The following is a 144,179-nucleotide window of genomic DNA, read 5'->3' as shown; positions in this document are numbered from 1 at the left end:
ATTGGACATCTACCGCCGTCAGCGTCTTTTTATCCAATTTCTCCGAGGTTGACAGGAAATAAAACGAGCGACCAGTCTCGGGAGGGGTCCACGTCCGATTAGTGTGACAGCGTGGCAAACGCAGACGTGCGATTGGCGCCCGGGTGAGCGCCGAGCGGGGGTTTCCCGGCCCGGGGCGGCGCCCCCGCCCTGACCCCGCACGACGCCGGTCACGGACGGGTCACGGGCGGGGGGAGGGGGCCCGGCGCCAGGGCGCCGATTAACTCTGTCCGCCACCTCTGGCGGGAAAAGCGGACTCAAGTCTGCTCGCGGTCGCCACGGTAACAGCGTGCATGACACGTGACCGACCGACCGAAGGAGGATGACGAATAGGAGTCGGGGGAGGGGGTGAGGAAAGGGTTAAGCGGGCAAAGTAGGTCACAATAATTCGGGAAGGGGCCAATCAAAGGTTTTCTATTCGTGGCCCAACAAACGTTTTTGGACGCCGTAGGTCACTTCCTGTGCATTTTTGGGGCATTCCAGGGTCCAGGGGTTTTATTTGGTGACTTCCTGTAAATTCTGGGGCTCTTGGGTCACTTCCTGGACATTTTGAGTCACTTCCTGTACATTTTGGGTGACTTTCTGTACATTTTGGCTCACTTCCTGTACATTTTGGCTCACTTCCTGTACATTTTGGCTCACTTCCTGTACATTTTCGGTCACTTCCTGTACATTTTAAGTCACTTCCTGTACATTTTGGGTCACTTCCTGTACATTTTGGGTCACTTCCTGTACATTTTGGGTGACTTTCTGTACATTTTGGCTCACTTCCTGTACATTTTGGCTCACTTCCTGTACATTTTGGCTCACTTCCTGTACATTTTCGGTCACTTCCTGTACATTTTAAGTCACTTCCTGTACATTTTGGGTCACTTCCTGTACATTTTGGGTCACTTCCTGTACATTTTGGGTCACTTCCTGTACATTTTGGGTGACTTTCTGTACATTTTGGGTGACTTTCTGTACATTTTGGGTGACTTCCTGTACATTTTGGCTCACTTCCTGTACATTTTGGCTCACTTCCTGTACGTTTTGGCTCCCTTTCTGAACATTTTGTGTCACTTCCTGTACATTTTGCCTCACTTCCTGTACATTTTGCCTCACCTTCTGAACATTTTGTGTCACTTCCTGTACATTTTGCCTCACTTTGTCTCAGTCTAAATTCTCAAAATTCATTCAGGTCTTTTCTCCAAAGTCTTGGTCTTAAACTCCGGTCTCGCACTCGGTTCTCTAAATTGTCGGTCAGGTCCCAGTTCCAATCTGGGTCACTATGAATTCCAGTCTGGTCTCGGTCAGGACCCGACAAAGTACCGGTCTTCCGGAGGAGTTGGGACGGCTACTCACCTGTCTTAAAAATCTCGTATCGCAGGGAGAAACCGGCCCCCTGGTGAGCGTAATCCGACACGAAGCGGATCTGGACGGAAGGCCCCGACGAGATGATGGGCGCCGGGGCGATGTTGCTGCAGTGGCGACCCAAGACGTCGGCATTTTCCGAAGTCCCGTCCCGGATCTCGATGAAATCATATCTGATTTGGAGGGGAGAAGAAGATGTTGCAACACCAACCAAAACCAGAAACGGGAACAAAAACATGTTAAAAAGATGTCATCGGTATCGAGGAGAAACTGCATGCCAACCAACGCTTGACAGAATTTACTTTTCGAGAAGTAGTTTGCAGCCGCCGGTTGCCCCAACCAAGATGGCCACCAACAAAAGGACAAATTGACGGAGGCTCTTGAGTTACTTACTGGTGATTTGTGGCTTTTTAAAAATTAATTTATATTGATTTTAGATCACTTTCTGTCACATATGGGTCACTTCCTGTTGATTTGGGGCACACATAGGTCACTTCCTGCCGATTTGGGGCACGTATGGTAATTTTCCGCTGACTCGGGCACGTATGGGTCACTTCCTGCCAATTTGGGGCACGTATGGGTCACTTCCTGCCGATTTGGGGTACGTATGGGTCACTTCCTGCCGATTCGGGGTACGTATGGGTCACTTCCTGCCGATTCGGGGTACGTATGGGTCACTTCCTGCCGATTCGGAGTACATATGGATCAATTCCTGCCGATTTGGGGCATGTATTGTCATTTCCTGCTAATTTGGGGCACTTATGGGTCACTTCCTGCTGATTTGGGGCACGTATGGGTCACTTCCTGCTGATTTGGGGTCTTATGGGTCACTTCCTGCTGATTTGGGGCCCTTATGGGTCACTTCCTGTTGATTTGGGGCACTTATGGGTCATTTCCTGCTAATATGGTCACTTCCTGCTGATTTGAGGCACTTGTAGGTCACTTCCTGCTGATTCAGGGCATTAAGGGGTCACTTCCTGCTGATTGCATAACCCGATAGTTACTTCCTGTTGATTTGGGGTCATTTCTTCATGACTTGCTGTTGATTTTTGCCCTTTCATGGTCATTTCTTGATCGTTCCAGTTGACTTCCTGTTGATTTGGCGGCATTTCCATGAAAAAGAAAGAGTGAAAAGTTGATTTTGAACCGTTTAAAGGGCTTCCTTGCTTTTACGAGCCATAACCCCTCGATTGTGGGGTCCGTTTGGGCGGTGGCGGGATGGGAAGCTGCTTGGTTTTGGGCGATATTGAAAATGGCAGGCGTTCCGCTTCTGCTGGGATTTGGCATCCCATCATCTTGTTAATATTTCAAAAGCACTTATGCTTTATTAGAGGGGCGAGCCAGTGCTTCTACACTTCCCACTCCCCTTATTTATTAACTCCCCCTTGTGAAAAGCAGAACCAGAGGAAAAAAATAGGACCGCTTTGCGATTGTTAGCCGATGAAGTCACTTCCTGTTGATTTTTGGTTACTTTTGACTGATTTGGGGGCATTTTCTGCTCACTTCCTGTTTATTTTCAATTACTTTATTCATTTTGGGGCACTTTTGGTCACTTCCTGTTGATTCTCGGTTACTTCCCATTGATTTTGGGGCATTTTCTGGTCACTTCCTGTTGATTTTGAGTTATTCCTATTCATTTTGGGGCATTTTCTGGTCACTTCCTGTTGATTCTCGGTACTTCCTATTGATTTTGGGGCATTACTGGTCACTTCCTGTTGATATTTCAGTTACTTTCTATTCAATTTGGGGCCCTTTCTGCTCACATCCGGTTTATTTTCAATTACTTTATTCATTTTGGGGCATTTTTGGTCACTTCCCGTTGATTTTTGGTTACTTCCTATTCATTTAGGGGCATTTTCTGGTCACTTCCTGTTGGTTTTGAGTTATTCCTATTGATTTTGGGGCATTTTCTGGTCACTTCCTGTTGATTCTCGGTTACTTCCTATGGATTTTGGGGCATTTTCTGGTCACTTCCTGTTGATTTTCAGTTACTTTATTCATTTTGGGACATTTTCTGGTCACTTCCTGTTTATTTTCAATTACTTTATTCATTTTGGGGCATTTTTAGTCACTTCCTGTTGATTTTCTGTTACTTCCTATTAATTTTGGGGCATTTTCTGCTCACTTCCTGTTTATTTTCAATTACTTTATTCATTTTGAAGAATTTTTGGTCATTTCCTGTTGATTCTCGGTAAGTTCCTATTGATTTTGGGGCATTTTCTGGTCACTTCCTGTTGATTCTCGGTTACTTCCCATTGATTTGGGGCATTTTCTGCTCACTTCCTGTTTATTTTCAGTTACATTATTCATTTTGGAGCATTTTGGTCACTTCCTGTTTATTTACAATTACTTTATTCATTTTGGGGCATTTTTTGTCACATCCTGTTGATTTTCAGTTACTTCCTATTCATTTTGGGGCATTTTCTGGTCATTTCCTGTTTATTTTCAATTACTTTCTTCATTTTGAAGCATTTTTTGTCACTTCCTGTTGATTTTCAGTTACTTCCTATTAATTTTGGGCATTTTTGGTCACTTCCTGTTGATTTTTGGTTACTTCCTATTGATTCTGGGGCATTTTCTGGTCACTTCCTGTTGATTTTCAGTTACTTCCTATTCATTTTTGGGGTATTTTCTGGTCACTTCCTGTTAGCTCAGCATCTTTGATGGTGCAGGCCTTCTAATCCAGACATTGGACCATTCATAGCCAGTCCTCCCAGTTTGAATGACGTACTGTTCAGAATGACCCCATTATCAATTTAATTCATACCAAATCAATCTTTTCCCACGGTAACACGACCATTTTTAAACTTTGTATGACTTTCGCCGTTAATAAAAGTGGGTCAACGTCTAAGAAAAGAGCAAAATCGACTCTGTGTGCGAACAAACAGTCAACCGCTTGTCATCATCACATGACACGATGTACGGAAGCAAGATTAACATCTAATTAGTTACAGTTGCGCCGAATTAACTGTTTACCGTTACTTATTCTCTTTTCTGTAAACACATTTTGTGTGCGTGATAATATTAGCAACGTGACTTCGCGACAGACGTAAAGCAATTAGTTCAGTCGTAAATACGGCCCGCTGCTCAGTTTTTATTGCCCTGAAGCAAACGATAAAAATATAATTGCATTTGTCTGACTGGTAAATGTAAACCTTGTCCAACCTTACAAAGATGTTTATTGGTCATAAACATATCGTATAGCTAAACCTTGGGCATAAAAAACAAGAATATACGTGTATATTACACACTGCGCAGCGTTAGCATTGAGGCTAATGGCGAAATACATTGTATAGTTGTACTAACCTCTTAAGTTTGTTTTCTGCAAAATTAAATGGTCACGGTTGAAAGATGATACTTTGAATATGATAAGTTGCTCGTTGACATATTTGGAAATGGTGCGAAAAATAATAAAAATGTACTACGGACAATACATGGGGGAGGAAAAAAAGTGTACTTTTTGGAACGACTGGAAATTTGAGGTTTCGCGGCTAAGCGTACGTACTTCCGGTCAAGCCTTCAAAATAAACATCGTCATGTTCAATATAAACAGTTTGTCTTACTGATTCTTCACTAAAAGGCGTTTAAATGACAACTATTTTGAAATTGTGGTTTCAACTATGGAAACTTGAGCACTTTGTTGATGACGCCATTATAGATTAAATCAACGTTATTGAATGGGCTCGAATTGGCAGAGAACCAAAATGGCGTCCGGTTTCTCACCCATTTCATATTCTACAATAACAAGCTTACGTTAGGCTTTATATTTTTTAAAACAACAACTTTTTATTGAAGAATAAACAATATTATTATTCTATCAACGTCTGCTTCAACTCTTTCTTTGCCATTGACGGCGTTAACCGTCCAAAGCGAGAGGTTTCGCTGATCTAAACTAAGCACTTTGTTGACGACGCCATTTTGGATCAAATCAACGTCTTTGAATGGGCTCGAACTGGCAAAATGGCGTCTGGTTTCTCACCCATTTCATTTTCTACAATACATACAAGCTTTCAAATGACGTTTTTGCTCTTTATTTTTTTAAAACAACAACTTTTATTGAAGAATAAACAATATTATTATTCTATCAACGTCTGCTTCAACTCTTTCTCTGCCATTGACGGCGTTAACCGTCCAAACCAAGAAGTTACGATGATCTAAACGAGCGATGAGCGCTGAATATAATATCCTAGATATAATATAATAGTGCCGTTTCAAAGCGCAAAACATGGACGACGTTGGCGGCCCAATTTGCCGCGAATAAAAGGCCCGTGAAGAGGCTAATTAGCTTTTAATTGATTTTCAAGTGGGTCTCTGTTGTCCGCCGCCCCTCCTTCTCCCGTCGTGCCGCCTCGCGCTGCGCCGTGGCGGATTAGCGTTAGCGCGCGAGAGCGTCTTCCTCAGATGTGATTATCGAGCGCCGCGCTTAGCCGACGATGAATTCATGCATGAGCGTTTGACGCGCACTTCAACGCATTCCAGGACGCCCGCGCTAAAATCCCATCGCTCTCATAAGCCCCGCCTCTTCCCTGAACGGCTGGCTAGCCAATGGCAGGGCACTATGAGACAAAGAGCCAATCACTCATAGCTAGACGCAATTTTGAGTGGTAAATTAGCCTAGCAAGCATGTTTTTTTTAGGTTTTGGTGGAAAGCGGAGTACCCGGAGAAAACCCACGGTGAGACTCCCCCCCGGGATCGAACCCTCGACCCAAGAACGGTGAGCCAGACATGCTAACCCAAAAAATTGAAAATATATTTTTGGGAAATAAAGATGCAACCATTCATTTTTTCATTCATTTTCTGAACCGCATGCGTTGCGGGGGTGCTGAAGCTCATCCCAGCTAACAGAGTACCCGGAGAAAACCCACGCAATACCCTCGAGATCGAACCCTCAACCCAAGAATGGTGAGCCAGACATGCTAACCAATTTTTTTTAAATATTTTTAAAAATAAAGATGCAACCATTCATTTTTTCATTCATTTTCCGAACCACATGGGTCGCGGGGGTGCTGAAGCTAACAGAGTACCCGGAGAAAGCCCACGCAATCCCCCTGGGATTGAACCCTCGACCCAAGAATGGTGAGCCAGACATGCTAACCAAAAAATTGAAAATATTTTTTTTTAAATAAAGATGCAACCCTTCATTTTTTCATTCATTTTCCGAACCGCATGCGTCGCGGGGGTGCTGAAGCTAATCCCAGCTAACGGAGTACCTGGAGAAAACCCACGCAATCCCCCCGGGATCGAACCCTCGACCCAAGAATGGTGAGCCAGACATGCTAACCAAAAAAATAAAAAAAATATTTTTAAAAATAAAGATGCAACCCTTCATTTTTTCATTCATTTTCCGAACCGCATGGCTCGCGGGGGGTGCTGAAGCTAATCCCAGCTATCTACAGGCACCGGGCAAAGAACACTATGAATGGGTAGCCAGCCAATCACATGGCAAAAGGAGACAAAGGATGACCAATTATAGCAAGGCACAATTAAAAGTGATCAATTAGCCTAGCATTAGCATGCACATTTTTTGGGACCCCGAGAAAACTCATACAAGCCCAGGGAGAACACCCCAACTCCATACACGAAGGTCCAAACCTGGAATCGAACCCAAAATTTCAGAACAGTGAGTCCGCCAAGCTAACCACTCAACCACCGTGCCGCCCACCAATAAAATGCTTACAAAAAAATATTTATATATAATCACATTTTTTTCATTCCTCTGAACCGTTAAGATCGCATAGGGGGTGCTGGAGCCTATTCCAGTTGACACCCTGAATTGGTGAAGAGCCAATCACAGGGCCCGATGAGAGAAACTACCAATCCCGCATAGGGAGGGACTACATAGAGTCTTAAATTAGCCTAGCATGCACGTTTTGCGGGTTTTAGGAAGAAAGGGGAGTACCCAGAGAAAATCCACACAAGCCCAAGGAGAACACGCCAATTCCACACAGTGAGGACTGACTTGGAATCGAAACCAGAACCCAAAACCGTCAGGCCAGTGAATAATTTTTTTTCTTTCGCTTTTTTTAAGATGAATTTGTAAGGAGAATTAGCCCCGCCCACTCTGGCGTCCACTCCCGATCATCGACCGCCGATTCGGAGCAGAAGACGCGTATCGAAGATGGCGTCCGCACGAGTCGTAACGCGCATCGTTAGCCGTTTAAGCCCGGGGCGAAAAAAATGGAGGTGCAAATTGGATCGTTTGTTTCCACGTGAAAAAAAAGCGAGGAAGCCAATCGATTGGCCGATTTTCTCAGTCATTGGGGAGCAAAAATGAGGTGAGGTTCGCCAATTTATGAAAAAATGCGTGGGAAAATAGTCGGACGGCTTAAGCACGACTAATTATATGCGGGAATCATTATTATGAGGATAGATTTTCTCAGGTTAAAATGGATCTAGTGCATTAAAATTAGCATTAAGATAGCATTTGCTAAAACATACAACATGTAGAAAATGAAATGATCAAGTATACAGCTGAAAATAATAACATCTAAAATAAATAAAAAAATATTTTAAATAGTAAATTTTAAAAAAAAGTTTACTTATTTTTAATTTTTTTAAAAATCTTCATATTTGGCCAAAATAATTTCATTGTCTAATGATTTTTAATTAATTATTTTTATTATTATATATTTTGGTTCTAAAACATACAACATGTAGAAAATGAAATTATGAAGTATACCAACAGCTGAAAATAATCAAATCTAAAATATTTATTTATTTATTTTAAATTCTACATTTAAAATATATTTGTTTACTGATTTATTTCATTTTTTTAATAAAATAATTTGTTTTGGCCAAAATAATTTTATTGTCTAATGATTTTTTATTAATTATTTGTATTATTATATATTTTCTCCGATTTTTTCCCTGATTCAAATGCCAGACAAATTGTAAACAAATAATTTGTACAAAATAGCATTGCTAAACCATACAACATGTAGAAAATGAAATTATGAAATATACAGCTGAAAATAATAAAATCTATAATTTAAAAAAATAGTAAATTAAAAAAAATGTTTACTTATTTTTAATTTTTAAAAAATATTAATATTTGGCCAAAATAATTTCATTGTCTAATGATTTTGAATTAACTATTATTATTATTATTTTTATTTTTTTATTATTATTATAGTATAACAGGAAATGAACTGAATTGTACAGGAAGTGACCCAGAACTCCCCCTAACCACAACAGGAAATGAACTCAAATGTACAGGAAGTGACCTGTTAATGTCCCCAAACCATCAGAGTGAGCCAAAATCAAGAGGAAGTGATCTGGAAATGTCCCATTTTCAAAAAGGGAGTGACCAAATCAACAGGAAATGATCCCAAATGAACAGGAAGTAGCCCAAGAATGTCCCAAAATGGAAAAAAAAATCCCCAAATATATGCCAGCGACGATTAAAAACACCCTCATTTAATGTCAAGGCAGAAGCATGAAAATGACTTAATCTTGGCCTCCGGGCGGCCATCTTGGTAGGGGCAACATTCACGCGGCGTCAATAGTCACCCTTTTCTTGTGTATTGTGCAAAATCTGGGCTACTCCGACTTCATGTTGGATCAATTTTGTGCTAGTCGGAGTATAACTTCCACGCCGGCGGACATGTTTAGCGCCCACGCTAGCGCGCTAACACCTCCCGAGGGACGGCAATTGCGTGGGTGTGCGGCAGAGGGCGGGCGAGAACGTCTCCGTCCGTCCGTGCGTGCGTTCGAGCCTCAGGCTAACGCGAGGATAGCAAAAAAAAAAACAGTCAAATTCTCTCCAAGTCAAAAAAAGGACAATGTTGCTATGCTACTTTTGCTAACGCTAAAATACGTTTGTTTATCAGCCAAAGTTTGCCCGTTGCCGATTTTAACCGGCAATGACGGCGCTAGATGTCCAATCCGTTGCGTCAGATTGGAAAGTTCACAAGAAGAATGGAAATATCTTTACGGGCCTCAAGGCGGCCATCTTGGTAGGGGCAACTTCCCATCCAATCACATTAAAGTCAATTAAAAATCATTCTATTTATTAAACCATTTTTAAAAATGATTTAATCAATTTTGACGCTTCTGCTATTTACTCATTTCACCATTTTAAGTAAACTTTAGCACATGAAAATTAAAACTCTAATTCAAATTCAAAAGATCAATAATTGATAGACAGGAAGTGACCTCAGAATGTACCAGAAGTGACCCAAATCCAGCAGGAAGTGACTTAAAAACACCGCCAAATCATCATGAGCTAGCATCGCTCAGGCTAATGTCACATGTCAGCCATGTTTGTCAATCCTCATGAGGGTCGCGGGGGGTGCTAGAGCTGACAACCCGAATTTGTCGCAGGAAACGGTGAGACAAAAGATCATTCACCCACATATTTACGCCCAATTTAGCGCGTACAATTAGCCTAGCGTGCAAGTTTTGGGGATTAAACCCTCGATCTCAAAACTGCGAGGCGCACATGCTAACCACGCCGCATTCGGAGTCCCGAATTTCGTACTAAAGTTGGTTCCTGATCTTTTTTCTTCCCGGATAGTCCAGGCTAGACCGTTAGCATCCTCGCGCGATGGGCGTTGAATTTTCTGGTCACTTCCTGTTTATTTTCGGTTACTTCCTATTGATGTTGTGGCATTTTCTGGTCACTTCCTGTTTGTTTTCAGGTATTTCATTCATTTTGGGGCAATTTTGGTCACTTCCTGTTTATTTTCAATGACTTTATTCATTTTGGGGCATTTTTTGGTCACTTCCTGTTGATTTTCGGTTACTTCCTATTGATTTTGGGGCATTTTCTGGTCACTTCCTGTTTGTTTTCAGTTATTTCATTCATTTTGGGGCAATTTTGGTCACTTCCTGTTTATTTTCAATGACTATTCATTTTGGGGCATTTTTTGGTCACTTCCTGTTGAATCTCGGTTACTTCCTACTGATTTTGGGGCATTTTCTGGTCACTTCCTGTTTGTTTTCAGTTTTTTAATTCATTTTGGGGCAATTTTGGTCACTTCCTGTTGATTCTCGGTTACTTCCGATTCATTTTGGGGCATTTTCTGGTCACTTCCTGTTGATTTTCAGTTACTTTTGATCGATTTTGGGGCAATTTCTGCTCACTTCCTGTTTAATTTCAATGACTTTATTCATTTTGGGGCATTTTTTGGTCACTTCCTGTTGATTTTCAGTTACTTTCTATAGATTTTGGGGCATTTTTGGTCACTTCCTGTTGATTCAAATTCAAGACCGGAAGGACCATTGATATCCAGTCCTCCCAGTTGCTCTTACTTGCAATCCAGCCGCTCGATCTCAAAATGCGGGTTGAAGTTGAGCACGATCCGCTGCGAGGGCTCGGGCGCCGTGATCACCCACTGGCAGTTCTGGTGGGGCGGGTATTCCAGGGGGTACCCGGGGGAGGTGATGTATCCGGCCTCGCTGGCGTCCAGGATACCTCGACACGCCGGGGCTGTCCAAACACACAAACAAAGGTTTAAGAGAGGTTCGCACCCGCGGCCAGAAAATTGGCGCAAACTTGAGTTAGAGAGGAAGCTAGTGTTAGCATTAGAGAGAGTTAGCGTTTAAAAGAGAACGTTGAGAACTTAATTTGGCATTAAAGAGAGTGAGACAGAGTTTTACAGAGTTGCTGTTAGCGTTAGAGAGTTAGCATTAGAGAAAAATTGGAGTTAGCATGAGAGTGAGTTAGCATTAAAGAGGGGCAGAGATGATTGGAGTAAAAGGGAGTGAGTTTGAGCTCGGGAAAGCTAGTGTTAGCATTAGCGAGGGAGTTAGCAATAGGGAAAAGGCGATTTAGTGTTAGCGTGCGTTAGCATTAAAGATTGTCAGAGATGATTGGAGCAAGAGGGAGTTACAGAGAGTTTAAGCAACAGAAAGCTAGTGTTAACATTAGCAAGAGGGATAGCGATAGAGAAAATTCGATTTAGCATTAGCATTAAAGAGGGTTAGAGATGATTGGAGCGAGAGGAAGTTACAGAGTTTGAGCTAGATAAAGCTAGTTGTTAGCATTAGCGAGAGAGTTAGCGATAGAGAATATGCAATTTTGCGTTAGCATTAATGAGGGTCAGAGATGATTGGAGCGAGAGGAAGTTACAGAGAGTTTGAGCTAGATAAAGCTAGTTGTTAGCTTTAGCGAGAGAGTTAGCGAGTGAGAAAATACGATTTAGCGTTAGCATTAAAGGGGGTCATAGATGTTTGGAGCAAGAGGAAGTTACAGAGTTTAAGCTAGAGAAAGCTAGTGTTAGCATTAGCGAGAGAGTTGGCAATAGAGAAAACTAGATTTAGTGTTAGCGTGCATTAGCGTGCGTTAGCATTAAAGAGTGTCAGAGATGATTGGAGCAAGAGGGAGTTACAGAAAGTTTAAGCTAGAGAAAACTAGTGTTAGCATTAGCGAGAGAGTTAGCGATAGAGAAAACTAGATTTAGTGTTAGCGGGCATTAGCATTCAAGTGTCAGAGAGCTGGAAAAAGCTAGTGTTAGCATTAGCGAGAGAGTTAGCGAGAGATTAAACTAGATTTAGTGTTAGCGTGCGTTAGCATTAAAGAGTGTCAGAAACGATTGGAGCAAGAAGAAGTTACAGAGAGTTTAAGCTAGCGAAAGCTAGTATTAGCGAGATAGTTAGCGATAGAGAAAACTAGATTTAGTGTTAGCATGCGTTAGCATTAAAGAGTGTCAGAAACAATTGGAGCAAGAGGAAGTTACAGAGAGTTTAAGCTACCGAAAGCTAGTATTAGCGAGATAGTTAGCGATAGAGAAAACTAGATTTAGCGTTCGCATTAAAGAGTGTTAGAGACGATTGGAGCAAAGGGAGTTACAGAGAGTTTAAGCTAGAGAAAGCTAGTGTTAGCATTAGCGAGGGAGTTAGCGATAGAGAAACATGATTTAGCGTTAGCGTCCATTAGCATTAAAGAGGGTCAGAGATGATTGGAGCAAAAGGGAGTTACAGAGAGTTTAAGCTAGAGAAAGCTTGTATTAGCATTAGCGAGACAGTAAGCGATAGAGAAAACTTGATTTAGCATTAGCGTGCGTTAGCATTAAAGACACCCTGAATTGGTGGCTAGCGCCAGCCAAGACAAACAACCAATCACTCGTAGCTAGGAACAAGTTAGCATACAATTAGCCTAGCATGCATGTTTTGGGGATTGTGGGAAGAAACCGGAGTACCCGGAAAAAACCCACACAGGCTCGGGGCGAACATGAAAAGTCCACACATAAAGGTCCGAACCCGGATTTGAACCCAGAACCCCAGAGCTGTGAGGCCGACGTCTAGACGCTCACAGTCCAAATGGATTGGACGTCTCGTCCCTACAATAGCAGCCAATGAGCTAACAAGGAAGTATCTTTAAAAAAATGCCCCAAAAATGAATAGCAAAGGACCCCAAAACCCTTAAAAAGCCACCCGGAAGTGACATAATAACAACAGGAAGTGACCCAAAAACGACCCATAGGAGCCATTAGTCAACAAAAAAAACATTTTTAAATCAAATCAGCATAATTCTAGCCCACTATGTCAAATTATAAACGTATTCTTCGGTTTCCTGTTTGTGAAACTGCGACGCGATGGAGGCCGCCATTTTGGAGAAAATTGAGAAAAACCTTTACGTGGCGAATAAAACTCGCTTTCCTACGCCGGCCCTTCCACGCCCGCCCGCGCTATTATCGCCCCGTTCGCTCCGTTCCCCCCGGGGCACTTTCTCCGACGCTAATCGTCCTCGCTAATCGTTAGCAACGCGATCGGCAAACATTAGCACACATTCTCCGATCCTATCGCGCTCTCCCGGGAACAATCGCTCGCCAATGGCGCAGACAGGAAGTGACACGCAGACGGGCTGTCTGGCGGGGTGGGGCGGGACTTCCCTAGGGGGGGAGGCACTCAGCTTCGCCGCTTTGCTCCGCCCATTTAAAAAAAAAATTGCATAATTTGTTTTTCTGTAAATGACGGCAAGTTATGACTCGACTGCTCATGTCTGCCAATAGACGTCCAATTTATTTGGAGTGGGACAAGTGGCAACAAACAAACAAACAATCATCTACTGCCAGATTACCTCTATAAATGGGTTGGACATTTACGAGTAAAGTAATGACTTGACTGCTTAGCTCATGTTTGCCAATGTTGGTGCTAGAAGTCCAATCTATTTGGAGATGGCAGTGAACAAACAAATGATAGTTTGGTGCCAGTTTGCCACTCCAAATAGATTGGACATCTACTGGTACAGTAATTACTTGACTGCTTTGCTTAACTCATTTTTGCCAAAGGTGGCGCCTGACGTCCAATCTATTTGGAGAAGGAGGGTTGGCAACGAACAAACAAATGATCTTTTGCTGCCATCCTATCGCTACAAATGGATCGAACATCTACTAGTATACAGTAATGACTTGACTGCTTAACAAATTTTTCCCAAAGGTGGCGCTAGACGTCCAATCTATTTGGAGATGGAGGGTTGGCAACCAACAAAAATGATCATTCGGGGCCAGTTTCCCACTCCAAATGGATTGGACGTCTACTAGTTTAGTAATTACTTGACTAGTTAACTCATTTTTGCCAATGGCGGCGTCAGACGTCCAATCTATTAGGCGCGGGAGGGATGGCAACGAAAAAATAAACAAAAATTTGGTGCCAAATTCCTACTACAAATGGATTGGACATCTACTACTACTGTAATTACTTGACTGATTAACTCATTTTTGCCAAAGGTGGCGCTAGACGTCCAATCTTTTTGGAACGGCAGGCATGGCAACGAAAAAAATCAACAAAAATTTGCTGCCAACTTCCCACTCCAAATGGATTGGACATCTACTAGTACAGTAATTACTCGACTGTTTAACTCATTTTAGACTATTTTTTATCTATCTTTTAGACTAAACTATTTGGAGCGGGAGGGATGGCAACGAAAAAAATAAACACAAATTTGCTGCCAAATCCCCATTACAAATGGCTTGGACACCTACTAGTACAGTAGTTGACTGCCAGTGAGTGTCGAATGTTGCCGTTTATGTCCGAAAAATGTCATAAAAAGCTTGAAAAAGCTTGAAAAAGCAGCCAATCTGGTTTGTTTTAACTCCAAATGACTTTGGCGTTTTCAATCTCCTCCAAAAGTTAATTGGACACAGATTTTTTTTTTAATGATGGCGTCTGGAGCCCTCCGATTGGACGGCGGGAAAGACGGATGTCGTCGACGAGGAAACTGAACAAAAAAGGCAATTCCAATCTTTTCTTTAAAATTTTAAACCAATCAATCTGAAAAATGAATTGGACGTCTATTGCCGTCAATGGCAACCAATGAATTAATATTTTAAAAAAGAATATTTTTGCATATGATTCTGATCCTCTTTTCGACACATTTAATTGGCTGTCCATTTCAAACCGAACGTTTCCTGCTAACCCTCCCAATCAAAACGGATTGGACATCTATCGCCGTCAATAGCAACCAATGAAAAGCAAAAAAAAAAAAAAAAAAAATATATATATATATATATTTTAAATATGATTTTTTTATCTGCTCTTCAACAAAAAAACAAGTGTAAGAATTTCAAAGCCAACGATTGTTGCCAGGCAAAATAAATTGGACGTCTATCGCCGTCAATGGCAAATGATTAATTGAAATATTAAAAAAATTAAAAAGTGCATTTAAAAAATATATGTTTTTCCCCATACAATTAAGATCCTCTATCTATGAAATGGAAGTGGAAGGATTTCAAACCGAAAATTTGCTGGCTGCCAGCCCTCCCAAACAAAACAGATTGGACATCTATTGCCGTCAATGGCAAACAATGAATTGAAATTTTTTTTTTTAAATATTTTTTTTTGCATATGATTCTTATCCTCTATTTATCAAACAAAAGTGGAATGATTTCAAACTGAAAATTTGCTGACTACCAACCCTCCCAATCAAAACAGATTGGACGCCTATCGCCGTCAATGGCAAAAAATAATGGAATTTTTTTTTAAATATTATTTTTTTGCATATGATTCTGATCCTCTATTCATCAAACAAAAGTGGAAGGATTTCAAACCGAAAATTTGCTGACTGCCAACCCTCCCATTAAAAACGGATTGGACGTCTATCGCCGTCAATGGCAGCCAATGACTTAATACATTTTTTTTAAATATATATTTTTTTGCATACGATTCTTATCCTCTATTTATCAAATTGAAGTGGAATAATTTCAAACCAAAAATTTGCTGGCTGCCATCCCTCACAATCAAAACAGATTGGACGCCTATCGCCGTCAATGGCAGCCATTGACTTAATACATTTTTTTAAATATATATTTTTGCATACAATTCTTATCCTCTATTTATAAAATGGAAGTGGAATAATTTCAAACCAAAAATGTGTTGCTGCCATCCCTCCCAACCAAAACAGATTGGACGTCTATTGCCGTCAATGGCAAACAATGAATTGAAACTTTAAAAAAATGTTTTTTGCATACAATTTTGAGCCTCCATTTATCAAATGTAAGTGGAATAATTTCAAACCGAAAATTTGTTGACTACCAACCCTCCCAATCAAAACAGATTGGACGCGTATCGCCGTCAATGGCAGCCAATGACTTAACAATTATTTATTTTTTATTTTTTGCTCAATTCCAATCATCAATTTAAACCCTAACCACTTCAAATATCAGCCAAGGTGGTGTCTGGAGCCAAAATGGCGTCGTCACATAACCAGTGGCAGGCACACTCCCATGCATAGGCATCGGGATCCAGACGTCTCCGCCTTTATCTTCATTATCAGTCAAAATGTGCATATGTCTGCATGGGGGGCCGCTTTCTTATCTGGCAACGTCGCTATGAAAATGTGTGTGTGTTGTGTGTGTGTGTGTGTGTGTGTGTGGGTGTGTGTGGGGGGGGTGGGGGGTGCTGATAAGTCTTCCCAACGCCCCTCACCTTAATTAAAAAGCGCTATCACCCAGAGTGAGGGAGGCAGGGAAAGGAACCAGAGGGCGCCGGAGCAGCGCTTCAGCTCAACGTGGTTGGCGTTGGCTCGCCGCAAAAAATGGCGTTTTGACTTGGCGCCATTTTCACTTGGCATCACGGCCAAAGAAGAGACAGAAATAACTTTATCTTTGTTCAAGTCAAAATATATTGTCATTTTAAGATTTGTTTTCTTTTAATATGGATTTAATCTAAAAAAAATATTAGGCCAAAAGTAGTTTTGTAGTGATACAGACCTTATGTCACTAAAGTCCAAACTGTCAATTTTTGAATCCTATCATCATCATATCATATATTTCTTTATAGATTCATGTATTTATTTAAATATTTATTTAAGTATTTATTTGTGTTTTTATTTAGGTATTTATTTAGATATTTATTTAGGTATTTATTTGTGTATTTATTTAGGTGTGCATTTATTTATTTATATATACATTTATTTATTTATTTGTGTATTTATTTATATATTCATTTATGTATTTATTTGTGTATTATTCAGGTATTTATTCAGGTATTTATTTAGGTATTTATTAAGGTATTTATTTGTGTATTATTCAGGTATTTATTTATGTATTTATTTGTGAATGATTCAGGTATTTATTTATGTATTTATTTGTGTATTATTCAGGTATTTATTTATGTATTTATTTGTGTATTTATTTAGGTATTTATTTGTGTATTTATTTAGGTATTTATGTGTATTTATTTAGGTATTTATTTATATATTCATTTATTTATTTATGTATTTATTTAGGTATTTGTGTATTTATTTATTTAGGTATCTATTTGTTTGTGTATTTATTTATGTATTTATTTGTATATTTAGTTCAGTATTCATTTATTTTTATATTCATTTATTTATTTGTGTATTTATTTATTTATTTGTATATATATTTAGGTATTTCTTTACATATTTATTTATGTATTTATTTGTGTATTAATTAATTTATGACCTTTTTATTTATGTCTACAATATCTGTCTGTATTGTCACCCTCTTGTTACTGTGACAATGAAATTTCCCAAATACACGATGAATAAAATTATCTAATCGAATCTAATTTTTTATTCCTCTAACATGACTTTAATCTCAGAACAGTATTCCATCGCTGCCATCCCTCCCGCTTTACATGTCTTGGACATCCCTCGCCATCACTGGCAACCAATGAGCAAGCAGCAGACGATACGACATTGAAAAAAAAAAAAAAAAAATCATAATCATAACCAGACCGACATTGTCATTCGTCAACCTTAAATCTAAAACAGCGTTACTTGTAAAATATACTCTTACAAAATAAAACAATACAGTCATCTGCTAATAAAAGTTCGGGGTGTTTTTTTAAGAGAAATCGACAACCCGCAGGAATGCGCATCCGGCACCCCCCCCCCAAAAAATGCAATGCTATTGACGGCGACCAATCGCTTTTTTGTGGGTGGCGAGTCGCCTTCAAAAGACATTTTGTTCCCTGTAAGAAGGAAGAAAAGCACGCTCGCTTGTGATTGGCCCTTACATCGATCAATCGGGTAAACAGATGGCCCGTGGGGGGAGGCGGCTTAAGGGGGGGGTCATTGCCGACACGCAACCCAAACACGACCCGAGCGGGGTGTCGTGTATCACTAGAGCAGAGGGCGTGTTTGTCATGTTAGAGCAAAGCGGAATACCCCGAGAAAATGCACGCGAGCCCAGGGGAAAACGCGCAGGAAGTTCTGGACCTGGGTTCGAACCCTCGACCTTGGAACTGCGAGGCCGACGCGCTAAACACTTGTCACACTTAACGCTCATAGCTAGGGATAATTCAGAGTGCTAAATTAGCCTAGCATGCACAGGGAGAACATGCAAACAGAAAGTTCTGGACCAGGAATCGAACCCTCGACCTGGGAACTGCGAGGCCGAGGGGCTAACCGCTTGCCCACTTATTCATTTTAATGACTTGATAAATACTCTTTTTAATTTTTTTTGTTTTATTTTTTGCATACTTACATATTCATTTTATACTGAAAAGGGTCGCGGGGGTGCTTGACCTGGAATCGAACCCTCGACCTCGGAACTGTGAGGCCGAGGCACAAACCACTTCTCCACATATTCATTTAAATGACTTGATAAAATCATCTTTTTGCTTTTTTTTGCATACATACATATTTGTCTCATTCTCAAAAAAGCTCGCGGGGGTGCTTGAGCCAATTCCAGCCAACTAAGAAAGGAAACTGGAGTACCCAGAGAAAAACCACGCGGGTACAGAGAGAGCATGCATGCAAACTACAAGGAAACTTTCATACTGAAAAGGGTCGCGGGGGTGCTAGAGCCAATTCCGGCCAACTGGTGGTGGATGTCCCGAATGGATTGACAGCCAATCAGAAGGCACAATGGGAACTAGAGTACCCGGAGAAAACCCGCCCAGGCAAGGCACAGAGAGAATACACAAAATACAAACAGGAATTTACAGACCTGGAATCGAACCCTCGACCTTGCATCCGTTAGGCCGACACGCTAACCACTTTTTCCACTCATATTAATTTTAATGACTTACTTGATTAATAATTTTCTTATCATTTTCCTCTTTAATTTCACACATATATTCATTTCGTCCTCAAAAAAGGTCGCGGGGGTGCTTGAGCCCGAATTAATTCCCAGCCAATCGCAAGGCACGAGGACACAAAGGTCAATCGTTCAGGCTAACGCTAATATCTAGGGATAAATCAGAGTGCTAAATTAGCCTAGCATGCGAGTTTTTAGGGATGTGGGAGGAAACTGGAGTACCCGGAGAAAAGCCACGTAGGCCCAGAGAGAAAATGCAAACTGCAAACAGAATGTTAGACTCCGCCCCCTTCTTTGAAATGCCAATAAATCCATTCCGCGCCGGCGAGCGCTAAGCTAGCCGCCGTTAAAATTAAGCCGCGTTAAAGATCTCGTCTATTTCGGGCGTTTGAGAAACAGACGAGCCGGGGAGGGGGCGGGGTCTCATAAAGGTTCGGCAGAGGGACCGCCCACTCGATAAATATGCAAATGAGGCGCTCTCGCCGCGGTTACCTTCTGCTAATTAAATCGCGGCATTCCCAAATTGCTTTTTATTCCTAAAATTAAAGTCATAAATTGTGATCCAATTATTTAATACGCCACTTATTGTCGATATGTGACGTTATTGTCCAAAAAATATGGAATTGCTAGCATAGTAACATTTCCGAGCCTCACTATTCATTCATATTATAATATCCAATTTTTATTTTAAAGTAAAAGACAAAGGGTATTAAAAATGACAATAATGAATATACATATTTTTTCAGGTTATTTGAAAGCTATTTTAGTTCTCTGTCAAATATTGATTTAATCCAAAATGAAGCACATCAAAGTGCACATTAGCTAATTTGAAGCTAATTTTAAGATAATTTGAAACTAATTTGAAACTAATTTGAAGATAATTTTTAGCTAATTTTAAGATAATTTTAAGATAATTATAAGATAATTTGAAGCTAATTTGAAGATAATTTGAGGCTAAATTGAAGATAATTTGAAGATAATTTTAAGCTAATTTGAAGCTAATTTGAAGCTAATTTGAAGCTAATTTTAAGGTAATTTGAAGCTAATTTGAAGCTAATTTGAAGCTAATTTGAAGCTAATTTGAAGCTAATTTGAAGATAATTTTAAATTAATTTGAAGCTAATTTGAAGCTAAGTTGAAGCTAATTTGAAGCTAATTTGAAGCTAATTTGAAGCTAATTTTAAACTAATTTTAAGATAATTTTAAGATAATTTTAAGATAATTTGAAGCTGATTGTTTCAATGCTAATCATCATGTATGCAAACATTTGAAAAATATCTTAACGCACATAATCTCAAATACATTACATATAGAGTGACTGTTTGCATGTTGGTCACCGGGGGTGCTGGAGCCAACTATGGGCGACACCCAGAATCGGTTTCTGACCAATCGCGGCGCCCAATCAAACAAAAAAAAACAATTGCTTATCGCTAGGGACAATTTGGAGTGCTAAATTAGGTTAGCATGCGTGTTTTCGGGAAGTGGGAGTACCCGGAGAAAACCCACAGAAGCCAGGGGGCGAACGTGCAAACTCCACACCGTGTGGACCCACTTGGGATCGAACCTGGACCCCAGAACTGTTATAGGACCGCCCCCCTTGACCCCAAAAACCATGAAATCCACAATAGGAAATCTGAAATGGTGCTAAATTACCCATCAATTTAACCAATAGCGGACTGGATCGGATCCGGTGACCCAATTTGAAACTGACTCCAAAAATGAGCCGTACGGGGCGCCGGAGTCGAGCACGGGAACGTCGCCAGACGCTAGGCTAAAATGGTAAAAATCCCAGATTGGACCCCGTTCGCCAGATCGTTCTCGATACGTCCTTTCGAACCCGGACTCGGACTTTGCTTTGGTGTTTTTTTTTTACGTTAACGACCTAGCACGCGTGTGCGCGCGGGGGTGTTCATCCTCCCCCCTCCCCCGACAGTGGTCGAGCCCGTTCCTGCCAAGAGCTCCACATCTGGCTAGCATCAACAGCGCGTACGCGGCCAGTAAACACGAAGGCGAGCGAGTGGGCGGGGCCGGCAGGCAGTAAAACCACACCCACAAACAGCCAGAAAAGAACATGGACAAATAGAGGCGCGGCCATAAAAGCTAACAGTCGCCAACAATGGTGACTCACTTGGTAAGTAGCATTTGATTTTGTGTCCAAACCAGACCAGACCAGAACTCACTGAGAGAACAACAAGACTTATGAGAGTTCGGACTGAGGTGAAACGTGCGGACCGTGGGCCAAAAGTGGCCCGCCATGGGGTCCGATCCGGCCCAGTGGTTCTGTTCGACGGCCATTTTTTAGCTTAGTCGTGCTTTAAGTACAGAATGAAATGCTTTCATTTTTTGCAAAACCAAAAGTGTCTGAGTCGTGTGATCAAGTGATCAATTTCCAATCCGCAATCTCATTGGTACGTTGGTTCCGCTGTCAAAATGGCGCCGTCGAGTTCAGAAAGAACCTCAAAATGCCCTAAAACCAAAAGGAAGTCACCCAGAAAAGCCCCAAAATCAGCAGGAAGCGACAAACAAACAACAAGGTCAACAAATCAACAGGAAATGACCTCAAATCTACAGGAAATGACCTCAAATCTACAGGAAATGACCTCAAATCTACAAGAAATGACCTCAAATCTACAGGAAGTGACGTGTAGTCCCCTAAAATGACAAGGAAGTGACGCAAAATAAACTTTTTGGCCCATTGCCGTCAAAATGGCACCTTAAATGGCAGCCGTCACGTTCACAAAGAACCTCAAAATGCCCTAAAACCAACAGGAAGTCACCCGGAAAAGCCCCAAAATCAACAGAAAGCGACAAACGAACAATAAAGACCCTCAAAATCAACAGGAAATGACCCCAAATCTACAGGAAGTGACGTGTAGTCCCCTAAAATGACAAGGAAGTGACCCAAAATGGACACTTTGGCCCCTCACCGTCAAAATGGCGCCTTCAATGGCAGCCGCTGAGTTCAGAAAGAACCTCAAAATGCCCCAAAACCAACAGGAAGTCGCCCAGAAAAGCCTCAAAATCAGCCAATTGGTCCAAAAAAATTGGACGTCCATCGCCGTCAATGGCAGACAATTATTTTCATTTAATTTTTATTATCAAAAGTCTTTCCAATGTCGGTCATTTTAGATAAAACCATTTCAAACCTTATTTTCATAAACATTTTACCATTATTATGAAAACAAATCCAGTCATATTTAAATCAATAAATATATCATTTAATAAACAAAGTATTGTTTTTTAGAACTGTATAGTAATTAGAGTCAAATGGAATGTCAATAATAATAATAATAACTGTAATTTATCACCATAAAATAGAAGAAAAAAAAAATTGAACGCATGGTTTTCCCCTAAAAAATGGAATACACATCAAATTTTAATGAATTTTAATTAATAATGAGCCGAGGGAATTCGCGCTTAATTGATCTCCATTTAAAAAAGATATTTTGCTAACGACCGTTTAACTCGTTGACAATAACAGATGTCCAAACCATTTAAACTGGGAGGACTGGATGTCAAATCTTCAAAACCATTGACGCCAATGGACGTCCAATCCAATCCAGGCTATATCAAAGCTTTTTTGTTTTACATTAAACAATAAAATTCATACTTATATCAACAAAAACATCCCTTTTATTGCATTTTTACTTTTTTACTTATTTTCCCTTCATAAATGGCAAAAAAATAATCGAAATAATGCACTTCCCAATTAAAAAACGTTCATTAATCTCCCTAAAATATTAAAAACAAACTCATCAACATCGACGGTCGTCCAATTTGTTCAAAATCGCCGAAACTTTCCGCTCCATTGTTAACGCTAAACGTCCAATTTTGTTTTAAAAATCGCAGTCCAGATAAATTGGACGTCCATTGCCGTCAATGGCAACTCCCTTAACCCCCAACAAATCCAATTTAAACCATTTTTTTTTATTAAACGTGATTTTTTTAATATTTACTGACTTGAATAAACACGATCGCTAAATCAAGGGTGTCAGACTCGGGTTGGTTCGCGGGCCGCATTAACGTCGACTTGATTTCACGTGGGCCGGACCATTTTAGATAGAATATTTCGATTTTTTTTAAATAAATGGAATAAAAGAACTGGATTAAAAGACCTGAATATTCCGTTTTTTATAGATCTAAACAATGTTTATTTGAGCTTTTTTCAATATATAATGTTAGATTTGACAAAATGATTTTTGAACTAAAAACACAGAAAATTTGATTAAAAAATGACAATTATGGATTAAAAGAACTGGATGAAAATCCCTGAATATTCAGTTTTTTATAGATCTAAAACAATGTTTATTTTGGCTTTTTTAAAATATATTTTTAGATTTGACAAAAGGATTTTTGAACTAAAAACACTAAAAAATTGATTAAAAATTTACAATTATGGATTAAAAGCCCTGAATATTCCGTTTTTATAGATCTAAAACAATGTTTATTTGAACTTTTTTTAAATATATTTTTAGATTTGACAAAATGATTTTTGAACTAAAAACACAGGAAAAATTGATTAAAAAATGACAACATGATTGATTTAACAAATTCCCTCCCTTAATCCCCAACACATCCAATTTAAACCATTTTTAAAACTTCAACATGAAACTTTTATGTTTAAAGACTTAAATAAACACGATTTATTAAATGAACATGCTTGCGTCGATTAATCGCGATACCAATAAAGTTTCCCATAAAAAAAACAAGCCCAAATCCTCCTTTTTCATAAATTAAACGTAATACTTTTATGTTTACTGACTCAAATAAACACAATTAATTTGACCCTCCTATTAAATTAACGTGCCTATGTCAATTAATCGCCATAGCAATAAAGTTTTCCCATAAAAAACAAGTCCAAATCCTCATTTTTCCCACTCAAAAGCGACTTAAAATGTTGTTTTTGGGGTTAAATAATTGACTAAAAGCGACCAGTCCGTCAATCCATCAAAAATTCAAAATAAAATCGCAGTCCAGATAAATTAGACGTCCAAAACCGTCAATGGCAGCCACCAAATTCCATCCCATAATCCCCAACACATCCAATTTAAACCATTTTTAAAAATTAAACATGATTTTTTAAAGTTTAATAACTATAATAAACCCGCTTCGTTTACCGCTCCTATTAAATATGTTTTTTTTGTCTATTATTCAGATCAATAAAGTTATCCAATCCAAATTTTCGTGCCTATGTCAATTAACCACAATACCAATAAAGTTCCCCATAAAAAAACAAGTCCAAATCCTCATTTTTTCCCACTCAAAAGCGACTTCAAATATTATCTTTTGGGCTAAATAATTTACCAAAAACCGGGCAGTCCGGCATTCCGTCAATCCATCCCAATTTTTTTATAAAAATTGTAGTCCAACCATATTTTAAATGACAGAAATAAACCCGATTTGCTTGACACTCCTATTAAATTGTCAATTAATCACGATACCAATAAAGTTTCCCCTTAAAAAAACGTCCAAATCCTCATTTCTTTCCCACTCGTTAGCAAAGAACAAACTTTTACGCTAAATAATTGACCAAAAGCGGTCAGTCCATCAAAAAATTGCAATAAAATCGCTGTCCACATAAATTGGACGTCCAAAACCGTCAATGGCAACTCCCTTAATCCCACATTTTTAAAATTAAACGTAATTATTTTAAGTTAAATGACCAAAATAAACCGCTCCGCTTGACCCCCTATCAAATAATCATGCTTACGTCAATTAACCGCGACACTATTAAAGTTTCCCCTTCAAAAAAACGTCCAAATCCTCATTTCTTTCCCACTCGTTAGCAAAGAATAAACTTTTACGCTAAATAATTGACCAAAAGCGACCATTCCATCAAAAAATTGCTATAAAATCGCCGTCCAGATAAATTGGACGTCCAAAACCGTCAATGGCAACTCCCATAATCCCACATTTTTAAAATTACACGTAATTATTTTATGCTAAAAGACCAAAATAAACCGATCCGCTTGACCCCCTATTAAATGATCATGCTTACGTCAATTAACCGCGACACTAATAAAGTTTCCCCTTCAAAAAAACGTCCAAATCCTAATTTCTTTCCCACTCGTTAGCAAAGAACAAACTTTCACGCTAAATAATTGACCAAAAGCGACCAGTCCATCAAAAAAAATGCTATAAAATCGCTGTCCACATAAATTGGACGTCCAAAACCGTCAATGGCAACTCCCTTAATCCCACATTTTTAAAATTAAACGTAATTATTTGATGTTAAAAGACCAAAATAAACCGATCCGCTTGACCCCCTATCAAATAATCATGCTTACGTCAATTAACCGCGACACTAATAAAGTTTCCCCTTCAAAACCCCAAGTCCAAATCCTCCTTTTCCCCAAACCGTCCCCCCAAAACAAACTTTATGGACTAAAAACTTAAACCAAAAGCGTCCAAATCGTCCCAAAAACTCACCTTCTTGTCCCACGATTCTCATCAACACATGGCAAAACGTCAATAAAAATCCGATCCGCGTGCGTCCCGAATCCATCTTCAGTCGACCCCGATCCCCTAGTCCACTATTTTAGTGGTTTTTGCCCCCCACCCTCCAGGTTGGAGGTCAATCTTCCAAAATAAAATCCCCAAAACGATCGGTTACATGTCCCCAAAAAGCCCCAAAAAACGAAGTCTCCGCTTTTCCCGCGGCCATTCACTCCAACCGGAAGGACCCTTTAGGTCCCGGTCCTGGTCAAATGGTCCCCCGTCCTGGTCCTGGTCCTGGTCCTCGGAGTCCCGTTTTTTTCGAAGATCCTCACAAGCGCAGGTCCGGAATGAGGGTGAGTAACAGTTGGGAGTGAGAGAGAAAGACACTCCGTTGCGCCTTGGGTGAGTGACTGTTCCTTGGCCACGCCCCCCAGAAAGCCCATTGCTCAATGGAGGGGGAGAGATAGCGAGGGGCGGGGCTAAATCTCCGCTCAATACGGCTATTAAAATAAGACGCTAGAATCGAGAAATGCAGTGCAAAATGTCAAAATAAATCATAAAAATGAGTTTATTGGATCATAAATCTACTTTAGAACTATTTTTTTAGGGATTTTTGACTCAAATAAGGAGAAAAAGTGGTAAAATTATGATTTTAAGTGGTCATGTGACTTTTTTTTATTTAAATTTGGGATGTTGTTTGTGTATTTGTCGATATAATTATGGTCTGTATCCACACAAAAACTACTTTTTGGCCATATTAGATTAAAAAAATGACTTTAAAATCATAAATTGACATTTTTTTCTTCCAATATGACTTAAATGTCTTAAAAATAAGGACTAAAGTAGATTTGTCTTGATTCAAAGACAAAACAACTTCCCAGATTTTCAAAATAAATCATAAAAATGAGTTTTATTGGATCATAAATCTACTTTAGGACTATTTTTAGGACATTTTTGACTCAAATGAGGAGAAAATATGAAGTAAAATGATGATTTTAAGTGGTCATGTGACTTATTTTTTTTAAAAATTTGTGGAGTTGTTTTTGTCTTTGTCGATATAATTATGGTCTGTATCCACATGAAACAACTTTTGGCTATATTAGATTAAAAAATGACTTTTAAATAATAATTTAACAACTTTTTTTCATCCAAATATGACTTAAATCTCTTAAAATTCGACCTAAAATAGATTTGTCTTGATACAAAGACAAAACAACTTCCCAGATTTTCAAAATAAAATCATATGACCACTTAAATGTCATCATTTCGCAACTTTTTTCATCCAAATATAACTAAAATCTCTTAAAAATTCGACCTAAAATAGGTTTGTCTTGATGAAAAGACAAAACAACTTCCCAGATTTTCAAAATAAAATCATATGACCACTTAATGTCAATATTTCGCAACTTTTTTTCTCCTAATATGACTTAAATCTCTTCACAATTCGACCTAAAATAGATTTGTCTTGATACAAAGACAAGACAACTTCCCAGATTTTCAAAAGAAAGTCATATGACCACTTAAATATCATCTTATTTTCTCCTAATATGACTTAAATCTCTTTAAAATAATAAAGTAGATTTGTGTGGCGGTCCAAAACATGTATGCTAGGCTAACTGTATGCTAAACTGTGTTGTCTCTCCTCTCGTGCCCTGCGATTGGTTGGCTGGGATAGGCTCCGGCACCCCCCTGGTCATATTATGAGCTGTGTTTTATGTTTCTATTTGATTTCTGTCTTTCTTCGGGCGGGCCCCAATCCTCCTCGGTGGCAAAAACGCGGGAGGGGTGGGCCGGGGTGGGTGGGGCTAACTATCGTAGCGACCGCGCGCACATGCTAGCCTTTGACCGCAGGACACATGAAAGCAGTGGACTATTGTCAGAGGGTTTCTGGTCTTCTGGTCTTCGGGGCCCTGCAATCACAGCCACTAAATTCAGACGCGCTAATGACACGCTAGCTCGCTAGCCCAAAAATAAGCTGCTGAGAAAGTCCCGCCCACGACGCCCCCAGATTGGGTTACTGTGGAATACATGAGGGTTACGCTGGGGAAGAATTGAGAAGGGCCGCCATTTTGGATCAGACGGTCGCAATTTGGTCCAAATTCTGACTGGGATTCTTATTTTGATGTCAGAAATGATAGTCGGGATTGTGGGATGAATTTCCAGAATGAAGACGGAATTTTGAGATGAATTCCGAGATTGGAGTCAGAATTTTGAGAATTTCGTGAGAATTCTCAGAATTTTGAGGGAATTTCGTCAGAATTAGTGTAATTTTGACAGAATTCAGGGAATTTTGTCAGAATTTCATGAGAATTCTGATAATTTCGTCAGGATTCTGAGAGTTTCGTCGGAATTTGGGGAATTTCGTCAGAATTCGGATAATTTTGACAGAATTTGAAGAATTTCATCAGAATTTTGAGATTTTCGTCGGAATTCTGGGAATTTTGTCAGAATTTGGATAATTTCGTGAGAATTCTGAGAATTTCGTCAGGATTTGGAGAGTTTCGTCGGAATTTGGGGAATTTTGTCAGAATTCTGATAATTTTGACAGAATTCGGGGAATTTCATCAGAATTCGGAGAATTTCGTCAGGATTCGGAGTTTTGTCGGAATTTGGAGAATTTGGTCAGAATTTGGGGAATTTTGTGAGAATTCGGAGAATTTATTGAGAATTTGGAGCATTTTGTCAGAATTTGGAGAATTTCGTCAGGAATCGGAGTTTCGTCGGAATTCAGGGGATTTCGTCAGAATTTGGATATTTTTGACATAATTCTGAGAATTTCGTCAGATTTTCGGGGAATTTCATCAGAATTTGGAGAATTTCGTCAGAATTCAGAGTTTTGTCGGAATTTTGAGAATTTTGACAGAATTCTGAGAATTTCGTCAGAATTTTGAGAATTTTGTCGGAATTTTGAGAATTTTGTCAGATTTTCGAGGAAATTCATCAGAATTTGGATAATTTTGTCAGAATTTGGAGAATTTTGTCAGATTTTCGGGGAAATTCGTCAGGATTTGGAGAATTTTGTGAGAATTCGGAGCATTTCGTCAGAATTCGGAGAATTTCGTCAGGATTCTGAAAATTTTGCCAAAATTCTCCGAATTCCGACGAAATGCTCCAAATGCCAACGAAATTTCATTCATAGACGTCAAAATACATTTTGATAAGCCTTTCATCTGTTTATCTTTTCCCTTTTTTGAAATAAACGACATTATCTTTTATGATGGCGTTTCATGCCTGTCAAGTCGTATTTGTGCACATATAAGACATATAACCCTGGATTCAGTCATCATTTTTTTAAGCGACAAATACAGATTATATGCCAGAAAATACAGTCCGTGTCCAAAACCAGATCGCTCATTTTAGCAACCCTTTGATGCAATTCATTTATCAAACATCTGCATCCTCTTCCTCTTCTTTCTTCTTCAGAAAACAAGATAAAAACCGGTCGGTACCAGTTTTATAGGGAAGTTGATTCTCGTGACCATAATTTAACGAGCAAACTCGATAAGAAAGAAATTAACTCGAGCAAATATATAATAAAGCTTGTGACCTTCTCCACAATTATAGTCGGAACTCTAAAAATAAAAGTCAAGAAACCAGCGATTCAAGTCTTTATTCAAAATAAAAAAAAACATCTGTACTCACAACTCTAACTTTATTCTCACAATTATACAATTCCCATTTCAAAATTCTTAAAATAAAGTCATTATTCACTTTTATTCTCCATTCTGACTTTATTTTTGTCGTCATTTTGACTTAAACTTTCGAATTCCGGTTCTCCTCGCAGACTTTTTTTTCTTTTCATCGTCATTGAAACGGCGCCAAAAATTGGACGAATCTATTAGTCCGAAAAAGGAGGGGGGTCGAAAATTCCGCTGATCCGAAAAGAAAGTACTTTTCCTTTGAAAAACTACCCACTTCCCCCCACAATAAAAAAAAGACGCTGACGCCCTTGACGGAAGGTTGCGTGACGGGTGTGTGTATGTGCGCGTGCGCATGTGTGTGTGTGTGTGTGTGTGCGAGTGTATTAATCCCGCCCCCCTCCTTCGATGCCGTCGACTGGCGGTGGCGGGAAAGCCTTGCGGCGGGACGTCACTCATTTTTAAGAGCGCCTCGCCCTGGGGGGCCGTCAAATGTCACTTTGATTGGCTAATCTGAGCCTTCGGGTGGACGGGGGGGAGGGGCATCGACACATTTATTCTTATTCTTATCATCTATCTCATATTTGATGGATGGTTGGAAAGAAAGATCCATCCGTGCATGGCCTTAATTGTAAAAATGGTTTTAATGTAAAATAAAGATACAAAGAACTAAAAAAATGATAACAAAGGGATTAGTTTTATTTTCTTTTTTTTTTAAATTTCAAAATAAAACGTAAAAAAATTGATTGTTTTACCACTATTTTTAAAGGGGAAATAAATATAGAATTGATATTTTGCTCTTAAAAATGATATTAAAAGGATCAAAACATTCATTCATTTTCTGATTCGCTGATTTTGACAAGGTTCGCAGGGGGTGCTGGAACCTATCCCTAATAATAGGGTAAAATTGATATTTTTCTTAAAAATGCTATTAAAAGGATCAAAACATTCATTCATTCATTTTCTGATTCGGTTATTTTAACAAGGTTCGCAGGGGGTGCTGGAGCCTATCTCTAATAATAGGGTATTATTGATATTCTCTTAAAATTTCAATGTAAAATAAAGATAAGCGGTACAGCTAATAAATCGATAACAAAGAGATTAGTTTTATTTTCATTTTTTTTAATTTCAAAATAAAACGTAAAAAATGTGATTGTTTTCCCACTATTTTTAAAGGGGAAATAAATATATAATTGATATTTTGCTCTTAAAAATGATATTAAAAGGATCAAAACATTCATTCATTCATTTTCTGTACCGCTTATCTTCACAGGGTTCGCGGGGGGTTCTGGAGCCTATCTCTAATAATAGGGTATAATTGATATTTTTTCTTGAAAATGCTATTAAAAGACCCGTAAAAGGATCAAAACATTCATTCATTCATTTTCTGATTCGCTTATCTTCACAAGGTTCGCGGGGGTGCTGGAGCCTATCCCTAATAATAAGGTAAAATTGAAATTTTTGCTTAAAAATGTTATTAAAAGGATCAAAACATTCCTTCATTTTCTGTACTGCTTATCTTCACAAGGATCTTATTTTCATCCAAATATGACTTAAATCTCTTAAAAATTCGACCTAAAATAGATTTGTCTTGATTCAAAGACAAAACAACTTCCCAGATTTTCAAAATAAAATCATATGACCACTTAAATGTCATCATTTCACAACTTTTTTTCATCCAAATATGACTTAAATCTCTTAAAAATTCGACCTAAAATACATTTGTCTTGATTCAAAGACAAAACAACTTCCCAGATTTTCAAAATAAAGTCACATGACCACTTAAATGTCATCTTATTTTCTCCTGCTTATCTTCACAAGGATCGCGGGGGTGCTGGAGCCTATCCCTACCAACAGCCAATCAAGAAGGACGACCATTCACACTCAAATTTAAGGACAGTTTAGCATGTTCAACCAGCTAGCCTAGCATGAAAGTATTTGGGGGTGTCGGAGGAAATCAAAGTACCCGGAAAAAACCCATGAAAACATCCACAGTCAATACCCACCTGGATTCGAACTCACGAACACAAAACGCTGAGACCGATGCCCACCCTGGAAATAAACAATCTGTCGAAATGATTCATTTTTTAAAAATTCATGGGTCAACATGTTGAAAATCCACTTTAACACAGGTGCGCTTTTGCTATGGGCAAAGTGGGCGGGGCCCAGCGGGGGAGGGGTCAAAGGTTGGTCCACCCAGTGCGCAAAATTAGCCTGCTTGGACACCCCCGCCCGGCGTAAGACAAGACGGAACCCCCACTCTCATTCCAGGCGGGTCATGTGATACCCCTCGCGCACATTTGTCAACATCTCGACCCCCCCGAGACCCCGAGACCCCCAACTTAGCCCCTCCCCCTTGACACGAGGTCAACGCTTGGCTAATGCTGCGTTCAAAGCGCCTTTGTTTTTTTTGGGGAGGTCGCGTCAAGGCTTCCCGCCGGGCAAAGTTAATGTCATTAAGGGTGGCGGTTTAGGGGAATTGGCCACGCCCCCCAGGAGAAGCAACCAATCAGATTTTTTTGACTCTTTCGGATTGGTTTTTAGACTCAGATGTAGAAAATAAGTTGAAACATAACAATTGGAGGAGAATTGTTTCATAAAGCTGTTTTTGTCTTATTTTGAAGTTTTGTGATATGAAATTGACTTTTACTTTGGCGAGGTAAGGTCTTTAAACGAGAAAAAAGTCGGAATATTACTGAATCAAAAAGTGTAAGCACTTTAGGCATAATATTATGGGATTGAATTATGAGAATGAAGTCAAAAATTGTAGTAATACAGTATTTAAATCGTGATATTACAAAATTAAACATACTTTGCGTCTTATTTTGAAGTCCCGCCACCCGGAAGTGATTTTGACTTTGCCGACGTAAGGTTTGTATCAACAACAATTTCCTTTCCACGTCAAATTAAGAGAAAAAAAATGCAAAATGAGCAGGTCACTTCCTGTTCATTTTAAACTACTTGCAGGTCACTTCCTGTTCATTCTAAAGCCCTTGCAAATCACTTCCTGTTCATTCTAAAGCCCTTGCAAATCACTTCCTGTTCATTTTAAAGTCCTTGCAGGTCACTTCCTGTTCTTTTTAAAACCTTCCAGGTCACTTCCTGTTCATTTTATACCCTTGCAGGTCACTTCCTGTTCATTTTAAAGCCCTTGCATGTCACTTCCTGATCATTTTAAACCATTTGCAGATCACTTCCTGTTCTTTTTAAACCCTTGCAGGTCACTTCCTGTTCATTTTAAAGCCCTTGCAGGACACTTCCTGTTCATTTTAAACCATTTACAGGTCACTTCCTGTTTATTTTAAAGCCCTTTCAGGTCACTTCATGTTCATTTTAAACCATTTACAAGTCACTTCCTGTTCATTTTAAAGCCCTTGCAGGTCACTTCCTGTTTATTTTAAAGCCCGTTCACGTCACTTAATGTTTATTTTAAAACCCTTCAGGCCACTTCCTGTTCATTTTAAAGCCCTTGCAGGTCACTTCCTGTTCATTTAAAACCATTTTCAGGTCACTTCCTGTTAAATTTAAAGGATTTCCAAGTCACTTTCGGTTAATTTAAAAGGTTTTGAGAAAAAAAAAATGCTAAATGAGGATATAAAAATGTTATTTTCCATCTATTCGCAAAAGCATTTAGCAACGTAGCATTAGCGCCAGGATGTCTTTCCCCTCTCTAAAAAAAACCCGCATTTTTCAAAGCTATACATCAAAGTCTACTTGGACAGGCTCATCGACAACAATAGACGGCGACTTAGCGGAGGACGCTAGCTGCTAACCGCCGCCGCCGCGGATCTTATCGGCCAGGCGGCCTTCAGACTGACAGCATGACTGATAAACCCCACCCCCTCCCCCCGACTTGGGCATTTCGCTCTCGGCGGCGGCGTCTCGACGGAGCGCTCGGCGAGTGGGCGGCGACCTCAAAGTTCAAGTGTTTGGCCGTCCTCCTTGACTGGTGTTCGGCGGCGGCAGCGGCGGCGTTTGGACCATTGATCTCGCGACCTTGTGGCTTTTACGCGGCTAACTACTCGGACCGCAAGCGTCCGGCGGTTGAGTGCAAAAGCATCTACAGTATTTTCTGGCATATAAGCCGCCTCCGCGTACAAGCCATACCCTTAAAATTGCCTTAAAATGGTTGAATTTGACAATTTCTCGCGTATAAGCCGCCGCCCTGATTGACATTTTTACCCCCATATTCATGGTTTTCATACTAATGTACAAAAATACAAAAAAAATACAAAAATTGTTGAACTAGTGCATGTTTACTTTGTGAGCATTTTTTACAGTGTTACCACTACTTACGAAATGAATTGGTTCCTGAAAATCCGAGAAACCATTGGTTCCAGAACTTTTTTGTATCTTGGATTTTCAGGAACCAATTCATTTTGTAAGTAGAGGTACCACTGTCAAAAAAATCAACAGGAAGTAGTCCTGGAATGCCGCAAAATGATAATGAGGTAATCATTGAAGAACAAATGACATGGAAGTGGTCTACAATCAACAGGAAATGGTCCAAAATCAACAGGAAGTGGTCCTGGAATGGCCCAAAATGAATATGGAGTGATTGTTGAACAACAAATGAGCTGGAAGTGCCTTAAAAATAAACAGGAAATGCCCTAAAATCAACAGGAAGTGGTCCTGGAATGCCGCAAAATGAATATGGAGTGATTGTTGAAAAACAAATGAGCTGGAAGTGCCTTGAAATAAACAGGAAATACCCTAAAATCAACAGGAAGTGGTCCTGGAATGCCCTAAAATCAACAGGAAGTGGTCCTGGAATGGCCCAAAATGAATATGGAGTGATTGTTGAACAAACAATGAGCTGGAAGTGCCTTAAAATCAACAGGAAATGCCCTATAATCAACAGGAAATGCCCTAAAATCAACAGGAAGTGGTCCTGTAATGCCCCAGAACGAATATGAAGTGAACATTGAACAACAAAGGACCAGGAAATGGTCAAAAATCAACAGGAAGTGGTCCAAGAATGCCGCAAAATGAATATCAAGTCATCATTGAAGAACAAATGCTTTAAAATCAACAGGAAGTGGTGGAAAATCAAGAGGAAGTGATGAATGCAACAACAAATGACCTAAAATAAACAGGAAATGGTCTCAAATCAACAGGAAGTGGTTCTGGAATGCCCGAAAATGAACATGGAAAAACAAGTGACACGGAAATGCCTTAAAAATCAACAGGAAATGGCCCAAAATACACAGGAAGTGCTCTTAGAACAACCCAAAAAACAGCAGAAAGCTACCAAAACACAAAAAGTCACCTGAAAATACCCTCAAATTCAAAATTAAATGTACAGGAAGTGACACGAGAATTTCCCAAAACGTAGCACACACACTTGGCTAATTTTCTCCGACTTTTGACAACAAATGAAACGCGGGAATTGAACAATTCCTCACAATGGAATTATTTCACCCCAGTCAGCCAATTAAAAGGAGCGAGATAAGGACAATGCCAAGATAAAAAAATAAAAGAATAATTTAAAAAAGGGGAATAAAGGAGGCTTCCTGGACACTATTCGCATTAGCATGCTAATCTCGTCAACGGCGCTGGGCTCCATTAGTGGGCGGCCCTTCGACTCCCGCCCTTTCGACCGCAAAGGTGACGTGGATTGACCTTGACGCTGGAAAATGAGGAGCGGGAGGTCTGGCGTGAGGATAAACATTAGCCCCTCCCTCTTCCGAATGATTGGACGCCAATGGGAGGCAATTAATGAACGTGGAAAAATATACTGCCATTAGCGGGAGTGCAAAATCCAATGGACAGGAAATGACCCCAAAAAGTCCTAAAATGAACAGGAAGTGACCCAGAAAAGCCATTAAATCAAGAGGAAGTGATCTAAATTGTGTGGGGAGTGACCCAAGAGTCCGCCAAAATAAACAGGGAGTGGCTTAAAATCCAAAAATGGACAGGAAGTGACCCAAGAATGCCACCAGAACAACAGAATGGGACTAACACAGGGATGCAAGTCACTTCCTGTTCATTTTAAAGCACTTGCAGGTCACTTCCTGTTCATTTTAAACCCTTGCAGGTCACTTCCTGTTGGGTTTAAGGTCTTTGCAAGTCACTTCCTGTTAATTTTAAAGTCCTTGCAGGTCACTTCCTGTTGGGTTTAAAGTCTTTGCAAGTCACTTCCTGTTCATTTTAAAGATCTTGCAGGTCACTTCCTGTTGATTTTAAAGTCTTTGCAGGTCACTTCCTGTTGATTTTAAAGCACTTGCAGGTCACTTCCTGTTGATTTTAAAGCACTTGCAGGTCACTTCCTGTTGATTTTAAAGTCTTTGCAGGTCACTTCCTGTTTATTTTAAAGCCCTTGCAGGTCACTTCCTTTTCATTTTAACGCCCTTGCAGGTCACTTCCTTTTCATTTTAACGCCCTTGCAGGTCACTTCCTTTTAATTTTAATTTTGCAGGCCACTTCCTGTTGATTTTGGATGACCTCTTTTTTATTTTGTTGCATTTCAGGTCACTTCCTGTTGATTTTAAAGCACCTGCAGGTCATTTCCTGTTAATTTCAAAGCCCTTACAAGTCACTTCTTGCTGATTTTAAAGCCCTTACAGTCCACTTCCTGTTGATTGCAGGGCAATTTTGACTCATTTGCTTTTGATTTTGGGTGACTTTTTCATTTGGGTACATTTCAGGTCACTTCCTGTTGATTTTGGATGACTTTTTTGATTTTGGTGCATTTCAAGTCACTTCCTGTTGATTTTGGATGACTTATTTCTTATTTTGGTACATTTCAGGTCACTTCCTGTTGATTTTGGATTACTTCTTTTTATTTTGGTGCATTTCAGGTCACTTCCTGTTGATTTTAAAGCATTTACAAGTCATTTCCTGTTGATTTCAAAGCCCTTACAAGTCACTTCCTGCTGATTTTAAAGCTCTTACAGTCCACTTCCTGTTGATTGCAGGGCAATTTTGACTCATTTTCTTTTGATTTTGTGTGACCTCTTTTTATTTTGGTGCATTTCAGGTCACTTCCTGTCAATTGGAGGCATTTTGGATCGGTTGTTTTTGTCAGCTGAAATCAAACGCTGTTTTTTTTGCCGCCACGGTTAGCGTACGCTGGTAAGAACGCCGACTCGGCGGCCATTACGGCTAATGAGCGCCAGGCGTCGGCGTCCAGTCCCGCCCCAGACCGACGATTAAAAGGGATCGGGGCGACCTTTCCAACGGTGGCGACGGGGATCGGAAATAACGAGCGCACCAAAAAATAAAAAATAAAGACACAGCGTGGGCGAAATCCAAACAAAAGCCGCGTGGGCTTTCCCACATTTTGTGCCATTTTCCCGCCACGTGTTGTCAATTAATGTTAGTCGATAAATCATTTATTGACATTTAAAATCCTCTTTTTGAGCCTCTTAATAGCATTTATTCACTTGTACTTGGGAATGGGCTCCGGCACCCCCGTGACCCTTGTGAGGATGAGTGAAATGCAACATGAAATCATTTTTTAATTATGTTAAAAAAAAAAAAAGGGGAAATCATTCAATATTTCTTGACACAATGAAATCTGGGATTCGAACCCTCGAGCCCAGAACAGCGAGGCGACGTGTTATCCACTTTTAACCAAGTAATATCTCATTTTTAATCGTGTAATATCAAGATTTTATACTACAATGACTGGGCGGACCGGTGGATGAGTGGTTAGTTTGCCCGCCTCGCAGTTCTGGGACCGAGGGTTCGATTCCAGGTATGTCGTTACTGTGTGGAATTTGCATGTTCATCTTTGCTGGGGTTGTGTGGGTTTTTGCCGGGTACTCTTGTTTTCTCCCACATGCCAAAAAAATGCATGCTAGGCTAACTTAGCACTCTAAATTAGCCTTAGCTAGCTATGATTGGTTGTCCTTTGTCTCCTCCTGCCCTGTGATTGGCCGGGCATCCATTCGGGGTGTCACCCGCTTTGTTTAAGTAGTTTTCTGGGATAGGCTCCAGCACCCCCCGCGACCCTCGTGAGGATAAACGCTTCAGAAAATGAATGAATTAAGTTTTCATTAATATTATCATTATAAATAAAGTTTTTAAAGCATTTTTTTAATTTAGAAATGTAAGTTCTAAATCAACAATAGTTATTTATGCAAAATATGAATTATGGAGGACAATAAAAAATAGTTTTATAATAATTAGTTGGCGTATGATTGATTTTTGTTACGATACATGCATGCTAAGCTAATTTAGCACTCTGAATTGTCCTTAGGTATGACTGGTTGTGCTTTGTCTCCTCATGCCCTGTGATTGGCCGGCCACCGGTTAAGACATCAAAGATGCCACGATTGGTCGGAAGATGAAATATTGTTTGTCGAGTTGGGTTTTCACACCCGAGTTTCAGCATTTCGACTGGCGAAGAGCGGTCGCCGTGTATAATTAGCGGCTTTCTCACTAGCGTGTTAACGGCTAAGTGTGAATTAGCGCCTGAGTCGAAGTGTTAGCTTGTTGCTACGTCAGCGGATTAGAAACAAAAAAATAGAGAGCAGGGGAATGAAATTGGAATATTATTTGATGGAATTCAGTGTTATGAAAAAAAAGTCATGTTGTCAAAATATGAGGGGAAAAAATGGCGACTTTAGAAAAAAGTTGTAATTTTATGAGGAAAAAAATGTCATATGAGGAGATTAAAGTCTTAATTTCACAAGATTAAAGGCAGAATGATACGGGATTAAAATAAAAAAATTGTGATGGAAAAGAAAGTTGTGATATGAAATTTAAATTGTAGTATTGTGAGAAAAAATGTATTTTATTCAAAAAAAAAAATCTTATGATATTACAATTTAGGCCTTGTAATATTGTTATTTTTTCCTCATAATATTACAATTTTATTCTGGTAAAATTAGAATTTTTTTTGCTGATCATTTGACAACTTTAATCTCATAATTTTATGGCTTTATGATTTTTCCTCATGATATGACTTTTTTTTCATATTACAGTTTTGATTTGGTAAAATTAGATTTTTTTTTCTCATATGACAATTTTAATCTCATAATTTTATGACTTTTCCTCATATGATATGATGACTTTTTTCCCCTCATATTACAATTTCAAGCTGGTAATATTGTATTTTTTTTCCTCATAATATTACAATTTTATTCTGGTAAAATTAGAATTTTTTCTGATCATATGACAATTTTAATCTCATAATTTTATGATTTTTTTCTTATATTACAATTTTTATTTGGTAAAATTAGATTTTTTTCTCATATGACAATTTTAATCTCATAATTTAATGACTTTTCCTCATGATATGATGACTTTTTTTCCTCATATTACAATTTCAACCTGGTAATATTGTATTTGTTTTCCTCATAATATCACAATTTTAATCTGGTAGTATTAAAAAATTTTTTTCCTCATACAACTACTTTAATCTCGTAATATGACGATGACATTATTTTCTCTAATTACAATTTCAACCTTGTAATATTGTGATTTTTTCCCTCATAATATTATAATTGTAATCTTTTTTCTCATTTAATCTCATCACATTATGAATTTATTCTCATAATCCCATTTCAGTTTTAGCATACTTTTTGGTACAAATTTATAGTCAAGTGCTTACAAATTTGAATTAAAAGTTTTCAATTTTAGTGATCAGACTCGTTGTTACATATGCCGTGATGCTAATTCCTCATTTCTCATATTTCATATTAGGTCAGCGAATCAAAAGCCCCCCAAAAAATGAAGTTCTAATTCATCCAAAACGTACGCAATCATTTGTCTAGACTTTTAACCTAAGGCTATCATCCCGTTGCGTCAGGAGCTATCTTATTTTAGCTACAATCCCCATTAGCGCTAACCTCATTTAGCCGTTCAAATGAGCTACCGTTATGTCATTTCTCATTTTTTTTAAACAATTCGTCACGTACGGAGGAGCAAAGCTACCATTAAAAAAAAAAAAAAAAAAACATAAAAACTGTCAAAATAAAAGTGAGTAGGTGCTAGTGGGCGGGGCCAATGAAAGCACTTTGATTTGCCATTGGAGGATTGGGCGGGATTTATGCAGCAGATGGGAGATTGTTTGAAATGACCCAAAATGCACAGGAAGTGACCCAGAAATGGCCCAAAATGCACAGGAAGTGACCCCCAAAATGGCCCAAAATGAACAGGAAGTCATAAATGCCTTAAAATGCATCAAAACTGTCAAAATAAAAGTGAGATTTGAAAATTAGTAGGTGCTAAGGACGGAAATTGGCCCAAAATGCACAGGAAGTGACCCAGAAATAGCCCAAAATGCACAGGAAGTGACCCAAAAAATGGCCCAAAATGCACAGGAAGTGACCCCAAAAATGGCCCAAAATGCACAGGAAGTGACCCAGATATAGCCCAAAATGCACAGGACGTCACCCGGAAATGGCCCAAAAGGCACAGGAAGTGAGCCAGATATAGCCCAAAATGCACAGGAAGTGACCCAGATATAGCCCAAAATGCACAGGAAGTGACCCAAAAATAGCCCAAAACGCACAGGAAGTGACCGAAAAATGCCCCAAAATGCACAGGAAGTGACCCAGAAATGTCCCAAAATGCACAGTAAGTGACCCATAAATGCCTTAAAATGCATCAAAACTGTCCAAATAAAAGTGAAATTTAAAAATGAGTAGGTGCTAGTGGGCGGAGCCAATGAAAGCACTTTGATTTGCCATTGGAGGACGGAAGTCGGCCGGATTTATGCACCAGACGGGAGATTTCTGTCTTTTCCAGAAAAATGGCTCATGTTTGGGAGACTAAAGGCGGGGCAAATACTAAAAACAAAAAAAAATGGACCAATGAGATTACTGGAAAGTTGTTGTCAGCCGGCAGCAATGTAACCTCATTGTTGACATTACAACACTGCATGAGCAACTGGACCGCTTCTAAAAAAAGCACCTGGAACTTTTTGCCTCCGTGTGTGTGTGTATGTGTGTGTGTGTCTGTGTGTGCGCGTGGGTGTGTGCGGGTGTGACAGCGGCGTATCGTATCCGTTAGCATTTTGAGTTAGCGAACGGTCTGTCTGTGCCAGTCTAAACGACATAAAAGGCCCTTAAAATAGCTTTTTCTGGAGGTGTTTTTTCCAGGGAACGTATTGGTCGAGGGAAATGATGGTGATAGTGATTTTGGGTCACTTCCTGTTGATTTGAGGAGGATTCTGGGTCATTTGCATTTGATTTTGGTGCATTTCAGGTGACTTCCTGTTGTGTTCACGTCAATTTTAGGTGATTTTGGGCGTTTTTATGTCATTTCCTGCTCATTTTAGGTCACTTCCCAATATGAACAGGAAGTGACACAATAATGCCCCAAAATGCACAGGAAGTGACCTACAAATACCCAAAAATGCACAGGAAGTGACCTACAAATGCCACAAAATGCACAGGAAGTGACCTACAAATACCCCAAAATGCACACAAAGTTACACAATAATGCCACAAAATGCAAAGGAAGTGACCTACAAATACCCCAAAATGCACACGAAGTTACACAATAATGCCCCAAAATGCACATAAGTGACCTACAAATGCCTCAAAATGCACAGGAAGTGACACAATAATGCCCCAAACTCTAATGTGACACAGAAATATACAGGAAGTACCCACTAGATGCACTGAAAGAGGCCCAGGTGATGCCCAAAGAAGTAAAGTGACACAAAATCAACAGGAAGTGACACAAGAATGCCCCAAACTGTACAGGAAGTGACACAAAAATGCCCCAAACTGTAGAGTGACACAGAAATGTAGAGGAAGTTAGCACTAAATGTACAGGAAGTGACCACCCAAAGATGGAAAGTGACTCAAATTCATAAGTGACCCAAAATGCAAAGGAAGTGACCCAGAATTGGCCCAAAATGTACAGGAAGTGACCCAGAAATGGCCCAAAATGCACAGGAAGTAACCCAAAAATGCCCCAAATTGCACAGGAAGTGACCCAGAAATGGTCCAAAATTGCACAGGAAGTGACGCAGAAATGGCCCTAAATCCACAGGAAGTGACCCAAAAATGGCCCAAAATGCACAGGAAGTAACCCAGAAATTGGCCCAAAATGCACAGGAAGTGACCCAAAAATGCCTTAAAATGCACAGGAAGTGACCCAGAAATGTCACAAAATGCACAGGAAGTAACCCAGAAATTGGCCCAAAATGCACAGGAAGTGACCCAAAAATGCCTTAAAATGCACAGGAAGTGACCCAGAAATGGCCCAAAATACACAGGAAATGACCCATAAATACCCTAAAATGCACAGGAAGTGACCCAGAAATGGCCCAAAATACACAGGAAATGACCCAAAAATGGCCCAAAATGCACAGAAAGTGACCCAGAAATGGCCCTAAATCCACAGGAAGTGACCCAAAAATGGCCCAAAATGCACAGGAAGTGACCCAGAAATTGCCCTAAATCCACAGGAAGTGACCCAAAAATGGCCCAAAATGCACAGGAAGTGACCCAGAAATTGACCCACAATGCACAGGAAGTAACCCAGAAATGGCCCAAAAAGCACACAGGAAGTGACCCAGAAATATACAGGAAGTGAGCAGTCAACAAAAGTTGTCCGGCCTGGCCGAAATGAACAACGGGATTGATTTCCAGCGATTCTTCTCCGGCACAATGTGCGAATCAAACCCGCGCGTTGCCACGACGACGTCATCTTTCCCCGTGTTACCGTGGCGACGGTGTTAAAGACGCGTGGGCGAGATCCAAATAATCAAAACCAAGCCCCCCCCCCCCTCCAAAAGGAAAAAAAAAAGGGCGAGATGTAAAAAAAGAAAAGGGGGGCCTTTAAACAAAGCTCAAGTTGAAAAAGGCAGGCAGATTATTGCACAGGATATGAAATGCTTTTTCTAATATCGGGCCCAGCGCACAAATCCAATTTCACAGCTTGTGAACAATATCAAACAAACACACTGGCTCCAAATAAATAGATAAATAAATAAAAAAGCCATCGCTTTTTTAATATTTCAAAAGCGCTAGTGTTAGCCGGCAGATGTTGACGCGTTCGCTCGTGAAACTGGTTTTAAAAATGTATATAGTATTTGGAGATGTCGCGTTTTGGGGGTTTTTGGGTTCGATCCCCCGCGAGACCATTTTTGGAGGAGCGACTAAAAAAATTAAGTACAAATCCCAAACTACCCAAAAACTAACAAAAAAATTGCCCAAGTTGAAGCTGAAAATAATGTATCTGAAAGTGAGGAGTAACAAAAAATGAATACAAACTTTAAATCTTCTGTTACAAAATGTCCATCAAAAATGAAAAAAAAAATGGGGTAGAGCAATAGTTTAACCTGGAAAAAATTCAATCTTAAAATGACCTTTTTGGGAGGGAGAGGAATGACCCAAAAAATGAAGTACAAACCTTAAACTTTCAATTAAAAAATAAAAATAAAAAAGTGACATTTTTTTAAGTACAAAAAAATGAGTTTTTTAAGTCCAAAAAATGAGTTTTTTAAGTCCAAAAAATGAGTTTTTTAAGTCCAAAAAATGAAACTTTTTTTAAGTACAAAAAATGAAACTTTAAGTACAAAAAATGACACTTTTTTAAGTACAAAAATGACACTTAAGTACAAAAATGACACTTAAGTACAAAAAAGTCTCTTTTTAAGGACAAAAAATGACACTTTTTAAAGTACAAAAAATGCCACTTTTTTAAGTACAAAAAATGACACTTTTAGTACAAAAAAGGGACTTTTTAAAGTACAAAAATGACACTTTTTAAGTACAAAAAATTACACTTTTTAAAGTACAAAAAATGACACTTTTTAAAGTACAAAAAATGACACCTTTTTAAGTACAAAAAATTGACACTTTTTTAAGTACAAAAAATGACACTTTTGTAAGTACAAAAATGACACAAGTACAAAAAATGACACTTTTTAAGTACAAAAAATGACACTTTTTTAAGTACATTTTTTAAAGTGACACTTTTTTAAGTATTTTTTTTAAAGTGACACGTTTTTAAGTACAAAGCTTAACATTTTTGTTTCAAAAAATCAATCATTTTTTCACACAAATGCAACGAATCCATCCATCGCACGTGGCTAGCTGCGGTTAGCTTTGCCGCTACTTGACGAGCAATTAAAACAGAGGGTGGGCGTCTTTGTGGCTAATTATCTCCCCTTTTCAAGACTCATTTTGCTAATCAGCGCCATCTTTATTTGGGAGAGCAAATTGGGTCTTAATCATCCCATGGGAACATTTAATTGGCCCTTATCGGAAGGCCGGCAGCTCCTTTTTTTGGCAAGCGTTGCAAATCCAGTGTCTCCTAAATAAGAACCATTTTTTTCCATGTGAAATGTATTAAAGGTTCATTTTTTTTGTTCATTTATAATACAAAGATAAATATTTTTTTATATATTTGTTCATCCTTCATTTAAGCTATTATTGATCTACCTTTGAAAATTAAAATAAAACAATAAATAGTCTTTAAAGCTCAATAAAATACTTCCAACCAATATTTCATTAAAAAACTGTAATTATTCTCTTTAATTACAAAAAATTGGAAACAAACAAAAAAGTTAATATTTTCTATTTTGAGTACAAAATAAACAGTTATATTTAAGTTATTATTTTCTCATTTAATTTTTTAATTTAAAAAATAGTTTCTTAATAGTCAAGTTTAACATTAAATGTATAAAAATTGTTGCTGAATTAAGTGGCACTCAGAGTCCAATTGTTTAAAATATGGAATGAACCAAAATTTGTACACTTTATTCAAAACATTGCATGCTAGTTCTGTACACCATTGTCTCATTTTCCCATCGACGTCCAATCCAGTTGAACTAGGAGATCTGGCAGGAAACAAACAAACGTTGAGTCACTGCCAGCCCTCCCAATTCAACCAAATTGGCCTTCTGCCATTAATAAAATCCTTCCAAATCAAGGAAAACGCGTAAAAAGAGCTTTTAGCCCTGATTAAAGATGGCCGCCGCGAAGTTACGTTCCCATTCAAGTCAATGCATTAACATTCAGATCAAGTCGGAACTCATTCTGGAGCCATTTTTAAAAATGGCAACATCAGAGCATCTGCTTTGAAGTCATTGTCTACCATGGACGGACGGCACGAGACGTCCAATCCGTTTGGAGCGGGAAGGACGGCAGCGAATAAAAACAACCACAAATCGGAGATCGACTCGTAATAAACTCAGCTTTACACGGATGAGGTGAAAACCACGCGATTGGACACCTACCATCGTCAACGGCACTAAAACAGTTAAAAAAACGGCGACCAATCCGGATTGGTCGCCCAGGATGAATTTAAAAAAGCGGTCATAACTTAAAAGAACCAATGTTTGTGTTGTTAAAAAAAACCTGAGGATTTTACAAGAGTGGAAAGAAACCTAAGCCTAGCAAGATGCTAACGATCAGCCTCCACTTGTCGGCCATCTTGGAACAGAAAGCGAATCCCGTCTTCGTACCTGGACGTGGGCGTTAAACGGCGCCGATGACGGGGTTCTTGCGCCTGGGCTCGGGCGGCGTGGCGTCTCCGTAGCGCGAGATGTCCGCCACCGTCTCGTAGCGGCGGCGCCCTAGGCGGTCGGAGGACGACGCCCGACTTCTTTCGTGCTCCTGGTAGGGTAGGGGGTCTCGCCGCGTGGGCCGAGGGTGGTCCCTCCTGGAAGAAAGAGGCGTACCCAAAAAAATACGTTAGCAGGTATGGTATGTAGGGGGCGCCACTTTTAGCTTTTATCCACTTTTATCCATCCTTCCTATATAGCCTACCCATTGTTCTACCGACATACCTAGCTACCCACCCCACCTGACCACCCATGCAATCTACCCAATGTCCTCTTATAGTATGGAGCCTACCTACCCATCACACTTACCCTAACCTTCCTACCTACCTACCAACCTACCTACCATCCCTATCTACCTACCCACACACCTACTTAACCTACCTAATCACCCACCCATCAACCTACCTACTTAATCCAACCAACCTACCTATCTACTCTAACCCTAACCTTCCTACCTTCCTACATAGCTACCCACCTACCCACCTACCTACTCAACCTACCTAAATCACCTACCCATCCACCTTTTTAATCCCAACCCACCTACCTATCCACTGTCATCTCACCTACATACCCTAACCTTACTACCGACCTCCCAACCTACCGACCGGCCGATCTATCTACCTACCTACCTATCCAATCTCATCTCATCTACATACCCTAACCTTCCTACCTACCTACCAACCTACCATCCCTATCTACCTACCCACACACCTACTTAACCTACCTAATCACCCACCCACCCATCAACCTACCTACTTAATCCAACCCACCTACCTATCTATTCTTATCTCACCTACATACCCTAACCTTCCTACCTTCCTACCTACCTACATAGCTACCCACCTACCCACCTACCTACTCAACCTACCTAAACATACCCCCACCCACCCACCTACTTCATCCCAACCCATCTACCTATCCAATATCATCTCACCTACATACCCTAACTTTATACCCTACCTCCCCACCCACTTAATCCCATCCCACCTAGATATCCTACCCATCCCAACCTACCCATCTATCCAAACATCACCTCACATTTAAAAGCTAACCCCACCAAGGACACAACCACCCACCCACCCCGGCTCTAACATTTCGAAACACAACAGAACGTTGGGGCTAACGTCAACCATATTTCCCACGGCGGGTCCAATAACAGCGAGGCATGCCCGCTTTAGCCAGATTACCACAAACGGCCTGCTTTTTTTTTGTTGCCCCGCTTGGACACCTGTGGATTGGGGAGGAATTTAGTGGGAGTTGCTCTCCACAAAGATATTCTCGGACTCCAAAATACCGCGTGGGTGTGTTTTGACCACCCAAAGAGAGTGGGCCGGTGCAGGTGGTCTTCCCAAAAGCCACAGCCCAGCCAGCCGTTCTGTCTGTCCAAAAGACGACATGTGGCAGGCTGGCAGGTTGGCTCAAAGGAATGTCCACCTTTTTCCGTGCTTCAATTGACATTTAACAAACATTTATCGCAATACATGAGTAAGTAAAGTCCATGCAAATGGTAACAACAATAAACCTGTCGAAATTTCAATTGATAAATACAATAGAAAAAACATATATTAAAAAAATCACATGGAAAACTAAATTAAAAAACTCTAAATAAATTGTTTTGAGAGAAACCAAAATAATAATAAAAAACTTTTAAAACTAAGAAAAATAAATTTCGATTTGTCTTAAATAAAAATAAATGAAAAAAAAAAGTATTCATAAAAAATAAATAACATTTAAAACAAAAACATTTTTTTAGATTTTTCTTAGCTACAAATATATGAAAAAAATTATTCATAAAAAATAAATAACATTTAAAACTAAAAAAAATACATTTAGATTTTTCTTAAATAAATAAAATGAAAAAAAATGTATTCATTAAAAATTAATAACATTTAAAACTAAAATAAATAAATTTAGATTTGTCTTAAATAAAAATAAATGAAAAAATATTCATAAAAAATTAATAACATTTAAAACTATTTTTTTAGATGTCTTGAATAAAAATAAATGAATTTTTTGTATTCATAAAATATAAATAACCTTGAAAATTCCAAAATAAAATTCAAAACATTCAAAACTAAAAAAACTAAATTTAGATTTTTCTTAAATAAAAAAAATGAAAAAATTAAATAATTTTTCGTGGAGCAATGTTAAAAAAAATGTGAAAAATTCTACTCAAATTTTGCTACAACAAAACACCAAATTTCCCAACAGTTTGTCATTTAAAAAATATTTTTATACTGAAATATTCTACCCTTTTTAAATATAATTGCATCGTCTTGGTCTGCCATTGACGACACGAGACGTCCAAACCGTTTGAAGCAGAAAGGACGGTTTCCGAGAGAAGCCTCGCTTTTTACGAGACAAACCGACAGTCCGTGAAATGACTGGTCTCCCTCCCTCTCCCTTTTTTTTCTCTCACTCGCTGGCCCGCCACAGCTCAGCGGCGCGCCGCTAATGGCAAATCCATCCAGGCGGCCATCCGGCACCGATGAGCCAAAGGCGTTTACCTTTCCTAATTTGCCGGGAGAGCGCCTCAAAAAAAGGGGGAGGGGCTTCCCCCCCGAGACCCGGCGACGAGTGGACGCTCCTCAGATTTAATTAGCCGCTCCAAAGCGGATTAGCTCGGCTCGCTCTCGGCTAGCCACACCGCCGTTTATCTCCGGGGCTCAAACCCGCGGCGCCGGACCGCCAAGTCGCATTCGATTGACCCGTTCTTTATTCACATCATAAAGTCCAATTTCCATCTTCCCACCCAGAGTAAATCGAGTTTACCCGCGTCTTACCCGCCGTGCGGTCGGTCCAATTCTTCATACAGGTGTAAAGGTCGAGATTCGGCACCCCTGGCGAACACCTGCGAGAAGACGGAAGAGGAAGTTAGCTCGTAACGCCGTCTAAAATCACGATTCGAGCATTGCCGTCCAATTTATTTCAAGTGGGAAGAAGGCAGCGATGGGTTTATTCGCCGCTAGCCCCGCCCACTTGGGGGGGAAAATTGTGCTAAATTGTATTTTTGAAACAAAAACGTTAAGCTTTGTACTTTAAAAAGTGTCACTTAAAAAATTTACTTAAAAAGTCACTTAAAAAAATTCTACTTAAAAAAGTGTCACTTTTTTGTGCTTAAAAAAGTGTCACTTTTTTGTACTTTAAAAAAGTGTCATTTTTTGTACTTTAAAAAAGTGTCACTTTTTTGTACTTAAAAAAGTGTCACTTTTTTGTACTTAAAGAAGTGTCACTTTTTTGTACTTAAAAAAGTGTCACTTTTTTGTACTTTAAAAAGTGTCATTTTTTGTACTTTAAAAAAGTGTCACTTTTTTGTACTTAAAAAAGTGTCACTTTTTTGTACTTAAAAAAGTGTCACTTTTTTGTACTTTAAAAAGTGTCATTTTTTGTACTTAAAAAGTGTCACTAAAAAAAAAATACTTTAAAAAGTGCCACTTTTTTGTACTTAAAAAAGTCATTTTTGGTACTTAAAAAAGTCATTTTTGGTACTTAAAAAGTGTACTTAAAAAAAAAATACTTAAAAAATGTCACTTTTTTGTACTTAAAAAGTGTCACTTTATTTTCCTTTTTTAAAATTGAAAGTTTAAGGTTTGTACTTCAATTTTTGGGGTCATTCCTCACCCTCCAAAAAAGGTCATTTTAAGATGTTTTTTGTAATTTTGGGGGAATTTTTGAAACAGAAGATTTAAGTATTCTTTTTTCTCACTCCTCATTTTCAGCTACATTTTCTTCAGCTTCAACTTTGGGGATTTTTTGTCAGTTTTCGGAGGGGGAATTTTTGAAACTGAAAGTTTAAGGTAAAGAGATTGGACGTCTAGCACCGTCAATGGTGATTGCCATCCATTTCCCTTTATAAATAGCCACCAACTTCAACGTTATCCCTGGCTAGCTTGATGCTAACCAGCTTCAGCTTCCCCCCCAAACCAACAAAAACTGTTTTTGATGTGGCTTTTTTTGGTTTCCGTGGTATGTCGCGAACACGCGTAACCGCAAGTAAGCTCCTCGTTGTCCTAACGACCACTCGGCCAATCGGACGCGCCCGTAAAAGCGGCAGATTAAAAAGTCTATTTTTGGGGCGTCTGTGCGTTTTGGCAGCTCGTAAAAGTGCAGCTAAAACCTCCGCCACCTCCTTTTGATTACAGACATGGCGTGTCGAGCCAAAATGGCAGCAAATGTAAACACGAGACTATAAACAGCAACTTTTTTTCCAAACTGAACGCTGCTGCGTGTGGTTTAAATAAAAAAAGTAGCTTCTTTATACATTTTTAGGGGGGGAAATGTCATTGTTTCCTTTTTCACTTCATACTTAGCGACTAGCGAGACAGTCTTGGTGCTCGGCTACTAGCTAACAGGCTACTTTGGGTCCATTTGGGGGCTTTAGCTACTAGCTAGCAGGCTACTTTGGGTCCATTTGGGGGCTTTAGCTACTAGCTAGCAGGCTACTTTGGGTCCCTACGGGATGCTTAGCTACTAGCTAACAGGTTACTTTGGGTTCATTCAGGAGCTTTAGCTACTAGCTAGCAGGCTACTTTGGGTCCGTACAGGAGCTTTAGCTACTAGTAGCAGGCTAGTTTGGGTCCATACAGGAGCTTTAGCTACTAGCTAGGAGGCTACTTTGGGTCCATTCAGGAGGTTTAGCTACTAGCTAGTAGGCTACTTTGGGTCCATTCAGGAACTTTAGCTACTAGCTAGCTGGCTACTTTGGGTCCATTCAGGAACTTTAGCTACTAGCTAGCTGGCTACTTTGGGTCCATACAGGACGCTTAGCTACTAGCTAGCAGGCTACTTTGGATCCATTTAGGAGCTTTAGCTACAAGCTAGCAGGCTACTTTGGGTCCATTCAGGAGCTTTAGCTGCTAGCTAGCAGGCTACTTTGGGTCCATTCAGGGGCTTTAGCCACTAGCTAGCAGGAGCTTAAGCTCAAATTTATCAGGCTACTTTGGATCCATTTAGAAGCTTTAGCTCCTAGCTAGCAGGCTACTTTGGGTCCATACAGGACACTTAGCTACTAGCTAGCAGTCTAGTTTGGGTCCATAAGGGATGCTTAGCTACTAGCTAGCAAGGTACTTTGGGTCCTTTCAGGAGCTTTAGCTCAAATTTAGCAGGCTACTTTGGATCCCCAAAAATAGATAAATATATTTTTTAAATTAAATAAATAAAAAAAAATGTTAATTTTTTAATTAGATAAATATGTTTAATTGAAAAATGGATAAATATATATATTTTTAAATTAGATAAATATTTGTATTTAAAAAAATAGATAAATATTTTTATTTTAAAAAAATAAATAAATATTTTTATTGAAAAAATACATATTTCTTTTTTTAAAAATATTAGATAAATATTTCTTTTTTAAAACAAATAGATAAATATTTCTTTTAAAAAAATATTAGATAAATATATATTTTTTAAAATATTAAATAAATATTCTTTTTAAAAATTGATTTGCACCAAACAAGTGAAACCAAAATTCACGCAACATTCCGAAATATGACTTTATTCTCATACTAATCTTAGCAAAAAAAATAAAAAAAGATTTATATCTTGACTGGATGGAATCTTCCCACCAGCAAATCAGAATCCGCCTTCTGCATTTTCTTTTTGTTGTTGCCGGGGAAAGAAAGCCAAGAACAATGGTTGGCCTCTAATTCAGTTTGGCTTGTTTGGCTAACTGGTTTCCATTTTGCCCAAATTAGAGAGTGGCTTTCGCCGCCACCGCCGCCGCCGCCAGATGAGACCGAGACGTTCGCAGCTGTCGCCTTCAGGAAATGAAATTCCGAGAGGCGGGGGGCGGAGCCTAAGAGGGGGGTCTATTGGGGGTGGGGGGGTGCGACGTGGCGGTGGCCAGTGGAAATGTTTTGACGTCAAGTTGGAGCCCGACTTTGCTTTTTTAAAAGGGCCTCATTAGCACGACGTCTGGCCAAATGCTAATTAACCCGTGGGCGCGAGACGTCCAATCCCGGCGGACGGGAAGGGCCGATTTTTTTTGGGTTCGCGCGCCCGACAATTTATGACTTTCTACTTTAATCCCATAATGTTACGTCTGACTTTATTCTCGTAATATGATGACTTTTTCGCCTCGTTATGACGTGATTTGTTTTATTTTGGGTGGTATTACAATGCAGGACTGTATTTTTTTTAATCCAGTAATATTATACTTCTGACTCGATTCTTATAATAGGGAAAATTCTGAATTTTAATCCCATCATGTTGCAATATTATATTCAGAATTAGGGCGGCTCGGTGGGTTGAGTGGTTAGGGCGTCGGCCTCACGGCTCTGGGGTTCTGGGTTCAAATCCAGGTTCGGACTTTTCTGTGTGGATTTTGCATGTTCTGATAAATGATAAAATCAACAGGATATGATCCAAAATGGACAGGAATTGGCCCAGAATGCCTCAAACTGAAAATCAACAGTATATGATGCAAAATGGACAGAAAGTGGCCCCAGAATGCCCCCTAATCTTCACCAGTGACCCAAAATGGCCAGGAAGTGGCCCAAAATGCCCAAAAATCAACAGGATATGATCCAAAATGGACAGGAAGTGGCCCCAGAGAGCACCCAAATCATCAGTGACCCAAAATTGCCAGGAAGTGGCCCAAAATGCCCGAAAATCAACATGATGTGATCCAAAATGGACAGGAAGTGGCCCAGAATGCCCCCTAATCTTCACCAGTGACCCAAAATGGCCAGGAAGTGGCCCAAAATGCCCAAAAATCAACAGTATATGATCCAAAATGGACAGGAAGTGGCCCCAGAGCGCACCCAAATCATCAGTGACCCAAAATGGACAGGAAGTTGCCCCAGAATGCCTGAACATCAACAGGATATGATCCAAAATGGACAGGAAGTGGCCCAGAATGCCTGAACGTCAACACGATACGATCCAAAACGGACAGGAAGTGGCCCCAGAACGCCCCAAATCATCAGTTACCCCAAAATGGCCAGGAAGTTGCCACCGAATGCCCCAAAATCAACAGGATATGTGCCAAATTAGACAGGAAATGGCCCCAGAACGCACCCAAATCATCAGTGACCCAAAATGGACAGGAAGTTGCCCCAGAATGCCCAAAAATCAACATGCATGCATGGGTTTTCCACGGGTACTCCGCTTTCCCCCCACATTCCAAAAACACACATGCTAGGCTAGCTGGTTAACACTCTAAACTTCCCCTAGCTACGATTGGATGTTTGTCTCCTTGTGCCCAGCGATTGGCTGGCCACCTCCGCCTCTGGCCCAAAGTCAGCTAGGATAGGCTCCAGCACCCCCCGCGAACCTAGTGAGGACAAAGTGGTTCAGAAAATGAATGAAGGAACGAATATTGGGATTTAACATATTGTCTTAATACGATTTTTTTCCTCTTTTTTTGACTCGATAGGTCCACGGAGGACTGGTCTTCTGGTCTGGTTTTTCGTGCCGAAGAAAGCCGACGTGGCCCGTTTGTCGGCAGCTGGTCCCGGACGCCGCCTCGGGGTTATTTTGGGTTGACGGACGGACGCTAGGTCGGTCGGTCGGCCCGGGAAAAAACAAACACGTGGCCTGTGTAATTACCCGAGCCCGAATGGCGCCCCGCCCGCTGCTACGCTAGCTGCCCTTTCATTAGCGGCGCGCACGTGTAAAAGGGCGAGGGTGACGGGTCGCGTCGTGCGGTCTCGCCGGGGGGGGGGGGGGGGGACGGGCCACCTGATTTAGCCACGACCACTCCCGTCTCGGCTTCGGACGTGGCTAAAACCAGGGTGTTTCGGTGGAGGCATCCGGCCGCGGCGTGTGCGTACGCGGGGGTGCCGCGTGTTTGCGGCGAGGCGAGAACAGGAGTCGGTCGCCGGGGAGCGTTTAAAATGGGGAAAGGACGGCGCTCGTGTCGTTTTTTTGCTCGGGAAAATGAAAGCTTTGAGGTTTTTGGTTTGTGGGCGGGGCTAAGAAATGAATTAGGAGCTCATTTAGGCCTTTTGTTTTTGGAGTTCAAAATATGTGCTGCTATCACTTTAAATTTACTATTTATGGACAGTAATGCCTCGATTATCGCGTCTTCACTTATCACGAGTTCACTATTTGGCGATATTTTTTGGTATTAATTATTATTATTATTTTTAAGTTCATGAAAATGTGAAAAAGTTATCTAAAATATACAGGAAGTGATGCAGTAAAGCCGCAAATTCAACAAGAGAACAATGAATAGGAAATGACTTGGAAATACGCTAAAATCAACAAAGAGCTATCTAAAATTGACAGGAAGTGACGCAAAAATGAACAGGAAGTGACACGCAAATGGAGAGGAAGTGACTCGGAAATACCCCAAAAGGGACAGGAAGTGATCAATGGCGAGGAGGTAAGCTGGAAATGACCTAAAAGCAACAGGATATTATCCAAAATGGACAGGAAGTGGCCCCAGAATGCCTAAAAATCAACAGGATATGATCTAAAATGGCCAGGAAGTCGCCCCAGAATAACCGAAAATCAACAGGATATGATCTAAAATGGACAGGAAGTGGCCACAGAACGCCACCAAATAATCAGTGACCCAAAATGGCCAGGAAGTTGCCCCAGAATTCCCAAAAATCAACAGGATATGACCCAAAATGGACAGGAAGTGGCCCCAGAACGCCCCCAAATCAACAGGATATGATCTAAAATGGACAGGAAGTGGCCACAGAACGCCCCCAAATCATCAGTGACCCAAAATGGCCAGGGAGTTCCCCCAGAATGCCCAAAAACCAACAGGATATGACCCAAAATGGACAGGAAGTGGCCCCAAAACGCCCCCAATAAACAGAAAGCGACCCAAACTCAACGCCATTGGCGACACAGAAGCTCCAATCCATTGTTCCGCCCCTCCCCGTCCATCCAAATTGGACTTTTAGCGACTTTCACGGCACCCGATAAGTGGAGCTTTCAACTTGTAATTGCTCGGGTGTGTTTTCGGGAAAAGCCGTCTACCCCGAGGTCAATCCGACTGACGTTTGGCACCAGGTCAAGTGTCGTCAGTGCAGAAAAGCCAACCACTACGCCACGTCTTGGCCGGCTTAATTGGCATCGGCGCCACCAAGAGACGGCTGACATTTCTTTAAAGACGGCTCAAATGGTCATCGTTAAAAAAGGTGACCTACTCCTTTGGAGAGGGAACATGGCGGACGGAATGGACAAATTAGAGGGAAAACTTTCAGTCAATTCTGAAGGAAATGCTTATTTTCACATTCATACTTCGCTGATATTTTTGCAATGGACCGTATTAAAAATCACGTGGAATATTCATGTAGGAAAAAAGTATTGCTAGCAGGCTAATCTGTGTTCGTTATACTTGCTAGCAGGCTAATTGGTGTGTATTTTACTTGCTAGCAGGCTAATTGGGTGCATTCTACTTGCTAGCGGGCTAATTTGGGTGCATTCTTCTTGCTAGCGGGCAAATTTATATGGATTGTATTTACTAGCAAGCTAATTTGTATGCATCGTACTTGTTAGCAGGCTAATTTGTGTGTATTTTACTTGCTAGCAAGTTACTTTGAGTGTGTTATACTTGCTAGCAGGCTAATTTGTGTGCATCCTACTTGCTAGCGGGCTAATTTATATAGATTTTATTTGCTAGCAAGCTAATTTGTATGCATCCTACTTGCTAGCAGGCTAATTTATGTGTATTTTACTTGCTAGTAGGTTACTTTGAGTGCGTTATACTTGCTAGCAGGTTACTTTGAGTGTGTTATACTTGCTAGCAGGCTAATTTGTGTGTATTTTACTTGCTAGTAGGTTACTTTGAGTGCGTTATACTTGCTAGCAGGTTACTTTGAGTGTGTTATACTTGCTAGCAGGCTAATTTGTGTGTATTTTACTTGCTACTGGGCTAATTTGGGTGTATCCTACTTGCTAGCGTGCTAATTTGGGTGCATTCTTCTTGCTAGCGGGCAAATTTATGTGGATTTTATTTGCTAGCAAGCTCATTTGTGTGCATCCTACTTGCTAGCAGGCTAATTTGGGTGCATCCTACTTGCTTGCAGACTAATTTATGTGGATTTTATCTGCTATCAGGATCATTTCTGTCCATTCTGCTTGCTAGCGGGCTAATTTGGGTGCATTCTACTTGCTAACGGGCTAATTTGTGTGCCCTAACCCTAACCCATATTACTTGCTAGCAGGCTAATTTGTGTGGATTTGGCCGCGCCTGGCCAAAGCAAAAATGGGGAGTTTTGAGGGAGAAAAGCATTTGTAAATGTTGCTCATTGTCTTTTTCCAAATGACATGACGTCATCATCTGGGCCTATTTTGGTTTCATCTTTTCCTGTGCTCCTTCCAGGACGCTTTACGGTCTGGAATTTCCCGTTCTCGCCGTCGGAGTCGACGTGTCGACGTTGAAAGTTCCTCTCTCGGGGAAAATATTAACTATTTTATTCCATTTTTTAATGTATTAAAAATTGAGGAAAAACTAAATATTATATTTATATACATTTATTGATTGACACGTGTTGTGACACACTGAAAGCAAATCAAACGAATGGCACTCACCCGATGCGGGTCGTCGTCCAGGAAGCGACGGGTCGCCGAGTCCAGTTCTTCGTAGGCGGGGGCCGCCCGGGCTGGAGGAGGGTATTCCCGCCGCGTCGCAATTGGCTGTCCGTCACTGCCAAGAACCACAACGTTGCATTAGCCATGTAAGAAAATGAGCCAGGAAACGCTAGCATGAACACAACGGTAACATAAAAACACACTGTGACGCTAGCATGAAAAGACACGCTAACATTAGTATGAAAACACGGTAACGCTAGCATGAAAGCATACGGTAATGCTAGCATGAACGCATACAGTAACGCTAGCATGAATGAAAACACGCTAACATTAGTATGAAAACACGGTAACGCTAGCATGAAAGCATACGGTAATGCTAGCATGAACGCATACGGTAAAGCTAGCATGAAAACACACGGTAACGCTAGCATGAAGCATACAGTAACGCTAGCATGAAAGCAAACGGTAACGCTAGCATGAAAGCAAACGCTAACGCTAGCATGAAAACACGGTAACGCTAGCATGAAAACACACGGTAACGCTAGCATGAAAGCACACGGTAACGCTAGCACAAAGCATACGGTAACGCTAGCATGAACACACACTAACGCTAGCATAAAGCATATGGCAACGGTAGCATACACACTGACTCTAGCATAAAAGCATGTGGTAACACTAGCATGAACACACACGGTAACGCTAGCATGAACGCACACGGTAACGCTAGCATGAACGCACACAGTAACGCTAGCATGAACGCACACGATAACGCTAGCATGAAGACACACGGTAACGCTAGCATGAACGCACACGGTAACGCTAGCATAAAAACGCACTGTGACGCTAGCATAAAAACAGGGCAACGCTAGCATGAAATCTTACGGTAACGCTAGCATGAACGCATACGGTAACTCTAGCATGAAAGCAAACGGCAACTCTAGCATAAAAACACACTGTGACGCTAGCATAAAACCATAGGGCAACGCTAGCATGTAAACTTACAGTAACACTAGCATGAAAACACACGGCATAACGCTAGCATAAAAACAGGGCAACGCTAGCATGAAATCTTATGGTAACGCTAGCATGAATGCATATGGTAACACTAGCATGAAAACACACGGTAACGCTAGCATGAAATCTTACGGCAATGCTAGCATGAACACATACGGTAACGCTACCATGAACGCATACGGTAACACTAGCATGAACGCATACATTAAGCTAGCATGAAAACACAGGGTAACACTAGCATGAAAGCATACAGCAACTCTAGCATAAAAACGCACTGTGACGCTAGCATAAAACCATAGGGCAACGCTAGCATGTAAACTTACAGTAACACTAGCATGAAAACACACGGCATAACGCTAGCATAAAAACAGGGCAACGCTAGCATGAAATCTTATGGTAACGCTAGCATGAATGCATATGGTAACACTAGCATGAAAACACACGGTAACGCTAGCATGAAATCTTACGGCAATGCTAGCATGAACGCATACGGTAACGCTACCATGAACGCATACGGTAACACTAGCATGAACGCATACATTAAGCTAGCATGAAAACACAGGGTAACACTAGGATGAAAGCATACAGCAACTCTAGCATAAAAACGCACTGTGACGCTAGCATAAAACCATAGGGCAACGCTAGCATGTAAGCTTTCAGCAACGCTAGCATGAAAACACACGGCATAACGCTAGCATAAAAACAGGGCAACGCTAGCATGAAATCTTATGGTAACGCTAGCATGAATGCATATGGTAACAATAGCATGAAAACACACGGTAACGCTAGCATGAAATCTTACGGCAATGCTAGCATGAACGCATACGGTAACGCTACCATGAACGCATACGGTAACACTAGCATGAACGCATACATTAAGCTAGCATGAAAACACAGGGTAACACTAGCATGAAAGCATACAGCAACTCTAGCATAAAAACGCACTGTGACGCTAGCATAAAACCATAGGGCAACGCTAGCATGTAAGCTTACAGCAACGCTAGCATGAAAACACACGGCATAACGCTAGCATAAAAACAGGGCAACGCTAGCATGAAATCTTATGGTAACGCTAGCATGAATGCATATGGTAACAATAGCATGAAAACACACGGTAACGCTAGCATGAAATCTTACGGCAATGCTAGCATGAACGCATACGGTAACGCTACCATGAACGCATACGGTAACACTAGCATGAACGCATACATTAAGCTAGCATGAAAACACAGGGTAACACTAGCATGAAAGCATACAGCAACTCTAGCATAAAAACGCACTGTGACGCTAGCATAAAACCATAGGGCAACGCTAGCATGTAAGCTTACAGCAACGCTAGCATGAAAACACACGGCATAACGCTAGCATAAAAACAGGGCAACGCTAGCATGAAATCTTATGGTAACGCTAGCATGAATGCATATGGTAACACTAGCATGAAAACACACGGTAACGCTAGCATGAAATCTTACGGCAATGCTAGCATGAACACATACGGTAACGCTACCATGAACGCATACGGTAACACTAGCATGAACGCATACATTAAGCTAGCATGAAAACACAGGGTAACACTAGCATGAAAGCATACAGCAACTCTAGCAATAAAAACGCACTGTGACGCTAGCATAAAACCATAGGGCAACGCTAGCATGTAAGCTTACAGTAACACTAGCATGAAAACACACGGCATAACGCTAGCATAAAAACAGGGCAACGCTAGCATGAAATCTTATGGTAACGCTAGCATGAATGCATATGGTAACAATAGCATGAAAACACAAAGGTAACACTAGCATGAAATCTTACGGCAATGCTAGCATGAACGCATACGGTAACGCTACCATGAACGCATACTGTAACACTAGCATGAACGCATACATTAAGCTAGCATGAAAACACAGGGTAACACTAGCATGAAAGCATACAGCAACTCTAGCATAAAAACGCACTGTGACGCTAGCATAAAACCATAGGGCAACGCTAGCATGTAAGCTTACAGCAACGCTAGCATGAAAACACACGGCATAACGCTAGCATAAAAACAGGGCAACGCTAGCATGAAATCTTATGGTAACGCTAGCATGAATGCATATGGTAACAATAGCATGAAAACACACGGTAACGCTAGCATGAAATCTTACGGCAATGCTAGCATGAACGCATACGGTAACGCTACCATGAACGCATACGGTAACACTAGCATGAACGCATACATTAAGCTAGCATGAAAACACAGGGTAACACTAGCATGAAAGCATACAGCAACTCTAGCATAAAAACGCACTGTGACGCTAGCATAAAACCATAGGGCAACGCTAGCATGTAAGCTTACAGCAACGCTAGCATGAAAACACACGGCATAACGCTAGCATAAAAACAGGGCAACGCTAGCATGAAATCTTATGGTAACGCTAGCATGAATGCATATGGTAACACTAGCATGAAAACACACGGTAACGCTAGCATGAAATCTTACGGCAATGCTAGCATGAACACATACGGTAACGCTACCATGAACGCATACGGTAACACTAGCATGAACGCATACATTAAGCTAGCATGAAAACACAGGGTAACACTAGCATGAAAGCATACAGCAACTCTAGCAATAAAAACGCACTGTGACGCTAGCATAAAACCATAGGGCAACGCTAGCATGTAAGCTTACAGTAACACTAGCATGAAAACACACGGCATAACGCTAGCATAAAAACAGGGCAACGCTAGCATGAAATCTTATGGTAACGCTAGCATGAATGCATATGGTAACAATAGCATGAAAACACAAAGGTAACACTAGCATGAAATCTTGAGGCAATGCTAGCATGAACGCATACGGTAACGCTACCATGAACGCATACTGTAACACTAGCATGAACGCATACATTAAGCTAGCATAAAACCATAGGGCAACGCTAGCATGTAAGCTTACAGCAACGCTAGCATGAAAACACACAACAGAACGCTAGCATAACCCCCACAACAACTTTTTCCAAGTGTTTCCTCGCTAGTGTGGACTTTTTCTTTTTCCTTTTCCAAACGTCTTTTATCTTTGTGGCGCCGTTTTTCCCGCTCCGTCCTCCTTAATTCCCTTTGACAAGCGTAGCTAACCTTTTCCAGCTACAGGTCACAATCCGCCGCGGCGTTAATCAAACGTGACGCCCGTCAACGCGCGCACCTGCCATCCCACACGCTAATGAAAATGTCCCCACGGTAAAATAGGCGGACGGCGAGATGGCTAGTCTGCCATTTTGACAGGATGAGGGATGTGGCGGGGGGATGCGGGGGGACGCGGGGGGTGCTCTTCCTAAGGATGATTGGCCTTCAAAAACATTTGGACAAGAAGATCCGGCACCCTCATCTAACAAACTTTCTCTTTTCTGCGTCAAAAAGTGTCCGAGATGAAGACAAATGACTTTTGTCTAATTGTTTTGTGATAATACCTAGCTTAACAGCCAGCTAGCTAGCTAGCTAACATTCGCGCAGATATTTATCGTGAATACCGAGTCATCTTACAGAAATTGTACTGTTTATCTTTAGAGTTAGCTAAGCTAACAAAGCCTTTTGAGTTTTTGAGAAAAGCTAGCTAACGCTAAAGTGCTACGAAAGGTCTGTCAGGATGCTAAACTGTAGCTAAGCTACAATAATTTGGCATTTTGACAGTTTATGAGCTATTTTGGTGGGACTGGTTTGGGAAAAATCTGAAAACTAAAGGTTTATTTTGACATTTTTTTAAGAACGTTAGCGTAAAAGTAGCCCAACAGTTCCGTCGGCTAGCTAAACGGTAGCTAAATTAAGCTAACCAGGCATTTTGAGCGCGTACAAGCTATTTTTGACAAATGTTGATGCAAAAATCTGAAAAGTAAAGTTTAATTTAGACTTTTTTTTAAAGAAAGCTAGCGTAAAAGTAGCCTAACATTACCATCAGCCTGCTAAACGGTAGCTAAACTAAGCTAACCAGGCTTTTGCAAGCTAATTAAAAAAATCTGAATAATAAAGCTGTATTTTCAGAAAAAAAATGAAGAAAGCTAGCGCTAAAGTAGTCCAACAGTTCTGTCAAGCTGCTAAAGGCTAGCTAAGCTAAGCTAACCAGGCATTTTGAGAGCGTACGAGCTATTTTTGCTAAATAATGATGCAAAAATCTGAAAAGTAAAGGTTTATTTTATTTTATTTTTTAAAGAGCTAGCAGAAAATTAGCCAAAAAGTTTTGTCGGCCTTCTAAACGGGCGCTAAACTAAGCTAACCAGCCTTTTTGACAGCGTACGAGCGATTTTTTTTTTGTAATCTGGAACGTGAAGCTTTATTTGAAGAATTTCCAAACCAACATGAAAGCGTAATACCGAGAAAAAGAAAGAAAAAAGGTCCGTAATGAAGAAAGCTAGCTAACGTCAAAGACATCTGCCAAGCTGCCGGACGAAGCTTAATTAGCCCCTCCCCCCTTTTTTGTCTCCACTCCGTCCGTCCGTCATGGCGACTTGTCCTCTTTTCATGTCTTCCCATCTGTCCCCCCCCCCCCACCCCCATTTCTTGTCATCCTCTTCGTAATTTGCAAGTCAAAAGCGTTTTCCTTTCCGGGAGTTCAATCCGCCATTTTTTTTCCATCGGGGGAGATGACATATTTGCGTCAAAATCCTCTTCAGATTTGACGCGCTCGCTCAAAAAGATCCGTTTCCACGGCGATGCGAAAACAAGCCCCCGTCGTGATGGTTAATTCAAAAGGAGGGACGGCATGGAGAAACTTTGGGAAAATATTAAACGGGCTTCGCACCCGCTCGCACGCTATTGGACGATGCTATACCGATACTAAAGTTTGCGGGGAAGAGGAAAAAAATATTTTAAAAAGATATCATTTTCGGTCAGGTACTGTCATTGATGCCAAATCCATTTGGAGAGGGAAGAACGGCAGGAAGTTACCCAAAGTAAACAGGAAGTGATAGGTAAGACAAGTTCAAAAGGGAAGTGAACTTGAAATGACCGGAAATCAACAGGAAGTGACCCGTAAACGGCAGAAAATGGACGGGCAATGATGAAGGAGTGCTCAAAATCAACAGGAAGTTGCCCAAAGTATACAGGAAGTTATATGTAAGACAAATTCGGTAAGAAGTGACCTTGGAATTCCCGGGAATGAACAGGAAGTGAACCAAAATTAAGAGGAAGTGTTGAATGACAGCCCAAAATCAACAGGAAGTGACCCAATATTAAGAGGAAGTGTTGACCGATCGACCAACATTAAGAGGAAGTGACCCAAAATTAGGAGAAAATGTTGACCGACACCCCAAAATTAACAGGAAGTGGCCCAAAATTAGGAGGAAGCGTTGATTGAATGCTCAAAATTAACAGGAAGTGACCCAAAATTAAGAGAAAATGTTGACCGACCGCTCAAAACCAACAGAAAGTGACCCAAAATTAAGAGGAAGTGTTAACTGACTACCCAAAATGAACAGGAAGTGACCCAAAATTAAGAGGAAATGTTGACCGACCCCCCAAAATTAACAGGAAGTGACCCAAAATTAAGAGGAAGTGTTGAATGACAGCCCAAAATCAACAGGAAGTGACCCAATATTAAAAGGAAGTGTTGACCGATCGCCCAAAATCAACAGGAAGTGATCAAAATTTAAGAGGAAGTGTTGATTGACCGCCCAAAATTAACAGGAAGTGGCCCAAAATTAAGAGAGTGTTGACCGACCACTCAAAACCAACAGGAAGTGACCAAAAAATTAAGAGGAAGTGTTGATTGACCACCAAAAATCAACAGGAAGTGACCCAAAATTAAGAGGAAGTGTTTACCGACCACCCAAAATCAACAGGAAGTGATCAAAATTTAAGAGGAAGTGTTGATTGACCGCCCAAAATCAACAGGAAGTAACCCAAAATTAAGAGGAAGTGTTAACCGACCGCCCAAAATGAACAGGAAGTGACCCAAAATTAAGAGGAAGCGTTGATTGACTGCTCAAAATCAACAGGAAGTGACCTAATATTAAGATTGACCGCCCAAAATCAACCGGAAGTGACCCAAAATTAAGAGAAAATGTTGACCGACCGCCTGAAGTCAACAGGAAGTGACCCAAAATTAAGAGGAAGTGTTGACCGACCACGCAAAATCAACAGGAATTGACCCAAAATTAAGATTGACCGCCTAAAATCCACAGGAAGTGACCCAAAATTAAGAGAAAATGTTGACCAACCGCTCAAAACCAACAGGAAGTGCCCCAAAATTAAGAGTAAGTATTGACCTCACCTTTCCGCCGATTGTCTGGGCTTGTTGACCTTGGCGTACAACGCCTCCAAATCGTCGGGGGCGGCGGCGCGAGGCGTCCGCCCCTTCCCGGGGGAGTCGTCGCGACCAATCGGCGGCAGCGAATCGGGCTGGCGGTAATGCTCGATCTGGGCGTAGTTGGGTTCCCGTTCGTCCTCCCTCAGATTGGGCAGGGATCGCGGGCCCGAGTCCGTCAAAGCGTAGCGGGGGCTGGCCTCGACGCGGGCGTAGCGTGGATCGTCTCTGTCGGCGACAAACCGAGGTATCGGGACGTGATCGGTCATCACGGCGTCAGTCCTTACCGGTCTCTGTCATCCAGGAAGCCGTCCACTTCCTCCTCCAGACAGGCGTCCAGGTGCTGCCTGGCCATCTTGGCGGCAGTGGCGTCTTTACTCCTGTCCTCTTTCTTCTTGCCGAATCTGCGACAGGAAGTGACATCACTGCTGAGATATCTCGGGACGATTCGGGAAATCACGAGATGTCAAAGCTAGAATGAACTGCTAGCATACGGTCTATCCATTAGCATACTTTTCACTTGTTGTCATTTTGTCAACATGTGTTTGCTAGCTAGCTAGCGGATCACGAGAAAGCCTGCTACATTGTTTTGAGTAGACTAACTATGAAAATATAAGAAAACAACAGGCAGAATTGAATGCTAAATTTGTTTACTCAAGTCTTTGTTGACCCCGCCCACTCAAAAAAGTCACTGTATATACCCCAAAATGAACAGGAAGTGATCAAAAGATTGGAAATGACCTGTTATTAAAGCCAATTCAAAAGGAAGTGACCTGGAATTAAAACCAAGTCAACAGGAAGTGACCCAACATGTACAGGAAGTTACCGTAACCGTATAAAGCCCAGAATGAACAGGAAGTGATCAAATTAATAGGAAATGACCTGTAATTAAAGCCAAGTCAACAGGAAGTGACCCAACATGTACAGGAAGTGACTGAATATTCCCCAAAATGAACAGAAAGCGATCAAAACAATAGGAAGTGACCTGGAATTAAAGCCAAGTCAACAGGAAGTGACCCAATATGTACAGGAAGTGACTGAATATTCCCCAAAATGAACAGAAAGCGATCAAAACAATAGGAAGTGACCTGGAATTGAAGCCAAGTCAACAGGAAGTGACCCAACATGTACAGAAAGTGATCAATCCAATAGGATGTGATGTGGAATTGAAGCCAAATCAACAGGAAGTGACCCAACATGTACAGGAAGTCACTGTATATACCCCAAAAACGTACAGGAAGTGATCAAATCAATAGGAAGTGACCTGGAATTAAAGCCAAGTCAACAGGAAATAACCCAATATGAACAGGAAGTGACTGAATATACCCCAATTGACCCCACCCACTCAAAAAAAATCTCCAAGCACGAGCATGCTTTTTCTCGTGCTTGTTAGCTAGCTAGCTATCTATGAAAATGTAAAACAAAACAAAAAATAAACCAGACTCGGATGCTAAATGTATTTTTTAAATGCTAAATGAGATAAACACAGTCATTTTTATGTTGCCAAGAAATCCAGAAATCTGCTGAGCTTAAGCACCCCATCGACAACAACATCCCTTTGACTCATTATAATTCGGGACAGCAGATTTCTCCGATTGTTCCTCTCCAAAGACGCGCTAAGCTAGCGCCTTAATTAGCGTTCCGAGGGGGCAGAGGTCCACAGTTGGACTCATTATACCTGCATTAATTAGGAAGAAAGAAAAGCCTAATGAGGGGGCGGGGCTTGGAATCAGAGACGTGAGGCGGGCGTCTTTGTGTTTACCGCCGTGGTGATTTTAGAAACATATTTTGAGATATGAGACAGGAAGTTCAAAAGGAAGTGAGGCGCACTCGCAAAAAAATTAGAATTTAGCCTCTGTCGTAAGATGACAAAATTAAACATTAAAAATGACGATAAGTACAACATAAGAGATTGAAAAATAAATGTCAAAAATATTTGGGAATTAAGTACATCATTAAATAGAACTGAAAAATAAATGATAAATGTACACAAAACTGGGAATATGGGAATGTATAGAACAATAAACAAGATTTAAATGAAATATTCAATAAATAAAAGTAATTGGCTGTCATTTTTTGTAAAGGAAGTCACTGTAAATAGCTAAAAAAATGAACAGGAAGTGATCAAATCAATAGGAAGAGACGTAGAAATGAAGTCAAGTTAACAGGAAGTGACCTAACATGTACAGGAAGTCAATGTATATAGCCCAAATGAACAGGAAGTGATCAAATCAATAGGAAGAGAACTGGAAATGAAGTCAAGTTAACAGGAAGTGACCTAACATGTACAGGAAGTCACTGTATATAACCCAAAATGAACAGCAAGTGACCTAACATGTACAGGAAGTCACTGTATATAGCCCAAAATGAACGGGAAGTGACCTAACATATACAGGAAGTCACTGTATACAGCCCAAGATGAACAGGAAGTGATCGAATCAATAGGAAATGACTTGTAATTAAAGCCAATTAAAAAGGAAGTGACCTGGAATTAAAGCAAAGTCAACAGGAAGTGACCCAACATGTACAGGATGTCACTGTATATAGCCCAAAATGAACAGGAAGTGATCAAATCAATAGGAAATTACTTGTTATTGTAGCCAATTCAATGGGAAGTTACCCGAATTAAAGCCAAGTCAACAGGAAGTGACCCAACATATTACAGGAAGTCACCATATACAGCCCAAGATGAACAGGAAGTGATCAAATCAATAGGAAATGACTTGTTATTGTAGCCAATTCAAAAGGAAGTGACCCGGACTTAAAGCCAAGTTAACAGGAAATGACCCAATATGTACAGGAAGTCAGTGTATATACCCCAAAATGAACAGGTTAAATCTCATTATAGTTGTATAAGGACAATATAAGCATTGAGTTGAATTCAATTTAGCATACGATTAGCCTAGCCTAGCCTAGCATGGACGTTTTTTGGGAGATCTCTGACATTTTCTACCTGAAATATATTTCTTATCGTATGAGAATAAGTTTTTTTGTAATACTGATCAGCGTTAATCTATTATTTTTTTGCAGCAATTTCCACCGATATACCCGCGCGCACCCCTCAAAATAAGTAGCGAGCAATCTAATTAGCGAGAGAAGCGTTCTGCTTGGCTGCTGAAGTGCAGAAATGCTATAGCAACACCGCTAATCTTTTTGTTCTCTTCCAGCTGGAGCTTTTTGCTACACCATTTTATTTTATTTTTTGCTCTCCTCTTATTTAACCATTCAAGCGATTAGTCTTGGTTACAGCTCTTTATTCATTAGGCTGGATTTTTTTTTTTTTATTAAAGACTTAATTGACAGTGCTTGGCGTCCAATCGTGTGGCTGTCAGTGGGTTTAATACGTTTAAAGGGAGTTCTTGTTGATTGAGCTTCAATTCTGGGTCAATTCCTATTGATTTGATCACTTCCTGTTCATTTTTGGGTATATAAAGTGACTTCCTGTACATGTTGGGTCACTTCCTGTTGACTTGGCTTCAATTCCAGGTCACATCCTCTTTTTTTGATCAGTTTCTGTTCATTTTGGCATATTTTCAGTCACTTTCTGTACATATTGGGTCATTTCCTGTTGACTTGGCTACAATTCCAGGTCATATCCTTTTGAATTGGCTATAATAACAAGTCATTTCCTATTGATTTGATCACTTCCTGTTCATCTTGAGCTGTATACGGTGACTTCCTGTACATGTCGGGTCACTTCCTGTTAACTTGGCTTTAATTCCAGGTCACTCCCTTTTCAATTGGCTTAAATAACAGGTGATTTCCTATTGATTTGATCACTTCCTGTTCATTTTGGGCTATATAAAGTGACTTCCTGTACATGTTGGGTCACTTTCTGTTAACTTGGCTTTAATTCCGGGTCACTTACTTTAGAATGAGCTATAATAACAAGTCATTTCCTATTGATTTGATCACTTCCTTTTCATTTTTGGGTATATACAGTGACTTCCTGTACATGTCGGTCACTTCCTGTTGACTTGGCTATAATTCCAGGTCACTTCCTTTTCAATTGGCTTTAAGAACAGGTCATTTCCTATTGATTTGATCACTTTCTGTTCATTTTGGGGTATATTCAGTCACTTCCTGTTCATTTTGGGGTATATTCAGTCACTTCCTGTACATATTGGGTCATTTCCTGTTGACTTGGCTTCAATTCCAGGTCACTTCCTTTTAAATTGGCTATAACAACAAGTCATTTCCTATTGATTTGATCACTTCCTGTTCATTATGGGCTATATACAGTGACTTCCTGTACATGTCAGGTCACTTCCTGTTGACTTGGCTTCAATTCCAGGTCATTGCCTATTGATTAGATCACTTCCTTTTCATTTTGGGGTATATACAGTAACTTACTGTACATGTTAGGTCACTTCCTGTTAACTTGACTTCATTTCCAGGTTAACTACTATTAAATTGATCACTTCCTGTTCATTTTTTTAGCCATTTACACTTCACCATGCAGTGCACAAGTAACAACAACAATAAGAAAATAATACCAATAATATGAAATTAATAATTAATGAGAAATAAGTGGTCAACATAAGTTTGACTGTTTGTCCCCTCGTGACCTGTGATTGGCTGGGTTCGGGGTGTCCCTACCTAGCTGGTGGATAGGCTCCGGCACCCCCGGCAGCCCTCGTGAGGATAAGCGGTTGAGAAGCAAAGGTAAACGTAGCTAGCTAGCCCACGCTAAGTCGTTAAAGAAGCACTTTATCATCAACAATTCATAAGGTGGATAAAAGAATGAATAGCGGGAGGGAGCGATAGCGCTTGCTAATCCGCTAGAGAGCAAGCGCTTAATGTATATTTCATAAAAGAGGATGCTAATAGGCTCTTAAAGACGCCTAGCGGCCTGTCTAGCGTTAGCTAGACAAGTAAGATGGCGGATCAAAGACATCCACCGGCGCGACGCGTGTAACTTGGTCGCCGTTAGCGGTTATTTTGTTATCTCATCTCATTTTCTGAAGCGCTTTATACTGACTAGGGTCGCGGGGGGTGCCGGCGTCTATCCCAGCTGACTTTGGGCCAAAGGCAGGGGATAAACTGAATTGAGGGCCAGCCAATCGCAGGGCACGAGGAGACAAACAACCAATTGCTCGTTGCTGGGGGCAATTTGGTGTGCTAAATTAGCCTAGCATGCATGTCTTTGGAATGTGGGAGGAAAGCGGAGTACCAAGAGAAAACCTGCAAAGAGAACATGTAAACTCCAGAGAGGTGGACCAACGACTTGGATTTGAACCCAGGTCGCCCGCCGTCAGGCCGAGACGCTAACCACTCATTCACCGCGCTGTCCTATTATTTTATTATTTTTGAAATTATATTATTTTGTTTAATAATAATCCTGTTGATTTTGGGCTATTACTGGGTCACTTCCTGTTGATTTTGGGCTATTTCTGGGTCACTTCCTGTTGATGTTGGGCTATTTCCGGGTCACTTCCTGTTGATTTTGGGCTATTTCCTGTCACTTCCTGTTGATTTGGGGCTATTTCCAGGTCACTTCCTGTTGATTTTGGGCTATTTCCGGGTCACTTCCTGTTGATTTTGGGCTATTTCCGGGTCACTTCCTGTTGATTTTGGGCTATTTCCAGGTCACTTCCTTTTGCTTTGGTGGCACTTGATGCCCATTTTGGATCAAGTCACTTCCTGTTAGTTTGGGTCAGGCGTGTTTTTAGCAGTTGTTCTCCCACGCCTACCAAATAGGCTCCTCCCCAAAGCCATTATAACAGGAAGTGACTATTTAAAAATGTTATTGTGATTACTTTTATTTTTCACATTGACCGGGCGAGTTAGGTAATGTCCTGTTGATTTCAGGACACATACAGCTCACTTCCTGTTTGTTGATCACTTCCTGTTGATGTTAAGGCCTTCATGGGCAACTTCCTGTACATTATAGGTAATTTCCTGTGTATCTAGAAAACGTACTCCCATACCACTTCCTGTTTACTGCTCACTTCCGGTTGAATTTAGGACACATAGGTCACTTCCTGTTTGTCGATCATTTCCTGTTGATGTTAAGGCATTCATGGGTAACTTCCTGTACATTTTAGATCATTTCCTGTGTATTCTCGAAAACTTACTCCCATGTCACTTCCTGTTGAATTTAGGGCCCTCCCGGGTTATTTTCTGATGATTTGATCCACAAATATTTACAGGAAATGAGGCGATATTTACAGGAAGTGACCCCCGGGCTAAGCACCTCCCACCCTATTTCCAGAAATGGCATCTTCCAGTTGAAAAGATGACATTCTCCTCTTTTTGATCCGACCAAAAGCTAACTGGTGAGCAAAGGCTGAAGCTAAGCGCGCTAATCCAAATCATCTGGCGGCGTGCCCCGTCACGTCGACAACAAGGTCGCGTGGAAGGAAGTCTTCCTGCCGCTCGGCGATAGGATGAAAGCGGAACAGACCCAGCTAATTGGCTTGCCACCCCGTCGGATTTTCAAACGCGGAAAAAAAAGACGCGGGGGTGAAGCGGCGGAGGCGTAGTGACGGGCTTTAGCCCGACGTCGCGCGGATTTGTAAACAGCGCCGGCTTTGGCGGCCGTGACATGGGCGTGGGGGCGGAGTCTAAACAGCGGGGAGTCGAAAGCGCCCAACGTGGATCGAGCGGGATGTGTCAACCGGTAGTCGGAATTTGCCACGGCGCCCGAGAGCCAGGCGGTTAGTCACCTGCGACATCCGTCTGACTGAGGGCTACGTGTTGGATCAAGCTAATCCTAGCATGTCACGCCACGCAAATAAGTGAGCGTTTCATCTTTGCAAACACCCAAAGCGGAGAGCAACGCTCAGGTTGTTGCGTAGTATGGAATGGGTTGGATGTAGTCCAGGAAGTGACCTAGAAATTGCTAAAAATCAACAGGAAGTGACCTTTTAGTAGCTCAAAGTGAAAAGGAATTGACCTTTCAATTGTTCAAAATGAATGAACAGGAAGTGACCTTTCACTAGCTCAAAGTGAAAAGGAATTGACCTTTCAATTGTTCAAAATGAATGAACAGGAAGTGACTAGTCAATTGCTAAAAAAAAAACAAGAAGGGACTTGTCAATTGCTCAAAATTAATGAACAGGAAGTGCTTTTTTAGTAGTTCAAAATGAATGAACAGGAAGTGACCTGTTAGTTGCTCAAAAAGAACAAACAGGAAGTGACCAGTCATTTGCTCAAAATGAATGAGCAGGAAATGGCCTGTCAGTTGCTCAAAATGAATGAACAGGAAGTGACTAGTCAATTGCTCAAAATTAATGAACAGGAAGTGACCTTTCAGTAGCTCAAAATGAACGAACAGGAAGTGAACTGTCAGTTGCTCAAAATGAACGAACAGGAAGTGACTTGTCAATTGCTCAAAATGAATAAACAGCAAGTGACCTGTCAGTTGCTCAAAATGAACGAACAGGAAGTGACCTGTCAATTGTTCAAAATGAACGAACAGGAAGTGACCTGTCAATTGTTCAAAATGAACAAACAGGAAGTGACCAGTCAGTTGTGCTCAAAGTGAACAAACAGGAAGTGACCTGTCAGTTGTGCTCAAAGTGAACAAACAGGAAGTGACCTGTAAATGACTCCAAATGAACAGGAAGTGACCTGTAAATTACTCAAAATGAACAGGAGGTGACCTGTCAATTAACCAAAATGAATAGGAAGTTACCTGGGAATTACCCAAAATGAACCGAAAGTGACCTATCAATTACCCAAAATGAACAGGAAGTGACCTGCCAATTGCTCAAAGTGAACAAACAGGAAGTGACCTGTAAATCACTCAAAATGAACAGGAAGTGACCTGTTAGTTACTCAAAATGAACAAACAGGAAGTGACCTGACAATTGCTCAAAGTGAACAAACAGGAAGTGACCTGCAATCACCCAAAAATGAACAGGAAGTGACCTGTCAATTACCCAAAATGAACCAGAAGTGACCTGTAATCTAATAAAATGAACTGTAAGGGACCTATAAATTTCTCAAAATGAACAGGAAGTGACCTATAATTCCTCCAAATGAACAGGAAGTGCCCCAAAGTCAACAGGAAGTGCTTTGTAAATGCCCAAATATCGTCAAGAATTGATCCAAAATCAACAAAACTTGACCTCATCAACATTTTCTCCTCACGATTAACCCCTTGATGGCCGATTGACTCTTTGCCACGATTGGACGCCCGGCGCCGTCGGCGGAGCCCAAGAGTTTCAACAGCCAATGAGGGCGGGCGGGCGTTTGTGCGTCCCTTTGCCCCTTCTGTTTACACGGCAACATCTCCCCCATTAGCGCCCTTGACACGGCGGCCGATTGAATTGTTATCCGGCGTGCGCGCCGCACGCTAATTGAATCGGCGCCGTGTCACCGGCGGAAGATAAGGGCGGCTCGCCGGGGGATTGGGACCGCCGCCGCAATCAAGATGGCCACGCGCAGATAAACGGATGATAGGCGCCCTCGGAGAAGGGGGGAGGGGCTTGCCCACGGCCCTTGTCGCTCGAGTCCTTGTATCGCTAGCGAGGAGCTAGCGATACTCTTTTTGCTGCCCGATAACAATGTCATGTATTACCGTGTATACACACATATATACACATATACACACATTTACACACAAACACACACACACACACATACACCCATAAACACACACATATACACACAAACACACACATATACACACAAACACACACATATACACACATTTATACACAAACACACAGACACACAAACACATACACATTTACACACAAACACACACATACACACATTTATACACAAACACATACACATTTACACACAAACACACACCCATATACACACAAACACACATTTACACACAAACACACACACATACACACACACCCATATACACACAAACACACAAACACACATTTACACACAAACACACATTTACACACAAACACACACACATACACACACCCATATACACACAAACATACACACATTTACACACAAACATATACACACACACATATACACACAAATACACACCCATATACACACAAACACACACACACACATACACACAAACACACACCCATATACACACAAACACACACACATACACACATTTACACACAAACACACATACACACACATTTACACACAAACACACACACACACATTTACACACAAACACACACATATACACACACATATACACACACATACATGTATACACCCATATACACACAAACACACACACATACACACAAACACCCATATACACCCATATACACACAACACACATTTACACACAAACACACACAAACAAACACATATACACCCATATACACACACATACACACATACACCCATATACACACAAACACACACATATACACATTGCCACACAAGCACACACACACCATATACACACAAACATACACACATTTACACACAAACACACATATTCGCACATTAACACACAAACACACCCATATACACACAAACACACATACACACATTTACAATCACACACACACTACCATATACACACAAATACACACGTACACATACACACATACCCACACAAACACACATACACACACATACCCACACATACCCACACAAACACACACATACACACACATGTATACATATATAGATATATATTAAAAAAAGAACATCTATAGTTCTTTGTCTGTTTTATTCGTAAATATGTGCATCATTAAAGGTAAAGTGGCGGCGTCCAATCCGTTCCAAGTGGGCGGGGCCCGACAACAAATGAACTACCGCTTCAAATAAACTGAACGTCCCCTAGAGATCAAGTCATTACTATTCGAAGCAAAGAGCGGAAAAGACCTGTCAAATGCCTCCCTATCAAAATAGCCCGAAGGCGGCGGCCATCTTGGTAGGGTCAGATTTCCCATCCAAAGTAAAGAAAATTCCCCATTAATATTCATGAGTCATAACCAAGTATTTTATCAATAACAAAGCATCTGGCTAGCTTCGGTGCTAAACCTGCTATACATTTTTTTGCACTGACGCGCATAGCTCGCGGCCATCTTGGGTGGGGCACCCGCCAATCAGAAACAGTATTTTTAATGGTAGGTTTCCTACCTCAAAAGGCCGAAACCTTTTTTCCTGCTCTTCTTCTCGGCGTCCTCGGCGCCGTCCTCCCTTCTCTTTTTCCCTTTGCTCTTTTTTTCCCGCTTCCTCCCGTTGGCCGCCTTGGGCTTCTTGCCGTCCTCCACGTCCAGGTCTTGGCGGGAGGAGCCGCTGGCCGGCGTCTCGCGGCCGGAGCTCTGCTCGGAATGGTCGTCGTCGTCTACGGGCGACGAGGTTGGCGCGTTATGGTCGGAAGCGGAATAAATGCTTGTGTTTTCGGAACGTGGCGTACGTATCTAGAAAGGTTGAGATGCTAACTAGCAACGTGCTATTTTCAGAGTGATGGCAGAGTGGTACTTTAGTTCAATTTGGGGCAAAAGTACTACATTATATTCCTTTTAAAAGGATTGTGGATGCTAGCAATGCATTAGCAGATGAAATATTAGATTAGATAACTTTATTCATCCCGTATTTGGGAAATTTCACTGTCACAAAAGCAAGAGGGTGCGATTATTTATTCATTTCAATTGATTTCAATTGATTTCAATTTATCTTAATTTATCTTAATTTACTTTAATTTATCGTAATTTATCTTATTTTATCTTATTTTATCTTATATTATCTTATATTATCTTATATTATCTTATATTATCTTATTTTATCTTAATTTATTGTATTTTTTAATTTATTTTTTATTTATCTTAATTTATCTTAACTTTTTTTAAATTAATTTTGTATTATTTTTTTATTTATTTTAATTTATTTTTGTATTTTTGTACATTTATTATTTTTTTATTTATTTTTTATTTTTGTATTTTTGTATATTTATTCATATGTATTTATTTTTATTTATTTTAATGTATTTATAAGTATTTTCAAGTATTTTTATGTATTTTTAAGTATTTTTAATGTATTTTTATGTATTGTAATTTTTTGTAATTTTGTAATTCATTTTTATTTATTTTATTCATTTTTTAATTTATTTTATATATTTATTTATATTCATGTATAGTAATGTATAGTAATGTATAGTTATGTATAGTTATGTATAGTTATGTATAGTTATGTATAGTTATGTATAGTTATGTATAGTTATGTATATTTATTTATATTTATTTATATAAATAAACAATTATTTATATTTATTTATATGTATTTATATTTATGTATATGTATTTATATGCAGTACCATTTAAGGCCACCAGGCTTACATAGTGTGCCTTTAAGACGGCTGGAGATCAAAATTGTATTTGTGGATGCTAACAATCCACTAGCAAATCAAATCCTTTTCAATGTGCTAGAGTTGTTAGTCTCTGTATTTTACTGATATTTTTTTTTAAATCTTGGTTGCAGTACCGTTTTAGACCACCAGGCTTAGGTAACGTACCGTCTTCCGAAGGTCCTTCGTAGGATTTGTCGATAGCGATGCGGAAACTCTGGTTGCATCCGCGTCCTCGGACCACCTGCGGCCGCGGGCGGTGAAAGGGCACCCGCTCGTTCTGCCGGACCTCCGAGATGGCCGACTGGAGACTTTCCAGGGAGCTGGACTTCCACAGGCCCAAGGTCGGACCCAGCGTCCCGCCGTCGCCGTCGTTGGTGGGCCCTTAAAAAGCAGATTACGACCAGATGAAAGTGATCATATGACCCACTTTTGTACAAAGTGACCCGTAAAATAAAAATGATTTTTTAAAGCGGGTATTGGCAGACATGAGCAGGCAACCATTTTAGCTACCCCGGTAAATTCCAGTTCTTTTAATCCATATTTGTCAATTTTTAATCAATTTTTCTGTGTTTTTAGTTCAAAAATCATGTTGTAAAATCTAAAAATATATTTTTAAAAAGCTCAAATAAACATTGTTTTACATCTATAAAAAAACGGAATATTCGGGTCTTTAAATCCAGTTCTTTAAATCAATAATTGTATTTTTTTAATCCATTTTCTCTGTGTTTTTAGTTCAAAAATCATTTTGTAAAATCTGAAAATACATAAAAAAAGCTATAATAAACATTGTTTTAGATCTATAAAAAATGGAATATTCAAGCTTTTAATCCAGTTCTTTTAATCCATAATTGTCATTTTTAATCCATTTTTTTTTGTGTTTTTAGTCCAAAAATTCTTTTATTAAAATCAAAAATATATATTAAAAAAAGCTCAAAAAAACATTGTTTTAGATCTATAAAAAACGGAATATTCAGGGGTTTTAATCCAGTTCTTTTAATCCATAATTGTCATTTTTTAATCCATTTTTTGTGTTTTTGGCTCAAAACCAAATCTAAAAATATATTTTAAAAAAGGTAAAATAAACATTGTTTTAGATCTATAAAAACGGAATATTCAGAGCTTTTAATACAGTTCTTTAAATCAATAATTGTAATTTTTAATCAATTTTTTCAGTGTTTTTAGTTCAAAAATCATTTTGTAAAATCTAAAAATATATTTAAAAAAATCTAAAATAAACATTGTTTTCGATCTGTAAAAAACTGAGTATTCAGGGCTTTTAATCCAGTTCTTTTAATCCATTTATTAAAAAAAAAATCTAAATATGATATCTAAAATGGTCTGGCCCACATGAAATGGAGTTGACGTTAACGCGGCCCGCGAACCAACCCGAGTCTGATACCCTTGATATAGAGCCTCTCCAACTCGACAAAAATTGAAGGAATATTTTCTCCTGCGTTTTAAAGAAAAACGTGCGAAAAAAAAACAGTTAAAATGAAAAAAAAATACCCTGACAAAATCCATTACGGCAGAGGCTCACTTGCCTTTTAAGTCTTAAATGGACTGTCCAGGAGGAAGAAGAGCTTAGAAATACAAGAGTTTCAAAATAAAACGCTCCATTTGAGAGGCGGGGATTTGCGTCACCCGCGTAATTACGACCAAGCGTCCGGCTGGCGGCTTGATGGAATTAAGCTCCAAAACGAGCTTGGCGCGCGGCGACCATGGGGGTGCCGTCGCCGTGGCCGTCGCCGGATTTTACCCGCATTTAAATTCATGATATTCCACGGCGGGCGCCCTTGGGAAAGGAATAAAAGGATAATTGACTTTTGCGGGCTCGGCGGTTCGGGGGTGTCGGCGCTGGAGGTGGGACTTAAATCAATAATCGGGTTTTAATGGGACGGGATGGCGGGCTATTGGGACCGGTTCGAACCGGTGGAGGGTGAAATCGCCGTTTAGAGAGCGGACAGATGGGAGGGGGGGCTTGGACGGATTGGTCGCCGGAGTGGTTCGAGCTTTGTGGTGGTCTTGGACAGGAGAAAGGGGACTCGGGTTTTTCGTGGGGGTTCGTGGGTGTCAGCGATTTTTTTTTTTTTAAAGGATTTTCCAACATTATTGGGGATGGATTTGAGACCCAGACCGTTCCAGACCGACCAGAGACCCTCAAAAAACGGTCTCTTTGAAGCTAATAGTAAGCTATAGTGTTGTCCTCAAGACCAAAGACCAAGATTTACCCAAAACCAGCCCAAAATTTAGTGGAATCCGGAAGGATACAAGACCAAGACGCTTTGAAACCGAAACAAGACCCTAAAAATGTCCGCTCCAGACCAGGACTAGAATTATTCAAGCTAATTCACAAGGCTAACAGCCAGTGTTCCCTCTAAGCTGCGCGCGTGCGCAATTGCGCACTACTCTCGTCCTCGCTGCGCAGCAGCAATCATATGGCGCGCAGTAAAAAAAAAAAAAAAAATCGGATTTTTTTTTTTTTATTTTTATTTTTTTTATTTTTTTTTATTTTATTTTTTTTTTACCCCTTTCCCCATGATGGCGCCGTTTAAGCGGCAGCAAGTGGCAGTAGCTCTGTCCACTTATGTTTTTCGTGTTTTACAGCATGTTTTACATGAAAAATGGACAGGTCGCCGAATGGACGTTCCGCCGAACGTTCATTTGGCGACCTGCCCGTCTGTCAAACGTCCGTCGGCGAAACGTCTTTAGGCGAATCATCCGAGTACCGATGATGTCGCTCACACTGGTACTCAGTGCGCTCAGGGAGGTTGACTTTCTGCTCAGACCAACGAAAAATTAGAGGGAACATTGCTAACAGCTAGCTGCAGCATTGTCCTCAAAATCTTACCAAGAATTTCCCCAAACCAAGTCAAGACCAGGATTATTAGAGACAGATACAAGACCAAGACAGTTCTAGACCAACCCGAGACTATCAAAAACGGGTCTAAATGTCTTTTTGAAGCTAATAGTTAGCTATAATGTTATCCCCAAGACCGAAGACCAAGATTTACCCAAAACCAGCCCAAGATTTTATGGAATCCAGACGGATACAAGACCAAAACGCTTTGAAACCAAAACAAAACCCTCAGAATGTCTGCTCCAGACCAGGACTAGAATTATTCAAGCTAATTCACAAGGCTAACAGCTAGCTGTAGCATTGTCCTCAAAATCTTACCAAGAATTTCCCAAAACCAAGTCAAGACCAGAATTATTAGAGACAGATACGAGACCAAGACAGTTCCAGACCAACCCGAGACCCTAAAAAAAGGGCCTAAACGTCTCTTTGAAGCTAATAGTTAGCTATAATATTGTCCTCAAGACCTAAGACCAAGATTTCCCCAAAACTAGCCCAAGATTTTGTGGAATCCAGAAGGACACAAGACCAAGACGCATTGAAACCAAAACAAGACCCTCAAAAACGAATCTAAATGTCTTTTTGAAGCTAATAGTTAGCTATGATGTTATCCTCAAGACCGAAGACCAAGATTTACCCAAAACCAGCCCAAGATTTTGTGGAATCAATAGGTATACAAGACCAAGACCCTCAAAATGTCCGCCCCAGACCAGGACTAGAATTCATCAATGTTATTCTAACTAATTCCCAATGCTAACAGCTAGCTTTAGCATTGCGCTCAAGATCTTAAAAAAGGATTTCCCAAGAACAAAACAAGACGCCGCCCACAGAACCGACTTTTCAACTACTCGGCGGCCATTGACGCCGACAGCCGTCCAATCCCCGTTTGGAGGCGGAGCCAGAATTCCAAGAAGGAAGAAGAAGCGCAAAGCGCTTAGCCAGATTAAAAGTGGCCTCTTAAAAGCATCCGTCTAATGAAATATGTCAAAGCTTTAAGAAAAAAAAAGGCCGTTTAAGAACGCCGCCTCAGCAAAAAAAACGACAACCCGCGCAAAAGCAATGTCAATACGCATTAGCCAAGATGTCCACCGGAGAAGAGCAACGTGGCGCACGGCGTTGACGGACGCTTTTATTTACGACGCACGCTCTTAAAATATTCCGGGAAAGTTCCAGCGGGGTGGGCGGAGCTACGAGCACGGGGAGGCGGGACAAAAAAAATGGGGAAATTATGTTATGCTAGGTTGCTAAAGTTGGGAGTGTGGGTAGGAAAAGCTATTCTAGTAATTTAAAAAAAAAAAACGTTTTATATATATATATATATATATATATATATAAAAAATAATAATAATAATAATAATATTATTATTATATAAATAAAGGTAAATATTTTTTTATATTATATAAAATATTTATATAAAATTATATATATATCAATTTTTATCACTTCAAAAGCATTAAATATCATAAATATTTATGATATCATATATAACATATATATATATTTGTTATTTTTATGATATTTAATGCTTTTGAAGTGATAAAAATTGATATATATATAATTTTATATAAATATTTTATATAATATAAAAAATTATTTACCTTTATATATAATATTATTATTATTATTATCTTATATATATATACATAAAGGTAAAAAAAAAAAAATAATTACTAGAATAGCTTTTCCTACCCACACTCCCAACTTTAGCAACCTAGCATAACATAATTTTCCCAATTTTTTTGTGGTGTTTTGCTAGCAACTGGCTATTTTTTGCATAATTGATCGATTACCTATTAATTATTTACAATTATTAAGGATTACATTTATTTTCTTAAAGGTTCACAGTTTTTTTTTAGAATTTTAATTGTATTTTAACTTTTTAAAGTTTTTATTGATATTTCATGCATTTGAGGTGATAAAAGTTGACATGCGTTTAGCTAGCAATGGGCTATTTTTTGCATAATTGATCGATTATTACCTATTAATTATTAACAATTATTAACCATTAAATCTATTACCTTAAAGGTCAACAGTTTTTAAAAAAATCTTATTGTATTGCAACTTTTTATTTAAGTTATTTTAATAATATTTCATGCATTTGAGGTGAAAAATGTTGACGTGCGTTTAGCTAGCAACAGGCTATGTAACGTTTTTATATTTAACTATTTTACATTTTTTATTTTGTAAAAGTTATTTGAATGATATTTCATGCATTTGAGGTAAAAAAACAAAGTTGACGTGCATTTAGCTAGCAACAGGCTATGTAGCATAATGCTAACTGGGAAAAGTAAGACATGAATGAAAAAGATTAGCAATGAGCTAACTTACCCCTTTGATGTCCAGCTAGCGATCTGACGTTGCCTTCATCCATCACTGAAAGAAACAAAAAAATGATCTCATCTTTCTCTCTTCTAATGAATAATTATCACGTGACATCACAGGCACATAGCCCCGCCTTCTTTTTTTTTTCATTTGCATTTTTAACTAGCTAATCTATGTAGGGCTCACCCAGGTCCATGCTTTTGGATTGGCCATTTGGAAAGAAGTCGTCCCGGTGGTTCACCAATGAATCATCTGGGACAAAAACAGACAGCAGAAAGCAACCCGCAATTGCCTCAAAATCAACATCAAATGAACAGGAAGTGCCCTCCAAAAGAGCAAGATCAACAGGAAGTGCCCTCCAAAAGACCAAAATCAACAGGAAGTGCCCTCCAAAAGAGCAAAATCAACAGGAAGTGCCCTCCAAAAGACCAAAATCAACAGGAAGTGCCCTCCAAAAGACCAAAATCAACAGGAAGTGCCCTCCAAAAGACCAAAATCAACAGGAAGTGCCCTCCAAAAGACCAAAATCAACAGGAAGTGCCCTCCAAAAGACCAAAATCAACAGGAAGTGCCCTCCAAAAGACCAAAATTAACAGGAAGTGACCCCCAATGAACAGGAAGTTCTGTGAAAAAGAACAAAATCAACAGGAAGTGACCCCCAATGAATAGGAAGCTCCCCAAAAAACATCAAAATCAACAGAAAATGACCCAAATGACCAGAAAGTGTCCTAAAAACATAACACAATCAACAGGAAGTGACCAAAAACGAACAGGAAGTGTCCTGAAAATAACCAAAATCAACAGAAAGTGACTCAAATGAACAGGAAGTGCCCTGAAAAAGAACAAAATCAACCAGAAGTGACCCCACAATGAACAGGAAGTGCCCTGAAAATGACCAAAATCTACCAGAAGTGAGCCCCAATGAACAGGAAGGGCCCTGAAAAAAAGACCACAATCAACAGGAAGTGACCGAGATGAACAGGAAGTGCCCTTAAAAAAGACCAATCAACAAGAAGTGACCCAAATTAACAGGAAGTGTCCTGAAAATAACCCCACATCAACAGAAAGTGTCTTGAAAAAGACCACAATCAACAGGAAATGACCCAAATTAACAGGAAGTGCCCCGAAAATGACCAAAATCAACAGAAAGTGACCCAAATAAACAGGAAGTGACCCGAAAATGACCCACAATCAACAGAAATTGACCCAAAATTAACAGGAAGTGCCCTCTAAACACCCAAAGGAAGTAACCCGCAGGACGCCACACGATTGGACGTCCGTCATCGTCAACGGCGTGTACTCACCGCGGCCATATTTGTCGTGGGGAGCGTAGAAGTGGGCCGGTCCGGAATCCCCCTGGAATTCCCCCCAAAAAACCCACACAAAGACAGATATTGAAAATATTGCTCATATTTATCGAAGTCTAAACAAGGTCATTTAATAGCGACTCTCTGTAAAAAAATGAAATAAAAAAGTGAATAATTAATGGACAGATTGGATTAAAGTGGACCCCCGCAGGGCAATAATGGAAGCGCTCGCTTTTTGAAGATGGCGGCTGTCAAAAACAACATTCTTCTTAATAATGGAAGCATTTTTTTCTATGGCCTCCTTGTGGGGGGCGGGGATTAATTATCCTTACTAAGGACCCTGCCTGCTGTCAATTACGTTTTCAGACGGCGGCTGGCTCCGGCACCCCCCGAAGAGGGCAGAAAAATGCCAGTCTGTCTATTCGTCTGTCACAAAGCAATGAAAAAACATGACAAAAATAATAAAAGGAAAATTATGTATTTAAAATATATATTAATACTAATTCCTGCTTTCCAGTTGTATTTTATAATGCAACAAAAAATATGATATTTTCCATATTTAGAAAAAAAAATCAAATATGTTAAAAATATATTTCACAATACAAAAAAAATCATGTTTTTGACTTTTATTTTATAATGCAACTAAAATATATTAATATTTCCTTTTTTTTTAAATAAATCAAATGTTAAAAAATATATATTTAACAATACAAAACAAATCCCTGCTTTTATAATGCAACAAAAAAATATAATATTTTCGATTTCTGGAAAAAAAATTCAAATATGTTACAAATATATTTAACAATACAAAAAAATCCTGCTTTTGACTTTTATTTTATAATGCAACTAAAATAAATTAATATTTTCCTTTTTTGAAAAATAAACCAAATGTTAAAAATATATTAACAATACAAAAAAATCCTGCTTTTATAGTGCAACTAAAATATAATATTTTCCTTTTTTTTTAAATAAATCAAATATGTTAAAAATATATATTTAACAATACCAAAAAATCCTGCTTTTATAATGCAACTAAAATATAATTTCCATTGTTTTTAAATAAATGTTAAAAATATACATTTAATACAAAAAAAATCCTGCTTTCTACTATTATTTAATAATGCAACTAAAATATAATAATATTTTCTGATATATTTTTTGAAAAAAAAAATGTTAAAAACATATATTTAACAATACAATAAAATAATGTTTTTCATTTATAAAAAAAAAATCTACAATATTCGGAGATTTAATAAAAATTGGGGCTAGCCACCTTTTTTGATCTAAAATTATTTTTAAAACCTTGGAAGAATAAAATGATTATTGATTATTTTTTTCTGTTGAAAAAGTAAATAAAAGCAAGAACAAATTAAATAAAAATGAAAAATGGGCAGAGAGCAGAAAAGAGAAGAGAAGGCATGCAAGAGGCTTGAAATGATTTTTATTAAAAGAATATAAGAAATCAGAAGCCAAAAAAAATTGACTTTTTGTCAAATAAAAAAATGAAAAGAAAAGAAGCAGCAAAGATTTGCATGCATTTAAATGAGAGGAAACAAAAGAGAGAAGAAATGGTTTTATTAACCAGCACAAGATTTTTCTATCTTTTATGCATTTTTGGTCCAAAAGGGGGCCGGAAGTGATCCAAAATCAACAAGAAGTGACCCAAAATCATCAGGAAGTGACCCAAAATTTATTGAAAGTGACCCAAATCAACCAAAAGTGACCCCAAATCAACAGGAAGTGATCCAAAATCAACCGGAAGTGACCCAAAATGTATTTAAAGTGACCCAAAATGTATTTAAAGTGACCCAAAATCAACCAAAAGTGACCCAAAATTTATTGAAAGTGACCCAAAATCAACCAAAAGTGACCTCAAATCAACAGGAAGTGACCCAAAATTTATTGAAAGTGACCCAAAATCAACTGAAAGTGACCCCAAATCAACCGGAAGTGACCCAAAATCAATTGAAAGTGACCCAAAATTTATTGAAAGTTACCCAAAATCAACTGAAAGTGACCCCAAATCAACAGGAAGTGACCCAAAATCAACCGGAAGTGACCCAAAATCAATTGAAAGTGACCCAAAATCAACAGGAAGTGGCCCAAAATCAACTGAAAGTGACCCCAAATCAACAGGAAGTGACCCAAAATCAACCGGAAGTGACCCAAAATCAATTGAAAATGACCCAAAATCAACAGGAAGTGACCCAAAACCAACAGGAAGTGACTCACAAAGGCCCCAAAATCAACAGGAATTGATTAAAAAATGATCGTGGAACGTGACGTGGAAATATTGTAAAAATGTTAGAGACTCTAGAAATGTTAATTTTGAAGGAGCCATACTTTGGAAATCCTTTTTGTTTTTGTTTTTAAATATGACTACCAGACTCCGTCTGAAAGCCAATAGCAACGCAAAGGCGAGGCGGCGCATCGGCGCTCGCTGGCCGTGCCGTACATCTGTCCCGCCATCGCCCGGATGTCTTCCACGTACGCGTTCCTGGTCGAGCGGTCGCCGCGACTCGGCGACCTGTCGTCGCCGTAAAATGTTTGCGCTCGCGAGTGCGGCGGCGAAAAGTAAGCGGCGTGGCGCCCTTCGCTAGAAGGGAGATAAACCTCGCCGGCGCTTTGGAGGACGTGCGCCAGACCAAAAGTGTAACGGCTGCGTCTCGCCGCGGTCGGGATCGACGGCGGCGGCGGCGGCGAAGAAGGAGAAGGAGGAGGAGGGCCGGCGTCGGCCGCTCGTACCTGATTGGCGGGCGGTCGTTGGCGTGTGGCTCGTTCGATGGCCGCGTTGACGGCGTCCGACGGACCCTGAAATCATTTTTTTATTTTTTTTAAAGTGGAAATTGAAAATGATTCAACTTATTTGCTGGAGTTGGCGGGAAAATCCGACAAAAGAATAAAGACAGAAAAAAAGGTATGTAAAAATAGTCTTTTTTTTCCTGTTAAATGAAACAAGCTAAAAATAATAATAAATAAAAATACAACATTTTTCAACTTTTTCTGAAGCAAATCTAAAAAGAAAAAACATTTGCCATATTTGCCGCACTATAAGATGCACCGACCGGAGTGTATGGCACACCAATGATTCCTTCTTTCATATATTAGGATTAAGCAGTAGTAGTGTTGGTGGTAGTAGTAGCAGTGGTAGTGCTGGTAGTAGTGGTAGCAGTATTAGCGGGGGTATTAGTAGTAGTGGTAGTAGGGATAGTGGTGGTGGCAGTAGTAGTAGTAGTAGCAGTAGTAGTAGTAGCAGTAGTATTAGCGGTGGTAACAGTAGTAGTAGTGGTGGTGTTAGTAGTATTAGCAGTGGTAGTAGTAGTTGTAGTAGTGGTGGCAGTAGTTGTAGTAGGAGTAGCAGTATTAGCGGTGGTAGTAGTAGTGGTGGTAGTAGTATTAGCGGTGGTAGTAGTAGTAGCAGTAGTATTAGTAGTAGCGGTGGTAACGGTAGCAGTAGTAGTGGTGTTAGTAGTATTAGCGGTGGTAGTAGTAGGGGTAGTGGTTGTAGTAGTAGTAATATTAGTAGTAGTAGTAGTAATATTAGTAGTAGTAATATTATTATTATTATTAGTAGTAGTAATATTAGTAGTAGTAGTGGTAGTAGGGATAGCAGTGGTGGTAATAGTAGTAGTAGCAGTAGTAGCAGTAGTAGTATTAACGGTGGTAGTAGTAGCATTAGTAGCAGTAGTAGTAATAATAGCAATAGTAGTAGCAGTAGTAGTATTAGCGGTGGTAGTAGTATTAGAGGTAGTAGTAGCAGTAGTAGTATTAGCGGTGGTAGTAGTAGCAATAGTAGTGGTAGTAGTGGTCGTGGTAGTAGTATTAGAGGTAGTAGTAGCAGTAGCGGTGGTAACGGTAGTGGTAGTAGTGGTTAGTAGTATTAGTGGGGGTAGTGGTTGTTGTTGTAGTAGTAGTAGTATTAGTAGTAGTAGTGGTAGTAGGGATAGCAGTGGTGGTAGAAGTAGTAGTAGCAATAGTAGCGGTAGTAATGGTCGTGGTAGTAGTATTAGCGGTAGTAGTAGTAGTTGTAGCGGTAGTAGTAGGTTGTGGTTGTTGTATAACACAAATTGAGCTATATAGATGTAGAATGCAATAGCTAGCGCATTACTAGTAGTAGTAGTAAGAGTAGGTGGTGTTATACATCCACTAGATGGAGCTGTGCTAAAAGGAATTTCATATAATGGCCACTTTGAGAAAACGGAAGTCTTTTAGTTGCGCCTTATAGTGCGGAAGATACGGTAGAGGATTTTTATGTGTTTCGAGACAAACGACTGGTCGTACCTCCGGCGCAGAAGATCGCAGCAGCACCAGGCGGACGCTCCCCCGCCCGTTGCCCTCCGCCGACATGGAGCGCCGGAGCGTATCCATGGCGGCGTGGTTGGAGCGACCCAGCAGAGCCTCGCCGTTGACGGCGATCAGCTGGTCGTTCACCCTCAGGCGCCCGTCCTGCAACGGGGCGGGCTTTGTCATTGAATGACAAAAATGGAAGGCCGTGGGCGTGGCCTGTACCTTGTGGGCGGCACCCCCGTGGATGACGGACTTGATGAAGATGCCCAAGTCCTCGCCCGTCTCCCTGGACTTGTTGCCCTTCAAGCTGACGCCCAGACCGGCCGAAGGGGTCTCGTTGAGGGGGATCTCGTAGGTGAGACGCTCCCGGCCGTCCTCCAGCGCCAGGTTGCCGCCACCGCCGCCGCCATCTTCGCCTTTCTGGAAACACACCCACGTTCAAATACGGTTTTTGGATGGATCCAACACGATTTGTCTATTAGGACTTGACAGCCGTTTCTGACCACCCTAAAAAAATTCAAGTCTCTACGTGCCACGGTTTGGACAAACATAGTGTGAGAATCTTCACATGCATCAAAAAAAACTATCAAAAACTATCAAAAACCACTACCAATACCACAATCAAAACCACAATCAAAACCACAACCAAAACCACAACCACAACCACTAACTAAACCACTACCAAAACCACTACCAAAACCACTACCAAAACCACTACCAAAACCACTACCAAAACCACTACCAAAACCACTACCAAAACCACTACCACTTCTAAAACCACTATCAAAAACCACTATCAAAACCACTACCACTTCTAAAACCACTATCAAAAACCACTACCACTACCAAAATCACTACCAAAACCACTACCAAAACCACTACCAAATCCCCTACCACTACCAAAACCACTACCACTTCTAAAACCACTATCAAAAACCACTATCAAAAACCACAACCAACACCACTACCACTTCTAAAACCACTATCAAAAACCACTATCAAAAACCACTATCAAAAACCACTACCACTTCTAAAACCACTATCAAAACCCACTACCACTACCAAATCCCCTACCACTACCAAAATCACTACCAAAACCACTACCACTTCCAAAACCACTACAAAAACCACAACCACAACCACTATCAAAACCACTACCACTACTAACTACCAGGTGGTGTATGCCTTGAATCGGCAATATAAGCCGCACCTTTAAAGTAGCCTTAAAAAATGGTTGAATTTGACAATTTCTCGCCTACCCTCGTTTTAGTCATCATTTTTTTGTCTGACAAATGCGTCTTATATGCGAGTAAATACAGTAACGCTTTTCTACGGCTTAAAAGTCGGGTTAGCTTAGCTCAAACTGAAAGGAAAAGGCTTTTTAAATACATTTTTTTAGCTTTGGGACGGACACCCGCTAACGACGAATTAGCAAAAAAACGTGGAATTTGACTGGTGTGCAAAAAAGAAAAAGTCTCTTTTGTCTTTTTTAGACTCTTTTCCTGCCCCCTGACCTGGGCTTTGCAAGGTAGAGGTTCAACCATGTGCACGCTGACCTCCACATCCTGTCCAAAACTTCACCAAAATACATAAAATCCCCCTAAAAAAAAAACAACTCACGTCCTAACTAACGTTAGCATTAACGTCGCTAAACGCGGGATCGGCTGAAAACCCAAAAATTGCATGTCATTTCAATTCCTGGCAAAAATGACATTTGCCCCACGCAAGATGGCGTCCGGGTAGCCATCTTGCGTGGGGCGACCTTCCCATCCATGTCAACGCATTGTTTTTATAAAGGAATTCGTCATGATATAATAAGTTATTATTATTATTATTTTAAATGATAGCATTAGCGGCCGCCACGGATGACGCAAGATGTCCAATCCATTTGGAGCGAGCAGGCCGGCAGTGGCGTCCCTTTGAAAGGATTGGACGTGTTTAGCGATGCCATTTTTTTTGAAAACGTAGTCATAAATGGCTTCAACTTTGTCGAGGTCTAAGTTATTTACACGTTCGCCGTCATTAATGACGTTTAGTTTGAAGCGGGAGGGTCGGCAGGGGAGGAACGCGTGTTCAAGTGAAATGACTTGGACGCCTACAAGTGAGAAATCAATTTCATTGGACGGAATAAGTGTAAAATAGGCTTTGGTGGAAAACTGGCTTGAATTTGGCCCCTGCCAAGATGGCCGCCCGGAAGCCACCTTAGCAGGGGCCAAAATGGCTTCTGGGCGGCCATCTTGGCAGGGGCTAAAATCAAGCCATTACAAGCTCATTTATTGTTTTATTGGAGGTCAAACTTGCGCAATTTACTCATTGGCGATTTCTAATTCATTTGAAGCGGGTGGGAGGGTCGGCAGGGGAGGAACGATTACTCATAGGGAGAAAAAAAAAGGAGAAATAGGAGGATTTCTGGCTAGTCAACCTTTTTCCTGCCAAATGACCTCCTGTCAAAGGTCAACCGTGTGCACGTTGACCTCAATATTCTCTCAAAAAAAACTAAGCCCCCCCAAAAAATGCACTTTTATTTATTAAAGTCATTTGGACTTATTTTTATGATCGGTGAAGGCGTCCAAGTCATTTAACTTCCTTCCCTGCCGACCCTCCCGCTTCAAACGAAATGTCATCAATGGCGGCTAGCGAGTAAATAACTTGACAAAAAGCCATTTGTGAATACATGTTCAGAAAAAATGGCATCACTAAATATGTCCGATCTATTAGGAGCAATGTCGCTGCCGACCTTCTCACTCCAAATAAATTGGACATCTCGCGTCCTCCGTGGCGGCCACAGATGCTATCATTAATTAAATAAAATAATAATAATAATAATAATAATAATAACTTGTTATCTTGTGACGAGTTATCTTGGGAGGGGCAAATGCTATCATTTAAAATAATAATAACAACAACAACAAAAACAATAATAATAATAACTTATTATCTCGTGATGAGTTACTTTTAAAAAACGCGTTGACATGGATGGGAACGTCGCCCCACGCAAGATGGCCACCTGGACGCCATCTTGGGTGGGACAAATGCTATCATTTAAAAAAAATTCTAATAATAACTTATCTCGTGACGAGACACTTAAAAAAACGCATTGACATGGATGGGAATGTCGCCCCACCCAAGATGGCCACCTGGACGCCATCTTGGGTGGGGCAAATGCTATCGCTTTCAAAATAAATAAATAATAATAATAATAATAACTTATTATCTCATGACAAGTTACTTTTAAAAAACGCATTGACATGGATGGGAACGTCGCCCCACCCAAGATGGCTACCTGGACGCCATCTTGGGTGGGGCAAATGCTATCATTTAAAATAATAATAATAACTTATTATCTCGTGATGAGTTACTTTTAAAAAACGCGTTGACATGGATGGGAACGTCGCCCCACGCAAGATGGCCACCTGGACGCCATCTTGGGTTGGGCAAATGCTATCATTTAAAAAGAAATAATAATTATAACTTATTATCTCGTGAAAAGTTACTTTTAAAAAACGCATTGACATGGATGGGAACGTCGCCCCACGCAAGATGGCCACCTGGACGCCATCTTGGGTGGGGCAAATGCTGTCATTTAAAAATAATAATAATAATAATAATAATAACTTATCTCGTGACGGGTTACTTTTAAAAAAACGTGTTGACATGGATGGGAACGTCGCCCAACATAAGATGGCCACCTGGACGCCATCTTGGGTGGGCAAATGCCAGTATTAAAAAAAAAACGACTTTTGGCGAATATTAGGAGTCATTTTAGGGGCAAAATGTCCAAAAAATGATGAAATTCAAGTAGCTACATTGCCTTCTTTTTTCAGGCCCCGCCCCCTTAAAACCAAAGTCCCCATTTCCCATTTCATTCACGACAACCCCAAGGACACCCTGCGACCTCCGACCCCCTCCACCCACCAGATCGCCAGCCCGTCGTCGCGGACTTCCTGCGGGACGGCGTGGACCGCCGCGCGACTTCCTCCGACGCGCCTGTGTCAACAAATCGTGAAAGCCGAAGCGTGTTTTGCGCACGTTAGCGTGTTAGCGGCGGACGCCGAGTGCGGGAAACGGAAAAGTACAAACGGCGGCCGGCAGGATGGCGGTCGAAGATCAAGTCTCGCGCCGACAGATTCATTTCTCGCCGTTTCCAGACGAAAAAAAACCGATGAATTGTGAAGATATGAGCGACATGTAATAGTAGCATATTGCTATCAGCTTTTTTTAATAGAAAAAAATCCATTTTTATTGGCGTTATGTGAGCTCAGATGCAGCCTTGCGCTAACATAAACGACCTATCACAGCCGCTTGTAAAGTTTGATTGTTGTTGTGACCGCGATGGTTCAATTTCAAAACCGTTATTGGTAATAAACACACACACACATACCAGATACTAGATAGTCAACTCAATTTCACATGGGCCGGACCGTTTTAGATATAATATTTAGATTTTTTTTAAATAAATGGATTAAAAGAACTGGATTAAAGGCCCTGAATATTCCATTTTTTATAGATCTAAAAATGTCTTTATTTGAGCTTTTTTAAAATATATTTTTAGATTTTACAAAATGATTTTTGAACTAAAAAACTGAGAAAAAATTGATTAAAAATTGACAATTAGGGATTAAAGGCCCTGAATATTCAGTTTTTTATAGATCTAAAACAATATTTATCTTAGCTTTTTTAAAAATATATTTTTAGATTTTGCTAAATAATTTTTGAACTAAAAACACGGAAAAATATGATTAAAAAATAACAATTATGGATTAAAAGAACTGGATTAAAATCCCTGAATATTCCGTTTTTTATAGATCTAAAACAATATTTATTTGAGCTTTTTTAAATATATTTTTAGATTTGACAAAATGATTTTTGAACTAAACACACAAAAAATTTGATTAAAAAATTACAATTATGGATTAAAAGAACTGGATTAAAATCCCTGAATATTACATTTTTTTCTTGATCTAAAAAAGTCTTTATTTGAGCTTTTTAAAAATATATTTTTAGATTTGACAAAATGTTTTTTGAACTAAAAACACAGAAAAAAATGATTAAAAAATGACAATGATTGATTTAAAAGGGGGAAAATCAGGATTAATTTAATATACATCTATATCTATCATTTTAGTTTGATCCTAAAACAGGAAGTCGGCACTCATCGTTTACTTTCTCGGGCCGCACAAAATGATGCGGCGGGCCAAATATGGCCCCCAGGCCACCACTTTGACACCTGTGAGATAGTATATTGGCCTTATGTTATTGAATGAACTATTAAAACTTTATTTGTATAGCAACTAGGCAACAAGGGGTTAAATTTGCCTTGGCGCCATTTAAATACAGACATACCTCTACTTACAATATTTTGTAAGTAGAAGTGTACTTTCCATGTCAATTCCTCACACAACTACCAAGTAAACCCTTTAAAATGGGTCAAAATGTCCTAATTTTGTACGAAAAATGTGAAAAATACACAAAATTGAGAGAAAATTATAATGAAATGGTTTATTAACGTCTTAAAATAAATAAAGCATATGAAAATGTGCCCTATGCCGCTGTAATATCTCCCTCCGCGGCCGTTGTAGATGTAATACCCGTGTTTGCCCACTAGAGGGCGACCAGGGCCCATTCTACCAGGGCCAAAAGCGTCCATTTTGTAGTACATTTTAGACTTTTACGTGTGCCCAATGTGTGTGTGAAAATATGCGCCATATTTGTAGTTTTTAACTGCTTAATAAGGGGAATTCAAAATAAAATAATGGATAATACATTTACTTTTTGGGGAATTTCCTAACTTGGATTTTTTTTTCATATCGCAAGTCACTCATTTGCATATTAAAAAATGTGTAACCTGAAATGTTCGTACCTGGAGGGATTTGTAAGTAGAGGTATGGCTGTAAAGTTGAATAGTACATTCAATAACATAAGTTTTATATATTTTCTTACAAAATATTGACTGCCATTTTTTATCTATCTACCATGACTTGCCCCGCCCCAAAAGTCGGACGCCAACCGTCAAATAGGTCAAATGCTAGCTTACCATTTCCCGCGGCAAGAAGACGTCCTCCTGCCGAGACACCGTCACGCAAACGCTTTCGCCGTGTTTGGTACTCCGCAGCATGGCTACCAATTCCTCTTGGCTGCGACCACTCATGTCCATTCCGTTCACCTGAGGGACAAAAAAAAGTGTCATAAGCTAAAAAAAATTCAATATTCTTCATTAGGCAATTTGGCCTAGAGGAAATGACCCAAAAATGTACAGGAAGTGACCCAACAATGCACAGGAAGTGACCCAACATGTACAGGAAGTGAGTTAAGGAAAGACAGTGACCCAAAAGGAAGAGGAACTGACCCAAAATGAAGAGGAAATGACCCAAAAATGTACCGGAAGTGACCCAACAATGTACAGAAAGTGACCCTCTCATGTATAAGAAGTGACCCAAACTGTACAGAAAGTGACCCAAAATGAAGAGGAAGTGACCCAAACTGTACAGGAAGTGACCCAAACTGTACAGGAAGTGACCCAAACTGTACAGAAAGTGACCCAAAATGAAGAGGAGGTGACCCAAAATGTACAGGAAGTGACCCAAAATGAAGAGTAAATGACCCAAAATGAAGAGGAAATGACCTAAAAATGTACCGGAAGTGGCCCAACAATGTACAGAAAGTGATCCAACAATGTGTAAGAAGTGACCCAAACTGTACAGGAAGTGAGCCAAAATGACCAGTGACCCAAAAGGTACAGAAAGTGACCCAAATTGAAGAGAATGTGACCCAAAATGAAGAGGAAGTGACCCAAAATGAAGAGGAAGTGACCCATAATGTACAGGAAGTGACCCAAGATGAAGAGGAAGTGACCCAGGATGAAGAGGAAGTGACCCAAAATAAAGAGGAAGTGACCCAAAATGAAGAGGAAGTGACCCAAAATGAAGAGGAAATGACCTAAAAATGTACCGGAAGTGACCCAACAATGTAGAGAAAGTGACCCAACAATGTACAAGAAGTGACCCAAATGGTACAGAAAGTGACCCAAACTGTACAGTAAGTGAGTCAAAAGGTACAGAAAGTGATCCAAAATGAAGAGTAAGTGACCCAAAATGTAGAGGAAGTGACTCAAAATGTAGAGGAAGTGACCCAATCTGTCCAGGAAGTGACCCAAAATGTACAAGAAATGAGTTAAATCATTGAATTTGCTCAATTTCCCACATCTCTCACCTCCAGGATGCGATCGCCGGGTTGCAGTCGACCATCTTTGACGGCCGCGCCCCTTGGCAAGATGTTCTTGACCAGGATGGGCCCGGGCCAACTCGCCACGGAGTCCCGGGTCACCACGGTGAAACCCAGACCTTCCGCCCCTGCGCCAGGAAAAAACAGTGTGCACATGATTTACTTTCTCGGGCCGCACAAAATGATGCGGCGAGCCAGGTTTGGCCCCCGGGCCGCCACTTTGATACCCAAAAGGCTACCTTTGGTCAGGTCGATTTTGATCCTCTTGCCTCCTTTCTTGCTGGGAAGGTCGGCACGGCCTAGGGCGGCCGACGGGCTCTGCTCGCGGGCGCCGGCCGATGGCGCGTTGGACGTGGGGTTGGGTTGAAGCGGCTCGGGAATCTCCGCCGCCGTATTCTGCCGGGTCGGCACTCGGTCGGGCCTGGGTTCCGTTTTGCCGCGGGTTGACGGAGCAATGGACGGCACGCTTGACGTGGGGTAGGGGTGAAGCGGCTCGGGAATCTCCGCCGCCGCCGTATTCTGCCAAGTCACCGCTCGGTCGGGCCGGAGTTCCGTTTTGCCTCGATTTGACGGAGCGATGGACGGCACATTTGACGTGGGGTTGGGATGAAGCGGCTCGGGAATCTCCGCCGCCGCCGTATTTTGCCAAGTCACCGCTCGGTCGGGCCTGAGTTCCGTTTTGCCGCGATTTGACGGAGCGATGGACGGCACATTTAACGTGGGGTTGGGTTGAAGTGGCTCGGGAATCTCCACCGCCGCATTCTGCCGAGTCGGCGCTCGGTCGGGCCCGAGTTCCATTTTGCCGCGATTTGACGGAGCGATGTACGGCACGCTCGAGGTGGGGTTGGGATGAAGCGGCTCGGGGCTTTCCGCCGCCGCCATATTCTGCCGATTGGGCTTGAGTTCCACTTTAGCGCGAGCCAACGAGGGACTCTTGGCTTTTCCGTCTCCGTTGAAGAGTTGACCGATCAGGCCCTTTTCGTAGGCGGACTTGTTGGATACCGGGACCACTTCGAGCTGCATAGATGGGGACAACAGGGCTTCCCGGAACACTTCCTGTGAACTACAACAAGTGGGCGACAAATTGGACATTTCAAAATGAGGGTTTTGGGGAGAGAAGGCTTTACATTTCTGGAAAAATGATTGAGGTAACGAGGGGGCGTGTCTCGGCTCAAATTTGGGGCCCCGCCCACCCAGGTGACCACATGAACCCCTGGGGGGAGGGGGGAGTAAGGTGGATTGGTTAGCAATAGAAATAATGGTTCTAGTTTGAGATTTAAAGTTGAATTAAGCAAGCGAAATTCTGATTTAATTGACTTAGTGACGTCGACCAATAGGAAAGCAGCATTTGTAGCGACGTATGAAAGTGATGTGAGGCGACTGACTCGCACACGGACCGCCATTTTGGGGTTTCGGAACTTTTTGGCGGCGCGAGGGAAATTCTTGTTGATGCCGTTTGGCGGGAAAAATGACGTTAAATAACGTCATATTTTGCTTGGTAATGTGAATAAACGTTGTTTTTTTGTAGAACTTACTCGGCAAAAGCTTTATCTTGAAGCTGGACGCCATTAATTTGGACGATGCACTCGTCTTCTTGGAAGATATTCTCCGTCTTGGTGCGACTGTGTTCCTCGATGTTTGTGATGAGGAGGCCCAGCATTCTGAAAAACACAAAATGGCGGCTGTAGGGGGCGGCCATTTTGGAGTGTTTTGATCCGTGCGGGCTCACCGTCCACTTAGAGATGAGCAGTAGGGCGTGACTTGGATGCCAAGTGGGCCGCCATCCGCTGGCAAGTTGACCGATCTTGTCAGGTTTTTGCTAAAAAAGAGATACATTTATCAAAAGATATTTTCATATTTTTATTGAAATCAGGAGCTTTCGTGCAGGACGACACGTATCGGATTATTTGCTGTGGTCTTTTGTCTTTATTTTGCTGTTGGGACACTGCCTGGTGATTTGGGGAGCTTTTGCGTGTCTCTTCCTATTCACTCAAAAATGACCAGGAAGTGACTCAAAATAAACATGAAGTGACTTGTGACTGTTAAATGCCGAAGAAAAAACAGGAAGTGACTTAAAAACCAACAAGTGACTCGTAAATGCCCCAAAAAATGATTAGGAAGTGACTTAAGAGCAATGGGAAGTGACTTAAGAGCAACAGGAAGTGACTTAAGAGCAATGGGAAGTGACTTAAGAGCAACAGGAAGTGACTTAAGAGCAACAGGAAGTGACTTGGAAATGCCCAAAAATTATTGGGAAGTGACTTAAGAGCAACAGGAAGTGACTTGGAAATGCCATAAAACAATCAGGAAGTGTCTTAAGAGCAACAGGAAGTGACTTGGAAATGCCATAAAACGATCAGGAAGTGACTTAAGAGCAACAGGAAGTGACTTGGAAATGCCAAAAAACGATCAGGAAGTGACTTAAGAGCAACAGGAAGTGACTTGGAAATGCCATAAAACGATCAGGAAGTGACTTAAGAGCAACAGGAAGTGAATTAAGAGCGACAGGAAGTGACTTGGAAATGCCATAAAACAATCAGGAAGTGACTTGAGAGCAACAGGAAGTGACTTGGAAATGCCATAAAACGATCAGGAAGTGACTTAAGAGCAACAGGAAGTGACTTGGAAATGCCATATAACGATCAGGAAGTGACTTAAGAGCAACAGGAAGTGACTCGTAAATGCCAAAAAATGATTAGGAAGTGACTTAAGAGCAACAGGAAGTGACTTAAGAGCAACAGGAAGTGACTTGGAAATGCCATAAAACGATCAGGAAGTGACTTAAGAGCATCAGGAAGTGACTTAAGAGCAACAGCAAATCAAGAAGTGACTTGAAAATGCCAGAAAATGGCTCAAAATCAACAGGAAATGACTTGAAAATGCCAAAAAATGATCAGGAAGTGACTCCAAATGAAAAGAAAGCTAGCCGTAGTAAAACAAATGAGAGTTGACCTGTAAATACCCCCAAAATGGCAAAGACTGGCTGACTTGCATTTTTTTGTAGTCTCGGTATCTTGTGCGCCTTGTGACTAAGTGGCTAGCCCAGTTACACAAGTGCGCTAAAAGCTAAACACGCTCTAAAGCATCTATTATTTATGCGCGGCAGGTTTTATGGAGCACTTTATCACCGTTAGACACTCGGAGGAAGCATCGATCTGATTGCCAACACTGCGGGACCTTTCAAATACTGCGCCCATCTTGCCGCTCTTTTACTGCGATCGCTTTCACAGGCAGGCGCGAGGGTGTCAATTGGTCTGGCCTTTCAAAGTAAATCACGCGCCATCCACAAAATAAAAGATCCAAAGTCCGGAAATGGAGGGCTTTTGTGACTTGATCCGTAAAAATGATGAACGTGAGGCACGGATTAACGGGAAGTGGCCCAAAACCAACAGGAAATGACCAGGAATGCCCTTGAATCAACAGGAAGTGGCCCAAAACCAACAGGAAATGAGCTGAAATGCCCTTGAATCAACGGGAAGTGGCCCAAAACCAACAGGAAATGACCAGGAATGCCCTCGAATCAACAGGAAGTGGCCCAAAACCAACAGGAAATGAGCTGAAATGCCCTTGAATCAACGGGAAGTGGCCCAAAAACAACAGGAAGTGACCTGAAATGCCCCAAAACTCCTTGGATGGCATGGATATCCAAATATGTCCAGAGAGTGATGCAAAATCAACAGGAAGTGACGCAATGTCAACAGGAAGTGACCCAAAATCAACAGGAAGTGACCCAAATTAACACTAAATGCTCTGAAATGTCCCAAAATGAACTCATTGGATGGCATTGGCATCCAAAAATGTCCAGGAAGTGACCCAAAATCAACAGGAAGTGACCCAAAACAAACAGGAAGTGACCTAAAATGCCTCAAAATGAACTCATTAGATGGCGTTGATATCCAAAGATGTCCAAGAAGTGCCACAAAATCAACAGGAAGTCACCCCAAATCAACAGGAAGTGACCCAAAACAAACAGGAAGTAACCTGAAATCCCTTAAAAAGGAACTCATTAGATGGCGTTGATATCCAAAGATGTCCAGGAAGTGCCACAAAATCAACAGGAAGTGACCCCAAATCAACAGGAAGTGACCCAAAACAAACAGGAAGTGACCTGAAATCCCTCAAAATGAACTCATTAGATGGTGTTGATATCCAAAGATGTCCAGGAAGTGCCACAAAATCAACAGGAAGTGACCAAAACAAACAGGAAGTGACCTGAAAAGCCCCAAAACGACCACATTGGCTGGCTTTCGACACCCAATCCGCTTGACCAAGTGTTCATTCGCTGCCGCCCTCCTAGTTCAAATAGATTGGACGTCTACCAGTGATAAACTTATCAAACAGACAGCAAAAAGATGGAAAATAAGCTATCATATCTGTCTAGGAGTGTAAAATAGCCCCCCTACGCGTTAGCGTCTTTGGCTAACACACAGAATTGCTTTCGCTGACAATACAAACACCCCCCCATTCCCCCCGCGCACCGCGGGGGGTCGAGCAGTGCATTAGTAAGACTGAAAAGCGCAACAAGGAGCAAGACAGATGGCGGCACCCCCGCGCACGCCGACGGAGAGCGAGCTAACCCGCTCGCCGGCGGACGTGGTTCGAGCGCGGCCGTCCATCTGTCGCCGTGGTGAACTCTCCGTGTCGGTGGCGGGCCGCCGTCAAGGTAACGGTGCGTTGTAAAATTAAGGGGGTGGAGCTTGGGGGTCCGATGGGGGCGGTCCTCCCCAAAGCCGGGCCACCTGTGAGTGACAATCTGCCCTATTAAATAATTCAGACGCGGATTTAGAGACATGAGTTATTAAAAGGACCATCAGGTAAGCTTAGCACGATTTAAGCTAGGAAATGCTACAAAAAGTGAAAAAACATATTTTGGACAAATTTATCCCATCAAATATGGACAGAAAAGACTCCATAATGGAAGTTAATACTTATTAGGCCCCGCCCACTTTTAAAATCGCTAAATAGAAGGTTTCAAACGCAGAATGAGCTGCAAAATTTTGCTAGCATGCTAGCAGAAACTACAAAAAGTGAGAAAAAAACATATTTTGGACAAATCCGTCCCGTCAAATATGGACAGAAAAGACTCCATAATGGAATTTGATCCTTATTAGGCCCCGCCCACAATAAAATCGCTAAACAGAAGATGTTTCAAACGCAGAGTGAGCTGCCAAATTGTGCTAGCACGCTAGCAGAAACTACAAAAAGTGGAGAAAAAACATTTTTGGGACAAATCCATCCCACCAAAAATGGACATAAAAGACGCCATAATGGATGTTAATACGCATTAGGCCCCGCCCACAATTAGAAGATGTTTCACATAGAGAAAGAGTTGCAAAATTTTGCTAGCAGAAACTACAAAAAGTGAAAAAAAACATTTTGGACAAATCCATCCCACCAAAAATGGACAGAAAAGACTCCATAGTGGAAGTTAATCCTTATTAGGCCCCACCCACAATAAAACAGAGGATGTTTTACATAGAAAATGAGCTGCAAAATTTTGCTAGCATGCTAGCAGAAACTACAAAAAGTGAAATAAACATTTTGGAGACAAATTTATCCCGCCAAAAATTGACAGAAAAGACTCCATAAAGGAAGTTAATACTTATTAGGCCCCGCCCACAATTAAAATCGCTAAATAGAAAATGTTTCAAATGCAGAATGAGCTGCAAAATTGTGCTAGCATGGTAGCAGAAATTACAAAAAGTGAAAAAATAAAACATATTTTGGACAAATCGGTCCCGCCAAAAATGGCCACATTCCAAAAACAAGAATGCTAGGCTAATTTAGCACTCTAAATTGCCCCTCCCACATTACAAAAACAAGCATGCTAGGCTAATTTAGCACTCTAAATTGCCCCTCCCACATTCCAAAAACAAGCATGCTACGCTAATTTAGCACTCTAAATTGCCCTTCCCACATTCCAAAAACAAGCTTGCTAGGCTAATTTAGCACTCTAAATTGCCCCTCCCACATTCCAAAAACAAGCATGCTAGGCTAATTTATAAGGCTAGGCTAAATTGCCCCTCCCACATTCCAAACACACGCATGCTAGGCTAATTTAGCACTCTAAATTGTCCCTCCCACATTCCAAAAACATGCTAGGCTAATTTAGCACTCTAAATCGCCCCTAGCTACGAGTCATTAGTTGTTGGTTTCCTCGTGCCCCGCGATTGGCTGGCCACCGATTCAGGGTGTCCCCCGCCTTTGGCCCCAAGTCAGCTGGGATATGCTCCAGCACCCCCACGAGCCGAGTGAGGATAAAACGGTTCAGAAAATGAGAATTGAAATGAGATAATGAGATTTTTTAGCAACAATTATGGCGTATAAACCAGAAAATATGTTCATCCTACTTTTTTCCAATAAATATTGATATCGATAAATACGAAATATTTGATGAAAATTTAAAGAAAAAAAATCCCAATACACATTTTCCCGCCAGAATGTCAACCCAAAACTAATATAAACCAAAATATCTACACTTCCAATATAACCCAAACTTTCAAATATTGCCATCCCATCATAAACGCCACAATATTTTCTCACCTGAAGGAAATTTTGTCCATCCTGCCTCGATTTTTGGGGCCTCCCTTCAACGCATGCTTGACTTCCTGCAATCGCAAAAACCAAAAACTCCATCAAAAAAGACAAAAACCCGAAAAAAACTAAACAAAACAAACGGCTAACGAGCGCCTCCCCTCATTTAGCGTCGTTAGCACCCACCTCATTCACCCGCCGCCTTGGCTCTTTTTTGCCCGTCCTTTTCTCAGTCCCGCCCCCGCCCGCCACCTCCTTCCAAATCTGCCGAATGGCCAAACCCGGGGCGAATTGGACGTCGAGCGCGGATACATACAAGCTAGCGGCGGTCGCTAACGCTTGGAAAATGTCTCCGAAACGTTGAAGACGAACGAGGGGCCGCTATTAGGTCCTTCCGCTTCGTCAATTTCACTATGTCACCCGCATTAATGACGACACAACCCCCCCGCGAACCACCCACCCGCACACACACACACACACAACCAGCACAACCTGCTTAAAACCGAAAGAAAGTGTTATTTTATGAGAAATCTGGTTAGCAAATACATTAAGTGAGCTTTCAAAACTTGCTAACATTAGCATTTTTTGCTGAAACTAATAAATTTGATGGGCTCTAATTGGTGGAGACTAAAATGGATGTCGAATTGCTCAACTATGTTAGATTAGATTAGAATTTTATGGGTTGCAGTAGTAAAAAAGACACAGAAGACATTGTAGACCTAGGTAAAAAAAACTGGAGCCATACACAGGAAGTCCACAAGGTGGCGACCTTCTGCAGACAGACGAAATTGAGGTTAAATTCTGCACTAAAATAGTTTTTAAATGACACATTATGATAAATATTATTTTAGGGTCCTAATAAGTCATTTCCTGTATATTTTTGGTTGCCTTCTGTTGATTTTAAGGGTTTTCTGGGGGTCACTTTTTTCTAGACTTTTAATTGCTTATTGTTCATTTTGGGGAAAAATGGGTTGACTTTTGGGCCATTCTGGACTTTGTCATTTTTTGGTAGATTTTAGGGAAATACAGTGGCATTTTCTGGACATTTTTGGGTATTCTGCAGTCATTTCCTGTACATTAATCGCTTCCAATTGATTTTGGGACATTACGGGTTCACTTTTTGTCATTTTTTATTTTATTTTTGGTAGATTTTAGGGCATTATAGGGTCACTTTCTGTACATTTTGGGGTCACTTCCACTACATTAGTCGCTTCTTAGTGTTTTAGGGGCATTTAATGTTCATTTTGGGACATTATGGGGTCACTTTATGTCATTTTTAATTGTTTTTGGTAGATTTTAGCACATTATAGGGTCACTTTCTGTATATTTTGGGGTCACTTACACTACATTAGACGCTTAGTGTTTTTGGGGCATTTAATGTTCATTTTGGGACATTATGGGGTCACATTTTGTCATTTTTAATTTTTGGGGGGTAGATTTTAGGACATTACAGGGTCACTTTCTGACATTTTTAAAATCTTTTTTGTAGATTTTAGGGCATTACTGTGGCATTTTCTGGACATTTTTGGGCATTCTGCAGTCACTTCCTGTCGCATCCTATTCATTTTGGGACATTACGGGTTCACTTTTTGTCATTTTTTATTTTTTTGGGTTTGATTTTAAGGCATTACAGGGTCACATTATGTACTTTTTGGGGCATTCTGGGATCGCTTTGTGATTTTGGGGAATTTAATGCTTATTTTGGGACATTATGAGGTCACTTCCTGACATTTTTAAAACCTTTTTTGTAGATTTTGGGGCATTACAGGGTCACTTTCTCTACATTAGTCGTATGGGGTCACTTTTTGTCATTTTTAATTGTTTTGGGTAGATTTTAGCACATTATAGGGTCACTTTTTGTACATTTTGGGGTCACTTCGTCTACATTAGTCACTTTCCTTTTGATTTTGAGACGTTATGGGGTTTCTTTTATCGTTTTTTGGACAATATGGGGTCACTTTCTGTCAATTTTTATCTTTTTGGTAGATTTCAGGGCATTACAGGGTCACTTTCTGTACATTTTGCAGCATTCTGAGGTCGCTTCCTCTACATTAGGCCTTTTCTTAGTGATGTTGGCGCATTTAATGCTTAATTTGGGACATTATGAGGTCACTTTCTGACATTTTTTATCTTTTTGGTAGATTTTTGGGCATTACAGGGTCATTTTCTCTACATTTGACATTTTTTTTAGTGTGGTGAGGGCTACTTCCTGTCACTTTTTGGGCTTTCTTGGACACTGGGGTCACTTTCCATCTATTTTGAATTGTCCATATGACCTGCCAATCAAAACCAATAGGGAGTCTTGTGTCGGCCAATGAGTGAAAAGCTTTTCATTTGACACACAAACACACACAAATGAATAAAGTGAACGTGTTTACATGTAGCGTCGTGACCTACTTCCACGGGCAATGTGAGATTATCTCACAATAGGTTGGATATTAAGACCGGAGGGGGTTGAGGGGGCGGAGCCAGAGGCACCATTGTTGCAAAAAAATAAACGTACGATGTGGCTAAAGTCGGGGTCATTAAATTGCTCTTTTGGCGCAAACGCCAGCAAAACGCTAAAAGCAAAAGGAATGGCGCCAAAAAACACGCCGCTAATCCCGCCATTAGCACGGACGTGAAATTAAAATTCGGGGCTGGCGTAATAAAACGGAAAAACCAATGGCGGGAAAATCTGTCCAATCGGTGGCAAGGAGCTGTTTTGCGCACCTGACGAGCGGTCGGCCTCGTTATTAAATCATGTGATGACTTCATGTTTCATGCTAAAATTCAAATGAAGGCCCGTAAATGCCCCAACCTCGACAGGAAGTGACCCGTAAATGTCCCCAACGCGACAGGAAGTGACCCGTAAATGTCCCAACCTCGACAGGAAGTGACCCGTAAATGCCCCAACCTCGACAGGAAGTGACCCGGTAAATGCCCCAACCTCGACAGGAAGTGACCCGGTAAATGCCCCAACCTCGACAGGAAGTGACCGGTAAATGCCCCAAACTCGACAGGAAATGACCCGTAAATGCCGCAAACTCGACAAAGTCACCCGTAAATGCCGCAAACTCGACAGGAAGTGACCCGTAAATGGCCCAAACTCAACAGGAAGTGAGATGTAAAGACCCAAAAGTCAGCAAGTGGCCCATATATGTCCCCAAGATTAACAGGAAGTGAACCGAAAATGCCCCAAACTCGACAGGAAGTGACCCGTAAATACCCCAAACTTGACAGGAAGTGACCCATAAATGCCCCAAACTCAACAGGAAGTGAGATGTAAATACCCAAAAGTCAGCAAGTAAACCATTAATCCCCCAAACTCAACAGGAAGTAAACCCATAAATGCCCCAAAAATCAACAGGAAGTACACCATGAGTGCCCCCCAAATCCAACAGGAAGTATACCATATCTCACCGTTTTGGACGCTCCGTTGGTTCGGTCATCGCGTGTCAGCATCGCCCCGGTCATCTCGAGGGGAGGAGCCAATACCGAGTCACTGCTGCTCCTCACCAAAAGGGGTGTGGCTAGGAGAAAAAATGGAGTTAACATTTTGAACTTTGAACTGGAAAACAGCCCATTTTCAGAATAAAATACTTCTTGGTCAATACACGCAGGTCCAAAAATAACTAACAATATGATTGGCTGTCACAAAATGACCCTTAACAAGCGGGCTCTTTGAAGCGAGTGATGGGTCACTTCCGGTAGATTTGGAATCACTTCCTCTTGGTTTTGGGGTATTTTTGGGTCACTTCCTGTTCCTTGTATTGGCTGTCACTGACCATTTAAACAGTGAGTCGGACATAGGTGGTTTTGGGGCATTCACAGGTCACTTCCTGTTGATTTGGGGGCATTTCCGGGTCACTTCTTGCTCCAAGTCCCTTACTATTGATTTGAGGACATTTAGAGGCCACTTCCTGTTGATTTCGGTTCACTTCCTGGTGGTTTTGGGGCATTCACGAGTCACTTCCGGTTGATTTTGGGGCATTACCGGGTCACTTCTTGTTCATGAGTCACTTCCTATCAATTTGGGGACGACCACGGGCCACTTCCTGTTGATTTTGGGGCATTTCCCGGTCACTTCTTGCTCATGAGTCACTTCCTATCGAACTGGGGACATTCATGGGCCACTTCCTGTTGATTTTGGTTCACTTCCTGGTGGTTTTAGGGCATTCACGTGTCACTTCCTGTTGATTTTGGGGCATTTCCGGGTGACTTCTTGCTCCCAAGTCACTTATTATTGATTTGAGGACACCTACAGGCCACTTCCTGTTGATTTCAGTCCACTTCCTGGTGGTTTTGGGGCATTCACATGTCACTTCCTGTTGATTTTGGGGCATTTCCGGGTCACTTCTTATTTCTAAGTCACTGACTACGGTACATTTGTAATAAATGTAATATTAAATGAAATAAATAAATGACGTTTTGGCTATTGCTCCGCCTTACTGGCTTTGAGGACGTCCTCGTTGACCTCGATCTCCCCTCTGATTGGCTCCCGGATCGGCGCGTGCGAGTAGTAGCCCAGCGGCTCGGGACTGGGAGCCGCGCTGGAACCAGTGGAACCAGTGGAACCAGTAGAAGCAGTGGAAGCGTTGCTCTCCCATGGGCTGTCCGTCATTCCGCCTTGCTCCTCGAACAGCGCCACCAGCTGGAAAAGATGAAAAAAAAAACAGTCAAATGGAGCGCCGTGATTGGAAGGCATTTTAGTGGGAAAGCAAAATTTAAGAGATTAATACTTAGAAAAATATAATTCAATTTTGCTGCTTTGATTAATCGTTTAATTTCATTAATAATAATACAACAATTAATAAAAAATAAATCTTGTTTTGGGGTACATTTTGAGACCCCTTGTGAATGAGCAAGTAAAATTATTGTGGAAAATATGATGCTAAAAATGATATATAACAATGATGTGCAGATGAGCAAAATAAATAAAATCCAAAATGACCTAATTTTAATTATGTAAATTTTAAAGATTTTTTTTGTGGCCAAATTTTAAGAATGAGGCAAAAAATTAGAGTAAAATATAATGCTAAAAATGACTGGTAATTTTTTAATGGCTGCAAATGCAAAAAATATACTACTAAAAAAATAGTTAAAAAAATAAAAATGAAATCCATGATGACCTCATTTTAATTATTTAAATAGTATTGCTAAAAATGATTAAAAACTAAGAGTGCAAATGCAAAAAAAGTACTAATAAATATAATTAATAATAAAAAATACTAATAAAAATCATGATGACCTCATTTTAATTATTTAAAAAAAAACAATGGGCGCAAATGCAAAAAAATTCTGATAAAAAAAATATAATTAAAAAATAAATAAATAAAATCTATGATGACCTCATTTTAATTATTGAAATACTTTTTCTAAAAATGATTAAAAACAAAAAACGAGTGCAAATGCAAAAAATACTAATAAAAAAAATAATAAAACCAAATCCATGATGACCTCATTTTAATTATTTAAATACTTGAGCTAAAAAAATTATATATATATATATATATATATATATATATATGAGTGCAAATGCAAAAATATTAATTACAAAATTATAATTAACAAAAAAATGTATCCATGATTACTTCATTTTAATTATTTAAATAGTTTTGCTAAAAATGATTAAAAACAAAAAAACTGAGTGCAAATGCAAAAAAATACTAATAAAAAATTAATAATTAAAAAAAAACATAAAATCCATGATGACCTAATTTTAATTATTTAAATACTTTTGCTAAAAACGATAAAAAAAACGTGCGACAATGCAAAAAATACTATATTTACCTCATTTTAATTATTTTAATAGTTTTGCTAAAAATTATTAAAAACAACAACAAAAATATGAGTGCAAATGCAAATAGAAACCACTACTAAAAAAATTAATATTTTTAAAAATCATAAAATCCTCCAAAAAATCCCAGCAGACGGCCGATTGGCCGCCGATCATCGTCAACGACGATCCTGGCGACTCGTTAGCTTCCCGAGCTAACGCGGAAATGAACAAAAATAAAGACAAACAAACAATAAAGAGTGTTTTTTTTTCTTCTAGCCGGCCAATAAAAGACAGAAAGCCAGCTCATTGGAAACGGCGGGTGGGCGGGCACGGCTCATTAATCGGCGCAAACTCCACACGTCGGGAAGACGGCGGTCCGGACGAGACGTGCGGCGGTCGCGTGTGTGTGCGCGCCTCGCCATCTTTTCATCAGTGGCGAAGGCGCCGAATCAAATTAGAAGCGCGGATGAAAGCGAGGAAGTTGTTGAAAGCAAAGCGACGCAAGGCGAGTGAAAACCCAAGCGAGGAAGGGAAATGGGACACTTCCTCCACCACGGACGGAGAGGGAGGCGGCCTAATTACCCAAAAGGAAGCCGCACACGCGCTAGCAAAAGATGCTGAACGCGATTCATCGCAATGTGACAAACGCCATGAGTAACAGCACAGGTGTCAAAGTGGCGGCCCGGGGGCCAAATCTGGCCCGCCGCATCATTTTGTGCGGCCCGGGAAAGTAAATGATGAGTGCCGACTTTGTGTTTTAGGATCAAATTAAAGTGAAGGGTATAGATGTATATTAAATTGCCTTATTTTCACCCTTTTAAAGCAAACAGTCATTTTTTAATCCATTTTTTCTGTGTTTTTAGTCAAAAAATCATTTTGTCAAATCTAAAAATATATTTAAAAAAAAACTCAAATAAACATTGTTTTAGATCTATAAAAAACGAAATATTCGGGGCTTTTAGTCCAGTTCTTTTAATCCATAATTGTCATTTTTTAATCCATTTTTGTGTTTTTGGTACAAAAAATGTTTTGTAACATCTAAAAATATGTATTTAAAAAAAAGCTCAAATAAACATTGTTTTAGATCTATAAAAAACGGAATTTTCAGGGCTTCTAATCCAGTTCTTTTAATCCATTTATAAAAATAAAAATAAACTAAATATATCTAAAATGGTTTGGCGTCCCACGTGAAATCAAGTTGACGTTAAAGCGGCCCGCGAACCAACCCAAGTCCGACACCCTTGCTCTACTGGGCTCTCATTGGCTGTCTCACAACAAGCACTATCCATGTTTGAAGATTCCCTCCCTCTTGCATATCTGGCAACCTCGGCTTAATCCTCCCTTTATTAATGATTGCAATTTCCCTTATTAAGCGATTAAAACCCGTACAAATGCAATGGGGCACATATTTTTGGACCAATGGCGGCTGACCTTGTCGCTGTCTTCCAGCAGGTCGCCGAGCAGATCGTCGGGGTCCAGGATGCCTCCGTCGGCGTACTCCAGTTGAAAGGTTTTCACTGAGCTTCTTCCCTGCTGTGAAGTCTACAGAAAAAAAAAACAATTAAAATACAGTTTTTCATTTATTCTAACTGGAAATAGAATAGCATTCAAATCACAAATCCAAAATCAATCTGATTTTCAAATAACAACTCCAAATCCAATCCAATTTTCAAATCACAATTCCGAATTCAATCCGACTGTCAAATCACAAATGCAAATACAATCTGATTTTCAAATCACAATTCCGAATCCAATCCGACCGTTCAAATCACAAATCCAAATTCAATGTGATTTTCAAATCACAAATCCAAATTCAATCCGATTTCCAAATCACAAATCCAAAATCAATGTGATTTTCAAATCACAAATCCGAATCCAATCCGACTTTCAAATCACAAATCCGAATTCAATCCAACTGTCATATCACAAATCCAAATTCAATCTGATTTTCAAATCACAAATCTGAATTGAATCCGACTTTCAAATCACAAATCCAAATTCAATCCAATTTTTAAATCACAATTCCGAATTCAATCCAACTTTCAAATCACAAATCCAATCTGACTTTCAAATCACAAATCCAAATTCAATCTGATTTTCAAATCAAAATTCTGACTTCAAAATCAGAATTCCAAGTTCTCGCTGGACTTGCATGGCTTTTCTCCAGGTACTCCGCTTTCCTCCCACACCACCAAAATCAGGCACGCTAGGCTAATTTAGCACTCTAAATTGCCTTTAGCTACAATTGATTGACTGCCTCATCGTACCCCGCCATTGGCCGACAACCAATTCAGGGTGTCCCCTCCACCTGGGCTCCAGCACCCCCCCGCGAGCTTCAGGATAAGCGCTTCAGAAAATGAATGAATAAATATTTGGTGAATAAAACCAGAATTCTGACTTTTAATCTCAAGAGTTTAATACTTTATTTTCACCTTTTTCATACCAAGGAGGAAAACGTTTATTTTACAACCAATTAATTAATTAATTAATTTTGTTTAATGTGGTATCGATTTGGAAACAAAAAAAAAAGAATAGTATGGGTACAAAAGGAGGCGAAAGGCAAGTACGCGGTATGTGGCAATCCACACGTGTGGCAAGGCGGTCACGTGACTGGACCGACCGGTCGCCCCGGACGGGCGCCATTCTTCGGCGGCGGCGGCGCGCTTAAAACGACCGGCAAATCACGTCAGAAAAAAAAAGGTCCAAAAAATTCTCCTCACAATTGAAACATGACGAAAAAGAACGGCCGCGAAAAGTGAAATTTCAACCGGAAATTTGAAACACACGTGCTAACCGCTAATTGAATAATACAGTCATACCATACCTCGAGATACGAGCTCAATGCGTTCCAAGACCAGAGCTCGTATGTTAATTCCTCATATCTTTTTTCCCCATATCAAATACCGTATTTACTCGCATATAAGCCACATTTGACTGAGTTGAGGGGACGCTTTATATGCGCATAAAAACAATTTACCCAATTTACCCATTTTATCCATTTTATCCATTTTATCCATTTTATCCATTTTATCCATGTTATCCATTTTATCCATTTTATCCATTTTATCCATTTTATCCATTTTATCCATTTTATCCATTTTATCCATTTTACCCAATGTACCCAATTTACCAATTTTACGCATTTTACCCAATTTACCCATTCTACCCATTTTACCAATTTACGCAATTTACACAATTTACCCATTTTTCCCAATGTACCCATTTTACCAGTTTTACCCAATTATCCAATTTACGCAATTTACCCATTTACCCATTTTACCCAAATTACCCGATTTGCCCATTTTATCCAATTTACCCATTATGCCCTTTCTACCCAATTTACCCAATTACACATTATGCAATTTACCCATTTTACCCTTTTTACCCTTTTTACCCATTTTACCCATTTTACCCAATTTACGCAATTTACGCAATTTACCCATTTTACCCTTTTTACCCATTTTTTACCCAATGTACCCATTTTACCAGTTTTACCCAATTTACCCGATTTGCCCATTTTATCCATTTTATCCAATTTACCCAATTTACCCATTTACGCAATTTACCCATTTATCCATTTTACCCAATTTACGCAATTTAAACAATTTACCCATTTTACCCTTTTTACCCATTTTTTACCCAATGTACCCATTTTACCAGTTTTACCCAATTTACCCAATTTACCCAATTTACCCAAGTTACCCATTTTACCCAATTTACCCAAGTTACCCATTTTACCCAATTTTACCCAATTTTCCCATTTTACCCAATTTTCCCATTTTACCCAATTTACCCCTTTTATCCATTTTACCCAATGTACCCAATTTACCCATTTTACCCAAATTACCCAAATTACCCATTTTACCCATTTTATCCAATTTACCCATTTTACCAATTTTACCCAATTTACCCAGTTTATACAACTTATCCAATTTATCAAATTTATCAAATGTATGTAATTTATGCAATTTATGCAATTTATGCAATTTATCCAATTTACCCATTTTATCCAATTTGCCCAATTCATCCATTTATCAACTTATTTTTGACCCATTTATGTATTTCTAAAATGTCTTTTTCTGTGTCTGTATTCTCACCCTTTGGCTACTGTGACAGTGAAATTTCCCAAATACGGGATGAATAAAATGATCTCATCTAATCTAATCCAACGCCGGCACCAGAAGAGCTAACCCGGCCCCTTAAGAGAGTACCAAGCCATCCGACGACCCGTCAGTAAAAACCGCCACTCACGTTTGTCACCGGCGAGCAAGAGCGCACGGGCGGGCCGATAAGACGGCGGCGCGTCAACTAGCCTAATCCCCCCCCCCCCCCCCCCCCCCCCCCCCGTCACTCACGGGACAAAGCGCCGCTCGTCCCGGGCGGCGCCGTTAAAGAGCCGAGTGGCGGCTGCCCGCCGAGATAGCGCCGCGTTGGAGGGGGATAGCTTTTGTCCGTAGTTTGCCACGGCGCCCCCGAGGAAGACGCGCACCGGGGCGACCCATCAAAGGTCAGCGTGGAGACAAACGGTGTGTGATTTGGGTCATTTTTTTACATTAGTTGTAATTGTGTTACTATTATCATATGTGCGGAATGTCAAGCAATATCTCAAATATTTTTCCCCGACCTAAAAATGCCTGAGACATGATCGGAAGTGACCAAAAACCTACCGGAAGTGCCTCGGAAAGAGCACCAAATGTTGGCCAAACCACGCCTCCTTAAATGCCGTTTTCGAGTTAAAAATTAATCACATGGGCGGCGGCACTCCATGTTTTACTCCCACATTCCAAAAACGTGATGGGTAGGTTGATTTAAGAGTAATTACTAAAGACTAATGACCAACTTTTACTTTGAATTGTGAACGTGGACGGCTGTTTATCAACAGGTGCTTTTTGCCCTGCTGAGATTGAATAACGAACGCTTTATCGTCTTCTACAATCCAAAAAAAACGCCCCCCAAAACACCAGAGACCCTCATAAAGACGATTAATTATTTATGAATGAATTGTTGACATAAATTGGTGTGTGGAATTCTAAAAATGTGGGATTTTAGCTCAAACAAAACGAGTTTCACTCGGCAGGTAACTTCCGTGTTTTGGATGTTAGGTTCAAGTTACAAACCACCGGTGGGAGGAATGAGTGTTCGCATTTTTCTCATAGTTCACTTGGAAAATAAAGTCAAAAAAAGCTGGTGTGCGGTTTATTACAATATTAAAGCAAGTTTACCTGATCCAAAATCCTTCGGTATCTTCGCGTAGATTGGTCGATTAAATCCCGGACGGTCCATTCGGGTTTGCACGGAACCACCACCGACTTGTCCCCGAACGTCACAGTGACCTTCATTTTCTTTTCTTTTTTGCTCAGCAGGTTGATGATTTGGGCTCAAATAGTGGAATAAAGTCGGCGTTGAGGCCTTCCGGGGGAGCAACAGGTGTCGGTTTTGGGGTTTTTAGTAGTTAAAGGTGTTGAAACCCGGGCGGAACATGTTAGTGAAAGCCGTCAACGCCGTAAACGACGCCCGCGGTGCGAAGACGCGTTCAAAGCGACCTCACTTTCTAACATGTCACCCAATCAAAACACAGGCGTGTCAACCCGGAAGGAGAAATCACAACACCAATCACATCTGCGGACAAATTGGAGTTGGACGTGTGCAAAACATAGAGATGACTTTAAAATAAATAATAATAAAAAAATAATTAAATAAACAAAAATAAATTGTAAATAAATAAGTAAATGTAAAAAAAGAAAAACAAAGAATACTTAAAAAAAAAAAAGCAAAATCATACGCCCACACACAAAATCAAAACCATTAAAAAACACTTTTTGTCATTTAAATTGTAAAAAAAAAAAGTCATTAAAAAAAAACATGAAAAATGTTAAAAAAAAATTGAAAAACAAAGAATACTTAAAAAAAAAAATAGCAAAATCATACGCCCACACACAAAATCAAAACCATTAAAAAACACTTTTTGTCATTTAAATTGTAAAAACAAATGTCATTTAAAAAAAAACATGGAAAATGTTAAAAAAATTGAAAAACACAGAATACTTTAAAAAAAACAGAAAAAACAAGCAAAACACCAAACCGCCCCCATAAACCCAAGAAACACTGAAACAAACCCCACAAAAACAACTGAAAAATAGGCAAAAATCACCATAATTTTAGTCATTATCACTATGCTGTCCTTTTAGCTTCGTAAAAAGGGAATACATGGAAACAAAATGGCGGAAAGTTTGAAGAGGGATTGCAGCTGGCTGTCAATAAAGCTTTTTCTTGTTTTGCCCGTCTCCGAGTGCCATTGACGGAAACACTTTGGGTCGATGGGCGTCTTGATTTACTCTGGCCACGTTTCTAAAGAGCAACATTGACATTCTCGCCGCCCGCCGTTTTTCTTCCGCCGCTCGATAGCCGCCACTCGCGCCCGCCGCGGCTTAAAACGCTTCAAAAAAAAGGCAGCGGAGGTGTAATATGACAACTTTTTTATTGTTGTGCAGAGAAAATAGGAACGAAAAAAAGAGGTTATTTTGAAAGCCGGACAAAAAGGAAAAGCGGTCGATGGTAAATACTGTAGTGTTGTCGCAATGCTAACTTTTTATGCTTCAAAGTCATCAAAAAGAAGACGAAAAATCAACAAGAAGGGAGCAATGAACAGGAAATGATGCAAAAATACATTAAAATCGACAGGAAGTGACCCTGGAATGCCCCAAAATCATCATTAAGTGACATAAAATAATCAGAAATCCGACTAAATCAACAACAAGTGAGTTATGAACAGGAAGTGATGTAAAAATACTGTAAAATCAACAGGAAATGATGCAAAATAGACAGGAAGTGACACAGGAAGGCCCACAAATAACTATAAAGTGACTAGAAATCAACAGATATGCGACTAAATCAACAATAAGTGATCGATGAACATAAAGTGATGTGAAAATACCCTAACATCGACAGGAAATGATGTAATATATACAGGAAGTGGACCTAGAATGTCCCAAAATCATCATTAAGTGACATAAAATAAACAGAAATGCGACAAAGTCAACAACAAGTGAGCAATGAACAGGAAGTGATGTAAAAATAATCTAAAATCAACAGGAAATGATGCAAAATAGACAGGAAGTGACCTAGGAATGCCCCAAATCATCATAAAGTGACATGAAATAAACAGAAAGTGACTTGGAAAGGCAGCAAAGAGGCCACCAATGAACAGGAAGTGATGCAAAAATATCCTAAATTCAACAGGAAATGATGCAAAATATACAGGAAGTGACCCAGAAATACCCCCAAATCACCAAAAAGTGACTAGAAGTCAATAGAAAGTGACCCAGAAATTAAAAATAATTAACAACAAGCGACCAATGAACAGGAAGTGGTGCAAAATATCCGAAATCAACCGGAAATGATGCAAAATATACAGGAAGTGACCCAGGGATGCCCCTGAATAACCATAAAGTGACTAGAAATCAACATAAAGTGACCCAGAAATGCGACAAAATCACCAACAAGCGACCAATGAACAGGAAGTGATGTAAAAATACCCCAAATCAACAGGAAATGATGCAAAATATACAGGAAGTGACCCCAATATGCCCCACAACCATCAGAAAGTGACCCCAAGTCAACAAAAAGTCACCTAGAAAGGCTTCAAAATCAACAGGAAGTGATTCAGAAATTCTTAAAATCAACAGGAAGTGAGGCAGAAATACCCTAAAACCAACAGGAAATGACACAAAAATATACAGAAAGCATCCCTGCAATGCCCCGATGTAAAATTTCAGTATGGCCACTTTTCTATGCCGGTAACCACGGCAACCGGAAGCCCGCCCACAACTCTTCACAGCGTGGGAGCATCAATTGCTCATTTTGGGGGGGGGCTCATTTGTATATGCCAGAAAATACGATAATCTTCACCATGTATGTCTGTCAATGGCGGAGACAGAGTTAAGACATAAGCGTGACTGCTAGATGTCTGGCGTTATCCTGCGGACGGGTCCCGGCCCGATTCGGTCCCGGAGAAGCCGCGGGCCGCCGCCCGATCGATGGAGGGGAGGCGGGAGGTCGGCAGGAGACGCGAAGCAGCGCGCCAATCGCTTCTTTTGGCCAAAAGGCACCCCGCTAGCTTGCGAGTGTGAAAAGCTGCTGATTGCTTGTTAAATAAAATGGCGCCCAGGAGGGGGTGGGCGGAGAAAATGCCCTGAAATAAATAGGAAGTGATTCAAAATGTACTGGGAGTGAGCAAGATTAACAGGAAGTCACTTGAAAACACCCCAATATCAAAACAGGAAGTGACCACTGGGCAGGAAATGAACCACAAATGCACCCAAATAAATCGGAAGTGATCCAAAATGTACTGAAAGTGACCAAGATCAACAGGAAGTCACTTGGGGGTCACTTCCTGTCCATTTGTCATTCCCTGTTTTGATTCCAGAGCATTTTGGGGTAACTTCCTGTTGACCTTGGTCACTTACAGTACATTTTGGATCCCTTCTTACTAATTTTGGGTAGTTTGAGTGTCACTTCCTGTCTATTGCTCACTTCCTGTTTTGATTCCGGAGCACTTTTGGGTAACTTCCTGTCCATTGGTCACTTCTTGTTTTGAATTAGAACATTTGTGGAGTTTGCATGTTTGCGTGGGTTTTCTCCGGGTACTCCAGGTCCCTCCCGCATCCCCAAAAAATGTATGCTAGGCTAATGTTAAGCTAATTTGTCTCTCGCTAAGACCAATTGGTGGTTTACCTCCGCGTGGCCAGCGATTGGGTGCCCACCGATTTCCATTTTAATCACTTAATATTGCAGTTTTTCTCCGGGAATATTCCGATTTGTGACTCGTTACCCGCGGCAGATTGGCGGGGAAACCCCGCGTGTGGTGGATAAGCGTCCTTTTCCAGCTGACTAGCAAACAAATTGCCCTGTAAAAAGGACACGGTTGAATAAAAGGGAGCCCCGATCCCCGAAAAAAAGCCACCTCTCTGGAAAATTGCCTGTTGGCTCTCATCCCCAGATTTGTTTTGTGCGGGTGTGTGTGTGTGTGTGTGTGTGTGTGTGTGTGGTGTGGCCGGAAGGAATGGGATGAGCTACCGTTGCTCCTTTGAACGCACCGCCGGCTGCTCGGCTAGCCGCTAAATCGGGCCGTCACAGGAAGTGCACTTGAAAGCGGGCCACCAAATCCCTACGAGTGCCACCAAAAGAGCTCTGACGCAGCCAGAGCCACCCAATTCAAAGTTGCACCTTATTTGGCGCATGAAGGTTATTTGGGGTCTTTTCCTGTTCATTTGGGGGCAATCTGGATCAATTCCTGTTCATTTGGGGGCATGTCGGGTCATTTTCGGTCGATTTAGGGGAATTTTGGGTCATTTCCTGTTCATTTAGGGGCATTCTGGGTCATTTCCTATCAATTTAGTGGCATTCCAGGCCATTTCCTGTTCATTTAGGGGCATTCTGGGTCATTTAATGTTTGTTTGGGAGCATATCGGGTCATTTCCTGTCAAGTTAGGGGAATTGTGGGTCATTTCCTGTTCATTTAAGGGCATTCCAGGTCATTTCCTGTTCATTTAAGCACAATCCGGGTCATTTCCTTTTTATTTGGGGGCATGTCGGGTCATTTCCTGTCGATTTAGGGCAATTCTGGGTCACTTCCTGTTCATTTAGTGGCATTCCAGGCCATTTCCTGTTCATTTAGCCAGCTAGCCTAGCATGCATGTTTTTGGCATGTGGGAGGAAACCGGAGTCCCCGGAGAAAACCCACGCAGGCCAAGCATGTAAATAGAGCGAGGGCCCACCTGCGATCGAACCCTCGACCCCAGAACTGCGAGGCCAATGCGGTAAACACTCAACCATAGCGATTACAGGCGAATGGAAATGAAAATTCTTTAGCAAAGGGCACCATTTCCGCATCCAGGAAATGCGGCGGCGGGTCGGGATACACCCCCCCCCCCCCCCCCCCCCCGGGCCGCCCGTTTGACACCCCGTGGTTGGAAGTGTTCTTCTGGTTCCGCCTTTTCCTGTCAATCAATGAATCAATCCATAACGCTGAAGAAAAGCGACGAGGGGAGCCTCGTTCGCATTTCACCACATTATTAGAGAGCGCAAGGAAATGTCAAGATCTTTATGAGGGAAATGCCCCCCTCCCAAGGCCGCCGCAGGGGGCGGGGTCAAAGTACTTTCCTTCGCCGACGCCGTTCGGAAATCGTTCTGCCGCCGCGTCCTTTTTCAGTCGTCACTTTGGGACTCGGGATTCGGAACAAGGGTGTCCAGAACTTTGTCTCTGGGGGGCGGGGCCTCTAAAAATTGATAAGAATAAAAAAAAAATCAAAGAATGTCAGGCCCAACTTGTAACTTTTATTTTTTTAGCACGAGATGGCGTTGGGGTGAGAAAAGATTGAGTTTTTAGAGTTTTTATTTTGGATCATCTAGCTCAATTACTTCCTGTTGCTTAACCCCGAATCAACAGGAAACCACCTGCAAATACGCCAAAACCAACATAAAATGACCCAAAATCAACAGGAAATGACCCGGAATGCCCCTAAATGAAAAGGCAGTTACCCGGCATACCACTACGTGAACAGGAAATGACCCGGGATACGCCAACATGAACAGGAAATGACCCGGAATGCGTCTAAATTAATAGGAAATGACCCATAATGCTCCAAAATGTCCAGGAAATGACCTGGAATGCCCCTAAATGAAAAGAAAATGACCCGGGATATGCCGGCACGAACAGGAAATGACCCGGAATGGCCCTAAATGAACAGGAAAAGACAAAGGATGCCCCTGAATGAACAGGAAATGACCCAGAATGCCCCTAATTTAACAGGAAATGACCTGGATTGTCCCTAAATGAACAGGAAATGACCCAGAATGACCTTAAATTAACAGGAAATTACCCATAATGCCCCTAAATCAACAGGAAATGACCTGGAATGCCCCTGAATGAACAGGAAATGACCCGGAATGCCCCTAAATTAACAGGAAAGGACCTGGATCGCCCCCAAATGAACAGGAAATGGCCTGAATTGCCCCTAAATGACCCGTAATGCCCCTAAATTAACAGGAAATGACCCGTGATACCCCTAAATGAACAGAAAATGACCCGTAATGCCCTTAAATGAACAGGAAATGGCCTAGAATGCCCCAAAATGAACAGGAAATGACCTGGAATGCCCTTAAATGAACAGGAAATGAACCAGAATGCCCCTAAAATAACAGGAAATGGCCTATAATGCTGCTAAATGAACAGGAAATGACCCGGAATACCCCTGAATGAACAGGAAATGAACCAGAATGCCCCTAAAATAACAGGAAATGGCCTATAATGCTGCTAAATGAACAGGAAATGACCCGGAATACCCCTGAATGAACAGGAAATGACCCAAAATGGCCCAAACTCCTCGGCTACCATCCACATCCAAGCCATTTTGACCGGGAGAGAACTGGGCTCTATCTCCATCACTTCCTGTTTCTTAACCCCAAATCAACAGGACTAATCCTAGTGGATCGGACGGCGACAGCCTCTAACGAGGCCCAATTACTTGCAAATAAGACCGGAATGAGCCGGCCTTTTATGGTTCACGTCCAGTCCGGTCCGGTCCAAAGCGAGCATCTTGGTTCCATCAATACGAGCAGATAACGAATGGATCAATGACGAAGTCGTAGCACTTAAGACCCTTGCGACTGGTCGCCTCTGACTTGCAAAAATGAAAAAAGCCCCAATAAGGGAGTCTGGGGATTGGCCATAAAATTCCACGCTGTTGCCAATATTGCACTTAGTCAGCTGAACAAATGATTTGCTACCCCCTCACCTCGGTGGCTTTAGCGCCACAGTGCCCCCTATTGAGCAAATACCGGTACCTGCCATTGGACTGGCACCAAATGTTCTTCTACAAGCACATTTATAATCCATATTTGGATTAAGATGTCAGGATAAAAGGTCCAATCGCTGTTTAGTACTAGCTGAGTTAGCATAGCACTGAGCTAGCCAAAAACAGAAGAAAGCTATTTAGCCTTTTGAAATGTTGTGTTGCAGGGCAATATTCATCCATTTTCTGAGCTGTTTATCCTCACAAGGGTTGCGGGGGGTGCCAGAGGCTATCCCAGCCCACTATGGGGGGGGGGGGGCGATTTGAATGGGTGGCCAGCCAATCACAGGGCACAAGGAGACCTATCGTTATGACATCTTGAACAGGAAAAAGGGTTCATTTCCTGTTCATTTAGGGGCGTCTCGGGTCATTTCCTGTCGATTTAGGGGCTTTTTGGGTCATTTCCTGTTCAGTTAGGGAATTCCAGGTCATTTCCTGTTCAATTAAGGGTATATTGGGTCATTTCCTGTTCAATTAAGGGCACATTGGGTCATTTCCTGTCGATTTGGGGGCTTTTGGGGTAATTTCCTGTTCAATTAAGGGCATATTGGGTCATTTCCTGTTCAATTAAGGGCACATTGGGTCATTTCCTGTCGATTTGGGGGCATGATGAGTCATTTCCTGTCAATTTAGGGGCATTCTAGGTCATTTCCTGTTCATTTAGGCCATTCCAGGTCATTTCCTGTTCATTTGGGGGCATGATGAGTCATTTCCTGTCAATTTAGGGGCATTCTAGGTCATTTCCTGTTCATTTAGGCCATTCCAGGTCATTTCCTGTTCATTTAGGGGCATTACGGGTCATTTCCTGTTCATTTGGGGGCATGATGAGTCATTTCCTGTCAATTTAGGGGCATCCTAGGTCATTTCCTGTTCATTTAGGCCATTCCAGGTCATTTCCTGTTCATTTAGGGGCATGATGAGTCATTTCCTGTCAACCAGCGTCAGAAGGTGGGCGACGCCCTGAATCGGTGACCAGCCAATTACAGGCATCAAGTCAATATTTGTATTATATATATTATTATTATAATATTTGTAGTCCAAGCAAAGACACTCGTTTACCTGTCACGCTAACGTAGCAACACGCTAACCAAAGGGGAAGAACATTTCCTTTATTTGCAGTGAGGGTGGAGCCTATCCATCATGTCCGATTATTCCCTTTATTTACCATGGGGGGACCCCCTTTTAGGGGTCCACACTAACCCCTCCCCCGACCAGATGCCAGGCCGGGGGGCCATTGAGCAGCGTTTGCCGACAATCCAATTAAAGATGGAGTTCAATGCATCAATGACAAATTAGATCCTATTGGAACCCCCACGCGGCCCCCCAAAAGTGCTACCAAGGCTAAATCCGTATTTGGGTGGATTTGGTTTTTCATACGGAAAAAAAAACAGATTCAGAAGAAGAATTTTTGGGTCGCAGGGGGTGCTGGAGCTCAGGGTGTCAGACTCGTGTTGGTTCGCGAGCCGCGTTAACGTCAACTCGATTTCATGATTTCATCCATTTTAGATATAATATTTAGATTTTTTTTATAAATGGGTTAAAAGAACTGGATTAAAAGCGCTGAATATTCAGTTTTTTATAGATCTAAAACAATGTTTATTTGAGCTTTTTTGATATATTTTTAGATGTTACAAAATGATTTTCGAACTAAAAACACAGAAAAAAATGGATTAAAAAATGACAATTATGGATTAAAAGAACTGGATTAAAATCCCTGAATATTCAGTTTTTTATAGATCTAAAACAATGTTTATTTTACCTTTTTATATATATTTTTTGATTTGACAAAATAATTTTTGAACGAAAAACACAGCAAAAAATGATTAAAAAATTACAATTATGGATTAAAAGAACTGGATTAAAATCCCTGAATATTCAGTTTTTTATAGATCTAAAACAATGTTTATTTGAGCTTTTTTTAAATATATTTTTATATTTTCCAAAATAATTTTTGACCTAAAAACATGGAAAAAATGGATTTAAAAAATGACAATGATTGATTTAAAAGGGGGAAAATCAGAAAATTTAATACCCCGGGCCACACAAAATGATGCGGCGGGCCAGATTTGGCCCCCGGGCCGCCACTTTGACACACCCGCACTAGTTATTTATGACTTTGTTAATACCTGACGAAATAGAACAAATAAAACAGTTTTTCCAATCCAACATCCTATTTTGGGTGTTTTTTTTCAGAGGGTTGCAACCAATTAATTAATTTCTATGGGAAACGTTCATTTGGGTTACGAGTAAATCAACATACGAGCTCAGTACCGGAACGAATTAAGCTCGTATCTCGAGGTACCACTGTATACGAGGGTGGCGGGGGATATTATATACTATACATATGTTGGGGTGCTTCTTTCACAATGGCACACGACTGTGCAGAGAAATCCCATTAGTGTGTGTGTGTGTGTGTGTTTTTGTGTGTAATCGTTCGCCTCCGTGTGTGGTCGCGGGTGGGCGAGTGTCGTGATGCATGTCTTGAATAACACTCCATTAGCCGTGCCTGCGTGGGCGGCCGCCTCTTTTTATTCTTTATTTTTTTACCCGGGCGGATGCCGGCAATTTACACAAAAACTAAACACCCGCAAACATGCCACCGGCTCGGACGTCTATATCCGTCCGCGGCGACATTGTCGCTCGATTTGCGGCCGGCTGTTCCGTGTTAATGACTCCCGTTACCATGACAACAAGGGAAGTAAACGACTACTTTTGGCTCAGTTTGTGATTTCGTTCTTGTGTTTAGTGACAGTAGTAATAAAAATTTAGGTGCCTACACGCTGTAAATGAATGGTTATTATAGTTATTGTTTACTTGTTCGATATTGAGTGGTGGTTATTACACTTATTGTTCGATAGTTTGTGCTAAGCTAGCGCTAGTATGTGCGTCGGGAGACTCTTTTTCTTTTTGGCCGTCTTTTTTATTTGAAAGAAAGCTGCTTTTTCGAACTTGTACTAAAAGAATAGCGATTAGGTTGGAAACCAAGTTTAACCCTTTTTATTAAGAAAGCTGTTTTTTTGAACTACTGGTAAAAGAATAGCAATTAGCATGGAAAGCAAGCTAACGCCGTATAACGTCGTAGGGAAGGATGTGGTGCGTTCGAGGAGTATTCAAAAATCGCGGAAAAACGGCAATTTTAGCTCGCCCCTGATAGTCGAGCCACTTCCGGTTGGCGGGACTTTAAAAAAAACATTAATGGAATGAATCGGCTTCGCGTTTGGAACGTTAATGTGATTTCGGCGCCGGCCCTGAACGCACCGCCGTTTACAGTCGTCGTGTTTTGTGCTTCACGGTTTGGCTAACTTTCACCCAACTTTTCACGGTAAAAATCTTATTTTTTTAGTTTCGTGTATTTGACTTATCTATGCAAAGTATTTTGGCGTCAATTTTGACTTGAACAGTAACATTTTTGGGGAAATGTTTTTATAATTGGAGTGTGGCGTTGAACGGAACCAGGTCTCCTTTTAATGTATATTCATTCATACCGACGTCAATGGGACCGAGAGATGAACATTTGCACTAATTTGCTACTTTTTAAAACAATTTTCTCGTTATTCCGCCCAAAACAAGTCATTAGAAAACAGTCTTTATTCCAGAACCAGAAAGTTTGAACATTTCTAGCTTTTTAGTGCCGCACTAGCTAGCTAACTTGCTCGTACATATTGACAGAAAGGCAACAAAAGCGCACTTAAGGATAGCTAGCATGCTAACAGTTCATTCTGGGTGTCACATGACCTTCTTGTTTGAAGATTGTAGGTGGGCGGGGCCAAGGCAGCTGACATAATAAGACTAATTAGGGTTTAATTTCATGATAAAGGCTTTTTCGTCATTTTTAGAATGGATTTCTGTCCTTAATGAACACTTTTAAGGTACTTTTTAAAGAGTGAGGAATGTAAAAAGAGTCATTTTAGACATAACAAATAATTTTGGCACTTAATTATGGCTGTTTTTGCAATTTCGTAGTTATTCCTGCTAAACACTGCATCAGGGCACACCCACTTTTCCTCCCATGTATCACTTCCTTGCTAGCTAGCTAGCTAGCACGTTGTCAATCAATTTGCGTGTGACATCCTCTGTACATATTTTGGTGGGCGGAGCCAAGGCAAGCGTTATTAAAATCGAATTTCACGATGAAGCCTTTTCTGCTGTTTTTTTCCCGGATTAATTTAAGTGCAAAATATGCTCTTCCGCCATTTTGGATCCAGTTGTCGTAATATTTCAAACACCTTTTAAAATACGAACCTCGCCAGCTGGAACGTGAGCTCCTCGTTAGATGTGGGCGGAGCTAAACTAAACGCCGATGCTTTTGTCTTCCAGAAACGGCAAATTTTGTTTGGGTGGAATTCTGGCCATGTGGTTCTGGGGAGTTTTCTTCGGGTTTCTGTTGCCGGGGCAAAACCCGCACGCCGCCCTGCAAGTCCCGGACGCCAACGCGACGCATTTCGCAAACGGAAGCGCGCCGACACGGCGACAGAGCGTCATCGGTTTGTCCAACGCCACGGAAACGGAGTCGACCGTTAGCCGCCGCCTTCGGATATACCAGCTGAAGAGGCCCCCCGCCGAGGAGCCCACCCAGGAGCCCGTCGAAGCCCCGCCCACGCCGGAAGTCGTCGTTCAAGAGGACCTATCGGAGCCCATGATCCAAGGCCCGGATTTGGACCCGCCCTTCGAACCCGATGGCAAGGTCATTTTTAAAAATGTTTACTATCCGTATGCGGTAAAGGTATTCGATGATTCTGTACTTCCACTTGCAGCCACTAGTAGTAATTGTGCTTGGGCGCACGAGGGCGCTGTTTCCCAGCTCAAGTTCCGTATCAATGTTTTGTTTACGTAAATTCGTACCTCTACTTACGAAATTAATTGGCTCTAGAATTTTTGTTGTAACTTGAAAAAATCGTAAGTAGAGGTGTACTTTATATTTAAATTCTCTAATTGGATCTACAGTGAGAATCAAGGCTTCCGTGACAATATTTTCAAAATAAAATAATGGATAAGGAAATACATTTACTTTTGGGGGGATTTCGAAAAAGATCCAAGTTACGAAATCCCCCCAAAAGTAAATGCATTTCCTTATGTTATTTTATTTTGAAAATATTAAATGAAAAACTTTTTTTTTCAAAATAAAATAACGGATAAGGAAATGTATTTACTTTTGGGGGGATTTTGTAACTTGGATCTTTTTCAAATCCCCCCAAAAGTAAATGCATTTCCTTATCCATAATTTTATTTTGAAAAAAATAAAATAAAAAACTTATTTTTTTCAAAATAAAATAACGGATAAGGAAATGCATTTACTTTTTGGGGGATTTCGTAACTTGGATCTTTTTTCGTATCTCCAGTCGCTCATCTGCATATAAAAAATTGTAACCTGAAACTTTTGTAACTAGAGGCCTTTGTAAGTAGAGGTAAGATTAAATGTATTCAAAAAATGGGCATTATTGTTCAAATATAAACAAATGTACGACATAACTATTCGTACATAGTTAAAACTTTCACAAATTTTCCACACCGCTTATTCTCACAAGGGTTGCGGAGGGTGCTAGAGCCAGGGGGCAACCTGAATGGGTGACCTATGGCAAGGCACAATGAGACAAACAATTAATTACACTCATCTCTAGGGACAATTTAGCGTATAATTAGCCTAGCGTGAATGTTTTTGGGGGGTTTGGGAAGAAACTGGAGTACCCAGCGAAAACCCACGCAAACTCCACATAAATCATCGTCTTCAAGTGTAGGCTTTGTGTGCGCTAGCGCTAACGTCGAGCGATTTGAACTGTATTTCAAGATGGCGGTGGACATGGAGCCGTGGCTGCCTCGGCCGGCGGACAGCCCGGCGGTGCGGTGTGGCGAGGGGGACCTCGTCGTTGAGGTGGACCAGAACTTTTTGGGTAACTACACCGTTCGAGTGGACCACACATTCACAATGATCGGTCTTTTGAAATTTAAGCATGAACTCATTGGCTGCCATTGACGGCCAGGGACGTCCAATCAGAGTAATGACATCAGCTAATGGCTCCCTTCATGGTCACTTCCTGTTTAGTCCCTAAAAATAAACTGGAAATTGACCCGTAAACGCCTCTCAATCCCTAGCAAGTGACCCAGTAATGCTCCAAAATCAATCCTGGGTGACTTCCTTTTCATTTTAGGGCTTTACTAGGTCACTTCCTGTTGGTTTTGACTCTTCCTATTCATTTTGTGACAGTGACTGGGTCACTTCCTGTTCAGTCACCCAAAGTCAACAGGAAATGCCCCTAAAAGAATGGTAAGTGACCACAGTAATGGTTTGAAATCAACAGGAAATGACACAAGGTCAACAGGTAGTGACTCATGGTTGACCGGAAGTGACCCAAGGTCTACAGGAAGTGACCCAAGGTCTACAGGAAGTGACCCAAGGTCTACAGGAAGTGACCCCAGGTCTACAGGAAGTGACCCCAGGTCTACAGGAAGTGACCCCAGGTCTACAGGAAGTGGCCCCAGGTCTACAGGAAGTGGCCCCAGGTCTACAGGAAGTGGCCCCAGGTCTACAGGAAGTGGCCCCAGGTCTACAGGAAGTGGCCCCAGGTCTACAGGAAGTGGCCCCAGGTCTACAGGAAGTGGCCCCAGGTCTACAGGAAGTGGCCCCAGGTCTACAGGAAGTGGCCCCAGGTCTACAGGAAGTGGCCCCAGGTCTACAGGAAGTGGCCCCAGGTCTACAGGAAGTGGCCCCAGGTCTACAGGAAGTGGCCCCAGGTCTACAGGAGGTGGCCCAAAATCAACAGGAAATCCCCCTAAAAGAATGGCAAGTGACCCCAGTAATGGTTTGAAGTCAACAGGATGTGACCCCAGATCAACAGGAGGTGACCCCAGGTCCGCAGGAAGCGACCCCAGATCCACAGGAAGCGACCCCAGATCCACAGGAAGCGACCCAAGGTCCACAGGAAGTGACCTGACTTTGGCTCTTTTTTTGTCCTTTTTAGGGAACGGTCATCTCATCCATCCCAGCGATTTGACGTTGGGAGGCTGCGGGCCGATTCGCCGAGCTGACCGCGCCCTTTTTTTCCGGAGCGAGTTGCACGCTTGCGGCGGCAAAGCCCAGGTCACTTTTTCTTACTTTGCTTCCCTAACTCACCCCAACTTTTTTCCAAGTCATCCATTCATCTCGTCATGCCTTTCAAAAAAAATCTGACTCCTAAATACGACTCTTTCAAAACAAACCATGACAACAAAGAGCCGGTTCATACCTGATTTAATGAAATGGTACCATATCTCCTCTTCATTAGATAACGGACGACACCCTTATCTACACCTTTTCCCTCCGCTACTCTCCAACGCCAATCGGCGAGACCTCGGTCATCCGGACCAACCCTTCCCGTGTGCAAATCCAATGCCGCTATCCCAGGTAACGTTAACCCGTTTGCGCCATCACAATTGCTAAAGTCCATCTTGATTAGTTGTAGCAACAAGAAAACAGCTCCCTGTAGCTAGCATGATGCTAACAGCTCTTTTGCATTAAATCCAAAGAAAATGACTCGGCATTTCTGCGCTAGCTAGCTCACACACAATCACAATGCAGCATGAAAATAGCCCGCCTGTAGCTAGCATGCTATCTTGTAGACTGCTAACAGCTCATTTGCACTAAATCAAATGAAAATGACACAGCATTTATTTGATCAACTGATGTTTACGTCTTTTTTTCTAGTGTTGCGCTAGCTAGCTTGCGTCACATTGACAGACCAGTCCCATGGCAACAAGAAAATAGCCTGCCTGTAGCCAGCGTGCTAGCTAGTAGACTGCTAACAGCTCATTTGCACTAAATCAAATGAAAATGACAGCATTTCTTCGATCAGCTAATGTTTACGTAGCTAGCTTGCCTCACATTGACAGATCAGTCCCATAGCAACAAGGAAATAGCCTGCCTGTAACGAGCCTGTAGCTAGCATGCTAGCTAGTAGACTGCTAACAGACTGTTGGTAAAAGACTGCTAACAGCTCGTTTGTTCTAATCAGAAGAACGTGACACCACCATCCCTCAATCATTGTTTCTAAATTGCTAAGCTAGCTAGCTAGCAAATGTTGACAGAATAGCAACAAGATGATAGCTCGCCTGTAGATAGCATGCTAGCAGCTCATTTTGGCAAGTACACTGTCTTCTGTTTGGAGATCATTTCAGTGGGCGGGGTTGAGAAAGGCAGCTAAATTAGCATTTGACTCCATTTTGATGTTTTTGTGAACTCCCATTTTTGGCTTTTACAGGAAGCACCGCGTGAGCAGCCACGCCGTCACGCCTCACTGGCGGGACTTTGCCTCCGGCCTGTTGACGGAGCAACAGTTCGGTTTCTCCCTCGACCTCCTGACAGGTGAGCCTGAGTACAAAGTCCGAAAAACTGGGAAAGAACCGGTCCTGGACCTGGAGGAGGCACTTCCTGTCGACTTGGAGGAGGCACTTCCTGTCGACTTGGAGGAGGCACTTCCTGTCGACTTGGAGGAGGCACTTCCAGTCGACTTGGAGGAGGCACTTCCTGTCGACTTGGAGGAGGCACTTCCTGTTGATTTTGTAGTCATTTCCTCTTCATTTTGGTGACTGGACAGGAAGTTACCCTGGAAATGTCTCAAAACGAATTGGAAGTGACTAAAAATAAACAAAAAGCGACCTAAATGCCATTAAAAAAACAGGAAGTGACCTGGGCGGGTCCAAATGAACCTGTGGCCCGCAAACCAATCAGAGCTTGACACTCACTGATTTAAACTGAATGTTTCAAAAACCACTGTCGCTTTAAATCTATCTCAAATATTGGAAGTGGGCATCTTATCTAACTGGTCGCTCAACATCTCTTTTTGGGAACGTCCGTATAGGGGACGGCCAATCCCGGAAGTCCAGCGGCGTCTACAACGTGGGTGAGACCATCCACCTGGAAGCCTCGACCCTCCAGGGCTACCACCTCCCGCTGAGGGTCCACGTGGACAGCTGCGTGGCCACCGCGAGCGCCGCTCCCGATTCTCACCCGGCCTACAAATTTGTCGACAACCACGGGTGAGAACCAATCATGCAAATTGAAAAAAAAGCCAGCTGAAAAAGCCACAAATTCTGGGATTCCAAGGTGCCTGGTGGATGCTAGGCTAACGGGCGCTAAGTCCTACTTCATGCAGAGAAGCAGCGAAGATAAACTAGCCTTCCAGCTGAGAGCTTTCAATTTGCGGAAAGACGGCGGCAATTCGGTAAGCGGCGCTAGCGTTAGCGCCATGCGGCGTCGATGCGTGGCGGCGCTAACGTTTTGTTTTTATTCCCCGCTAGCTATACTTCACATGTCGGCTGATGGCGACTACCACCTCCGTTCCCATCAGCTCGCAGCTCAAGGCCTGTTCATTTTTGGTCGAAGCTAACAGGTTAGCGCTCGTGAAAAAACTATTCTTTGCAGCTCACGTTAGCTTAAAATTTTGATGCTTACGTTTTGGCGGTCCAATGGTGCACGAAAATCAACAGGAAGTGGCCCAAGAGTGAACAAAAATCAACAGGAAGTGGCCCGAAAGTGCACAAAAATCAACAGGAAGGGGATCAAATGTGCACAAAAATCAACAGGAAGTGGCCCAAGAGTGAACAAAAATCAACAGGAAGTGGCCCGAAAGTGCACAAAAATCAACAGGAAGGGGATCAAATGTGCACAAAAATCAACAGGAAGTGGCCCAAGAGTGCACTGAAAATCAACAGGAAGTGGCCTAAAAGTGGACTGAAAATCAACAGGAAGTGGCCTAAAAGTGGATTGATAATCAACAGGAAGTGGCCCAAAAGGGCACAAAAATCAACAGGAAGTGGCCCGAGTGCACGAATATCAACAGGAAGTGGCCCGAGAGTGCACGGGTATCAACAGGAAGTGGCCCGAGAGTGCACGGGTATCAACAGGAAGTGGCCCGAGAGTGCACGGGTATCAAGAGGAAGTGGCCCGAGAGTGCACGGGTATCAAGAGGAAGTGGCCCGAGAGTGCACGAGTATCAACAGGAAGTCGCCCATAATTGTGCGAAAGTAACAGCAAGTGGCCCAAAATTTTGCGAAAATCAACAGGATGTGGCCCAAAAGTGGATGAAAAGCAACAGGAAGTGGCCCAAGAGTGGACGAAAAGAAACAGGAAGTGGCCCAAGAGTGCACGAAAATCAATAGGAAGTGTCCCACAACTGCACAAACAGGAAGTCGCCCAAAATTTCACGAAAAGCAACAGGATGTGGCCCAAGAGTGGACGAAAAGAAACAGGAAGTGGCCCAAGAGTGCACGAAAATGTACATTTTAGATCGTTTTCTGTTTATATTTTGTGGCATTTCAAAACCATAAAAACAAAAAGCATAACTAAAAAGCGGAGAATGAGCAAAAAAGCGAGTTTACCCCTAGGCTTCCGCAAAACATTGATTGGTCGCCTCTGTGTCGTTGAGTGTCTTTGAAACGCCACTTGACTCTTTCCTGTCCGCACGCAGATGGGTCGCGTCGGGTGGTGACAACCAAGTGTGCGCCTGTTGTGAAAGCAGCTGCGCCGAGCACAAGCGCAAAAGGACCCTCCCGGAGGCTACCGCTACGGCTAACGCTACAGCCAAAGGTATGTACAAATTGTTGCAAATGGTCGCAACACAACGCACTGATGTTGCGGCTATTTATCAATCGTTCATTGAATTTCCGTACCGTTAATCCTCACCAAGGTCGCGGGGGTGCTGGAGCCCATCTCCGCCAACTGTGGGCAGTAAGTGAGTGACATCCCGAATTGGTCGCTAGCCAATCACAGAGACAAACAACCAATCACTCATACTTGGGGACTATTTAGAATGCTAATTTAGCCTAGCATGCATGTTTTTTTTGGGGATGTGGGAGGAAACCGGAGTCCCTGGAGAAAACCCACATAAGTCTTGGCAGGAAACTCCAGACCTGGGATTGAACCGTCGATCTCATAACTGCGAAGCCAATGTTCGAACCACTTATCCACTGTTATTTTGTTTTTGTTTTCTGCAAAACGTTTGGCACTTTCCGGCCAGAGAACTCATGCGCCCCCTGTGTTCGTTTTTGGACTGGCAGGTCTTTCGGTGCACATTGAGCGGGAAGGAAGCGCCGGACTGCCCTCGGAGGAAAATGCGACGGCGTCCAATTCCACTCTCGGCGCGGCAGAAGCGGCAACGAAGCGTCATTGACATGACATCAAGTACGTTTATTTATTGTTGTTGCTTCAAAGCCGCGTCGCGCTAATTGCCTTCGTTAGCCGCTAGCTGTCACGGGTATGAACAAAATAAATAAATAAAATAATGAAAAAAATGACGCTCTGTGCAAATGGAGTGATTTGCCGTATGACAGTCAGTTTTGGCGGGTAGAATAAGAAAAGAAAAATGGCTGCCGATAGGTCAATAGGTCAACGCACTAAAGCCAATAGAAAAATCATAGAAATTTTAAATTTAAATTTCATTTTTTTTTTTTAAACAATTAATTTTATTGAGTGAGATTAATATTGTCAAATATCATTCGATATATTCAATAGATTTTTAGCCAAATTAATCACAATAATAATAATAATCACAGTATTAGATTATTATTTTTTTTATTTTAAAAAATACTAATATTTTAAGGAATACGTTTTAGATTTTATTTACCTTGAAGTGGAAAACTGAAAATTTTAGATTAAATGGATTGAAGAGTAAAAATATTTTTTTTAATTAAAAAAATTTTTTTTTTTCTTAATAAAAATAAAAAATTGTAAAAAAGAGTAACTATTCATTACATTTCTGACCAAAATTACATATATTTTTAGATTTCTTTTTTTTACGGAAAAAAATAAATAATTAACATTTTAAATAATAATTATTATATATATATTTAATAATAAAAGTATATATTAATAAGTAGATCCTTTAAAAATATATTTTTTCTCAATAAAGATAAAAAGGAAGTTTTTTTTTCAAAAAAAAGTTTTTCAAAAAAGAGCAACTATTTGTTAAATTTCTGACCAAAACTACACATTCTTTAGATTTATTTTTTTGTCTGAAAAAAAAAAGGGAATTTTTTTTTTTAATTTTCCCCCAAAAATTATTATATTTTTAAAAAAAGTAGATTCTTTGCATGTTCGGGCCACGCAAAGTATTGCGATGGACCAAATCTGGCCCCCACCCCTCCAATTTAACACCTGTGATTAACTGATTCATTTGAAAAAGGAAAAACGGTTCGAAAATATAAATTTTCAATATAAACTATATAAATATTTTGAATATGAATGCCAAAATAAGTCGAAAAAACCAACCACATTCCATCTTTTTAAATGTAGTCCCTCAAATCTCCACACTGGCGCTATTGCAACAAAAACCAGTGTCCCTTTTTGCGAGTCACTGCCACCCCCCTGCGGGGCGACCAATCTCCCGCCTTCCAACCTCAACCGCCACCCTAGCGGGAAATCGACGGCCGGCGCGTCCGGTTATTGTCCCATCAATCTCGTATTTCCCAACTAATGAAAAACAAGAACTCAAGCTCACGCGCACTAGCCGTCGAGCCCCCCCAAGCGTCCTCCGGGGTCGAATCGGAAGTAACGGCAGACAAAACGCCGGCTATATTTTCCCCCCCGCTCTCCCCGGGATTGCCCCGCCCCCTTAGTCACCCCGTAATGGCCCCTCCCACCGCCGTCGGCCGCGTCCTGGTAAAATGGGCCGGCTGGCGAACGGTCGCGGGAAGACGAATGGACGTCATTAAAAAGGCCGCGGAGGCTTTTATTACCGTAATACGCCGGGACCTGATTTAACGGCTCGTAAAAAAAATGGCGACCGAGAAAAGCCATAAACGTTTCTCACAAAAAATAAATAAATAAATACATATTTTTTTGCTAATGAGACTATTTAAGTCAACATTTGTATGACCTCCACTTTTCATCGTATTTTTAGAAAATATGGTCTATTATCTCTTAAAGGGACATTGTCGTTGTCATCGTTAGCGTTAGCGTGCTAGCTGTGTGAGCTAAAACGTCACGTGACCTTTGACCCTATTGTAATTAACCTTATTAATGAAGCAAGGGGAAAAGTTGCCATGGATTTAATGAGTTGGGTTGACATACGCGAGACAATGAAGTGGTTTTTTGGGGGGTGGTTAATGAGTCGGATGAATCTGAGTGTCTCGTTAATATGTTGATTAGTTTCGTCAAGCTAGCCGTCCCTACCGTCTCTTTAATTGGCGTACAAAAGAAAGAGTGGGACACTTTTCAACGGGAAAGGCGCTTTTAAAATGGACAGTCGTACCTCTACTTACAAAATTGATAAAAGTACGTTAGTGCCTCTACTTACAAAATTATTATAAGTACAATAGTACCTCTATTTACAAAATTGGTAAAAGTAGTCATACCTTTACTTACAAAATTAAAAGTTCAGTCGTACCTCTACTTACAAAATTGATACAAGTATGGTCATACCTCTACTTACAAATTAATAAAAGTACAGTCGTACCTCTACTTACGAAATTGTTAAAGGTACAGTCGTGCATCTACTTACAAATTAATTAAAGTAGTCGTGTTTCTACTTTCAAAATTAATAAAAATATTCGTACTTCTACTTACAAAATTAATAAAAGTACGTTAGTACCTCTTCTTATGAAATTGATAAAAGTAGTCGTACCTCTACTTTTAAAATTAATAAAAGTACAGTCGTACCTCTACTTACAAAATAAATAAAAGTACAGTTGTACCTCTACTTACAAAATTAATAAAAGTACAGTCGTACCTCAGTACCTAATAATATAAATATATATATATATATATATATATATATATATATATATATATATATATATATATTTATTTATTTCCCCATGTGTGTATATATATACACATATATATATATATATATATATATATATATATATATATACATATATATATACATATATATATATATATACATATATATATATATATATATATACATATATATATATATATATATATATATATATATATATATATATATATATATATACATATATATACATATATATATATACACATATATATATATATATACATATATATATACATATATATATATACATATATATACATATATATATATATATATATATATACATATACATAAATATATATACATATATTTGTTCATTTCCCACTTAAAACCCCCCAAAATTTATATAAATGTATTTATTCAATTCCAAATGAGAAAAATAAAACAGAAAATACTTGCTCTCTTCCCTTCTATTTTTCCATGTATAAAAATAAAGTAGTTTTTCCTTGTTAATTACAAACAAAAATGAAAAGATAAAAATTCCTTCTTTTGCATCCCAAAAAACTCCAAATAAAAGTGTTACTACCACAAAAACATCTCGATTTTTCCCAATTTTAGAACTAAATTGTGTGGCGAAAATATCTGTTTTTAGGCGATAACGTCCCCCCCTTCGTCCCGCGTCCCCCCGTCCCGTCTCCCAGGTGCGTTTTTGTTTCCTCAGACGCAGGAAGTTGAAATAGACAGATGTCTGTCACCCGCAGGAAAACAACAAGCCTGCGCTTTGACCTTCATTGGCTTTTTTGTGGTAAGCCACACCAAAGAGGGAAAAGGGACACAAAAAAAGGGGAAAAAAAGTGCTGACTCGTCCTTCGGAGGGAATTCCCCATTCAATATATTCATATTTATATATTTTAATGTCAATAACTCTTAGGTTTATACGACGCGGGTCTCGGCTAATGAGGAATTAGTTTGAAAAATTGAGTTATAGGCCGACGAACATTGAATGCGTCGCAGTGTCGCTTTAAGAGATGTCAACAATCTGCTCGATCCAAGATGGCGGCCCGCAAGGGTGCAGTGGCTCTTTTTTCTCCAGTTTGGTGTTTTGTTCTGTCTTTTCGCTATTTACAATACGTTATATTTTTATATTACTTATGTTTTTACTGGGAAACCGCACTTTGTGGAGTAGCACCACTAATTTCGTTATGCGCAGATGACAATAAAGGTTTTTGATTTGATTAAATTTGATACGGAAAACATAAAATACAAATCTTATTCGCGCATTGTGTTTTATACAAAGAAATGGAATGCTATGGCATTTTAGCTAGCTGCACATTTAGCATTCACAATGTACTTGTAGTGTATCTGCTAGCGTAGCCATTAGCCAATCGCGGCTAGCGCTACCTAAATTCTAATCGTTGAGTAGCCACTCGGGACAAGTGCTAGCCTTGTGCTAAGCATTAAATAGCCACTCGCGGTTAGCGCTATCGTTGTGCTAATCGTTAAGTAGCCACTCGCGGCGAACGCTAGCCTCGTGCTAATCATTAAATAACCACTCCTGGGTAGCGCTAGCCTTGTGCTAAGCGTTTAGTATCCACTTAGGACTAGCAATAGCCTCGTGCAAAACGTTGAGTCACTCGCAACTACTGCTAGCCTCGTGCTAATCGTTAAATAGCCACTTCCGTCTTGCGCAAGCCTTGTGATAAGCGTTAAGTATCCACTTGTGGCTATCGCTAGCCTTTGCTAAGCGTAAAATAGCCACTCGCGACTAGCTTTAGCCTCGTGCTAATTGTTATGTAGCCACTCGTGGCTAGCGCTAGCCTTGTGCTAATTAAGTAGCCACTCGTGGCTTGTGGTAGCCTTGTACTAAGCTTTAAGTAGCCACTTGTGGCTATCGCTAGCCTTTGCAAGCGTAAAGTAGCCCCCGCAACTAGTGCTAGCCTCGTGCTAATTGTTAAGTAGCCGCTGACAACTAGCGCTAGCCTTGTTAATTGTCAAGTAGCCACTTATGGCTATTGCTAGCCTTTGCTAAGCGTTAAGTATCCACTTGTGGCTATTGCTAGCCTTTTCTAAGCATAAAGTAGCCACTCGAGACTAGCTCTCGCCACGTGCTAATTGTTAAGTAGCCTCTGACGACTAGCGCCAGCCTCGTGCTAATTGGTAAGTAGCCACTCGTGGCTTGCGCTAGCCTTGTGCTAAGTGTTAAGTATCCACTCCTGGCTATTGCTAGACTTTGCTAAGCGTAAAATTGTCACTCACGACTAGCGCTAGCCTCGTGCAAATTGTTAAGTAGCCACTCGTGGCTAGCGCTAGCCTTTGCTAACCGTAAAGTAGCCACTGATGACTAGCATTAGCCTCGTGCTAGTTATTAAGTTTCCACTGACGACTATCGTTAGCCTCATGCTAATTATTAAGTAGCCACTGACAACTATCGCCAGACTTTGCTAAGTGTAAAATAGCCACTCGCGACTAGCGCTAGCCTCGTGCTAATTGTTATGTTGCCACTGACGACCAGCGCTAGCCTTGTGCTAATTGTTAAGTAGTCACTGATGACTATTGCTAGCCTTGTGCTAATTGTTAAGTACCCACTCGTGGCTAGTGCTAGCCGTGCACTAAGCTTTAAGTAGCCACTTGTGGCTATTGCTAGACTTTGCTAAGCATAAAGTAGCCACTCACCACTACCCCTCTCCTCGTGCTAATCGTTAACTAGCATAACAATAAAATTCAACACATTTAAATTAATTCTGGACGTTGACAGTTCACCAAAACAACATATTAAAGCACAGTTTAGCGTTAAAGCTTCATGTATAGCGTGCCATGCTAACATGCGAATTGACCGGACCACCAGGGCATATTTCCCAACTTATTAGACATACTTATGAATTAATACTATTAATAATCATTTATTAAATGTACAAATACAAATACACACTCTTAATGTTTAACGACAACAACAAAACACAACGTTTAAAAGCCCCTTACCGCTAGCAAAAGTCAACTTTAATACTTAACACAAACTTAGCTAGCGCTAACGCTAACTCGCTTCCGCCAAAGCTATCTTTTCCGTTTATTCCTGCCTTTTTAAATGTGATTTTTCACGGCAAAACAATGGATATGAAAATATTCTCACGACCGCCTTTCATGTGCTTTTTTGTTTTCCCCGGCGCTATTATGGGATGCCTTTTGAAGTCAGCGCGCCGCTCGGCTTGAAAGCGCAGGAAGTTGCCAAACAAAACGACATTTTGTCTTTTTTAACCTTCGGGTGTTGACCTTTAATCCCCGAGTGGCGTTTTTTTTTTAAAGTGGGCGGAGCCTTTTTTATCATTCAAAGGGTGCCGGTGTTATCGGACTGAATAAATAAATAAATGCGGCGCTTATCTGGCAACCGGCGGCTTTTGATCGAGGAAGCCGTCAGCTAGCTAGCGCCGCGTATTTTTGTTTATTTCTTTATTTATTTTTAACCGTGCGTTGTCTGGACACGGCACCCCCAGGACGACGTTTCCGTGCGCGTCTATTGTCTTCTCAATGTCGATTTAAATGACGTATTTATGACGGGAAATGAATTCAAAAAGTAGGATTTAACACTCTTTATCGAGGAAACCCAAAAGTAATGTGTATTTTAACTTTAACTGCATATTAAAGGCGTAAACCCACATAAAGTGAAGTAGTATTTAACACAAGACAAAACTATTACGTGTATTTTAATTTAAACTACATATTAAACGTGTTAGATTTCATGTGGGCCGGACCATTTTAGATGTATTATTTAGATTTTTTTTTTTTTTATAAATGGATTAAAAGATCTGGATTAAAAGCCCTGAATATTCAGTTTTTTAATAGATTTAAAACAATGTTTATTTGAGCTTTTTTTAAATATATTTTTAGATTTTACAAAATGATTTTTGAACGAAAAACAGAAAAAAATGGATTTGAAAATAACAATTATGGATTAAAAGAACTGGATTAAAAGCCCTGAATATTTAGTTTTTATAGATCAAAACAATGTTTATTTGAGCTTTTTTGAAAAATATTTTTAGATTTGACAAAATGATTTTTGAACTAAAAACACAGAAAAAATGGATTAAAAAAATGACAATTATGGATTAAAAGAACTGGATTAAAAGGATGAATATTCAGTTTTTAATAGATCTAAAACAATGTTTATTTTAGCTTTTTAAAATCTATTTTTAGATTTAACAAAAGGATTTTTGAACTAAAAACACAGAAAAAATGGATTAAAAATGACAATTATGGATTAAAAGTGGATTAAAAGCACTGAATATTTAGGTTTTTATAGATCTAAAACAATGCTTATTTTAGCTTTTTTTAAATATATTTTTAGATTTTACTAAATGATTTTTGAACTAAAACACAGAAAATATGGATTAAAAAATGACAATTATGGATTAAAAGAACTGGATTAAAAACCCTGAATATTCAGTTTTTTAATAGATCTTAAACAATGTTTATTTTAGCTTTTATTAAATACATTTTTACATTTTACAAAATGATTTTTGAACTAAAAACAGAAAAAAATGGATTAAAAAATTACAATTATAGATTAAAAGAACTGGATTAAAAACCCTGAATATTCAGTTTTTTAATAGATCTTAAACAATGTTTATTTTAGCTTTTATTAAATACATTTTTAAATTTTACAAAATGATTTTTGAACTAAAAACACAGAAAAAATGGATTTAAAAATGACAATGATTGTTTTAAAAAGGGGGAATATCAGGAAATATAATATACATCTATACTCTTCATTTGAATTTGATCCTAAAACCTAAAGTCAGCACTCATCATTTACTTTCCTGGGCCACACAAAATAATGCGGCGGGCCAGATTTGGCCCGTGGGCCACCACTTTGACACCTGTGTTAGATTGAACTGAAAACAATTCAAAATGAGTACTACAGTCGTACCTTTACTTACAAAATTCATTGGGTCAGAACTTTTTTTTCGTAAGTAGAGGTGTACTTTATATGTAAATTCTCTACAGTGGTACCTCGAGATATGAGCTTAATTCGAATGTTGATTTACTCGTAACTCAAACAAATGTTTCCCATAGAAATGAACTAAAAACATATTAATTCATTGTAACCCTCTGAAAAACCACCCAAAACAGGATATTGGATTGGAAAAACATTTTGATTGGTTCTCATTCGCCATCTATTAACAAAGTAACAAATAACTAGTGGATTAATAGTACTAAAATTAGACGGAGGGGGGCGGAGACTATTTGCACGGCAACATCCTCGTAACATAACATAAAAAAATTGAAATGAATTTGGATGACAATGCAAACACACTAAAAAATAAGTTGAATCTAACCTTACACTAAACTTAATTCAAATTTTGTTTTAAATTTTCATACCTTTCTTGGCTCTATTGGCCCCGCCTCCACTTTCAGATGGAACCAATCGAGGGTTGTTTGCTTTTTGTCTTCCCTTCAAAATATTCCCAAAATGATGCACACAAATGTCCTCACAATATGCTCATATATCAAAATCTGTCTCGTATCTCAAGATAAATATTTCCCCGAAATTTTACTCGTATCTCAAATTGCTCGTATGTCGAGGTACCACTGTATTTTAAAGTACTTTCTTACTATCTTTTGGAATTGAGAGTTTTTATTCTAAATGGATTGGATTTCCATGGCAGTCATTCCTGCAGTGCAATGTTGCCCCCTGCAGCCATTTTAAAGAATTGCAGGCAGTAATCAAACTATCCTTTTTCTTAATTTTAGTTTTTTTTTTCCATCAAAAATATTATAGACTAACTGTCTTGAATAATCACGTGTTTTCTGCCATTGACGGTGAAAGACGTCCAATTTAAATTGATCAAACAATTATTACATTCTTTATTAATCATCCATACTGCTTTGGCTATAATCTTACATATTTACATATAGTATGTTCATGAATATGTACTATATCTTCATTAATATGTACTGCCCCTTTAAATAAATCAAGCTCAATTGTGAAGGGATAAAATAATTATATGACTTTTTTTTTTCGCCGTCAATGATTTAAATGGTCATACTTTATTTAAAAAAATATATAATTATTGCTGTTAATATGTACTGTCCCTTTAAATAAATCAAATTCAATTGTGACGGGATAAAATAATTATATGACTTATTTTTATTTATTATCTTTCGCCGTCAATGATTTAAATAGTCATTTTTTATAAAAAAAAAATATATATATATATATAATACTACTATAATATTTATGTATAATTATTGCTGTTTTGACAAAAAAAAACTCCCTTAAATCTCATGGACGCGTGGAAATAAAGTTGTTCATAGTTTCGGCCACTAGATAGAGTCCTAAACTTCATTTTGTTTAAAAGACGTTTGTACATTGTCAAAGGAAAAAGCGTCATTGATATGCGCCATCTGTTCTCGTCTAATTCACTTTCCCGATTGAATGTCTTCATTTTTGTGCTAAATATAATTGATTTATGTCCACGCGCATGCGCACTGATCCTCCACCCACCTAAATACGTTTTCAGTGGGAAAGCAAATCACCATGGTGACGCTAATGTATAGTAATAACCGCAGTCGTCCGCGGGGGCACCGTGTGGGCGTGGCCTGCGAAAAATCCATAACCGTGTGGAGTGTGATGCGTTTACGGGAAATCAGGAATTTTCTCAATTAGATGATTTTATCATGTAATTCATAATTCAGCTAAAAAAATCTTACTAAGACTTCAAAAAAGAGTAATATTAGAGTAATACTTTTTAAAAACTATACATTTTCTTAAAAACATGATTCCGATCCTCTAAAAATTACGATTTTTAATAAAAATCATTAAAAATAATAATTATAATAATAACAATAATGATAATACTAATACTAATAATAGTAATAATAATAGTAATAATAATAATAGTAGTAATAATAATGATAATAATAATGATGATAATAATAATAATTGGATGAAGATAATAATAATAATTATAATAATAATAATAACAATAATAACAATAATAATAATCGGATGATGATAATAACAGTAATAATAATAACAACAATAATAATAACAATAATAACAAAAATAAAAATAATGACCATAATGACCATAATGACCATAATAACCATAATAAACATAATAACCATAATAAACATAATAAACATAATTACCATAATAACCATAACAATAACAACAACAATAATAATAAATAATAATAAAAATGACGATTTTTGATGAAATGATCAGAAATGGGACATTTTATCAACTAGTAAATTCCAACTTTATACTTGAAAATACATTTATGAAGTATGTATTGTATGTATAAGAATGTTTTTATTTTATTTTTTTAACTCCATTATTAACGATTTGATGGAGTGGGCGGGCAGTAAAAGGCTTTCCATCCACCAAAACCTTGGCCGCAATAAGCATTTGGGTTAAAAGCTTTGCTAATCGGGTGCGCTCAATTAGCCACGTCCTGGATCCATATCACCCTCGGCGCGGCTTTTCCCCATGAAAAGCCGCCATCTAATCTGTCCTTTGCTTCTGCTTCCTCGTCCTACGCCATTTTTCAGTCACTTTTGCAAAAATATCGCTTGAAATCTATACAAAAAATGTATATGTACTGTTTAATTTTCTCTTTTTAATTGACAACAATAAATCATGACTTCCTGTGCACTTCCTGTGTCGATGACTTTTGTTTTTTTAATTCAGGAAAATGGCAGCGACAGAGGAAAAAGCAACATGGAAAAAAATGGGAGTTAGCCCATTTTTGCTCTCGGTGACCCAATCGGTGATTGGTCGCTGCGAGTAAACCCGGTCAAAAATGGATTAGATGTTTTTGGTGTCAAGGCTGACTGGAGAGTTAAAAAAAAAATGAAAAAAATGGAGTTAGCCCATTTTTGCTCTCGGTGACTAAATCGGTGATTGGTCGCTGCGAGTAAATCCAGTCTTAAATGTATTATAGATGTCTTTCGGTGTCAAGGGCGACTGAAGAGTTTTTAAAAAAATGGCAAAAATGGAGTTAGCCCATTTTTGCTATTGGTGACCAATCGGTGACTGGTCGCTGCGAGTGAACCCGGTCAAAAACTGGATTAGATGTCTTTCGGTTGTCAAGGGTGACTGAAGAGTTTTAAAAAAAATGCCAAAAATGGAGTTAGCCCATTTTTGCTCTCGGTGATTGGTCGCTGCGAATAAACCCTGTCAAAAATGGATTCGATGTCTATTGGTGTCAATGGTAAGTGAAGCATTTAAAGAAAATGGCAAAAAATTGAGATAGCCCACTCTTACTCTCGATAATTACATTTGTGAATGGTCGCCGCCAGGCCTACGAGTCAAAACAGATTGGTTGGAAATAACCATCGCTGGCGGAAATCAGTTGAAAAGTGAAAAAAAATGGAGTCAGACCACTATTGCGCTCGGTAATTCAATTTACGAATGGTCGCTACGAGGCCTCCAAGGCTAAACGGATTGGTCGGCTATTGTCATCAATAGTAAAAATCAGTTAAAAGTGGAAAAAAGGGAGTTAGCTCACTATTACTCAATTTGTGAAAGGTCAATCCTAGGCCTCCCAGTTAAAATAAATTGGTCTATCTACTATTAATTCGGGAAAAAATATATTAAAATTAAGAGTATGTTTATCCTCTAATAAATGAAATATTTTCCCATCATTCCATTTGATAGACAGACACTGATTTGTTCATAAATCAGTGGCCACAGGGAGATTCAATGTTTCCATGACAACAAGCCTCCCTCCCTTTTCTCTTGCTTCTGTTGGACTGAACCAACGTCATCACACCTGGGTGTTTTATTTCTAAACCCCCTCTTTAAAGTGTTTATTTTCTCGCCAATGTTGTAAAATGTGCCACAAACTTTGTTATAAATGAACATTTAAGCATAAACCTTCCTTATATCGGCGTTTGTTATTTAAAAAAATATGTTTTAATACAACTTTGTGTTTTAAAACACCCCCACCGCGTGCGGCATTTGCACTCGTCCACGAACTGTCAAAATCGCTTGTTGCTTCCTCCTGAGCCTTAAAAGTAGTGAGCCAGCTAGCCCACCTTTTCTAGCGGATACTCCATTAAAAACATATTTCTTTCGCTTTTAAAAGTTACCCGCCGCAAAGTAGGGGGACGGCGTCAGAATGTTAGCCGTTGGGGGGTGTTAATTTGCCGGCCCACGCCTCCGAACGGAGAGGGGAGCGCACGCCACGCGCAGCTGGATGTGACAGGTTCGCCATCAGGTAAGCGAGTCATAAGTTAGCCTAGCGGTTAGCTTCTTTTGCTAGTGCTTTAAATGGCAACCTCGTGGTTTGTTACTTTCTAATAAATGTATTCTTGTTTTTGTTGCGTTAAACCTAGGACAGCTATTTTAATGTGAATACTTTTGACTTTTTTCAAAGTAAAGTGACTTTTTTTAGGGGTTTATTGTAAAAAAAAAGGCGGTTTGGAGCCGATTATTTTATGTTATCAATCGTTGAAAGAAAAATGTTATTGTAAATAGGTTAGTGCATGTCCATAATGTTGATAAAAACTTAATTAATGAAAAATAGGAATTTACTCTGGAAATATTTTTATTTCAGTTTTTAATGTGTTGATGTTGAAAAGGGCGGAGGGCATGCTTCCTGTTTAGCTACTAAACAGGAAATGACGCGAGATCAACCGGAAGTGACCTGTAATTGCCCCCAAACCGAGGAATTCTCTGGTTTCAGCAGCATTGATTTTTTTTTAAAATTCATTTATTTCTTTTACTGCAATTTTTGAGTGGTTAGTGTCTGCCTTGCAGTTCTGGGGTCGAGGGTTCGATTCCAGGTGGGTCCTCGCTGTGTGGCGTTGCCGTGGGAGTTGGCGTGGGCTCCTCCCTTGTGGGTTTTCTCCGGGTAGTCTGGTTTCCTCACTCATCCCAAAGATATGCATGCTAGGCTAATTTAGCACTCTAAATTGTCCTTGGCTATGATATGATTGGTCGTTTGTCTCATGTTGCCCTGCGATTGGCTGGCCACCGCCAAGTGGACGGGAGGGAAGGAGGGAGGGATGGCAGAGTCGGCGGGGCGGGGCCAAACATTCGACATACGGCGATTCACTGATTTTTACACCATAAGTAAATGATAGAATTCCAAAATAATTCATTATAATTCATTTTCTGAACCGCTTTATCCTCACAAGGGCCGCGGGGGGTGCTGGATGGAGCCCTACCCAGCTGACTATGGGCGTGGGACACCCTGAATGGCCAGCCAATTGCAGGGCACGAGGAGACAAACAACTAATTGCTCATATCGAGAAACAAATTAGCTTTCAATTAGCCTAGCATACATATTTTTTTATGTGGGAGGCACCCGTAGTACCCGGAGAAAAATCACATAAGCCGAGAACGTGCCGACTCCTTGTAGGAAGACCCAACTGGAATTGAACCCTTGAGCCCAGAACTGCGAGGCCGATGCGTTAACCACTTGTCCACCAGGCAAGCTCTTCCATGATCTTAATCTTGTAATATTTAGATTTTTTTCTTGGAATTTTGCAATTTATTCATTCATTCGTTTTCTGAGCCACTTATCCTCACAAGGGTCGCGGGGGGTGCCAGAGCCTATCCCAGCTGACAGGTGGACAGCCAATCATAGCTAGGATTTGGTAATTTTGAGCGTTCAACTAGCTAGCCTAGCATGGATGTGCATCCCCACCTGGAATCGAACCTTCGACCCCACAACCGTCGGGCTGACGCCCTAAACCACTTCCCCACCGACCCGTCCTATTCCAATTTATGACTGGTTGTCATTTTCCGCGGGAAACCCACGCGATAAAGGGTCGCCCAGTTCCGATTTATGATTAAAATTCTACCCGCAAAAGAGCTTAGAGGAAGGACAGCCACGTGGGGGAATAATTGGAGTGTCTGTCAACGTGGGGCGTTTGTGTCCTGGGGGGGATGGTGGGACATATCGGCGTCCCAGCCCAGCCGCGTTGCGTTCAAAGACCTCCCAGAAAAAATCGCCATCCGAGCGCCGTGACGGAATGACGTGGCGGGGGGGAGACACCTGGAGAAGTTAGCATTCCCGGGACGTTACTCGCTCTCGTCCAACGGGAAGCCGCCGTCCCCGGAGGCTCTTCTCTCATTGGCCGCGGCTCGGAGGCGGGCAGGAAGCGGACGGATTTTAGACCGTTATAACGGGTGGCTTTTCCCCGGATGATTTCGGCCAAATAGTTGATCGCTGGCCGGGCTTCCCGCTTCGCCGCTTGCTTTTCGCGCGGGTAAGGATCGGTCGCCGAGGGAGGCGTCCGCTCGCCCTTGTCGTCGGAGCGGACGTGAGGGAGGGGACCGCAAGGCGGGGAAACGGTGGGTGAGTTGAGTTTGCTGCAGTGTGTTATACGGGTGTGACAGCTTCCTAGTTAGGACCGGCCCGGCGTGTGGCGGGAAAAAGTCGCCACAGGAAGTGAGGCGTTCAAGTGCCGCTGTCAATTTGTGGGTTTCTAGATTGGACATGTTGTCTTTTTTAATGATAATTATTTGGAAAAAGCTTCGCAAAAAACGTAAAAATTCACTTTTAATTCCATTAAAATGGAACAATTACGCGGGTAAAATCAAATCAAACGACTATGCGGGTAAAATCAAAATGGGATAAATGTTTAAATTATGGATTGGACTATTACAGGTGATAGATTGTAATATTATGAGATTCAAGTTTTTATTATTATAAGGGCTTGTGTGGGTTTTCCCTGGGTACTCTATTTAAAAAAAAAAAAAAGATAATTGTTTGGAAAAACCTTTGCAAAAACCGTAAAAAAAAATCACTGAATTCCATTTCAATTCAAGTAAATTGGAACAATTACGCGGGTAAAATCAAACAACTATGCGGGTATGTGGGTAAAATCAAAATGGGATAAATGTTTAAATCATAGATTGGACTATAACATGTGATGAATCGTAAAATTATGAGATTAGAAGTTTTTTTCATTATAAGGGTAGGGTTTGTGTGGGTTTTCCCCGGGTACTCCATTTTTCAAAATAATTATTATTTTGAAAAACCTTCGCAAAAAACATAAAAATTCACTTTTAATTCCATTTTAATTCAAAATAAAATGGAACAATTACGCCGGTAAAATCAAACTACTATGCGGGTATGCGGGTAAAATCAAAATGGGATGGGATGAATGTTTTAATCATAGATTGGACTATTACAAGTGATGAATTGTGATATTATAAGATTAAAGTTTTTTTTATTATAAGGGCTTGTGTGGGTTTTCCCCGGGTACCCAATTTTTTATGATAATTGTTTTGAAAAACCTTTGCAAAAACCGTAAAAAAACACTGAATTCCATTTCAATCCAATTAAAATGGAACAATTACGTGGGTAAAATCAAAATGGGATGAATATTTAAATCATAGATTAGACTATTACAAGTGATACATTGTAATATTATGAGATTAAAGGTTTTTATTATAAGGGCTTGTGTGGGTTTTCCCCGGGTACTCCGGTTTCCTCCCACATTCCCAAAAAATGCATGGTAGGCTAATTGGACATTAAATTGGCACTTAGTATGATTGGATGTCCCTTGTCTCATCGTGCTCTGCCATTGGCTGGCCACCGGTTCAGCTGGGATAGGCTCCAGCACCCCCCGCGACCCTAGTGAGATAAAGCAGTTCAGAAAATGAATGAATCAAAAAATTGTACAATTCTACATTTTAAGGTGCTTTACGGGTCACTTCCTGTCAATTTTTGGTCACTTCCTGTCAATTTTTTGGTCACTTCCCGTCAATTTTTTGGTCACTTCACGTCAATTTTTTGGTCACTTCCTGTCAATTTTTTGGTCACTTCCTGTAAACTTTTTGGTCAATTCCTGTCAATTTTTTGGTCACTTCCTGTCAATTTTTTGGTCACTTCCTGTCAATTATCGGTCACTTCCGGTCAATTATCGGTCACTTCCGGTCAATTATCGGTCACGTCCGGTCAATTTTCGGTCACTTCCTGTCAAATTTTGGTCATTTCCTGTTGATTTGGAGGCGCTTTCTTACTTGTTTGTCGCTTCCTGCTGATTTTTGGCGAGGCTACGCGCTAGCTGCTAGCGCTACTGGTAATCTACCGCGAGAATTGGCTTTTGTGCACCCCCTTAATGGATGGCACCCTTGGCAGTTAGCCACATTGCCGTTAGCAAAAAGCGGCAATGCTAATAGGTGGCCTGGGAGGTATTTGGAGGTCAAGGCAAGCAAGGACTTTCGCTGGGGGACACGGACACCTCATTTCCGCTGACTCCCATTCAATTAAGAAGACTAGTAAGCTAATGCTCTCGCCAGCTGGCTTTAGCTTTAGCGAGCGCCGCTAATCCACAAGATCTGATAATGCCGCTAGTAATGCATTCTTGCGCGTCTGCTTTATGCCGCGTTCAGGAACGTCACGTTTTTTTTCTAGCGTCGTGTTTGCCTTATGCTGCGTTCAGGATCATCCCGTTTTTTCCACCATGTCTGTTTTATGTCGTTAAGGGCTTTCGCGATTTTTTTCCTACGACTGTCTTATGCCGCGTTCAGGGCCGTCACGTTTTTTTTTTCCAATGTCTGTCTTATTCTAGCGCCATGTTCAGGGCCGTCACGTTTTTTTTTACCACGTGTCTGTTTTATGTCTTGTTAAGGGCCTTTGCGATTTTTTTTCTACGTCTGTCTTATGCTGCGTTCAGGGTTCTCGCATTATTTTTTCCAGGTCTGTCTAACGCCATGTTCAGGGCCGTCACGTTTTTTTCATCGCCGCGTTTATCGCCTACTGCTGCGTTTACGGCCGTCGCGGTTTTTTTCCAACAGTGTGTTTGCATTATGCTGCATTCAGGGCCGTCACGTTTTTTTTCCAACAGCGTGTTTGCCTTATGCTGCATTCAGGGCCGTCACGTTTTTTTCCAATGTCTGTTTTATCGTGTTAAGGGCCTTCGCGATTTTTTTCCTACGTCTGTCTTATGCCGCGTTCAGAGTTGTCGCATTATTTTTCCGGGTCTGTCTAATGCCATGTTCAGGGCCGTCATGTTTTTTTCAACGCCACGTTTGCCTTATATTGCGTTTATGGCCGTCACATTTTTTTCCCACCCATGTCTGTTTTATGTCGTGTTAAGGGCCTTCGCTATTTTTTTCCTATGTCTGTCTTGTGCTGCGTTCAGGGCCGTCGTGTTTTTTTAAAAATCCAAATGTCTGCTTTATGCCGCATTCAGGGCCGTCACATTATTATTCTGTGTCTGTCTAACGCCATGTTCAGGGCCATCATGTTTTTTTCAATGCCGCGTTTGCCTTACGTTGCGTTAATGGCCGTCACGTTTTTTTCCAACAGCGTGTTAGCCTTATGCTGCATTCAGGGCCGTTGCGTTTTTTTTCCAGCACTGCGTTTGCCTTACGCTGCCTTTAGGGCCGTCACATTTTTTTCCCAATGTCTGTTTTATGCCGCGTTCAGGATCGTCACATTTTTTTTCCAATGCCGCGTTTGCCTTATGCTGCATTCAGGTCCATCACGTTTTTTTTACATCCCTCAGACGTCTATGACCGTCAATGAGTTAATTTTGGGGCATTTTATGTTCTTTCCTCGCAGATTTTCCTCACTTTCTGTTGATGTAGGCACTTTAGCGTGTCACTTCCTGTTGATTTTGCGCCATTAGTGAGTCACTTCCTGTTCATAGTAAAGCATTTGTGTTAGAGTTCCCAAGTGACATCATTTAAACCAGGCAAAATGAGAAGTCTGACCGAGGACAGACACAAAATGGCACCATCGCGCAACCGTACATGCTAACAAACTAGGCTAGCTTCCCTCAAGACTTCTAAAAATAATGAGGGTTTAATTGGAAAAGGTCACCTGACGTTCTTTTGGACAGCCAATGGCGGACGCCCTCCGCTGGGAGATGTCTCGAAATTAAACCACGCCCGGAAGAGTTGAACCGCTAATGGTTTCGCTAGCCGGGATCCGA

At 40.5% G+C, this 144,179-nt stretch overlaps 3 protein-coding genes across 7 annotated transcripts in view; 1 reads left to right on the top strand and 2 right to left on the bottom strand.

Moving 5' to 3' along the window:
• The window catches only part of nrp2a (neuropilin 2a), a 62,168-nt gene extending 36,511 nt beyond the window's left edge, over window positions 1-25,657 (bottom strand). For all 4 annotated transcript variants that reach the window (XM_077616691.1, XM_077616700.1, XM_077616709.1 and 1 more), the window contains exons 1-3: window positions 25,273-25,657; window positions 10,646-10,823; window positions 1,384-1,565 (exon numbers count right to left, since the gene is read on the bottom strand). In XM_077616691.1, coding sequence (XP_077472817.1) covers window positions 1,384-1,565; window positions 10,646-10,823; window positions 25,273-25,348 — 436 coding nt within the window. In that variant the 5' untranslated portion in view covers window positions 25,349-25,657. The remainder of the gene's footprint in view (window positions 1-1,383; window positions 1,566-10,645; window positions 10,824-25,272) is intronic.
• A 16,384-nt stretch (window positions 25,658-42,041) lies between these two features.
• On the bottom strand, window positions 42,042-109,286 carry pard3ba (par-3 family cell polarity regulator beta a). 2 transcript variants are annotated; one of them, XM_077616612.1, is made up of 23 exons: window positions 108,937-109,286; window positions 105,146-105,256; window positions 102,385-102,586; window positions 101,356-101,465; window positions 97,963-98,027; window positions 93,149-93,238; window positions 92,955-93,080; window positions 91,659-92,482; window positions 91,408-91,547; window positions 90,233-90,361; window positions 84,421-84,618; window positions 84,193-84,357; window positions 82,657-82,722; window positions 79,909-79,960; window positions 78,791-78,856; window positions 78,611-78,655; window positions 73,593-73,808; window positions 72,218-72,425; window positions 62,464-62,580; window positions 62,144-62,404; window positions 54,889-55,003; window positions 47,178-47,245; window positions 42,042-44,492 (listed from the first exon to the last, which is right to left on the bottom strand). In XM_077616612.1, exons 1-23 carry the CDS (start codon window positions 109,051-109,053, stop codon window positions 44,309-44,311), a joined length of 3,675 nt encoding a protein of 1,224 aa, XP_077472738.1. In that variant the 5' UTR covers window positions 109,054-109,286; the 3' UTR covers window positions 42,042-44,308. The 2 variants fall into 2 exon arrangements, with proteins under 2 accessions (XP_077472738.1, XP_077472748.1); XM_077616622.1 differs by lacking the exons at window positions 101,356-101,465; window positions 102,385-102,586; window positions 105,146-105,256; window positions 108,937-109,286 and adding an exon at window positions 98,140-98,368.
• A 10,597-nt stretch (window positions 109,287-119,883) lies between these two features.
• Window positions 119,884-126,707, top strand: LOC144083367 (zona pellucida sperm-binding protein 3-like). Its single transcript, XM_077611153.1, has 10 exons — window positions 119,884-120,250; window positions 121,352-121,454; window positions 122,523-122,641; window positions 122,826-122,944; window positions 123,798-123,901; window positions 124,398-124,575; window positions 124,643-124,760; window positions 124,837-124,928; window positions 126,006-126,124; window positions 126,595-126,707. Exons 1-10 carry the CDS (start codon window positions 119,918-119,920, stop codon window positions 126,705-126,707), a joined length of 1,398 nt encoding a protein of 465 aa, XP_077467279.1. The 5' UTR covers window positions 119,884-119,917.
• The last annotated feature ends 17,472 nt before the right edge of the window (window positions 126,708-144,179 follow it).

This window comes from Stigmatopora argus, chromosome 1, assembly GCF_051989625.1.
Source record: "Stigmatopora argus isolate UIUO_Sarg chromosome 1, RoL_Sarg_1.0, whole genome shotgun sequence".
NCBI lineage: Eukaryota > Metazoa > Chordata > Actinopteri > Syngnathiformes > Syngnathidae > Stigmatopora > Stigmatopora argus.
This window is presented reverse-complemented; position numbering and strand designations above follow the sequence as displayed.

What these genes read in the sequence shown, in the direction of transcription:
- pard3ba (XM_077616612.1), bottom strand. Translation starts at nt 109,053, where the DNA reads ATGAAGGTCACTGTGACGTTCGGGGACAAGTCGGTGGTGGTTCCGTGC. An exon ending in CGAGGACGTCCTCAAAGCCA is followed by an intron (nt 101,466 to 102,384) that starts GTAAGGCGGAGC and finishes TTTTTCTCCTAG; the next exon opens with CCACACCCCTTTTGGTGAGG. An exon ending in CCGGCGATCGCATCCTGGAG is followed by an intron (nt 90,362 to 91,407) that starts GTGAGAGATGTG and finishes TTTGTCCCTCAG; the next exon opens with GTGAACGGAATGGACATGAG.
- LOC144083367 (XM_077611153.1), top strand. Translation starts at nt 119,918, where the DNA reads ATGTGGTTCTGGGGAGTTTTCTTCGGGTTTCTGTTGCCGGGGCAAAAC. An exon ending in CTCCCTCGACCTCCTGACAG is followed by an intron (nt 123,902 to 124,397) that starts GTGAGCCTGAGT and finishes ACGTCCGTATAG; the next exon opens with GGGACGGCCAATCCCGGAAG. An exon ending in GGCTAACGCTACAGCCAAAG is followed by an intron (nt 126,125 to 126,594) that starts GTATGTACAAAT and finishes TTGGACTGGCAG; the next exon opens with GTCTTTCGGTGCACATTGAG.